Source organism: Neoarius graeffei, chromosome 4 (assembly GCF_027579695.1).
Source record: "Neoarius graeffei isolate fNeoGra1 chromosome 4, fNeoGra1.pri, whole genome shotgun sequence".
NCBI lineage: Eukaryota > Metazoa > Chordata > Actinopteri > Siluriformes > Ariidae > Neoarius > Neoarius graeffei.
In genome coordinates, this window is record NC_083572.1 from 103,913,810 (window position 1) to 104,035,705 (window position 121,896).

Below are 121,896 nucleotides of genomic sequence, written 5' to 3' on the forward strand. Positions count from 1 at the left end.
GTTTTTGACATCTTTGGCGATGTTTTATAACATAAAAAGTAATTCCCGATGATCCATATATTAATTCACGAAGGCCTATTTTACAAGTTATGATAAAAAACGCGGCTATTTGGGCAAATTTGATGGGGCTGCAGCACCCAGGAGACGAAGGAGGAGGAGGGGCTATATGACATCAGCGAAAGAACCTTCCTCCTAACTTACCAGTTTGTTGTTGATGCGGCAGGTGTTCAGTTTATCATTATTAGTATTTTTATTATACATTATTATACATTTTATATATATATATATATATATATATATATATATATATATATATATATATATATATATAGTTATTATGCCTTCGTGTTGTGTTGCCGGCTTTTGCTCCAAAACCCACAAGGATGGGGTAAGTTTATTCAAGTTTCCCAGAGATCCCGAGCTGCATGCGAAGTGGGTGAAGCAAGTCAGGCGCACTCGTGACAAGTGGGAGCCCTCACCAACATCCGTCCTGTGCTCTGAACACTTCGATTTGGATTGTTTTGACACCCTTCCCAGCTTAAAGGAATCTCTTGGGTGTTCAGTTCAGCACAAACGTGTGTTGCTGCCATCAGCAGTGCCTACAGTATTCCGGAGGGGGTCTACTAGTAGCTATGCCGGATCCAGCAGTCGCCTGGGACAAGGCGACTCCTCCAAAGACAGTCCTCCTGTCAGAACATGTGTTGAGAAACAACATAAGATAAAGGTACGTAGAGCTATAGAGTGCTCCGACATGATGCTAAAAATAGTAACCATGCGGTCTGCGCGGCCATCTTGGAAGTGATTCGCTCCAGAGCGCTCATAGAGTACACATCATAGAGTACACATTCATGATAATCATAAATGTAATCATAAAGTCGGCATGATATCAGTCATGTATTTGCTTGTGAAAGCTTGTTTCTCAAAGCAAACACTGAGGGAAAGCTAACTTAGCCAGACAAGTAGGCTACAGATTGTCATTTGCTTACGCTGATGTAGGTTATCAAATATTTTGCTTCATTCAAGGATAAAACTAAGAAGCCATAAACTAGAAGACGTGCCTGCCAATATTATCCTAAATGTATCACGGATCAGGCATAGTCGTAAGCTTATTATGTTAGCCGTTTGCATGCTCCATTAGGAACTATGTATTCAGTGTAGCATACGGCTTACATGATATAAGCAGTGTTTACACATGCAAGACAACAATACACAATATTAAAATATTGATTCCGTAACATTTTGAACAAATACGGGTTGACCTACCAATCCTTGTTATCCAACCTTGTGGTGTTCAATGCTGGGCTGTCTGCCTGTCCGCTGTCCATCTCGGAGTCGGAGTCGCTCTCAGATTGCACAGTAACAGGTTCAAACCTGTACGGTTGGATGCACCCGTGTTCGTCATCACTTGATTCTTCCGATCTATCCCACTCACAACACAATTCTAGACTCCCAGAAGAGGAAGAGCTAGAGAGTTCACCGGCGTTTTCATGCGCCATTTCCATTGAGTAGACAGCCAGTGAACCGCAGCGTGTTCTTCCGCTGACGTCACAACATGGCTGCGAGCCACGGACCCAGTTTTCTTGCGCTGTGCAATTAAAAGTTGGATATTCGCGTAACAACAGCTTCTTTTCACGTAATTATAACAGAAATCTAACATGTTTGCCATGTTGTATAGTTTATTTAAGAAATTGCATAGAGTCATGTTCGTGTCATCAGCACTTTAAAGTTCAGTGAATAAACCTAAAAGTGATACGAAAAAACTGTGTTTTCCTTACATTGACAGTAATTGGTTGACATTTAAAAAACATAGATGAACCTGAACAATTCATACAAAAAACCTCTTCTATTTTTACATTTATAGTAATTGATCGACATATAAAAACATCTATAAACCTAAAGAAGTCATACAATAAACCTGTCTTTTTCAGTAGGTTGACATATAAAAAACATAGAGAGCCATCATAGAATACCTTTATGATGCATCCACAATTCAAACAAAAACATATATGTTTGTGTGGATTTACATATAAATATAATATATATATATATATATATATATATATATATATATATATATATATATATATATTATAATAAATAATCTCTCATCTCATCTCATTATCTCTAGCCGCTTTATCCTTCTACAGGGTCGCAGGCAAGCTGGAGCCTATCCCAGCTGACTACGGGCGAAAGGCGGGGTACACCCTGGACAAGTCGCCAGGTATAATAAATAATAATAAATATAATATATGTTATTACTTATAGTTTAACTTTGTGAGTAGGCTACTTGTATATTTTCGAAGTTGAGTTTGTATGTGGGGCATTTCCTCCCTGGGGAATGGGGGAAAAATATTACTGTGCAGTTGGTGGAAGTATGGACCCTTTTCACGTGACGTCACGACAAACGCGGCCGCCATTTTGGACATGTACTACCAGTAGTTTACCACAGCCAACATTGAGGAATGGCAGCAAAGAAAGTGTTTATTTTCAGCAAGACTTCCATCATGCCACTATATTGTTGTGCACCTGGATGTAGTAACCATCAACAAACAAGGCAAGGGTTATCATTTTATCGGATCCCGGTAGATGCTCACCGACGGAGAAGATGGATAGCGGCATACCAACGCTTGTGTAGTGACCACTTTGTTGGAGGTAAGACGAATAAAATTAGCCAGAAAAGGCATTACATTGCTGTTAACATTCCATTCTAGTTTACTGTAATTATGATCTGGCAGCTATTTACACCGGATCCAGTGTAAATAGCTGCCGGAGCCAACGTCCGAGGTTCCGGAGCGCGCTAGCTCGCGGCCGGCCGGAGCGCTCTAGCTGCCGGAGCCAACGTCCGAGCTTGCCGGAGCGCGCTCCGTCCGGCCGCGAGCTAGCGCGCTCCGGCAAGCTCGGACGTTGGCTCCGGCAGCTATTTACACTGGATCCGGTGTAAATAGCTGCCAGATCATAATTACAGTAAACTAGTAAATACTAGTAAATCATTGCTGAGGAGTGTGCTCCCATCACCCAATCAAGCATCCAGCCAGAGCAGGTCATGATATATTTTTTTTTTTACCATATTAACATGCCATTGTGTGTCATGCCTGATGTAAAGACTCTCGTCTCTGCGAGCCTACCACACAGATTTAATACTTGTCATTTTTAGGGCATACCTAACAACATGTTTTCTTTCTCTCTCTCTCTTCCCCCCCCCATCTGTCCCTCTGAGTTACATGTTGATCCTGGGATTGAGATGCTGGCCTCTTCTGCCCCTCAGACCTGCTTGATCCATCCTGGTGCCCTGTGTCTGGTCGGAGTTTTATCGCCCCACTCCTGTGAAGGACGGCCCCATGAGGACAGTTGAGGGTTATACCTGTTAAAACTGTTAATATTATGGTCAGGCTGTCTGTTGTTGCCCAAATGAGGATGGGTTCCCTTTTGAGTCTGGTTCCTCTCGAGGTTTCTTCCTCATGTCGTCTGAGGGAGTTTTTCCTTGCCACCGTCGCCACAGGCTTGCTCATTGGGGATAGATTAGGGATAAAATTAGCTCATGTTTTAAGTCGTTCAAATTCTGTAAAGCTGCTTTGCGACAATGTTTATTGTTAAAAGCGCTGTACAAATAAACTTGATTTGAGTTTTCTGCATCTCGCTCCTTTTTCTTTTATGTTTGTCGCCTTCCTCGCATTCAAACCGATTCGAGCCGAAGTCCACTACATGTCCAAAATGGCGGTCGCGTTTACGAAGGTCACGTGACTGAAAAGGGTCTATAGAGTGCTTCGAGGTCAGCGTGAACCCAGTGGCGGCCATATTGGAAGTCAAAGGTCGCCTGGGTCAGGCTGTGTCAGTGCATTGTTGCTCAGTGAAGCAAAAAGGGGTGACAATGCCGAATACGTGTGTCATTGTTGGCTGTAGTAGCCGGGGGTAAAAGGGTGGCAAAAGCTTCCACAGACTCCCTAAAGTCATGACTAACCAGGGAATTGCAGCACAGGAGAAAAGCGAGCGGAGGAGACGACAGTGGCTGGCTGCCATCAACCGATCAAATTTAGGACAACTTGACTGTATCCGGATTTGTTCTGATCACTTTGTGACAGGTAGGTTAATATTGTCTTGAATTTCATAGTTACTAAAATAAATGTGATACAAACTATTATCTTTTCTATGTACTTTCAGCAATGATTAATGGATATATTTGTCACATTAGGTAGCTTATGTCTACTGCAGTGCATTGTTGCATCAAATGGCATTTAAGACCTAGGCCTAGTAATGTTTATGTACACATGCTGTTAGTACAAGTTACATACTAGGCCTACATTTTATTCACTAATTGATAATAATTATAAAAGTTTTTCAAACATTATTTAGATTTTGGCTTATTTTATTTACTTCTCAGCATAACGCTCCCGTGCCTGCTTATCTAAACTGTCACAGTAGTGCTCCATCAGTGCGAAATCATTCCGTTATAACTTTCCCCAGTTCACCTAATGTGTGCGTGAGTTTTTCCCCCTCGTGACAGCGCGATGCAGCCCAGCCTCAGTGCACTTCAATGGCATTGGGAGCTCTGCGCTTTTCAATCTCAAAAGGCAAGACGATTATTGGACAAATACTGCGAAAATGCCCGCCCACGGAGTCTCACGGACTCCCAGCCTCAGTGCACTTCAATGGCATTTGGGAGCTATGCGTTTTTCAATCTCAAAATGCAAGATGGTTATTGGACAAATACTGCGAAAATGCCCGCCCACGGACTCCGAGCCTCACATGGGAGGGACATGGCAGTTTCCGCGAGGAGACTGGTGATTGGTGAAAGCGGCCGGATATTTTCTTTGATTGACAGCTCGTTTCAACTATAGACAGGCAGCGGTGAATTTCAGTTCAGTCCCATGTGGATTCACAAGTGCTGTGGTGTATTGTAAGAGATCAGCTTACATTTCGATTTCATTCATTACATACGGTTTCTACCAGCTTTTTTAGTTTGTATATATTTTCATTGTAAATAAAGTGTAAATATAGTGTTGTCAAGTTTGCTATCTTAGTTCCAGAAATTTCGTTTATTTGAGTGACTGAACTTGAACTTGAGGGGGCTAGTCAGCTAGCAAGAAAGCTGCGCACAGATGCCAAGCATTGCTGATTTAATTTTGGCGAAGCCATTTGCCAGTCTTCCTTTCAAGGAAAAAATTAAAATTAAAGAGCAGGGTAGACCAACGCCTCAAACTGACTTGGTGAAAAAGGTAGGGAATAATACTCGTTCCTTTCAGCTCTCCTGGTACGAGAAAGTGAATTGGCTAACAGCAAGTGACCCACATCAACAACAGTAAATAGGCTACTTTAGTAATATGTCATGGATGGACCAAAAATATAGAATCTATTTAAAATGTTTATGCTGAGTATATTATATTGGAATATATATTTTTCTGGATATGAATTAAACACAGCTACAATTTGGAAAACATTTTTAAACAAAAACACAGCCGAGAACATTTCACACTACAGACCTGGATTAAAAGTGAAGGGTTATCAAAATTGTCAATAAAACATTTCTCAGTCAAAATAAGTAAAATATAGGGAAAGTGTCATTGAATGAAATGTGTGGCACCCAGCTCTATGTTTGGCTCCCCAAGGTCAGTGCTTGTGCCTATTCCAGAACACTCTGCTGTTACTGCTGAGGTTCCTGACAAAGAGCTGCTTTCAATAATGATCAATTTTTAAACAACATGCCACAATTTTAAAATATAAAATGTTAAAATATCCCCCCCAAACACCACCATCATGTATATTGGACAGTAGACTAATGGGCCAAAAGAACCTGTTATTTCACAGTTTGTGACCCTGCCAACAATCAGCCAGATCAGAGGCAAGAGTATGGGCAAAACTGATGTTTTTTCTTTTAAAATCTGGAAATATCATAACCCACCAGCCTCCCCTGTTTGAAAGACTACCAGCCGCCACTGATGTGTACTCTATGAGCGCTCTGGAACGAGTGACTTCCAAGATGGCCTCGCAGACCGCAGTGTTACTATTTTTAGCATCATCTCGGCGCACTCTATACTTTCTCTCCCTAATGTCATTTCCACCCAATGCTTGTGATGTGCTCAACAGGACAAGGATAAAGAGTGCAGGCCTAATCAAAGAGATGAAAGAGAAAAGGAAGCTTTCACATTGGCTCAGGTACGCCAGCAGTTAAGCACTGCTACATCTTCTGTTCACCCCATCCATCTCATTTTTGCCTCATTTGTATATATTTGTAAATTGTGTATGATTTGTTTGATTAAGGAAACCAACAAAGAATCAAGGAGAACTCGCAGGAAGACATTTGACATTGACACAGGTAACCCCCCCATGTCTCTCTCTCTCTCTCTCTCTCTCTCTCTTCTCACATCAACACAGGTCATCTGTAGAGTCTCTGTGTTTTTCTCACTATATTAGTTTTTCGTTTGTTTTTCTTTTAAAGGTTTTCTGTTTGTGTTTGTATTTGTATTGCCTTAAGGAAAACAATGAGGATACCAGCCAAAGAAAAGAGCAGAGAGCAGAGTCACATATATTGACCCATCCCATGTGACGTCACGACAAATGCGGCTGCCATTTTGGACATGAACTACCAGTAGTCTACCACAGCCAACAACGAGGAACGACGGCGAAGCATCGAAAGGAATATAGCCATCAAAGAAAGTTTTTACTTTCAGCAAGACTTCCATGCCATTATATTGTTGTGCACCTGGATGTAGTAACCATCAACACACAAGGCAAGATTTATCATTTTATCGGATCCCGACAGATGCTGACAGATGGATGGTCTCTAAAATATTGGCAAAATGATGTTTATTGACATAGCAATCGTGTGTAACGGGAAGCATTTGCATATCCGAAGTGTTGTGTTTACATCAAAGATAAAATAAACCGATATGACAACGACTGCTGCCAGGTTGGGGACACAAACTAGTAGAAAGGAAGTGTGCCAACAGTGCCAACACACTTCCTTTGTGGTCGATTCTGCTTTAAGGTAAGATGCATTTAATTATTCGTCTGCTGTGGGTTTGGAATCGGTAGCCTGACCGATTCGTTCATGTTTGTGGTGCCATTTGTTTGTTGACGCGTGTTGAAATGGAAGATTGGTTGTTGACATGATTTCCAGTGATGCTTTGGTGCTGCTGTGGATCAGATGTGTTGAGTAGCCTGACTGTTTTTTTTTTTCTTGCGTGTGGTATCATTGTTGACGCGAGGTTGTTTTTTGAACATGCCAATGCGGACACGATTTCCCCTGATGAGTTATGACTTCAGACACGATGTGCGTGTGGAGGTGTGGAGTCCGCGTGATATGTGCGTAAGATAGGCTTCTCATGTGTTTGGAGATCCGCGCTCTGAGACAAGCGCAAGCCCAAGCACCCCCCCCCCCCCCCCCCAAGGGAAAAAAAGGGACCCCCCGAAAATATCGGCATAGTTCGAACACTGGGTTGGAGAAAGTAATGTCAAATAGTGAGTGCACAAACCATAGAAGGTAAACTGTACACAGCGCCAGGGCAGTGTGATGGTATGTCTACTTTTAGATTGTGTTAGCTTATCAATGAACACACTCATCACTCGACGAGTTTCACGTCTTTACGACAGATACTTAAATGTGTGTTAGGTATTATTGTTGCAGTCTAAGCAGTCATTGTAGCAGCTAGATGAGCGAGAACCGAAAGGGTCTGTGCCATAAACCGTTATTTCTTCATGTCCAAAATGGCGGTCGTGTTTACGAAGGTCACGTGAGTGGGAAGGGTCAATTGGTTGAGGTAAAACAATCACATTACACATTCTACTCATGTCACATTCAGCGACAACATATTTCTGTTACCATATAAGCAACGGCTGGACAATAACATGTTCATTATACAGTATTTATGGTACAGGCCTACATTGTCGATTCTGTTGATTGTACTATATATAAGGTTTTGCTCTCTCAAATATTATGAACTTGCCTCATGATAATTAATGTAAAGATGTTAGCAAATAAGTTGATGTTGAATCATGTTTTTTTTCTTTTTCTACAATTTAAGGACAGACATATTCATTCCCGTGGATTAACCGAAGAGCAAAGCTGCATCTCAATACTGTCCTTGGCATTGAAACACAACACCACAGGTGCACTGATGGAAGATCTGTTGAAACTTTTAAGATTACATTCTGCTGGGACAAGTGCGATTCCTGCAAGCAAGTATTGTTTGGAGAAACCGTTGGCTAGTCTTGTAAATCTGACTAAATACCATCATTACTGTAGACCAGGGGTGTCCAAACTGATCCATAAAGGGCCGTGTGGCTGCAGGTTTTCATTCCAGCCATGCAGCAGCACCCTGATTTGGCTCATTCAATCAACTGACACACCCACCCTTTAATCAAGGGTGGGTGTGGCTGCAAGTATTTGACTGTGTGAAGACAGTTCAGTTGATTGAATGAGCCAAGTCAGGTGTGCTGCTGCATGGCTGGAATGAAAACCTGCAGCCATACGGCCCTTTATGGATCAGTTTGGACACCCCTGCTGTAGACTGTGCTCTACATACCTTGGTATGTCACAGTCCCAAGGATGCACACAAGAAACCTTTTCATGTGTGTCATGTTTCACATCCATCACAGTAAGGGATAGCCTACAACAAGGGCATTACTTTATTACTGTGCCATTAAAGGATCAAATAAAAGACATTCTTGAGAATCAGGGTATGCATGATCTTTGTTTACATGCAAATAGGAATGGCCATGGAATAAATGATATATGCGATGGTGCCTTATATCAGACCGTGAAATCAAACAGTGAGGACGCTTTTTTGTCTCTTACATTTAATTGTGATGGTGTACCCATCTTTAAGTCTTCAAAATTTTGCATATGGCCAATATTATGTTGTGTTAATGAGATACCTCCTGAAACCAGAAATAACCATGTACTTCTCTATGCATTGTGGTTTGGATCCAGAAAGCCAGACATGGCATGTTACTTCAAACTATTCGTGAGGGAATGTACGAAACTATCACAAGTTGGTTTTGAGTGGCAGCATCCTACAGATAAGTCATGGAGACATGTGAAGGTTCATCCATTGTGTTGTGTCTGTGATGCAGTGGCAAGGCCATTAGTACAGAATTTCAAGCAATTTAATGGTGAACATGGCTGTGGTGTCTGTCTTCACCCTGGTGTACAGACAAAGAAGGGAAATGGAACGGCAAGGGTGTACACATGTTTGGATGAGAAACCGTGACAGAAATCATAAAACCACAGTAGAAATAGGACAAATAGCTGAAAGAGAAGGGAAGGCTATACTGGGAATTAAGGGGCCATCTGCTGTTGCTGATTTGCCAAAATTTGACCTAATCAATGGGATGGTCACTGACTATATGCACTGCGTGTTGCTTGGCGTATATAGACAACTGGTAAATGGATGGATGGATTCTCGGAACTTTTCTGAGCCATGGTATCTTGGCACACAAATAGGACTGATTGACAGACACCTTTTATCTATAAAACCTCCGAGTGTTATTGCTCGAGTCCCAAGATCTATTACTGAACGCAAGTTCTGGAAAGCCCATGAGTGGGAACACTGGCTTTTATACTATAGCCTGCCAGTACTGAAAGGTATACTTCCTCAGAAGTATCTCTCTCATTAGGCATTACTAATAGAGGGCATAAGCATTCTGTTGGGCACTGAAATAACCACAGAGCAGTTGAATCATGCTGATGCTGCATTAGTGTACTTTGTTGGTTGTGTCCAGTCATTGTATGGTGAGGAGCAGATGGCATTCAATGTTCATTCACTTCTGCATTTAGGCAGAAGTGTTGCGCATTGGGGTCCTTTGTGGGTGTAACCACTGTCTGCGTTGTGTTGTGTTTCTGTGACAAGGGCCGACACTTTCTCACTGTTTGAATGCACTTTTATTGCCTGTAAGACAGCAAGGAAACCCACTGGTTGGTCACGTTCATATATAGCAGTTTCTCGGCACAGCTTCATGGGAAGAAGTTAGCAAATATTAGCTTAGCCTTTGAGCCAAGGTAGCTAACTATCGTATCAATATGTAACAACAATACACAACCAATTTGACTCATTCTGTTAAGTGCAATGTGTTCGCCACCTTCTTAAGTATAATATAATTTTAGCTGTGTTATTGCATTACGTTATTTTCACAGTTTCAGTGCAGTGCTGTGCTTTGAGTAACCTACTGTGGGCTCAATCCTCACGTACTGGTACTGAGGTGATGTCACAACCAGTATTTATATGCTGAGGGGAGCCATGGCAACCAGTGAGTGTCCATGATACATATTGTATGTAACAGCAAATCTGATTGCTTGTCACTGTGTCAAGTGGAATCAACAGCTAAAATCTGTTACATGGGCACACTCTGCCTTTATGTTTGAAGATTTTAATGGGTACCTCCTGAAACAGGTGAAAAGTAGCCAAGCTGTTCCACAGCAGATCTGCAAACGGGTAGTAAAGGCCCGCGCATTCCCCCGTTTAGCAAAGCAATTTCTAGCAGACGCACCAGCAGAGGTTAAAGAGTTTTGCAAAGACATGAGACCTGGAAAGCACCATGTCAAGAGGTTCAGTGAGGTGACAGCCACTGGCTCACCACAATTAAGGTGGGGTTTACATTAGACCGTATCAGCGGATCATCAGATTAACGTTTTTAAAATGATTAGTGTGCACACAGCAATGCCAATACACGATTCACCTGCACACAGCAACGCCAATACACGATTCACCTGCACACAGCAACGCCAATACACGGATATGCTCGGCTCCGCAGGCATCCTGCGCTCCAAATCACTCCGCCCTGAACAGCGAGTGCCCTCTGGAGGGTGCGCACTCCGGCCCTGCGCAGCTCACAGAGCGTGCGAGTGTAGTGCACAAGCAGTGATTCGGGACTGAGCCGCTGTGTGTGTGATCTCAGTGCATGTCAGGCATGCGCGTCACTTACCACTTGCAAGTGGAAGGATGGCAAGCCTAAAGACAATCATAACTACACAATAGGCAGTATTTGCATCAGTATTTGCAGTATTTTCATACTTTTATACTCTTTAATGAAAGGTGATACAAGGCGGAAGTCCGCGCCGTTTTTCAGCAGTCGCGTCACATGACCAACGCCAGCGAATCAGGAAGGTGGATGTCACAGTGACGTTGTCCAATGACGACGCCAGCTAGAGCTCAGCACAGCGTATCTGCGTATTCTCAGTGTTTACACAGCACCGGACCAGACACGATCTGGATTGAATACGTGGACCCTGGCGGATTCCCGTTTCCCGGCGTTTCCAGGCGTTTTAATGTAAACGGACAGTGCATCCGCGAAGAAAACGAGACAGATACGGTCTAATGTAAACTTGGCCTAAGAGTGACCAGGCTGCCATCCACAAAGTGAAAGATATTCCAACAAAGACTTCTGTTTACTACAGGAGAATGGCTGTAAATGGCGCAATTGTTCATGGCCATACTTACAACAAAACAAAACAAAGAAACAACTCTGTTGTGCTTTTGACAGATGGGAGTATTTTTAGAATTTGCCACTTCATTGACACTGGTGATGATTGTTTATATGCCATTGGAAACCATGGAAATTGCACAAGTCAGAGGTTTGCCAAAGGATCAATCATCAAACCTCTCTGAATTACATGTCAGCTATCCACTTTCCCACAGGCTTTCACAAAGCCATCAACACTGTACAGATAGTTAAGCCATGTATGTATATTCAGTGTACTCAGTCCAGCTCAGTTGTTTGTCGATTAATAAAAACACATTACTGTAAATGATGGAATTAATTAATTGTGTATATCAGTTGTAATATGAAATTATACAGTACATGTTATAAGGGAATATGTGCATAAAACGTTGTATTTCTTCAATAAAGTGACAAAATACAGTGTATAGCTGCTTTCTTCTTTCTATTATTGCAATCAATATATGTTTGACCTTTGTGACCTATGACCTTTGTAATAATTAGGACTTTGCAGAGTGAAAATCTGTTTACAGCATGTCAGATGTTCACTATGCTTTATCAGTGGGAGGGATGTTGACAGTGCTCTTTAATGTTTTTAAGGTTGTATATTTGCATTCCCCCATGCCGCCCAGCAAGCTCTCTCCTCTCTTCACCCACTCCCAGTTACTTACACACACACACACACACACACAAAGTGAAAGGCCTACAGTAATTGTCAGGGTGCGATTTGTCAAAAAACCAGAAGGGGGGATTTTTTTTTTTAAATCATAAAGGTCACAAAATTAAGGTAACAATAGGCTAACAGCTCAATAACATCCGATGATATCAAATGAATAACACTAAATGAAAACGAACACTAAACCAGAGATAGTACAGTAAATTCATCTTCCTAGCTCTCTGACTAAATACACAAACACTAACACAACAAAGTTCGCATTGCTTGTCGCGTTGCTGTGATGTTTCTCTCCCTCCGGATTAAATGGACAGTGACTCGAAAATCACTAAAATACATGAATACTAAATGAACAGTTTGCTCTGATGGCGCAGTTCACATTGTGCGCAGCTTTCCGATTTAAACTGTTTTTTTCTCATCCTTATACTTCCTGTTTCATGGACTGTAACGGATTTGCTTATTTAGTAATTTTAATACAGAATTTACTTTGAAATTATAATCAGACACTCCAACGCCCCCCCCCCCAAAAAAAAATCGGCCGTGAAAAAGGCGGCGTCCGCCAAAAGGCGCACTGTTTGCATCCCTGCAGATACATTGATACATTGTAGATAATAACAATATCTTTGCGTTCTATGAGAACGCAAAGATATTGTTATTATCTACAATGTATCTATTTGCTGGGGACGTTCGTGAACATCAAAGCTGCCACTTCGGGTCATTTTGAAAGTGAGTGCAATGTAGACCATAGAAAACTGTGTCACAACATGCCTGTCATGTCAACTTTTTTTTTGGCTTGTTTGTTTTATTGACGGGGTTGTCCCTGAGGATTTTTTTCAGCAGAGATAAAAACCAGAGGGGGGGATGATCCCCACCATCCCCCCCAGCAAATCGCACCCAGGTAATTGTCATGTGGTTAAAATGAAGTTTCTCTGACATTTGTAAGGATATTGTATAACGGACTAGTGACATATACAGCCTTTGCAGGTTGCAAAGTTTTATATGTTTCATGCTAAACATATTTTACAAAAATCCTATAGCTGGTTTCACTGTCATATACCGTACAAATCTTCTAGAGTTCATATAAAACATGTAAAAATAGTATATGATTTGTCTATATCTTTTCCGTATGGGTTAAAAGGAAACATTTAAATGTCTTGGAATGGCTTAGTCAAAGCCCAGACCTCAATCCAATTGAGAATCTGTGGCATAACTTGAAGATCGCTGTACACCAACGCAACCCATCTAACTTGAAGGAGTTGGAGCAGTTTTGCCTTGTGGAATGGGCAAAAGTCCTACATGTGCTAAGCTAATAGAGACTTGCAGCAAAAGGTGGCTCTATAAAAGTATTGACTTTGGAAGTGAATACCTATGCACATTCCAGATTTCTGTTTTATCGTCTTATTGTTTGTGTCACAGTAAAACAATTTTCACCTTTAAAGTTGTACACATGTGTAAATCAAATGGTGCTAACCCCTGAAAAATCCATTTTAATTCCAGCTTGTAATGCAACCAGTGTGCGAAATAGATTTCGGTTTGGGGGGGGGGGGGGGGGGGGGTCAGTGTCAGTGACCCTGGTCACCCAAAATTTAGATAATAAACTTTATGGGAATCAGTTGCTGTATATTATAGTAGGAATAATAGTATAGGTTGGTAGTTTTCGTTTGTCTTAATAACAGTGCAGGCCCAAATAACAGTCTAGCCAAGAAATTCTTGAGTGATAATAACAGTACAGGATGGAATAATAGTATAGAGCAGAAATATCTCTCAATGGTTTGTATTTTACCACAAGCTTTGTAATTAATTGTAATAAATTGTTTTAAAATACTTTTTATGTAACAATGCATATGATCTTATTTCAACAAATGGATTAAAAGCATTTGTTTTCTTTATCATTGATGTGTATACTGTCTCAACAAATACATGTACTAGTAGTGCGATAGCATTTTAACTTTGTAATAAGTTCTAGAGCCTTTGGAAATGGTTTCTGGTGCTGTCTGACTGGCGCGTGAGAGACTACTTAGTAGCGCCATGTCACACAACAGTGTACAGACCCAAATAAGGGTATAGCTTTGACTCGTGGGGGTTCAATAAACGTACAGACCCAAATAAGGGTATAGCTTTGACTCGTGGGGGTTCAATAAACGTACAGACCCAAATAAGTGCGTATAGTGAATGTGAGTGTTAATGGTTGTCTGTGTCTATGTGTCAGCCCTGTGATGACCTGGCGACTTGTCCAGGGTGTACCCCGCCTTTCGCCCGTAGTCAGCTGGGATAGGCTCCAGCTTGCCTGTGACCCTGTAGAAGGATAAAGCGGCTAGAGATAATGAGATGAGATGAGCTAGTGAATGTCAGGCAAACGATGCCTATACACTACTGTGGTTCAGTTCTTGGATTCTGTTTTTGTAAGTAGCCTATATGTTTATGTACATACACTACCGTTCAAAAGTTTAGGGTCACCCAGACAATTTTGTGTTTTCCATGAAAAGTCACACTTTTATTTACCACCATAAGTTGTAAAATGAATAGAAAATATAGGCAAGACATTTTTCTGGCCATTTTGAGCATTTAATCGACCCCACAAATGTGATGCTCCAGAAACTCAATCTGCTCAAAGGAAGGTCAGTTTTATAGCTTCTCTAAAGAGCTAAACTGTTTTCAGCTGTGCTAACATGATTGTACAAAGGTTTTCTAATCATCCATTAGCCTTCTGAGGTGGGGTTTACATTAGACCGTATCAGCGGATCATCAGATTAATGTTTTTAAAACGATTAGTGTGCACACAGCAACGCCAATACACGATTCGCGTGCACATAGCAACGCCAATACACGGATACGCTCGGCTCCGCAGGCATCCTGCGCTCCAAATCACTCCGCCCTGAACAGCGAGTGCCCTCTGGAGGGTGCGCACTCCGGCCCTGCGCAGCTCACAGAGCGCGCGAGTATAGCGCACGAGCAGTGATTTGGGACTGAGCCGCTGTGTGTGTGATCTCAGTGCATGTCGGGCATGCGCGTCACTTACCACTTGCAAGTGGAAGGATGGCAAGCCTAAAGACAATCATAACTACACAATGGGCAGTATTTGCATCAGTATTTGCAGTATTTTCATACTTTTATACTCTTTAATGAAAGGTGATACAAGGCGGAAGTCCGCGCCGTTTTTCAGCAGTCGCGTCACATGACCAACGCCAGCGAATCAGGAAGGTGGATGTCACAGTGACGTTGTCCAATGACAACGCCAGCTAGAGCTCAGCACAGTGTATCCGCGTATTCTCAATGTTTACACAGCACCGGACCAGACACGATTTGGATTGAATACGTGGACCCTGGCGGATTCCCGTTTCCAGGCGTTTTAATGTAAATGGACAGTGCATCCGCGAAGAAAACGAGACAGATACGGTCTAATGTAAACTTGGCCTGAGGCAATGAGCAAACACATTGTACTATTAGAACACTGGAGTGATAGTTGCTGGAAATGGGCCTCTATACACCTATGTAGATATTGCACCAAAAACCAGACATTTGCAGCTAGAATAGTCATTGAGCACATTAGCAATGTATAGAGTGGATTTCTGATTAGTTTAAAGTGATCTTCATTGAAAAGAACAGTGCTTTTCTTTCAAAAATAAGGACATTTCAAAGTGACCACAAACTTTTGAACGGTAGTGTACATTATTTCCCACTTTTTTTGTGTGATGAACCAACCCAATGCAAGGCACAATACATCATTTGCATCTTAACCAAGTCAAATGTGGCTGAATTCATTTGAAAGTGAGTATTGATCATTTTCATCATGCGCTTCACAAAGATGTGCTAAGACAAGCTTTCTCACAGAGCCAGAAGGAGAAGTGGTCAATTTTTGGTTAAGACAAAGATTAAGACATCCCCTTCACAGAGCAGGACAAAAACACTCACAGTGTGGGGGGAAAAGGATCTTTAATATCTTTCTGAAGTGGAGTTGGTGTGGTGATCTGCGAGTGTGAACTCAGGATGAAGATCCTCCTCATCTTCACCCTCTGCCTGATCTCAGGTAAAGAAACGCACTTCAAAATAATCCTTACTATCAGCAGCAGTGTTACAGGAAGGAAGGTTTTGCTCAGATGGATGTTTGGTGTTTTGTTAGATGGAGGAGCCTCCAAGGAAGTAACAGGATATTCAGGAGGAGGAGTCCTTATCAAGTGCGAGTACAATGCAGAATATATCAAAAACCTAAAATATTTCTGTAAGGGTTTGCCAATAGGCTGTAATTTCCAAATAAAGACAGGAGATAAAAACGAGTGGGTAAACTCAGGAAGATTCTCACTGTTTGATGACGCCAAATCAGCAGAGTTCTGGGTGATGATCAGAGAGCTCACTGTACAGGACACTGGGACGTACCAGTGCGGAGTTGATCAACTGGGAATAGATGTTTACACACCTGTGGAACTGAAGGTAAAGGAAGGTGAGTCTCCTTCCACTGTCTTCTGTTTATAGTCATAAGTTTAGCATCAGTAGAATTGGCTTTGCTGGGGATGAAATTACACACAGTGTTCTGCCCTCTGATAAAAGTTGTGATTTGCCCTTTAATTTATCTCATTAAAAAAGGGGAGTTCATAATTTATGTAATGTTAAATAATATGATTTACAGCTAAAAGGTTTACATTGCTTTTCATTATTTCATGATGTGCTCTTACTTTGAAGGCTTGTAAGGGATACGCTATGCATTATGGGATAGAGACTAATTGTTGTAGCTCCGATGAACATGATGGAGGTTTTCCTTATGTCTTAAACTTTGTCTAGACACCTTCGAAAGCAATGGCTTTTTACTCAAAGTCTTTCACCTGTCACAAATGGAAACTGTAAATAAAGGAGCAAGGCGCTCGCTTCCTGGCTCGTAAAAACCGAGTTTGGCTGACTGTTTATCTACGTTAACATACTGGACGTATATAACACGTAGTGGGAACAGTACAGTAAAAAGCCGTACCATCAGAGGGTGAAAGCGAAAATACAAGACACAGCTATGGACTCCAACCATGAAGCCAGTGCAAGAGTCAATATAGCTTCATCAGAAGTTAGCCTCCGCTGTTCAGCCTCTGCAAAGTCTTCAGTTAAGGCTGCATCCAAAGCTAGCTCTCTGTAACGGTTCGCTACGTGTGGGTGGAGCACAGAGGACGGCAGGACAGAGATCAGGTGCACACAGAGGCTTTATTGCTGCACTTTTCAGTCTGACAATAGACAGATTCCAAACACACCGAGACACACACGCACACTAGCGTCTCGTCCAGGGATGATCTCCTCTGCTCTCGATCTCCCTCCTTAAATAGGGCGCGGTCACTGGGAAGACACACACAAACACAGGTTAATTGCCGTCAGGTGTAATGATTCTGCCACTTACCTTCTCTGACTCCACCCTCCTGTCACAGACCGGCGCTTGACCACGCCCCCGCTGCCACATACCCCCACCGCCCGACTCAGGCCGGGCAGCCGTCCAGCCTGCAGCCGACTCCCAACGGGAGAGGAAGTCCGCCACGACCATCTGCGCCCCCGGCCTGTGGACCACCTTGAAATTGAAGGGTTGGAGTGCCAGATACCAACGGGTGATCCGCGCGTTGGCATCTTTCATGCGGTGGAGCCACTGGAGGGGCACATGGTCCGAACAGAGGGTGAAAGGGCTCCCCAGCAGGTAGTAACGGAGGGCGAGGACCGCCCACTTGATCACCAGACACTCTTTCTCGATCGTGCTGTAGCGCCCCTCACGCACTGACAGCTTCCTGCTAATGTACTGGACGGTGCGGTCCTCCCCCTCCACCTTCTGGGACAAAACCGCCCCCAGCCCTCTGTCCGACGCATCGGTCTGCAACACAAAGGGGAGAGAAAAGTCAGGGGAGTGTAAAAGTGGCCCCCCACACAGTGCAGCCTTCACTTCAGAAAAAGCCCACTGGCATTGCTCCGTCCACTGGACCGGATCTGGTGCCCCCTTTTTAGTGAGGTCAGTCAGCGGGCTGGTGACGTCCGAATAATTAGGTATAAACCTTCGGTAATAGCCAGCCAGCCCCAGGAACTGTCTCACCCCCTTTTTGGTCTTGGGCCTCAGGCAGGCCGCAATCGCTGCCATCTTATTAATTTGGGGACGCACCTGCCCGTTGCCCAAGTGGAAGCCCAGATACCGTACTTCCACCCGCCCAATCGCACACTTCTTTGGGTTGGCTGTGAGCCCCGCTCATCTCAGCGACCTAAGGACGGCCCTCAGATGTTCGAGGTGCCTCTGCCAGTCATTACTATAGATGATAATATCATCCAGATAGGCGGCCGCATAAGTGGCGTGAGGGCGGAGGACTCTGTCCATCAGCCGCTGAAACATAGCGGGCGCCCCAAACAGCCCAAACGGAAGGGTGACGAATTGGTGTAAACCAAACGGTGTGGAAAAGGCCGTTTTCTCTCGGGATAGTGGAGTCAAGGGGATCTGCCAATATCCCTTCGTCAAATCCAGCATTGAATAAAAGCGAGCAGTGCCGAGTCGATCGAGCAACTCATCAATACGAGGCATCGGGTACGCATCAAATTTAGACACCGCGTTGACTTTTCTGTAGTCCACACAGAACTGGACCTACCCGTCGGCCTTGGGTACCAAGACCACCGGGCTGCTCCAGTCACTGTGGGACTCCTCGACGATGCCCATTTCGAGCATGGTCTCAAGTTCTTCCCGAACCACCTTTTTTTTGTGTTCGGGCAACCTGTAAGGGCGGCTACGCACTACTACCCCCGGGGGCGTCTCTATGTGGTGCTCTATGAGGTTGGTGCGACCGGGCAGGGGCGAGAACACATCCGAAAACTCGGTCTGCAACTGGGCGACCTCCGTGAGTTGGGTCGGGGAGAGGTGGTCTCCACAGGGGACCGGAGAGGTGTGTGATGCCAATGCCCTCTTTTGAACCTCCGGTCCCAGCTCCGCCTTCTCCGGAACCACCGACACCAACGCCATGGGGACCTCCTCATTCCAGAGTTTAAGCAGGTTGAGGTGGTAAATTTGTAGTGCCCCACCCCTGTCCGTTCGCCTCACCTCATAGTCGACGTCCCCAACTCGCTGTGTGACCTCAAAGGGCCCTTGCCACTTGGCGATCAATTTGGAGCTCGAAGTGGGCAACAGTACGAGTACTTTATCTCCCTGGGTGAACTCCCTAAGGCGCGTACCCTTGTTGTACAGGCGGGCTTGCCGTTCCTGGGCCTGCCGCAAATTCTCCTGAGTTAGGTGGGTGAGCGTGTGGAGTTTTGCGCGCAGGTCCATAACGTATTGAATTTCGTTTGTGCTTTGTGAAGGTCCCTCCTCCCAATTTTCCCTCAGCACGTCTAGGATGCTGCGCGGCTTACGCCCATATAATAATTCGAATGGGGAGAACCCCGTGGAGGCTTGGGGAACCTCTCGCACTGAGAACAACAAGGGCTCAAGCCACTTATCCCAATTACATGCGTCCTCACTTATGAATTTTTTAATGATATTTTTGAGGGTGCGATTGAACCGTTCCACTAAACCGTCCGTTTGTGGGTGATACACACTGGTGCAGATCGGCTTAATCCCCAATAACCCATACAGTTCGCGCAGTGTCCGTGACATAAATGTAGTGCCTTGATCAGTCAGAATCTCTTTTGGGATTCCGACTCGGGAGATAACGCAGAAGAGTGCCTCTGCAATACTGTGTGCTGAGATATTGTGCAGAGGCACTGCTTCCGGGTATCGCGTTGCATAGTCCACCAGAACTAATATAAAGCGGTACCCTCATGCTGACCGATCTAATAGCCCGACGAGATCCATCCCAATTCTCTCAAACGGGGTCTCGATCAATGGAAGAGGGCGCAAAGGCGCTTTTGGAATGGCCACTGGATTTACTAACTGGCATTCGCGGCATGCCGTACACCACCTACGAACATCGCCACGAATCCCCGGCCAATAGAATCGGGCCATTATTCGGGCTAGTGTCTTATCCTGCCCTAAGTGTCCAGCCATGGGATTAAAGTGAGCCGCCTGGAATACCAGTTCCCGGCGGCTCTTCGGAATTAAAAGCTGCATGATTCGCTCTTTAGTTTGAGTGTCCTGCATCACTTGGTATAACCTATCCTTCCTAATTGCAAAGTAGGGGAAGGACGGGGTGGTGTTCAGCTGGAGCATTTGACCATCGATTACTCTCACTTGGTCAAACGCATGTCGCAGAGTCTCATCTCGCGATTGTTCTAATGGGAAATCCACGAGGGATTCCCCAATAGAGAGAGGAGGAGCCGGTGGCTCCTCACTCTGACGCGGAGATGACGTAGACGGCTCTGTGACAGCTGCTCCCACCAAAGCGACACCGGGACCTCCCCCTGTCAAATGGCAGGACCCACTCTTTACTAAGCGTCTCATTAACCCCTGAAATCCCGGCCAATCAGTCCCCAAAATTAAAGAGTGGGTAAGGCAAGGATTAACTGCCGCCTTCACTATAGATTTTTCCCCTCTGAAAAAAATGTTGACCGACACCAAAGGGTAGCGGTGAACATCCCCGTGCACACACAACACCTTCACCCCCTGTGCTTCCCCCAATGCCTTGTTTTGCACCAGGCTTTGGCGAATTGAGGTCTGATTACAACCCGAATCCACCAACGCCTGATATGTAGCCCCTTGGATACTCACCGGTATGCGATACGCTCTGGCCTGATCGAGGGCGGCCTTTGGCGCGTCGGGGATCCGAACCACCGCGCCCACTTCCATTGCCGTGCACTGTTGTTGAAGGTGGCCCGGCTCCCCGCAGCGCCAGCAAATCGGCCCGGGCTTTCCCTCTGCACCGGTGTTCTGGGGCTCACTCACCTGAGGGGGGGGAGAGACAGACACAGAAGGGAGAAACGGGAGGGCACCACGGGTGCGGCGGGCCGGCTGGGGTGGTGCCGGCCCCCGTCTCCGTGGTGGGGGAATGGGGCGAGGACGGGACACAGAAGGAGAGGGAGAGAGAGAGAGAAGAGGAGAGAAGAGTAGACGCCATCTGCTGTCCTGCCGCCGGAACAGCCGCCAAATGATCCTCCGCCAGCTCCACTGCCTGATCCAGCGATGCCGGGCGGTGGCACTGGACCCACTCCGCGGTTCCTGCGGGTAAGCGAGCGACGAACTGTTCCAGCACCACCTGGTCGATGATCCCCTCGGCGTTGCGGTCGTCGGCCCTCAGCCACCGCCAGCAGGCGTCCCGGAGCTGCTGGCCGAACGCGAACGGTCGGCCGACTTCCTCCAAGCGCAGAGCGCAGAAGCGCTGGTGCTGTTGCTCGGGAGTACGCCCCACGCGCTGGAGGACGGCCCGGCGGAGGTCCGCGTAGGCCAGCCGGCGGTCGGCGGGGAGCTGTAGTGCGGCCAGCTGTGCCTCTCCCGTTAGGAGGGGGAGGAGGCACGCTGCGCGCTGCTCCATCGGCCACCCCGAGGCTTCTGCGACTTGTTCAAATAGCGTGATGAATGCCTCGGGGTCATCCTGCGGGCCCATCTTGGTGACGGTGAGGGGAGACGGGCCCGTGGCCGGAGCGCTGGTGGACCCCGCCGATGCGAGGAGGTGCCGGAACGCCTTGCGGTCTTCCTGCTGGGCCAGCACCAGGGCTTCGAAGCGCCGCTCTTGTTCCTTCCAGAGGGTGACGAGCACCTGATGCTGGCTTTGCTGGGCTGTGGCGAGGGCGTGTACCAGGTCGGCAAACGGGGAGGACTCCATGGGGCTGATCTGTGGGTGCTCCACTCTGGATCCCGGGTTTCGGCACCACTGTAACGGTTCGCTATGTGTGGGTGGAGCACAGAGGACGGCAGGACAGAGATCAGGTGCACACAGAGGCTTTATTGCCGCACTTTTCAGTCTGACAATAGACAGATTCCAAACACACCGAGACACACACACACACACTAGCGTCTCGTCCAGGGATGATCTCCTCTGCTCTCGATCTCCCTCCTTAAATAGGGCGCGGTCACTGGGAAGACGCACACAAACACAGGTTAATTGCCGTCAGGTGTAGTGATTCTGCCACTTACCTTCCCTGACTCCGCCCTCCTGTCACAGACCGGCGCTTGACCACGCCCCCGCTGCCACACTCTCAACATTCATCTTCTACAAGATCTTCTGTGATTGAAGCAGCAGCCAGAGCTTGAGCCTCAGCGGAATCTGCATTTGCTAAGGCAGCCTACGTTAAGAAACAGCAAGAAATTAAGAAGGAATCAGCCAGGTTAGATCTAGAAAAATCCATGCTACAAGCAGAAATAGAGGTCTTGGAGAGTGAGAAAGAAGCAGCAGCCGCTCGGGCTAGAACTGAGATCCTAGAAGCAGCTGCAGCCATTGAAAATGATGATATTCACAGCGTGAGAAGCACAATTCCACCCCAAGCGGTCCAACAGAGAACAGAAGAGTATGTGCAAACACAGTTCAACACTCAAAGCTTGGCTCCACCACACAACAGACTCTTACTCCATGGAGAAAATCCCACTTTGAAGACATCACCCATGGTTGCAGGAGAAACATCCACACACATCTTCACGCCTTCAGTGGTGAAGCACGCACATACGGCTCATCACACACCTTCTCCAAGCCCACTGGATAACCAGCAAAGACAATACAATCAGCATTCCCCTCATCATGTTACTGTCCCACCAATGATGGACTTTGCCAAGTTCCTCGTACGCAGAGAGTTGGTGACTACAGGTCTCTCAAAATTTGATAATCCACCAGAAAGCTTCAGAGCATGGCAATCATCATTTCTCAATGCCACACAGGACATAGGGCTCACATACGGTGAACAGTTGGATCTCCTAGTCAAGTGGCTCAGCAAAGAGTCTTCTGAGCACATCAAGAGAATCCGTGCTGCTTATGCCATCAACCCTCAAGCAGCCCTCGAGCTATCCTGGGACAGACTTGAAGAATGCTATGCTACACCAGAAATTGTGGAAAATGCCCTATTCAAGAGACTTGATAATTTTCCCCGTCTATCTCCTGGAGACAACACAAAACTAAGAGAACTCAGCGATCTTCTCTTGGAGCTCCTGACAGCAAAAAATGAGGGATATCTTCCAGGTCTCACCTATCTTGATACTCCTTGCGGGATAAAGCCTATAGTCGAGAAGCTGCCTGTAAGTCTATAGGATAAGTGGCTTTTCGCCGGCTCTCGATTCCCTCCTTTTTCATTCTTCATTGACTTTGTCTATGGCCAGGCTAAAGCAAGAAATGACCCAAGCTTCATCCAAGCGTGTCAAACAGCAGCCAGTCTCACAACAAAAATGAGAAAATCTCATTTAGACACAGTGGAAACAAAACTGTGTCTGTGTATAAGACGGACTTTACTGTAACCACTGATACAAGTCCCAAAGACACAGATCTTGTTTGATACTGCTCTATTCATAAGAAAACCCACCTTCTGGCTAAATGTAGAGCCTTTAGAATGAAAACATTGTTGGAACGAAGAAACATCTTAAAAGAACACAAACGCTGTTTCAAGTGCTGCTCTCCGAACCATCTGGCTAAGGATCGTCAAGAAATGTAGTGAATGCAAAAGTGAAAGACACTGCTCTGCAATGCATATTGACACCTCTCAACCACGTTCTCCATCACCTACGCCTGATTCAGATACAGAGTCGCAAGATGGCAATCCAGTTGAGGTGACATCATGGTGCACTGAGGTCTGTGGTGAAGCCAGCAACATACCTCGATCATGTTCCAAGGTGTGTTTGGTGCGGGTCTTCCCACGTGGTCAGCCAGAACACTCTGTCAAGATGTGCGTTATCCTTGACGACCAGAGTAACCGTTCACTTGCTCATTCTGAGTTCTTTCACCTGTTTGGGATTAAAGGCAGTCCGTCACCATATCTGATGAGGACATGTGCCGGTTCAACTGAGATGACTGGCAGGAGGACAATAGGCTTCCAGATTGAAGCAGTAAATGGAGGTGTATGCTTGGATCTCCCACCTCTCATTGAATGCAATGAAATGATGACCAACGAATCTGAAATATCAACACCAGAGATCGCTCTAGCACATGCTCACTTAAAACACCTTGTCCCATACATTCCCAAGCTGGACCCTAATGCTCAGATGATGATCTTATTGGGAAGAGACATGATACGGGTGCACAAAGTGAGACAGCAAGTGAATGGGCCCCACGATGCACCTTTTGCTCAGTGCCTCGACTTAGGCTGGGTAGTTGTGGGTGAAGTTTGCATCAACAATGCTCACAAGCCAAATGTAAGTGTGTTCAAGACCCATATTCTTCAGAATGGTCGACCATCCCTCTTTGCTCCTTGTCATAATAGCATTGATGTAAAGTAGAAACCAAGTTATGGCGGGGAGCACAGAAATGGCTTCTTTACACGTACATCAAAGCCTACACCAGCTGAAGATCAGCTCGGGCTCAAGGCGTTTGAACGTACAGAGAACAACAACAAGCGTGCTATGTCCTTTGAGGATGAAACCTTTCTGAAAATAATGGAGGCAGAAGTCCAGCAGGATAAAATGAACAATTGGGTGGCCCCCTTGCCATTTTGTTCACCTCGTCTCCCACTCCCAAACAACAGGGAGCAAGCATTGTCCCATCTGAGTTTTTTGAAGCGCACTCTGAGTAAGAACCCTGAGATGCAGCAGCAGTTCACCTCTTTCATGGAAAAGCTGTTCGAGAATAAGCATGCAGAGAGTGCACCAACTGTCAGTGAGAAATGTGAATGCTGGTATCTGCCCTTTTTTGGGGTTTATCACCCCCAGAAGCTAGGACAAATACGAGTCGTGTTCGACTCGAGTGCCCAGCAACATGGTGTATCACTCAACTCAGTCTTGCTGACAGGTCCCAACCTAAATAATACTCTCCTGAGTGTATTGCTACTGTTTAGGAAGGACCTTGTCGCAGTCAGTGCTGATATCCAGCAAATGTTTTATGGATTCCTAGTGAGACCTGACCACAGAAACTGTTTGAGATTCCTATGGCATAAAGATAATGACCTGTCCAAGGAAGTACAAGAGTATCACATGCGTGTGCACGTCTTTGGCAATAGTCCATCCCCAGCGGTCGCAATCTATTGCCTCCGAAGAGCAGCTCAAGAAGGTGAGCCAAAGTTTGGAGCAGACACAAGACAGTTTGTTGAAAGACATTTCTATGTGGATGATGGACTGATATCACTTCCCACAGAGTCTGCAGTCATAGATCTGCTGAAACGTACTTGTGCATCACTTGCAGAGTCAAACCTGAAACTTCACAAAATCACATTGAACTGTCGCTGTGATGCAAGCCTTTGAACCTGAGGAACTGGCTACAGGCATCAGGGACTTAGGTCTCGACAATGAGACTTTGCCAACCCAAAGGAGCCTGGGCTTATGCTGGGACATAAAAACAGACACTTTCACCTTCAAAGTAGTTGTTGTCGACAAGCCATACACCCATTGAGGGGTGCTTTCTATCATTAACAGCATCTTTGATCCCTTGGGATTAGCAACACCAGTGACAGTTAGAGGTAGAGCTTTGCGAGAGCTTTCCATCGGAGTTCAAGACTGGGATGTGCCTCTTTCTGATGAGAGAATGAGCCAATGGGAGGCTTGGAAAGCATCACTTCAGGAGCTAAGCAGTCTTTACATACCTCGCTGCTATGTACCAACATCACTTTCGGCATCCACGTACACTGAGCTATGTGTCTTCTCTGACGTCTCAAACTGGGCCATAGGCGCAGTAGCATACTTACGAGCTGTCACTGAAGAAAGCCACTGTGAAGTTGAATTTGTGTTCTGGAAAGCAAAAACTTGCACCACAGCCAGAGCCCACTATTCCTTGCCTTGAGCTGTGTGGGCGGTCGAGATGGCAGAGTTCATCTTAAGCTGGGCATACACTGTGCAATTTTTTCAATCACAGTATTCAGCTGCTGCTCACACTGTACGAGTGAATCGCAGGGGTAAACAGCACGCAGCTTATGATTCCTGTTCTCACACTATACGATCCGATGCTCAGATGCGATCTGACTGCTCACACTGTACTTCCATACACGACTCGTCGGATTCTTGTATCCGGAACTGCAACGTGAAAAAGAAGAAGAAGAGGAGACCGGAAGTGCTGCTCAATGTTTGTTTTCTCTTCTGTATCTGTGTTCGCGCATGTGTAGTGTGACAGGTTGAGGTAAATCGGCTCGTGACACTGCTTCAACAGTGCGATAGCCTCACGATGGGCGACCAGGATTTCAAACAGGTTTGATTTTCATCCGATTGATCGGGAGGAGGTCGTGAGGTGTTAATCACTTGTCGTTACCCCATGTATACTACACGATCCAAGACGCACGATTGAGCCAAAACTCGGCCCGTTCTCCAAAATAGTCGCACGAGTGAAAATCGTGTCAAAATCGGGCCAAAAATCGCACAGTGTATGCCCAGCTTTAGATGAAATGGATCACAAACCAAATGTTGTGAGGTTCCACTGTGACAGCCGAGTCGTTCTTGGTTACATCTGCAATGACTCGAAGCGCTTCTTTGTGTATGTGCATAACCGTGTGCACCGCATTCACCAGACAACTTCTCCTGAGCAGTGGAACTATGTCTCTTCGGAGCAAAACCCAGCAGATCTAGCCACCAGGTCTGTACCTGCATCGCAGCTAATGGACACTATGTGGTTTAAGGGACCTGACTTTCTTTACAAACCCCCAAAACCTGAAGTGCATGAGAACTTTGGACTTGTAGACCCTGAAGTGGACGTGGAAGTGAGACCACAAGTGATTACTCTTGCTACACACATTGAAAGCAAGAAACTTGCGTCAGAACGTTTCCAGCGCTTTTCAACATGGAATTCTCTACTGCGAGCTGTCTCCTTCTTGATTCACCAAGCACGCTGTCATAGGTCAGCTGGCTCCAGCGACGCAACACAGCACACATGTAAAGGATGGCATCCATGCAGCAGGCCTTACACTCCTGAGGAACTCGCAGCTGCTAAGAGGCTCATCCTCAAGACTGTTCAAAGAGATGCATTTCCCAATGAGTATGGTGCCCTACAGGCAAAGAAGGAAATCCCTAGTTCAAGCTCACTCCTGAACTTAGATCCATACATGAGTGACGGTCTGTTGAGGGTCAGAGGATGTCTCAGACATGCCTCTCTTGAGTCAGAGATAAAACACCCCATTCTCTTTCCAAAGCAAAACCATGTAACTAAGTTGCTTGCAAGACATTATTACAATGAAGTGAGACATCAGGGAAGGCAGTTTACGGAGGGAGCTATTAGAGCAGCAGGTCTGTGGACCGTCGCCGGCAAAAGGTTAATTGGATCTATACTTCATCATTGTGTGACATGCCGCAAGCTCAGAGGGAAGGTAGAAGTCCAAAAAATGACAGACCTACCCCCAGAACGACTTGACACATTTCCACCCTTCTCTTATGTTGGGTTGGATGTTTTTGGATCGTGGACAGTTGTGACCCGATGCACACGAGGCGGTATAGCTCAAAGTAAAAGGTGGGCCATTATGTTCACTTGTATGAGTACCAGAGGTGTACATATTGAAATCATTGAGTCTCTGGATGCCAGCAGCTGCATAAATGCATTGCGAAGATTCTTTGCAGCTAGAGGCCCAGCAAAGGAGCTCCGGTCAGACAGGGGCACCAACTTCCTTGCTGCCAGTTCAGAACAAGGCATGAGATCGCCTGATGAAAAGCAGTCTAACATCTTGAAGTATCTCCACAGCAACGGCTGCACATAGGAGTTCAACCCATCTCATGCCTCTCACATGGGAGGAGTATGGGAGAGAATGATAGGTGTAACACGCAGAATCTTTAACTCCATGTTTTTGCAGAACAAACACACTCATCTGATACATGATGTACTTCGTACATTGATGGCAGAGGTATCTGCAATAATCAATGCCAGACCCTTGGCCCCAATCTCATCGGACCCCTCCTCACCGTTCCTGCTTTCCCCAGCTATGCTCTTGACTCAGAAACCAGGCTTGCCTGCTCCACTAGGAAACTTTACTGGAAAAGACCTCTTGAAATGCCAGTGGAGACGAGTACAGTACAAGCCCTCGCTAATGAATTCTGGAGCCGCTGAAGAAATGAATACATCAGCACCCTTCACTCAAGATGCAAGTGGCACAGGACACGTCACAACCTACAACCTGGGGACGTCGTGCTATTGAAACAGGGCCAAGCACCAAGGAACGAATGGCCGATGGCTCTGGTCACGTCCACTTTTCCAAGTAGGGATGGGAAGGTTCACAAGGTTGAAGTGAGGACATCTTTTCCGGGCACCATTAAAACTTACCTGAGGCCCATCTCTGATGTCATAATTCTTTTGGAGACTGACTGAGAAAAGACTGAGGATAAATGTATGGACAGTGGCATTAGTTAATGTCAGACGGGGAGTGTTCTGCCCTCTGATAAGAGTTGTGATTTGCCCTTTAATTTATTTCATTAAAAAAGGGGAGTTCATAATTTATGTAATGTTTAAATAATATGATTTACAGCTAAAAGGTTTACATTGCTTTACATTATTTCATGATGTACTCTTACTTTGAAGGCTTGTAAGGGATACGCTATGCATTATGGGATAGAGACTAATTGTTGTAAATAAGTAGCTCCGATGAACGTGATGGAGGTTTTCCTTATGTCTTAAACTTTGTCTAGACACCTTCGAAAGCAACGGCTTTTTACTCAGTCTTTCACCTGTCACAAATGGAAACTGTAAATAAAGGAGCAAGGCGCTCGCTTCCTGGCTCATGAAAACCGAGTTTGGCTGACTGTTTATCTACGTTAACATACTGGACGTATATAACACGTAGTGGGAACAGTACACACAGTATCAAGTGCTCTCAAAGTGATGTATTTAACAGTTATTCCATGATATCGAGTTGTACATGAGCTGATAACTCTGTACTATGCGCTTCGTTGGCTGTCTGTAAGCCATGTACGATGAGATTGAGTGGAATAACTGTTTTATTCTCTCCACATTCACTGGATTTTGAGAAACTGAGCATTTTTATTTTGATTTCTTGCAAATTTGATAAATAACTTTATACAAAACGTCCAAAAAAATCATTTCCGCTTAAACTGTAAACAAACTGGCAAAGTGACAGGAGCAATTTGTGAAAAATGCTGCTATAATAATTCTTGGAAAAAAAAAATGTCCTTACCATCAAACACTTTTATTCCATATTTTCTTACTTTTTTGTTATTTTTGGGGTTTTGTTTTTGAGTAGAGTTTTTACTTCGTCCTCGGTTGGTTAAGCAACACACTCCGCCATTTTGTTTTTCTCTACTCATGGTATATGAGCTAATATTCTAGTAGTAGAGTAGCCAATCAGAGAGTACGATTGCTCATATCCTGTGAATGTGGATAGAATAAAACCCTTTATATATATATATATATATATATATATATATATATATATATATATATACACACACACACAGACAGAGTGGTGCTTGAAAGTTTGTGAACTCTTAAGAATTTTCTATATTTCTGCATAAATATGACCTAAAACATCATCAGATTTTCACACAAGTCCTAAAAGTAGATAAAGAGAACCCAGTTAAACAAATGAGACAAAAATATTACACTTGGTCATTTATTTATTGAGGAAAATGATCCAATATTACACATCTGTGAGTGGCAAAAGTATGTGAACCTTTACTTTCAGTATCTGGTGTGACCCCCTTGTGCAGCAATAACTACAACTAAACGTTTGCGGTAACTGTTGATCAGTCCTGCACACCGGCTTGGAGGAATTTTAGCCCGTTCCTCCGTACAGAACAGCTTCAACTCTGGGATGTTGGTGGGTTTCCTCACATGAACTGCTCGCTTCAGGTCCTGCCACAACATTTCCATTGGATTAAGGTCAGGACTTTGACTTGGCCATTCCAAAACATTAACTTTATTCTTCTTTAATCATTCTTTGGTAGAGCAACTTGTGTGCTTAGGGTCGTTGTCTTGCTGCATGACCCACCTTCTCTTGAGATTCAGTTTGTGGACAGATGTCCTGACATTTTCCTTTAGAATTCGCTGGTATAATTCAGAATTCATTGTTCCATCAATGATAGCAAGCCATCCTGGCCCAGATGCAGCAAAACAGGCCCAAATCATGACACTACCACCACCATGTTTCACAGATGGGATACGGTTCTTATGCTGGAATGCAGTGTTTTCCTTTCTCCAAACATAACGCTTCTCATTTAAACCAAAAAGTTCTATTTTGGTCTCATCCGTCCAGAAAACATTTTTCCAATAGCCTTCTGGCTTGTCCATGTGATCTTTAGCAAACTGCAGACGAGCAGCAATGTTCTTTTTGGAGAGCAGTGGCTTTCTCCTTGCAACCCTGCCATGCACACCATTGTTGTTCAGTGTTCTCCTGATGGTGGACTCATGAGCATTAACATTAGCCAATGTGAGAGAGGCCTTCAGTTGCTTAGAAGTTACCTTGGGATCCTTTGTGACCTTGCCGACTATTGCACGCCTTGCTCTTGGAGTGATCTTTGTTGGTCGACCACTCCTGGGGAGGGTAACAATGGTCTTGAATTCCCTCCATTTGTACACAGTCTATCTGACTGTGGATTGGTGGAGTCCAAACTCTTTAGAGATGGTTTTGTAACCTTTTCCAGCCTGATGAGCATCAACAATGCTTTTTCTGAGGTCCTCAGAAATCTTTGTTCGTGCCATGATACGCTTCCACAAACATGTGTTGTGAAGATCAGACTTTAATAGATCCCTGTTCTTTAAATAAAACAGGGTGCCCACTCACACCTGATTGTCGTCCCATTGATTGAAAACACCTGACTCTAATTTCACCTTCAAATTAACTGCTAATCCTAGAGGTTCACATACTTTTGCCACTCACAGATATGTAATATTGGATCATTTTCCTCAATAAATAAATGACCAAGTAGAATATTTTTGTCTCATTTAACTGGGTTCTCTTTATCTACTTTTAGGACTTGTGTGAAAATCTGATGATGTTTTAGGTCATATTTATGCAGAAATATAGAAAATTCTAAAGGGTTCACAAACTTTCAAGCACTACTGTATGTCATAAACATTTGCCTACCGGACAACAAAATTTGTATCTTTATTTACACAAGCTAGAGGTGTTTTTATCCAGCATTTATTTTGAATTTGTTTTTTTTAAAAAAACAGATTATTTACTAGAGTTTTATTGAAAACGTTAGCAAACAAATCCAAAATGTAGATGAAGGCGGAGTCGAAAAACAGGCAGTGGTGGAGTGAGGCACAGACAGGATATCAGAGGGAATACAATACTCACAATCCAAAAACAAACAGGGTCAAAACCAGAAAAGTGATGCAAAATACAAGGCTTGGTAATGTTAGATGCAGGGTACAGAGCGTATACTTCTCAAAGTCTGTATGTTACTAAGAGTCCTTATATATATGCACTGTGATTGCACTCTAATCAGGAACAGGTGCATGGTAATTAGTCCTAATGGAGCTGTGTGTGTGTTGTAGTCTGTGGCTGCACGCTCCTATTATTCCATTCAGGTTGATTTTTGTGCCCTTGAAAATATTTTGCTCATAGACTCAAAAGCCCTGCTTTTCAACAGTGCTTAACCCCTTCGGACATCAAGCGTACAGTTATACACATGGAGTTCCATAGCATTTTTCCTTGTGTCCAAAGGGGCTAAATATCTTTCATATAAATATGCAGGTGATTATAGAGAATTCCGATTGGTTCCGAATGCAGATTGGTTGAGCGATTCGGACTATTTCTCGATAATCACCTCGAGCAACTCGGCAAAATGGCAGCCGATCGCTTCATCGCCGTAAGTGAGGAAGAATTACAAATGATGAAAGAAAATGCTGTTCCTAAAAGCACTAATGATGCTACAAAGTTTGGTCTCAAACTATTCAAAGGTAAAGTGGGATTGTGATTTCTTTTATCGATTTCAAAACAAAGGATTTTATGTGACTCAGCAGAGATAAGTGACAAGTCTGCGCCATGCCGTTATTACATTTGCATGCCACTTTTGAAGTTTGAAATAACTCATCATCATCATCTCATTATCTCTAGCCGCTTTATCCTGTTCTACAGGGTCGCAAGCAAGCTGGAGCCTATCCCAGCTGACTACAGGCGAAATGGTACCTGCTGCCATCTGGCAAGGCACGCTGCAATACAGATGTGAGTGGGGGAGTCAAACTCTCGTGGTTACCAGAGGACTAGCCCTCCACTGTAACCCTAGCTATGTAATAGGCGAAAGGCCGAGGGCTACGGAAACAGAGATTAGCGCCACCCTATGCGCCACATGGCGTGGGAAGGACTTTGATTTATACTAAAACAATTATCCGCCTCAGGCTCAGTGAATATCGGTGAATAATTGTTAAATAACAGCACACTGCGAAGTGTTTTATTGCTTACTTGTGCACATTTGTAAGCATGATTTCAACATAATTTTTAGCACAAGCTGTATTTTGTTGTTGTTTTAACAGGTGCCATGAGCACTAGAGAAGTGAGTGCATATGCAGGGACAAGAAGCAACATCAAGTGCAGATATGAGGATGAATACAAATCCGAAAAAAAATCTTTCTCGAAGATGGAGACAGATCAGTGGGGTTTTAAACACATAAGTACACATCCCAACAGTGAATGGGCACATGATGGCAGATTCTCAGTTCATGACAACAGAAGTGCAGGATTCTTCAGTGTGTTTATCAGAGAGCTGATTACGGAGGACACTGGAACATATTCGTGTGCTGTTGTTTTGCCGGATGAAACTGAGATCTACACTGTAGTGAAGCTGAATGTAGCAGAAGGTGAGCAGCTCATAAGAATGTTGTGATCCTGTTTATACATGAACTTTGTTACTCTGATTAGTAAAATTTACAGATAAATATTAAACTAGTTTGTTGTGGCATGTTTTGAGGGAGGTCTGCGTTCTTTATTTGTCCGTTATGCCAGTTAAATGAGCTCTAAATGAGATCTTCTCAAATAGTGCAATATCACTAGAACAGAAGGTATTACAGTATATTCCAGTTACCATGTTGATTTGTCAGGATGTGATCTGATGAATGCATCATATGTAAACTGATCTGACTGGTTGTGACTGCAGATATTTCTTTTGAGAAGTCCATCAGCGAGACTGTCCATGTCGGAGAAGATTTGACTGTCAGCTGTAAATACCCAGAATCCCTCAGGAATGCCTCAAAGTTTTTCTGTAAGAGGCCTAAATTGGCTGCGTGTTTATATGACGCAGTTGTTCCAGAAAGTAGAAAATCTGTGAATAATGGGAAATCCACCCTGTATGATGACTGGGAAAAACAAATCTTCACTGTGAGCATGAAAGATGTGACTGAGCAGGACTCTGGTGAATACTGGTGTGGAGCTGAAGTCGCCTGGACAACTGATCATGGATACAAGGTTTATTTCACACAGATCAACCTGACAGCTACTGGTGAGAAATGTATGAGTGACGCTGATATTATGTAATTTTAGACACATGAACTATTTTCATAGTTTGATAGCAGAATCAAACCAACATATTTTATTATTTAACAATTATTATATGGCACGAGCTACTTCCGGTAAAATTGTGCACTCTGATTGGTTCCTTGGCAGGCAGTATTTTCCCGTATTGCCTGTGGGCGATTATGGATTTTCTTTCCAAAGCGCTGGCTTTCAATGTTGAAAAAACAAAATGACAAAAAAAAAAGATTCATTAATTGATTGATTAATGGGAAATCAAAATGGAGTCAAAAACGGCCGAAAGACAAACAAGAATCAGTGAGTTATTCAAGAAATGAACAATGAAGAGCATTCAGAAACAGCTAACAAAAATTCAGTTTTGAAAACGCTAGCCGTTTATTCTGCATGCGTGACTCGACTACGTTACAAATATGACGGGACTGAAAGCAGTGTCATGCGTTGTTATCATGACCGTCTGTTTTAGTCTGTTTTAGAAATAAAGAAAGACATATTATAAACTCCTTATTAACCTCGCTACTCGGTCTTTACCGGAAAATATCACACCTCGGTCTGATATTTTCCCGTAAAGACCTCACACTCAGTTAATAGCTAGTTGTTATTCACCAAAGGTGAGGTAAATATTGGTGAATAATGATGGAGATCAAGTCAAGGTTCTTATTCACCGATGTTCACTGAGTCTGAGGTGGATAACTGTTTTTTTGGATAAATACACAGGTGATTATTTCAGAAAAATAAAAAAAGCCTTAAATTATTTATTTCAAACTTCAAAAGCGGTATGTAAATGTAATAGTGGCACGGCACAGACTTGTCACTTATCTACACCGAGTCACATAAAATGCTTTATTTTGAAATCGATAAAATAAATCACAATCCCACCTTACCTTTGAATAGTTTTAGACCAAACTTCGTAACATCATTCGTGTTTCATAACATCATTTCATCATTTGTAATTCTTCCTCACTTACGGCGATGAAGCGATTGGCTGCCATTTTGCCGAGTCGCTCGAGGTGATTATCGAGAATTAGTTCAGATTTCTCGACCAGTCAGCGCACGCGATTTCCAATAATCACCTGTGTATTTATACTCGAGCGGCAGCTACAATTTACGCCTTAATGATCTTTTGGCCGTTGCAAAAGTAGAAAAGACTTTCAATACGTAAATTGTGCATGAATAGTTCCTCAAACTTCCACTGGAAAAAAAAAAAAGAGTCTATTCCTGATTACTTAGCGTACCAGATCACGTGACACTGTTCCACAATTATCAACACCTTTGTCCACAGTTATCGACACTGTTCCACAATTATCGACACCCAGATGATTATTTTTTTTAAAAATAATCGGTATGTGGTATTAAGTTAACAAAACATAGTTTTTATTTAAAATTTGTTTTCCATAGACTTATATTTCATACAAAATATCTTTTATATAAATATATGGATGTCGGTGTTTATGTAAATAAGGAAGTAATTCTAATGTCTGTAAACAAATGAACTGATAATGTTTAACCTGCGTCAGAAAATCTTTTTGTTCCACTTTCGAAGTATTGTCATTTTTTATATTCTAGGAATTTAATTCTGCTCGAATTCTATTTATTGCAATCAGATTCCAAATACTCTATAAACATTCCATTCTGTTATGAATCAGAAAAAAATGATTATAAATCACAGCACTTTTATTTTTTTAAGTTACTTCATCTACTTCAACAATGTTACACAAAGATCGATCCATCACAGTTGTAAATGTTCTTTAATTCCACAGGGTGTCAATAATGGTGGAAACCGGTGAAAGTGATCACTATTATCGACACCTCACACACGTGACTTCTCAAACGCGCGTTTAGATACAAAATGGCGGCTGTCAAATGAAAGAGTAAGAAACAAAGTAGGTTTCGACGAGGAGATCATGAAATATCGGTGAATTTGATCAGTAAAAACAAGTCCATGATCTTTCCGCCATGCTTACCTGTGATGATAACGTCCGGGTTTTCCAAAAAATTGCTGATCGTGCTGAAAAAAAAATCCATCTCAGGTTGATTAATTAACCAATAATAACTGTTGGAACTGAAACTCACCTTTGTAAAATTGTTTTTTATTGGTAAATTTGAAAAGGTGTTTCATTATGGACTGTCAATAATTGTAGCTGCTGCTCTAATATAAAATATTATTATTAGTCATATTTCTGGATATATGTGAAATGATCTTGCTCTATTTGGAAATAATTTTGCTTGTTATTGAAATACATTTGCTTCTTTTTAAGCATTCACTTGCGAACAGCATATTTTAAGATTGAAATTAGTAAATTGTCTGAGATTAAACATATTATATTTTTTGCCAAACAGAAAGCACCACAGAAATGTTACAATCTTAAATTCTCTCTGGGACTTTTCTCACCTAGAGTGGGGATTTAAAGTTTGTGAACCCTTTAGAATTTTCTATATTTCTGCATAAATATGACCTAAAATATCATCAGATTTTCACACAAGTCCTAAAAGTAGATAAAGAGAACCCAGTTAAACAAATGAGACAAAAACATTATACTTGGTCATTTATTTATTGAGGAAAATGATCCAATATTACATATCTGTGAGTGGCAAAAGTATGTGAACCTCTAGGATTAGCAGTTAATTTGAAGGTGAAATTAGAGTCAGGTGTTTTCAATCAATGGGATGACAATCAGGTGTGAGTGGGCACCCTGCTTTATTTAAAGAACAGGGATCTATCAAAGTCTGATCTTTACAACACATGTTTGTGGAAGCGTATCATGGCATGAACAAAGGAGATTTCTGAGGACCTCAGAAAAAGCATTGTTGATGCTCATCAGGATGGAAAATGTTATAAAACCATCTCTAAAATGCTTGGACTCCATCAATCCACAGTCAGACAGATTGTGTACAAAAGGAGGGAATTCAAGACCATTGTTACCCTCCCCAGGAGTGGTCGACCAACAAAGATCACTCCTAGAGCAAGGCGTATAATAGTCGGGGAGGTCACAAAGGACCCCAGGATAATTTCTAAGCAACTGAAGGCGTCGCTCACATTGGCCAATGTTAATGTTCATGAGTCCACCATCAGGAGAACACTGAACAACAATGGTGTGCATGGCAGGGTTGCAAGGAGAAAGCCACTGCTCTCCAAAAAGAACATTGCTGCTCATCTGCAGTTTGCTAAAGATCATGTGGACAAGCCAGAAGGCTATTGGAAAAATGTTTTGTGGATGGATGAGACCAAAATAGAATTTATTTTAATGGTTTAAATGAGAAGCGTTATGTTTGGAGAAAGGAAAACAGTGCATTCCAGCATAAGAACCTTATCCCATCTGTGAAACATGGTGGTGGTAGTATCATGGTTTGGGCCTGTTTTGCTGCATCTGGGCCAGGACGGCTTGCCATCATTGATGGAACAATGTCTCATCTCATCTCATTATCTCTAGCCGCTTTATCCTTCTACAGGGTCGCAGGCAAGCTGGAGCCTATCCCAGCTGACTACGGGCGAAAGGCGGGGTACACCCTGGACAAGTCGCCAGGTCATCACAGGGCTGACACATAGACACAGACAACCATTCACACTCACATTCACACCTACGGTCAATTTAGAGTCACCAGTTAACCTAACCTGCATGTCTTTGGACTGTGGGGGAAACCGGAGCACCCGGAGGAAACCCACGCGGACACGGGGAGAACATGCAAACTCCACACAGAAAGGCCCTCGCCGGCCCCAGGGCTCGAACCCAGGACCTTCTTGCTGTGAGGCGACAGCGCTAACCACTACACCACCGTGCCGCCCTGATGGAACAATGAATTCTGAATTATACCAGCGAATTCTAAAGGAAAATGTCAGGACATCTGTCCATGAACTGAATCTCAAGAGAAGGTAGATCATGCAGCAAGACAACGACCCTAAGGACACAAGTCATTCTACCAAAGAATGGTTAAAGAAGAATAAAGTTAATGTTTTGGAATGGCCAAGTCAAAGTCCTGACCTTAATCCAATGGAAATGTCATGGAAGGACCTGAAGTGAGCAGTTTATGTGAGGAAACCCACGAACATCCCAGAGTTGAAGCTGTTCTGTACGGAGGAACGGGCTAAAATTCCTCCAAGCCGGTGTGCAGGACTGATCAACAGTTACCGGAAACGTTTAGTTGTAGTTATTGCTGCACAAGGGGGTCACACCTGATACTGAAAGCAAAGGTTCACATACTTTTGCCACTCACAGATATGTAATATTGAATAATTTTCCTCAATAAATAAATGACCAAGTATAATATTTTTGTCTCATTTGTTTAATCGGGTTCTCTTTATCTACTTTTAGGACTTGTGTGAAAATCTGGTGATGCTTTAGGTCATATTTATGCAGAAATATAGAAAATTATAAAGGGTTCACAAACTTTCAAGCACCACTGTAAGAGCAGTCAGTATTTCTGAAATGTCTCTCCTAAAACATCCAGAACCTGTTCTGTTTTAGGAATATATTAGATCCACAATAATTTTCACACACAACATAATGTAATCATTTTATAATCTGACGAAATAAATGATTGTATTCCAGCATAATCTTGGCCTACACCAACTTCTCCTCCAACAGTTTACTAACTACATGACTTTGATTAATGCGATCAGGTATCTCGCAGTGATTTGAATGTAATTAAAAATGTGTCTGAATCACTGGTCATGGGTTTCTCTTCCAGGATTTTCCATAGTTCCCATTGTCATCACTGTGTGTTCAAGTCTGCTGGTACTTCTGATTGGAATCTCATTCCTTATTGTGGCTCTCCGAAACAGATGCAAGTACACACACCTACGCATACACACATGCATATAAACAAGCATACTGAGACCATCAACAAAGTCACGATGTCACTTTTCCTATTTTCTGCATGCTGAGCCCATTCTGGACTGCATATGCACTGTTTCACAATCATGGCTGTCTTTTTGAATAACACCAATTAACTCCTGTAATTAGGTCCAGTATATTTATATATACACTGGAGTGTCTTCTACTTTATTTTACATGCTTACAGCTTGACCTACAGCACTAATGCCTCTTATAGGCTCTTATAAATATGTTTAAGCGTCAAATGCGGCTCAGTTTCAACCTTGTGGTCATTTCATTTAATTCTACTTTAATTATTACACTTAAATTTTACTGGTTAAATTCAGAATTGCGGGGCGGCACGGTGGTGTAGTGGTTAGCGCTGTCGCCTCACAGCAAGAAGGTCCGGGTTCGAGCCCCGTGGCCGGTGAGGGCCTTTCTGTGTGGAGTTTGCATGTTCTCCCCGTGTCTGCGTGGGTTTCCTCTGGGTGCTCTGGTTTCCCCCACAGTCCAAAGACATGCAGGTTAGGTTAACTGGCGACTCTAAATTGAGCGTAGGTGTGAATGTGAGTGTGAATGGTTGTCTGTGTCTATGTGTCAGCCCTGTGATGACCTGGTGACTTGTCCAGGGTGTACCCCGCCTTTCACCCGTAGTCAGCTGGGATAGGCTCCAGCTTGCCTGTGACCCTGTAGAACAGGATAAAGCGGCTAGAGATAATGAGATGAGATTCAGAATTGCATTTTAAGCACTAACTAGGTTTTACTTTGGGGCATATACAGTACTTTCAGTCACAATAGAAAGATATTTAAGTGGAAGTTACTTTTTTTTTTTTGTAAATTAAGTGCCTCTGACAGGATCTTTTGTCCGTCAAAAACGTCCTCTCTGGAAATCACGGACCATCTGATGAGATTGTAAATGATTTTTTTGAAGAAAATGTTTGTCTCTTTTGAGGTAGAATGTTCTGTTGTTGCACAGTAAAAAAAAAAACAGGACTTGAAACAGATTTGAGACACATTTGATTTGCAGCGGAGCTTCACGTGTAGTTGAAATGTGAGTTAGTTGAAAAGTGTCCTCTCAGGAAAACCACAAGGATCGTCACCACTTCAGTTGTTATTACAGTCACCACCGCGTACAAACATCGCTGTACAGGACTTTAAATTTTGTACTTAACATACGTCACATCCATTTCAACAGTTTTTCATTTTGTTTGTATCCCTTCCTCTTGTGGATGATAAGAAAGGTGGTCAATTTTAGAAATACACTATATGCCCAGTATACGACCTGTAGTTCTGAAATTCTGCAGTTCTTTACATCTCAAAAGGTCATTTTGGGCAGCAGAGAAACACAAAGCTCTGAGGTTTGATTTTTGGACTTTTGTGGACCCGAAAAGTTTACCCTGATTGTGAAACAGCCCATATAGAATTTGGAACTATCCTTTGCAGCTTGTAACTATGGTCTGAGCTACAGTGTCCTAGGAGTCCTCCAAAACTGTGATAGACTCCTGTTTTGTCTTCTGTTTCCTTTGTCCACCATGATGAGTGTATTCTGTCCTGGATGAATGTATCCTGAGTGTTGACTTGCTGTGACTTGCTAGCTTTAGAGTGTTGTCTAATTGGTAGCTTAGCTTGTTAGTTTACCTGCTGCATTGTCCAGGATAGCTAGAGTGTTGTGTCCAATGTATCCCATGGTTGTGGCTAATGTATCCCATGGTTATAACCCATGGTTGTGTCCAATGTGTCCCATGGTTGTATCCCATGGTTGTGTCCAATGTATCCCATGGTTGTAACCCATGGTTGTGTCCAATGTGTCCCACAATTGTATCCCATGGTTGTGTCCAATGTGTCCCACAATTGTATCCCATGGTTGTGTCCAATGTGTCCCATGGTTGTGTCTAATGTGTCCCACGGTTGTATCCCATGGTTGCATCTCATGTGTCCCACAGTTGTATCCCACGGTTGTGTCTAATGTATCGCATGGTTGTGTCCCATAACAGCACTAGAGAGGACACAAGCTGTTTACTCCTGGCACAACTGGATGCCATATTATTTTTCCAATTTTTGTTATAGATATCCCATTTTGTATATTTCATTGTTGACTACATCACTGAACATAAGCGTTAACACCAAAACAACGCTTAGTAATAATGAAAATGTGGCGAAGAGGGTTTGTGATCACTCTGACCATGTCAAACAGGAGTGTTGATGTTTGATGTGCATGTTTTTCTTTTGTTTATAGTCAACATGAAAGAAATCAGCATTTGTGCAACTAAATGAAACAGGATAATATGACATCTTGTAAGAATTCTCCTTTGTTCCTAATAAATATACGCTTGGCGATAGAGATCCTTATCCTCAGTGTGGATAGACATTACATAGTCATGTCCTTTGGCATTGTGTCTTTCATTACTTCTCTTGCAGCCCTGTCCCCTGAATCAATTCTAATAGTAAAATAATAGTTATAATAATAATAATAACAACAACAACAACAACAACAACTGTTATACCCTTTGCTTTTGGGAATCTCTGACCATCTTCTTGAAAGACATCCAGACCCGGCGCCAGGAACAGTTTACTAAGGGGGCAATTAGAAATCGCAAGGGGGCAAATATTTTTTCATATAGTGTGTAGTAGTGATGGCGGTCTGACAACGTGTTTCAAACAATTAACTGCGCCAACCACAAAACCACGGCCCCGAAGGTTGCTTTAGTCTGGGAAAATCATGTGACATATTACCAGGGCAGTTGCGCTTTATCAGCTCCCGTGCCCACCTGTTAACCCTCCCCTCCAGTTTTCTCACAGACACGCATTACAACCGGAAAGATGCCAAATATAAAACAACACACACAAACCTACAGGCAAGTCCTTTAAATTTAAAATGCATACAATAGCTCCGCGGCATGAAAACAAAACGTCAATGCAAGTCTAAGGTACTTGGCTCGGCGGCCAAAATCATAATTTAAAAAAATCAACAGACCCCGCAGCTGCACCAGTAATAGCCTTCCTGACTTGGACCGAGGCAACGCTAACCACTTAATCCGCGATCCCAGTTTAGGCGTGTAGGGGACTAAACACTCTGAAGTGATGAATTTTCACCCCCGCTGCATGGGGGGGTGACGTCAACGACACATATTCTTACGCTATTTGCGCACAAAGCGGACCATATATGAACACATACACCAACATAAACGGAGATAAACTTAGCCTACAAAGAAAGAAAATGGATTCACAATATTGTGATTGAATTCGTTTAATTCGGAAGGGGAAAGACCACTCCCGCAAACTGACTGCATATTGCAGGATATTGCAGAGACAGTGCACTTGTAAGCGTGCATGTAAAACCCCCACCCGCACGACCCTTGTCCTTATCACAGGTCTGTGTGTGTGCGGCTGTGTCAGCATTTCACACACACACCCACAATAACTAGTCCCCAGTAGTTAGGATTGATACATATGTCTAAAACAGGGTTAATATTAAATTCAGGCGTTTTGAAATGATCCTACCTTAATACAGTTGAATTCTACGATTGCAACGTAAGAATCATAACAACCAATCAGATTTGTTCTACCGTGCCAGTTTTAGTAGTGATTTATGTGAAATGTATTTTTGTGCAATGCGCAACCACTTAATATTTCGTATTTGAAAATGCAAATTATTAATACGTCTATAATACATTATATTTTCATAAGAAAACAATTAAGTGATCTGAGTCTCCGTTGAGGGGGCGGGGCTGTAGCCACGAGGGGGCCCTTTCGCCCCCCCATGGCGCTGGGCCTGAAGACATCTCACTAAATTAAAAAAAAGTCAGGTTGAACAGGAAAGTGGATGTTTAATTTAAAATTATAGCACAAGTGTCTGTGCAATACATCTACCAGCTGACCATATTATCCAATTAAGAACCTTTGGCAACCTATGCATAATTGCATGTTTCTGATCAAAATATGATTCTGCAGAAATCATTTTAAATGCGTAAATGGCTAATCAGATTTTATTTTCAACAGACAGTCAAACAATTTAATCTCATCAGTGTACCCAATCACCACTGTACCATAAATGGCCCAAAAATATGTTTTGAACTTGAATTCTTACTTGTTGAAGGTGATCGCTCTTGATTTTCCAATATTTGTTTGCATCAGACAATTAGCTGCAAACATTCAGACCTCATGCAGTATAAAACCAAGAAACTCTTGGTGGCCAAGAATCATTGATTTGCATGGGGTATTAAGGCTAGCCCATATGGTCCAGTCCCACAGAAGAGCTACTGTAGCACAAACTGCTGATAAAGTTAAAGCTGGCTAAAACAGAGAGGTGTCAGCATTAACTTTTTCAGCAGTTTGTGCTACAGTAGCTCTTCTGTAGGATTGTACCATGTGGGGTTAGCCTTCATGCCCCATGAGAATCGGTGAGCCTTCGACATCCATGACCCTGTCGCCGGTTCACTGGTTGTCCTCCCTTGGACCACTTTTGTTCAGTACTCATGACTACATACCGGGAACACCCCACAAGATGTGTCATTTTGGAGATGCTCAGACCCAGTCATCTAGCAATCACAATTTGGCCCTTGTCAAAGTCATTCAGATCCTTACGCTTGCCCATTTTTCCTGCCTCCAACACATCAACTTCAAGAACTGACTGTTCTCTTGCTGCTTAACATATCCCACCCATTGACAGGTGCCAGTGTAATGAGATAATCAATGTTATTCACTTCACCTGTCAGTGGTCATAATGGCTGATTGGTGTTGCATTACAAGCTGGAATTAAAATGATCTGTTTCTGGTTTTTGGATTTTTGCTTTAGTCATTGCCTAGTTTACATTGTTTGCCTATCGACTGACCCTTGCCTGTTTCTTCAGCTGGCATGATCATGTTATTTTATTAATTTATAGTGGAGTGATCATAAATGCATTTTATGGTAATGTGATTAATATGGAAAGATTAGTTGATGGAAGATCCAGCATGGAATAATTTAATAGCAAATTCATGCCATCACTGCTCCTCCTGCTGTCTGCATCTACTCAAATTGCATGAGCATGTTGCCCTTCTCAATTTAATTGTACACACCTCCAAAGCAATCATGATTTTTATTATTATTAAAATTACTTTCATAGCCAAAATTAATTTTGTACCTCAAAGTGCAAAATGCCGGTGGCCACTACGCTATGGGTCTGCCGACTATTGTAGATGTAGATCATGAGAAAATGTTAAGTATTAGTTACTGCTGGCCATTGTAAGTTTGACGCATGTGGCTTAGACAATACGGCTGGTTCTTTACCAGTTCTCCACCCAATTAATGCTAAGTTCAGACTTGCCGAATAACAGTACTCGTACTGTACATGTAAAGAGTAAAGTAACAGGTTTTTTTATTGTCTGTTTCCATGCAGGCTCAGAAACGATGGCACACATTTTCAGAGAGGTGGGTACAAAGTGACATTGCAAAACTACCCATTTGCATGATTTGTACCATTAATTAATTTGACAAAACATTTAAAGTTTTTTAAACTGTCATATTTGTCCTAATTTCAGACAAATAGAGACCATGAAAACAGTCCAGGTATGCTTCCTCTCCAATCAAGACAAAACACTAGTGTACCACAAGCTGCCTATCAGAGTCTCAACAGGAGCACCAACCAATCAGATTCAGCCTATCAAAGTCTGAACCGCAACATAAACCAATCAGATTCAGTCTAGTAAAGTCTGAACCTCAACACCAACCAATCAGTTCAGCCTATCAAAGTCTGAACCTCAACACCAACCAATCAGATTCAGCCTATCAAAGTCTGAAGCCCAACACCAACCAATAAGATTCAGTCTACCAAAGTTTCATGCATTAAACCCAACAACCAGATTCTGACTGCCAAAGATTTTGATCCAAAGTCCTGTTCCAAAGCCCAGTGAGCTTGATATATTTGATGAATTTATTTATGAAATCACACAAATTTGCTTCCATCCAAATCAAGAAAAAATCAGCCCATCAAAATTTTTCATCCATCTAGTCTTTTGCTAAAGAGTCTGGTCATCTTTTTTTTTTAAAGTAAGTTAATGGTCCAGAAAACCTTTTTTGCGATGTTTTTTGCCAAGATTATTTTCCATAAAACAAGATCTTGAAGGTTGTATTTTAAATGAGCCCAAACTGGCAGCGCTGTCATTAACTGCCATTTCCACTCCTTCTCTTCTACTGAAAATGTTCATACAGCGAGCATAAGGCAGAAAGAAATCTGCCCACATGGATGTCTATTAGTGCTTGTTGCAGTTCCCATTTTTGACCATTAGGTCTAATAACAACTCTGGAAGTAAAATGGGCCGCAACACATGCTGCCTCGTGATTGTTCAAAACCTGGAAGCATGACAAATCAACAGAAAATCTGATTATAGCTGTCAAAATGACAAAATTTATTAAATTGTTGGTGACTCAAGTACTTCAAAAGAATTGAAAATTTATGGAGCTGTGTATCAGGACTTTATGAAGATGAATACTTGTTTAATAGCTGATATAAAGCTGCCCCACGGACAGGCCACCAGTGATACACTTGTATAACATCCATGACATGGGGTTAGAGATTGTTTCAGCTCAATAGCCATGCTCAGCAATCAACTTCTCCGATGCCCTGACACCCTTCCTGGGGTATAGGCCGTTGACAAGGGATCTCCAGAGGACCCGGTCCTGTGTTTTTCTTTCTATCTGAGTCCAGGTGTACCCCAGCCTCCTGATATCTGTCTGGAGATCTCTTCGTCAGGTGTTCTTTGGCCGACTTCTCCTCTTCCCTTGAGGGTTCCAAGTCAAGGCTTGTCTGGTGATGTTTGTCGCTGGTTTTCGTAACGTGTGCCTGATCCATCGCCGCCATCTCACCATCGATCAGCACAAACATTTATTATTTTTATATTCTTGGATGTTATTTTTAATCATTAATCATCATTTAACATTTCTTACTTTGATTGTTTAATCCCATTTAATCTTTTCTATAGAACTATTTTTCATATTAATGCTGTAATGATGCATTTGCCAACTAATTAGACTTTGGGATGAGTAAGCTCAGCAACATTTTTTTTAATGATTTATTTATTTACTTCTAATTTCATGATTATTATTACTATACTCTGTCTTATCTTTAATTTGATTATGAATTGTTTAATTAGTAAAAAAAAAAAAGAGGGGGAGGGGTCTGTAGACGGTTTAAGTCAGTTTTTCTATTTATCTGTAGCGTAGTGTATGTTTTTGTGTTCGACCTTGTGAAGGCTTCTTTATTATCAGGCTTTCTTTCTTTCTTTTTTCCTTTATAGTTTGAGTCCTGCATAGATAATGTACTGGTTGTACAGAAGGTTTGTAAGAGCTGTAGTGGAAAGTTACTGGTGAATTATATGATGACGCCATGAAGGGTTAATATGTGTATGTATTTGAAGCTTTAATAAAGTTCACCTTCATCCCTAAGTTTAGTTGCTGTCTGCATGCATTTTCTAAGGGCAGAAATATCCACAATCTAACATTTACGTTTTAGCTTGAGGTCCTATCACTGGGACCTCAGGTATTGGAGCTTATTGCTCTGTTGAGGACTCCCTGCCGTTTTAACGGCGAAATTTATAAATAAAATTTACGTTTCTGTATATTTCCTTTGTGTCTAGTCATTCAGTTTTGATGTTCCTGTTACACTGACATGATGTGGTGTCTTTTCCTGGAGTAAAAACAAAACAAAACCACAATATAAACCACTGTTCTTCAAGTCTTTCTTCTCTTTGAAATGACAAACTTCCAAAATAGTCAGTACGTTTACATGCACATCCAAATCGAGCTACTGTCGGTAATCGAGCTAAGGGTCCCAGCAGGGGTGCCAGAGAAATCCAATCCTACATGCACACAAGGAAATCGAGCTATTGTGTGAGGTACATTGTGCACCCGAGCCACAGGTGGCGCGACACGCCCCATCGTGTTGGTACACTTCCGGTTGTCGTCATGAAGAAGAGCTATTCAAGAGTATAAACAAAGTTATCCTGTGTTCAAGCTGTTAGGCTTGCTCTAACAGACTGTATGGCTACAAACTGTCCTGCGCAGACCACTGTTTTGTAAGACAACTTATTTTGCACAATTTTATATTTTTCTAAAGTCCATTTTTTGCTTACAAAAAATATTTTTTTTTTGCTTACAATTTAACTTATGTCTTAATAAACACACAAAAAAGTTCAATTGTTTTGTTTTTATTGACATTCTTCAGATGTTGGACACACACAAATACAATGACTTATGTACACAATTAACAGCTATGCAACAGCTGTACAGATGTATTTGGTGATACAGTAAGTGAGCTAAATTTTAACAGTGCAAACAATGCCACAAAAAGAAAAGATTCATGCCGTTGTCATGATTCGTTGTCATGCCGACCGAGGCTGTTGTGTTTCCCGCTTGTGGTCTCGTCACTCGTCAATTCCGGAAGGGGCAGTGCTGAAGTAAGTAGCTCGAATACGTAGCTCAATAGGGTTTACATGCACTAAGTAGCTCGGCAGAAATCGCATAATCTAGGTCGCATAGCTCGATTCCGAGAAATCAAGTTCGGTTCAATTTCAGCTGAATTAAGGTGTATACATGGCATTTTGAACTTCGATTTCAGTCGAGCAACGGCAGAAATTCGATTCTCTCTATGTGCATGTAAACGCACTGACTGACACATGAAACAAAAGCAGCAAAATCAAATATTGACACTTATGGCCAATTTCGAAGAGCCAGTTGGCCTAATTTGCACGTCTATGGACTGCGGGAGGAAATCTACAGCTGGACATACACTACCGTTCAAAACTTTGGGGTCACTTTGAAATGTCCTTATTTTTGAAAGAAAAGCACTGTTCTTTTCAATGCAGATCACTTTAAACTAATCAGAAATCCACTCTATACGTGGTAAATGACTATTCTAGCTGCAAATATCTGGTTTTTGGTGCAATATCTCCATAGGTGTATAGAGGGCCATTTCCAGCAACTATCACTCCAGTGTTCTAATGGTACAATGTGTTTGCTCATTGCCTCAGAAGGCTAATGGATGATTAGAAAACCCTTGTACAATCATGTTGGCACAGCTGAAAACAGTTTAGCTCTTTAGAGAAGCTATAAAACTGACCTTCCTTTGAGCAGATTGAGTTTCTGGAGCATCACATTTTTGGGGTCGATTAAATGCTCAAAATGGCCAGAAAAATGTCTTGACTATATTTTCTATTCATTTTACAACTTATGGTTCTAAATAAAAGTGTGACTTTTCATGGAAAACACAAAATTGTCTGGGTGACCCCAAACTTTTGAACGGTAGTGTAGGCACAGGGAGAACATGCAAACTAAACACAGAAAGGCCCTGGTCAGCTGCAAGGTTCGAACCCAGAACCTTCTTGCTGTGATGCAATAGTGGTAACCACTGTGCCACATATTCAGTTAATTTCAGAGGTGGACAGTAACAAAGTACATTTACTTGAGTACTGTACTTAAGTACACTTTTTGAGTATCTGTACTTTATTTGAGTATTATTTTTGTTGGAAACATGACTTTAACTTCACTACATTTGAATGGCAAATATCGTACTTTTCACTCCACTGCATTTCTATCAAGGTCCTCGTTACTATGAAGCAGCTTTGAAAGTGGATGTTTTTTTCCTTTTCTTTTCTAAAATGTGATTGTTTTTTTTGCAGGTGACACCGAGAGCCTATCAGTAATCACTAGGGTCACATCACGTCCATAGACTGTATAAAATCAAGATCAGGGATTTCTCAGCAGCGTTATTTGAACACGATTGTTCAGTTGATGGCAGAATGGAAGGAGGTGGTTCTTCTGGAGAACGCATGCACCCATGGCCATTCCATAGAACCCATGTTTTGGTTTTCTGAAAGGATTAAAGATTCATTTTGTTTTAAATGTTTGCTTTGTTTGCCAAAAACGAACCACATCACGGCCTACAAAAACTCACCGTCCAACCGGCAGAAGCATATTGAGGGATGTAAATGTTTTAATCCAAGAGAAAGCTTGCAATAAAGTTGTCTGTGCTTTTAGAGCTAGCGATAACGTTGCAATAGCTATACAGTCTGGTTAGTCAAATGACTTTCTATGGATTTGCCCACCAAGTTGCTGTAGCCTTATCCATGGCTAACATTGACACTGTTAGTTAGCATGTGAAAACAGAGTTAGGCTAACGTGAATAACGTTAACTTATCTGAAGTCCTTTCAGAAATGTGTTTTAGCATAATCTTGCCAAATAAACAGAATGTAGAAATCTTTCTTTTCTAGTAACATGAGCTTCCCAATATGATTTCGAGTTTGAAAAGCGTTTGCTAGCATGTCAGGTGGAGCTTCAGTGCTACAGGTTCTATAAGCTAGTCAGTAAATCCAGTCGGTTGCTTCAGAGGCATTCGGTTTTGTAAGCGTTGTGGCAATAATACAACAATGCGTTGACAGAAAATGTACTTTTAATACTTAAGTATTTTTAAAAGCAAGTACTTCAGTATTTTAACTTAAGTAAAAATTTGACTGGACAACTTGCACTTGTATCAGAGTCACATTTGACCAGCGGGATCTGTACTTTGACTTAAGTGATGAAGTTGGGGACTTTGTCCATCTCTTTTTAATTTATAGTGGAGCTCCCCGCATGCAGAGCGGAGCAAAGCCAAGTCCCATACTTAAAAGAATATGGTAATACACTGACCTGATTTTTGATGGCTTTTGACCATACAATGTCCGTACGTATGACGTACGTGTACCACCACAGGGAACCCGATCATTAATGCAAGGCAACGTATCTCAACAGTTGACCACCAGACAACAAAATTTGTGTCTTTATTTACATAACACAGATGGGTTTATCCAGCATTTATTTTTTATTTTCTGTTTAAAAAAATAGCATTGGATGTAGTAATAACACATTTTATGGAAAATATTCATGACAGTTTCATATAAAACTAGTTAAAAGTTTTATTCGTCCACTAGCTTGTTGGATAGTTGTCAGTTTCTGTCAAGCAAGGACAATATAGGTGGAGGTAATCACAGGAATAGTTTTATTGAAAACACACTAGCAAACAGATCCAAAATGTAGACTAAGGCAGAGTTGAAAAACAGGTGGTGGTGGACTGAGGCACAGACAGGATATCAGAGGAAATACAAAACTAATGGCCCTTTTCCACTACCCTTTTTCAGCTCACTTCAGCCCAACACGGCTCGCGTTTCGACTACCTCAGAGCAGCACGACTCAGCTCACTTCAGCCTTACTCAGCACCCAAAACTCGCACAGTTTTGGACTGGGGCTGAAGTGAGCCAAACCGAGCCGAGTGGGGCTAGGGGCATGAGGAGACACGCCCCTGTGCACTGATTGGTGAGGAGGAGTGTCCTCACATGCCCACACACGCCCCGCGAGCACGCTGGGATCTGTAAACACCGTAAACCTGGAAGAAGAAGAATTACGAATTACGAGAATTTCTGAAGCCTTATGCGCCTCGCCTCATCTATACGCTCTTGCCAGTATCTGTCCGCATTGTCGGTGACAACAAGCCACAGCACCAAGACCAGCAACACTAACGACTCCATGTCCTCCATGTTTATTGTTTACTATCCGGGTCGTGAGACTACCGCTTAAAAGGTCACTGATGTCACTGTTTGCGCCGCCTAACGACATCATGCGATGTCCACCCACTTTCGCTAACTCCACCCAATGTGTCCACCCACTTCCAGCCAGCACGGTTCAGCGCGGTTGTAGTCGAAATGCAACCCCAACAGCCCCACTCAGCACGGCACAGCTCAGCCCAACTCAGCCATGTTGGTAGTGGAAAAGCGGCATAAGAGTCAGGGCTTTCCACTAAGGCTCATACTAGCCAGCCATGACAAATAAGTAGCCGGGGCGGGGGGGGGGAGTAAACACAAAACTAGAGACGACAGTTCCCCTGTGGGAAATGGTGAGAGTGGTACAGTGCGCGTAGCAGCCGCTATCACAGGCTATGAGGCTCCGATGCTCTGAGCCTGTGTGTGTTTGAGAGAGAGAGCAGCCCCTCCCCTCTCTGCTCCCTGAGTGGAGCTCGTCGCCTTCGTAAAGCCTCGGTCACAACCGGACGTACAATTTTTTGGCCGTGCGATTTTTGGCGTTTCCCAAATCGCTGCGTTTTTTTTTTTGTTCGTGGAGAACGTAGTTGTGGTGACCATGAAGGAGCAAGATCACCGTGCACCCAACATACAACCCGGAAGTCGAACGTGCGTACCACGCACGAAATCTGAGGCTGCTTGGACGTACGGCTGTCGCTTCATTTGTACAGCCAACGCACCTTCAAACGTGCACTAATCGTACTGACCGTGCGTTCCATGCAGGCTTCGTATGAAGGTTGCAAGAACTGCGCACGATCTGTACGTTGTGCGTACCAACGGCGTTCATTTGTCGCACTGCGGCGATTGGAGAGGGGTATATATATTTCGGCATACTTTGGTTTCTCACTGTGAAAATGGCAATCCCTCCGCAAAGACTTCGTCTCAAACTCCTGGCCTGCTGGCCACTGTCGTGGTCTTCATCCTCCTCCTCACTGCTCCTTGTCCTCTCTCTCTCCTCCGTCTCTGCCACCGTCTCTCTCTCTTCCGTCTCCGACACCTTTTCTATCCTCCTCTTCCCTTTTGCCTTCGGCATATTGAATTGAAGTGATGCAATGCAATGAAATTAAATTAAATGAAATTGGGTTTTCTCTCAAAGTCTACGTGTACAAATGGCCGTAGGCACCCCTGCAGCTTTATATACCCGAGTTTTCGTGCGATTGATGCCCTCTCGCCATGCGGCCAATGTATGGATGACGTACGAAATATCTGAACGTGCGTTCGCCGCACTAATTACGTATGGGGTGCACAACACACATACGGAGTCCGCAAGTGCGACGTACGAAAAAAATTGACATTTTGTCCAAACCTGACACCAGCAAATCGTACGAAAGACGCACGTCGGCCGTACGGAAGACACACGAGGCCGTAAGTTTGTCTTGCAACCTGAAAAAAATGTAAGCGCCCGTAGAGTTTGTTTGACATGACAAAGAACCTCTGCGGCCGGTCCTCGGCCAGTCTACGGCTCGAAAATCAGCACGTCACACGTGCGCCCTCCGTGCGTTTCTTTGCGTTTTTTGCACGTAGACCGGCCGTAGGAGCACGTACGGCCGGTTGTGACCGAGGGGTAACGGTGCTCAGGTGCAGGGAAGAGACAAAGAGCGCTTTTTCTCAGAGTTCCCTCTCCTCGAACAATGGTGATTTACACGGAAATGAAAGGAGCTATTCACAAAATTCTTTCACATTGAGTGCTACAAGGCTCTCATGAACACACTGATGTAATTTTTTTGTCTCTAGTGTAAAAAATGTGGACAATAGAGCGAGTTGAAAAAGCGCTGTCAGGTTTATAATCTATGGTCTATGGGGCAGCGCGGCTGCCCTCTCCTTACTTTCAGGCTTCTCATTCAAAAACTGTAAGTCCTATCGCTCAGGTAGACACATTGTGTGAATCAGGACAAGTGTGACTACTACTTTTGAGAAAATGATGTCTGTAGAGTGAAATTTGTGGCTGAAAACACAGTTTAAATGAGAAAGTTTGAGCTACTTTTTCAAGCTCTCTACACTCTAACTTAACGAGCTCCACTGAAGTGTAACGCCATAGACACCCATTAAAAAGTCTGAATTTCTCCAGAGTTGATTGGGAGGAAACACAAAATAAACTCCTGTGCACGCAGTTCCCAGGATTAAATGTATTTTCCACAGACCATTTATTTATTCACTTTACTCAAATACAAAGTAAAATGGCAGTAAATCTTCTTTCTTTTCTTGCGTATTGCATCATGAGGCGTTCCTGGCTTGTAAATCTCTTCTTTTCGGTGCATGACACATTCACGCAGCTGAGCATGCTATGAATTAACGACAACGGTCTGCAGTGGTGGCTACACAATTAAACACTCAACGAACATTTCTCCATTTGTGTATGAAAATACACTCCAACCACTCAGTTTGTTTTCATATACAACCAGCGGTGTCTTTTGATGCCAGCACGTAACTGAACGAGAGAAGACTGGTTTACCGGAGACAAAATAAGCATCATCTCTGCTTCTATTCCTCTGCCGAGTGCGCGCGCGCACACACCGCATGTCAGGGCCGCGGATGAGTTACTCTCCCTTGATCAACGAAGTCGGCGGGGAATTTGTGGTTATTATCGGTACAAACAGCGCGAATCACAACTTAAATGAGTGCGGTTCAGTTTGACATTATTGTCAGTCCGTTAGATAAACATTTAATTTTATTAAAATTGAAAATTAATATTTAGAGCCTGTGGGCTACAAAAATAATAGTCATTAAAGTAGCCGGCTGGACTTAATTGTGTAGTCGGCTGTATGGCCGGCAGCCGGCGCTTGTGGAAAGCCCTGCTAAGAGTCCATATATATATATATATATATATATATACACACACACACACACACACACACACTGTGATTGCGCTCTAATCAGGAACAGGTACATGGTAATTAGTCCTAATGCCATTGCGTGTACCAACAAACAGTACGTGGACATGAGAGATGTAAGCCACTCCAGTGTAGCTTTAGCAGTATGTTTAGGGTCATTGTCCTGCTGGAACACAAGCCTTCGTCCCAGTTTTAAATCTCTGGCCGACTCAAACAGGTTTTCCTCCAGAACTGCCCTGTATTTAGTGCCATCCATCTTTCCTTCAGTCCTGACCAGCTTTCCTGTCCCTGCAGATGAAAAACATGCTGGTGGTGGTAGCATGATGCTGCCACCACCATGCTTCACTGTAGGAATGGTGTTCTCAGGGTGTTGGGTTTGCGCCACACATGGCGTTTCCCACGATGGCCAAAACGCTCAAATTTAGTCTAATCTGACCAGAGAATCTTCTTCCATGTGTTTGGGGAGTCTGCCACATGCTGTTGGGCAAACTCCAAACGTGTTTTCTTAACCAATGGCTTTTTTTCTGGCCACTTTTCCATAAAGCCCCACTCTGTGGAGTATACGGCTTAAAGTGGTCCTATGGACAGATACTCCCATCTCCACTGTGGATCTTTGCAGCTCCTTCAGTGTTATCTTTGTTGCATCTCTGATTAATGCCCCCCTTGCCTGGTCTGAGTTTTGGTGGGCGGGGCCTTCTCTTGTCAGGTTTGTAGTGGTGCCATATTCTTTCCATTTTGCTATAATTAATTTAATAATACTCCGTGGGATATTCAAAGTTTGGGATATTTTTTATAACCCAACCCTGATCTATACTTCCCCACAACTTTGTCTCTGACCTGTTTGGAGGCTCCTTAGGTTTCATGTTGCTTGCTTAGTAGTATTGCAGAGTCAGGGTCCTTCCAGAACAGGTTAATTTATACAGACATCATGCGACACTTTGATTGCGCACAGTTGGAGCTTACTCAACTAATTATGTGACTTATGAAGTGAACCGGTTGGACCAGCTCTTATTTAGGGGTTTCATATGAAAGGGGGTGAATACTTATGCACACTCCAGATTTCTGTTTTTTCATCGTATTGTGTCACAATAAAACAAACAATTTGTACCTTTAAAGTGGTAGGAACGGTGTGTAAATCAAATGCTGCTCACCCTCCAGGAATCCATTTTAATTCCAGCTTGTAATGCGACAAAACAGGACAAACACCAAGGGGGATGAATACTTTTGCAAAACATTGTATGAGTTACTATATCCGTCCTGGCAGCTCGAACCAATCTGTCCATTTTCCTCTGACCTCTTATCAACCAGGTGTTTGTTTCAACTCAACTCAGTGTTTTTTGTTTTTCGCACCATTCTGTGTAAACTCTAGAGACCGGGTGTGAAAAGCCCAGATGATCAGCAGTTTCTGAAAATACTCAAACCAACACCCATACCACAGTGAAAGAAAGTCACACTCTGAGATCACAATTTTTCCATTCTAATATTTGAACACTGAACATTAAAGTGAAGCTCTTTATTTGTATCTGTATGATTTGATGCAGGCGAGGAATCGGCTGATTAGAGAACTGCGTCGAACAGCAGGTGGAGTAGTAATTACAGCAGTTATAATTCTGTCTTTTGTACTTCTCATCTCATTATCTGTAGCCGCTTTATCCTGTTCTACAGGGTCGCAGGCAAGCTGGAGCCTATCCCAGCTGACTACGGGCGAAAGGCGGGGTACACCCTGGACAAGTCGCCAGGTCATCACAGGGCTGACACAGACAACCATTCACATTCACACCTACGGTCAATTTAGAGTCACCAGTTAACCTAACCTGCATGTCTTTGGACTGTGGGGGAAACCGGAGCACCCGGAGGAAACCCACGCGGAGAACACGCAAACACTGCACAGAAAGGCCCTCGCCGGCCACGGGGCTCGAACCCGGACCTTCTTGCTGTGAGGCGACAGCGCTAACCACTACACCACCGTGCCGCCCGTCTTTTGTACTTGTTAGTGGTATATGGCACCATTTTTTCCCACCTTGGAAATGTAAATAAGTACAATAATCAATTAACTTAAGCATACTTTATTTCTCACCCCTGAAAATAAACACAAATTATATTTAAAATGTCAATGAGCTTTATTCATTATAACCTATTAAACTAACGAACAGACATTGTGAGCAGCTGAACATAACCTACCAGCCTCTAATCAGCATTATATTACAGGCATTTCGCAGACACTCTTATACAGAGCGATGCACAACATACCCACAGCAGCCTGGGGAGCAGTTGGGGGTTTGGGGCCTTGTTCAAGGGTCCAGGGAACTGAACCTGAACCGGTGACCTTTAGATCCCAAAGCTGCTTCTCTGACATTTAGGCCATGGCTTCCCCATTGTACTCGTTACATGATGCGTCATCCATTATGTACTGTATGTGTGGCAATTAAATTAGTTACTGCCCGATTTATTTTCTTATTTGCGTTCGGATAACAGACCTGTTTACCCCAAATTTGCCCTGTCAGTAGTTTTGGTAAGCTGTCAGTAGGAATTTTACTGGGGTCCAATCTATGTATTGTATCGAAGACAAAAAGTAGAAAGCAGCCTATTAGATAATAGTACTCATTCAAGTTGAAAGTAAGTGATAGATTACATGAACAAAATTTTAAAAATTAAAATCTAGCACTGGTCTTATTTTTTCTGTCAAGTTAAGCACCTGTGAGAACCAAAAAGCAAACCCATGTAAGGTGGGGTTTACATTAGACCGTAACAGCGGATCATCAGATTAACGTTTTTAAAACGATTAGCGTGCACACAGCAACACCAATACACGATTTGCGTGCACACAGCAACACCAATACACGGATACGCTCGGCTCCGCAGGCATCCTGCGCTCCAAATCACTCCGCCCTGAACAGCGAGTGCCCTCTGGAGGGTGCGCACTCCGGCCCTGCGCAGCTCACAGAGTGCGCGAGTGAAGCGCACGAACAGTGATTCGGGACTGAGCCGCTGTGTGTGTGATCCCAGCGCATATCACTTACCACTTGCAAGTGGAAGGATGGCAAGCCTAAAGACAATCATAACTACACAATGGGCAGTATTTGCATCAGTATTTGCAGTATTTTCATACTTTTATACTCTTTAATGAAAGGTGATACAAGGCGGAAGTCCGCGCCGTTTTTCAGCAGTCGCGTCACATGACCAACGCCAGCGAATCAGGAAGGTGGATGTCACAGTGACGTTGTCCAATGACGACGCCAGCTAGAGCTCAGCACAGCGTATCCGCGTATTCTCAATGTTTACACAGCACCGGACCAGACACTATCTAGATTGAATACGTGGACCCTGGCGGATTCCCGTTTCCAGGCGTTTTAATGTAAACAGACAGTGCATCCGCGAAGAAAACGAGACAGATACGGTCTCATGTAAACTTGGCCTAAGATTCTAGATCTGCTCCATAATCCTCATATTACCAAGCCTAGACTCTAAGGTCTACTTGTTGACTCCTCATACATTTCATCATTTCAGTATCTCTGAAATAACCAGAAGACTAGCAGTAATACTTATTTAGGATGCTACAATAAGAAAAAATATTTCAGAGACCATACTATGCTCTAATAGGCTACTTAATACTTGATTGGCAGCTATACTGATCTCACACTCTCTACTAACAAATCACAAGTCATTGATACCTGGCAACTTGACAAAACAAGAAAAAAATGTCAACACCAAAAAAGTTTAATTTCAAGTTAACAAAGTTTGACATTGGTTATTAACTGAACATGCATTTATGGCAACTCAATTATGGCATTCAATGCAACGTACGGTAAACGTGGCTTAAACGTGATTAAACATGGCCGCGCCCATGACTATACGATCGATGTTCGATTCCCACAATAAATATGATTATAAAGTAAGTCATGAAACATTTGGCAACATTTCGGCCATAAATCGTAGTTTTTGGACAAGAATTCGTAGTCCGTATTTTGTTTTGAAAAATCGTAGGAACTACGGACAAATCGTAGGAGTAAACAGGTCTGGAAAAACCTGCATTCGTCTGGGGCACAAACTGACCCAGGAGTCTTGAAGCAGGGAGTTCTTTACACTTGTAAAATGACTTGGATCCTTGAGCTTTATTAAAACCAGCCTGCTCTGGAAGAATCACATTTTCACAAATCGGCACAATTTATCGCAAAAATAGACAACTTAAGATATTTTTAGAATCGGGTTTAATTTTCAAACAGAACCGACACTTGTATGTGGACATCATTACAAACATAAAACCCCATATAAAACTCCAAAAATCTAAATTCCCACCCCGTCTCTCACTAAACACCGAGCAGAACAGCAACATCGGCCGTGCAGGACCTCAGGAAAAGCATGATCATGTTATCCATATTACGCTAACTAAAATTAAATCCAGCTTGAAACACAGCTCCTTCGAAACAGCATGGAGGAAAGAAGAGAAAATATCAGACTAGCATGGGTTTACTTCTCATGAACCACCAGTCTCTGAATCGTGTCCTCTCGGCTCTGGATGCACATCAGGAATCCTCCGGGACGTCTGGTCTCGCCTGCAAAAGGCCGACGTGGCCGTCTGGTACAAATCACAACTCGCTGTGGAGACCGAGATCAAACAAAACCACCTCGTATTTGAAGTGGCGCCGAAATGATTCTCGCCTTTAGCTAGCAAGTGAAGTTTGGTTTCATTTGTGACAAGATCGGCTCTTTGGAGATGAAACATGACAGAATTTAAATCCAGAGCTTTAAACGTTTCTTAAGCCAGCCACCGTTCTTGAACGCAAAGTTCACAACGTCCCAAATGTAGTCAAATCAGCCAGGATGTGTTTGGCTCTGATGTTTGCTTTAGCTGATGGAGCGATCAGAATAAATGTAACTAACAAGTAATTCAAGCCTCTTCCATAAACACACACCCATACGTACTCAAATGAAAGGACATTGCTAAGCCGTATAACCTCGTTATTCAACAAATGACAAACAGAAGGAAGAGCACCCATTACAGTATATTAAGTGGGATTAGATCATCAGAGATGGATTCATTAGTGTGTCCTGGCTAAGAGATTTTTATTCACAGTTGCCCAGGGGACACCTCGGCTCAGTCGGTAAGCAGTTGGCAGTGTTTCTTCTTTCAACAAGTACTTCATGGCGGTGTGACGGACCTCAATGCTGTAACTATAGTGCAGATGAGGAGTCGTTCTGCTGTGCTACACAAAGGTTGGGTTAATTAGCATGCACACATGACGTTAAAGTTACAGTCCACCGTACTTCCATAATGAAATATGCTCTTATCTGAATTGAGACGAGCTGCTCCGTACCTCTCCGAGCTTTGCGCGACCTCCCAGTCAGTCAGACGCGCTGTCACTCCTGTTAGCAATGTAGCTAGGCTCAGTATGGCCAATGGTATTTTTTGTGGCTGTAGTTAGATGCGACCAAACTCTTCCGCGTTTTTTCTGTTTACATAGGTTTATATGACCAGTGATATGAAACAAGTTCAGTTACACAAATTGAAACGTGGCGATTTTCTATGCTATGGAAAGTCCGCACTATAATGACAGACGTACTAACACCTTCTGCGCGCTTCGGCAGCGCATTGATATCTGAGCTCCGTATCAATGCGCTGTCGAAGCGCGCAGAAGGTGTTAGTACGTCTGTCATTATAGTGCGGACTTTCCATAGCATAGAAAATCGCCACGTTTCAATTTGTGTAACTGAACTTGTTTCATATCACTGGTCATATAAACCTATGTAAACAGAAAAAACGCGGAAGAGTTTGGTCGCATCTAACTACAGCCCCAAAAAATACCGTTGGCCACACTGAACCTAGCTACATTGCTAACAGGAGTGACAGCGCGTCTGACTGACTGGGAGGTCACACAAAGCTCGGAGAGGTACGGAGCAGCTCGTCTCAATTCAGATAAGAGCATATTTCATTATGGAAGTACGGTGGACTGTTCCTTTAACACAAGTTTGCAAAAACATTGATGAAACGAAGAAAAATGTGCTTCACAAAGCCGTCGTATGTCTATTATATTCTATCCACATTCACTGGCTTTGAGCAATCGCGTGCTCTGATTGGCTAGATTTATCAGCTCGTATACCGTGAGTAGAGAAAAACAAGATGGCAGAGTGTGTTGCTGAACCAACCGAGGACGAAATAAAAACTATTCGAAAACAAAACCCCACACTAAATATAGAATTAAAGTATTTGATGGCAAGTTTTTTTTTTTAAACTTTATTGCATTTCTCCTGTCATTTCACTGGTTTGTTTGCATTCTTCATCTTTAAGCATAAAAATTCGTTCCTTTTTTTTTTTTTTAAGACAGGTTCAAAAGCTCAATGAAGTTCGAAAATTGCAGAACTGTTTACCTGATTTGCACAGTTGCTTATTTATTTTAAATCTTTTTATATTTATTTAGTTCTTATTTCTTAATATCTTAGAACAGGCCGTTTTTATGTAGCTCCTTTATTAGAATAGACTGTCTTTATTTAATACTTTATTTATTTAGCACCTTAACTCCAAGACAAATTCCTTGTAGTTGCAACAATTACTTGGCAATAAAACTTTTTCTGATTCGGGATGGGAGAGGGGGAAAAAAAAAAAAAAAAAACCTGAAATGTCCAAGGAAGAATTAAACGTCTAATTCTATTCTATACCTCGGCACGGCAGCAAGACGGCACTTTCTACTACTACTACAAAAAAGAAAAAAAGTCAATTCGTGCTGCTATCGATAGTTTTTTTAAGAAGTCCGCCTGAGCAGAAATTATTTTGTTGGACGTTTTGTAGAAAGTTATCTATCAAATATGCAAAAAAAAAAAGCTCCATTTCTCACAATCCAGTGAACATGGATAGAATTATCATTTGCAAGTTCGAAAAAATAAAAACTTTATACAAAAAGAAAGAAAGCACAACTTTATTCATGACACACTTCATGAAATTTCCTCTCTACATTTCACCCATCTGAAGCAGTGAACACACACACGTGAGCAATGAGCACACACACATACCCAGAGCAGTGGGCAGCCATGCTAACAGCGCCCGGGGAGCAGTTGGGAGTTAGGTGTCTCGCTCAAGGGCACCTCAGCCCAAGACCGTCCCATATTAACCTAACCGCATGTCTTTGGACTGTGGGGGAAACCGGAGCACCTGGAGGAAACCCATGCAGACACCGCTGAGTTCGAACCCAGTACCTTCTTGCTGTGAGGCGACCGTGCTAACCACTACACCGCCGTGCCGCCCATAAAACAGTCTGACAAAATCATTTCCGCTTAGAAAGTAAACCAACTGGCGAAATGACAGGAGCAATTTGTGAAAAATGCAATAATTCTTGAAAAATAGATATACGTTCTTACCATCAAATACTTTTCATTATTTCGTTGCTTTTTTTTGTGTATTTTTGGGGTTTTGTTTTCGAGGTTTTTTTTTGTCTTCGATTGGTTCAGCAACACGCCCCGCCATTTTATTGTTCTCTACTCGCGCTATACGAGCTAACATCCTAGTAGTAGAGTAGCCAATCAGAGCGCGCAATTGCTCATATCCAGAGAATGTAGACAGACTAAGTCTATTATATCCTGCTCCTACGGCATGGTCAAGGAAAACTAAAGGATGCTATCCAGAGTCTGTTCATCACATCAGGAACCAACAGGAACATCTTGAGCAAAAGGCTGAGAAAATGCATCAATGTTACGGTGTCTGTAGTTTGACTCAATGTTTTATGACTTTTTAGACACCCTGGTACTTTTCTTATGATGCGAAGATGCAACACCGCGGTTTTATTCGAAACATCAGCCCACCAACTTCCTAAACTCTTAAATCTATGACAACGCGCTCTCAGAAAACGATGACGACTCTGGCCTCTCTGCGTCTGTATTGAATTCCTTTAACTCGCCAAACAGCTCTCCATTTTCGATTACTGCTTTGTAGCTGATTCAGTGCAGTTTCCAGGCAACCAAAGAACAGGACAGGGCAGCACACAAGCTTTTACATGCTAGCTAGCTAAAAAGTTTATGATTGGTCATTACTTGTTAGTTACACATAAATCTCTCTCTCTCTATCTCTCTCTCACACACACCTTGGCTCGTCTACATTTGGGATGAGGGGAAATAAAAGTCTGCCAAACTGTTGAGTTAAAAAACGGTCTTGTACGAGTGTTGATATCCACCAAGACGCTGAGCTCTAATCTCATGACCGTGCTGAAAGTGGACACACGGGATCGGTGCATCAGCAGTTCTTAAGACTGGATGAGGTGTTCAGAGGATGTGGAGGTCATGGGCCGCGTCAGTCACTGTCACTGGAGCTCGAGTCCTTTTTCTCGTTCTTGTGATCCTTCTTGGGGCTGCGCGATTTGTCTTTTGCTCGCTCTCTCGCTTTGGGGCTCTCGCTCCTTCCTCTCTTTTTGCGTTTGTCTGTGTCGCTGTTTGAGCTGCTGCTGCTTTTTGCGCGTCTCCGTTTGGCACTCCGCTCCCTGCTCCGGCGTTTTTGACTCGACCGCTCTTTCGAGCTCTGGTCTCTCGCTCTGCTCTCTTTGCTTTTCGTGTCATCAGATTTAACGTCGCTGCTCCGCTTCTTCTCTCCGTCCTCCCGCCCTCTCCCTCTCTGATCCCTGCTTTTTGATCGACGCGACTTCCTGTCCCGGCTGCTGCTTCGTCGCTTGCCCTGACCCCTGTTGCGTGACCTTTCTCGACGGCCACGCCCTCTCGATCTGGACCGGGATCTGGACCGAGACCTGGACCGTCGCTTGACTTCACGCTCTCTCTCTCTGCTTCGCGATCTTTCACGCCGAGTCTCTCCATTCTTTGTCTTTTTGGAGTCGTCCCGCTTGTCTCTTGCGTCTCTCTCGGACTGTTTAGGCCGCTCCTTGCTCTTGTTGTCCTCCGTGTCCTTTCTTGTGTCTTTGTCTTTCCTGTCCTTGCTGCTGGATTGGCCCCTTTTGTCATCTGTTCTGCTGCGTTTCTGATCCTCCTCTCCTTTCTTCTCCTTGCTCTTGCTGCGACTGCGCCGCTTTCTCTTATCGGCCTCTCCATCTGCTTTTTTTTGCTTGTCCCTCTCTTGGCTCCTGGAGCGGTGTCTGCCACTCCTCTTCTCTCGTCCTTTATCTGGGCTGCTGGATCTGTTCTTCTTGGTGCCTTTCTTCTCTCGCTCAGAGTCCTTCCTCTCTCGTGCCTGCTCAGTGTCAGCTTTCTCTTTCTCTGGCTGCTCCGTGGTCTCCGTCTTCTCCTGAGACACGTCTCCCCTGGAAGGGACCAACAAAGTAATTGTTATAACTCAGGGCTCGACATTAAGGACTGCCCGATTTCCCGGGACAAGTGAAACATGCGTTCAGGCAAGTGGGAAATGTCCCTGACATGCCAGACCGGGCAAGTTGGAATGAGCATATATTACCAACTAGCACCACAAAATTGAGGCTTTTTGATCTTTTATTTCAGTTCCTAAAAGCGTCCCTCACTACGTACCCACCATTGTGTCTTAGCTGCTTTCTTAGTCTTGGTTTCATTGACTGCTTTGCGAGTTATTTTATATCCCCCTGCTGGTGTAGTATGGTACGCGTACTGTTTAAAGACCCCTTATACATGACGTCACACATCACGTGATAATTACAGCTGGGGTCAGACAGGCACCGTCTTTCATGCAAGCAGCTTAATTTGTCTTCAATATGGTTAATTTTTGCGCTGTTTTTGCTTCAAACAGAGAAATAGATAACAGGGAGACGGCAACGCCTTCTATCATGAAAAATGTTAATGAATAGACGCAAATGCTTCAAGAACAACGAGGAAATGTGTGGTTAAAAAAATACAAGGAGAGGAGCTCAGCCTGAACGATTGTATTTAAAATGTATTTTACAAAAACAAAGTTGGAAGTGAGGATGGAAAGAGTTTAAGAATCTCTCTCTCTATATATATTTTTTTCCCCCTGCTCACATTTGAGTTAACTCCTTCATGAAAATCATGAAACTTGATTTTCTTACAGGTGAAGTCGCTTCCTTATTCGACACAGAAAACCCAGGTTGGTTTCAAACAACTCGGGCATTAAAAAACATTCCCGCTGGAAATGCACCATGGGCTCTGCACTCGACTTTTACGGACCATCCACTCAAGATGGCGTCTGAGGAAGACCGACTTCAGATAAGGTCGCTGGATTTTTATTTACTCTTCTAACACACACTATCCGTGCACATGCAGAGCCAGGGACAACTCGTTTTGCTTGTAGGAACCCTAAACTCGCTTCCACAGAACTGTCATGTTGTTTTGAGCTTTGCAATGGTTTTAAAACTAGCGTTTTGTATCGGCAAAAAGACATGCCCCGGCCACTGCCGTGTTAGCGCTTTCCGGTTGAAATCACAAAAACCTAATTTTCTCAGAACTACAGTTGCAAAATTCCAGGAATTTTCGGGAATTAACGGGAAATTTTGGGAAAAGACTGGGAATTTTGAAAGTGGACATCAATTAAGTAGAAAAAAATATTGTAGCATAATCTTGGTTAAAACAGGCAGATTTATGGGAATAAAGTTGTGCATAGCACGCTGTTACTCACTCACATGGACAAAACATGTTATTTTCTCAGGAGCCATTGAAGCCGCACCCCTTACATGCATTTTGCATCCCTCTATCACATGCACAATAACTTCTAGAATTCTGAAGACCTTGAACTGTTTTAAGTACAAACTGCCGAGATCATACATTACAGACAAAGGACTACATGCCATCAAGTAAGTTTTGAGGATGATTTTTTATCTATTATGGTATTTAAGTAAAAATGAAAAAGGTATAGTAGAATAAATCTAGTGCTAATTTACTTGTAAATTAGAATTGTGCCATTTCATTGAAGTAGTTAGCTTGTGATGCTAGTTACAGCAAATTGTGCTAGCTTAATGGGAAACCAGACAAGCTAAATGAAAGCTTCCTATGAACATTTCATGTAAGAAAACTTGCATTGATATGCAAGACTTTGTGTGACATTCAAGACTTTTTTTTCGAAGGGGAAAACATTTTTCATTTTACATTTTGAATTTGAGTCAGAAAGAGAGTTACGTTCTGTCTGTTCTGTCCCATAAGTGGGAGCTGTAAGCAACATATTGGCAAACGTTCATGTTTTGTTCAATAAAAGAAATAAGCATTGATAAAGTTCTTCTTACAAATAAATCAGAGTCATGTGTTTTAATTGTCTCCATTTTGCAATAATGTCTGCTGATGACAAAATAAAATGTTTATGACTTAATAAATAATTAAATAAATTTTATATATATATATATATATATATATATATATATATATATATATATATATAAAAATTAAATAAGTCCCCTAAATTACCGTAATTCCAGTGCTTTTTTTTTTTGAAAATTCCCAAAATTCCCATACCAAAGTTTCCATGGAAACTTTCCGGAAATTTTCCACCCCTTTGCAACCCTACTCAAAACACATCCGATTGACGTGATTGTAACCCAACGTATGCACTCCCAATAATGCGAAAATAGACCTAAAAAGCATTTCACTCCGGAGTTTAAGTAACGAAGTTGGGGACTTTGTCCACCTCTGCCAACAGGTGTGCCAGAGTAATAAAGTTGCACGTGTTGGTGTGGGCAACTCGTACTTGTCTCCTTTGATCCAGCGCTCCTGTGTGGTCTGTGTATTGGGTTTGACCTTCTGGGTCCTCTGCATCTCCAGCCTCCAGTGTGGAGGAGTCTCACTGCGCCGGAAACGATCCCAGGAGCGAGAGCGAGACCGCGACGGAGTCCGATAGCGCTGGACAGAGAAGGGGAAAAACAAAAACAAAAACTAAATGAACGCATGACAAATTTGAACATAAAGGACAAAGCAGTCCTCTTATAACAGCAACAATTAAGAGCTCAAGTAATTTATTCAAAATAAACTATGAACCCATATTACAAGGCTTTGTGAGGTTAAAAAAAAAAATTTTAGGTGACACGTGAGCAATCTTTGACTCTAGCTTGCTGTTTAGAGCTTCAGAGTGGGTTCGGATTTCCACAGTCTCCGGGGCATCAGGAGGTGCTTGGCTTGCCATGGTTATCTTTTAATCTTGATTACGTGGCTCCGGGTTGCGAGAGCCAGACGGTAGAATCCACCTTTGTTCGGTGAAGGTGTGAAGCCTCCAAGGCTGCTCTCCCATTTCAATATGTTAGGGGCCTCACACACGGCCCCTACACAGTTTCAGCTGGCTATGCAGTAATTGTTGTATTATTTCGTATGAATTCATGATCGTTATACTTCAGAGGCATTTTAACATTAAGCTCCTTTAAGCTGAGCCTAAGTACAGAGTTTAAATGTTTTAAAGGACCTCATGTGTATTCTTCATTTGCACGTGATGTCATAGCTAAATCATGCACGAGGCTCTGAACCGGAAGTGGGCCACGTTTGAGGATAGACACAAACTCGTACGGTTTGCTGAGAGTTTTAATGCATTTATTTATTTATAAATTAATTTAAAGCATTAATAAATTAAAAGCATTTATTTAATTACATTTTATGAATTTAAATAATGAAATTTAATTAATACATTTATTAATTTAATAAAATTACTTTTAATTTAATTCCTTTCGTTTCTTTGTTATGCCGAGACTGTGCTGTACCTGGATGCGTGCACAACTCTATTCGAGACAAGGGGACTTGAGTTCTTTAGGATACTAACAATTATAAATAAATCAAGGAGGGGAAAAAAAAATTGTCCACAGAGCATAGACGTCACTGGCTGTCCAACATAAACCAGGCTGATCTAAGCGATTAGAAAACAAAAACAAGTCTGCAGCAAGGACGCCGTTATACTAATGGGCTTCATGGGCAGCTGCCCAGGGCCTCGGCGGTAGCGAGATCGGAAAATATGAAACGATCATTTCAGAAGTTTTGATCATATTGGTAACATTTTTGATGCATTTCGCCAACCGTAAGGAAGCCCACCTTGTCCCGTCGCATAAATCACCCGTCATTGTCAATATGATCACTGTCCACCATGTCTTCACACGCTACGCCAGCTTGAGTTCAATGATTTAATTAATGACTTCGCTTTCCAGAAAAGTAGGAAAGTGCCCTTGTAAGTTGACCCATGGCTGTCAAACTGAATGCGCAAAGCTGTGTGCCACTGCTGTTTGGGACATTACGTGTGTGAAAGGATGAAATGTTTCACATTGCCTAACATTTTGAGATTTATTTCTGAGAAGCAAGATATTTTTCTTTTGCCTCTTTTCCACCAAATCAGTTCCAGGGCTGGTTCGGGCCAGTGCTGGTGCTGGTTCACAACTCGTTCAACTTGCGAGCCAGCTGAGAACCAGTTTGCTTTTCCATAGCTCGCGGTGCTAAGGGAAGCCACGTCATTACGTCGCTGTATACGTCAGTTACGTCGCTACGTTTGCATAAACCTTGGCGCGAATATCGAAGCAAAAACAACACGGAAGAAGCAGCAGCAGCAACAACAATAATAATGGATGACGGGGGCGCCGTGGCTCAGTCGACTAAGGCGCCGTGCTGTAAAAATCCGGGGACCCGGGTTCAGTTCCAGCCCGGGGTCGTTTCCCGGTCCCTCCCCGTCTCTCTATCCAGCTCGTTTCCTGTCTCTACACTGTCCTGTCCAATAAAGGTGAAAAAAGCCCCCCCAAAAATCTTTAAAAAAAATAAATAAAAATAATGGATGACTTTGCGATGACAGCTGCTGCTTCTCGTCGCTTAAAAATGGCGATCTTTCGTGGTCTTGTTATTGCTGTTGGCCTTAACAACTCCGCCCCCCCGCTGACGTAAGCGGTTCTTTCCTCTGGCCCAGCAGAGAGTTGGTGCTAGCCTGGAACGGTTTTTCTGGCCCCAGAGCCAGTTCTTTGTCAGTGGAAACAGAAAACCCGGTTCCAAACTAAGCACTGGCCCCGAACCAGCCTGGAACTGCTTTGGTGGAAAAGGGGCATTTATCATCACTCTTTGTCTTCACAAGTTAAAAGTCGCCTGGATTCCAAAATGAAAACGAACGGTTATATACCAAATTAATGTTCTTGTTCTGAATCCTAAAGAAACTGTTGTAGGCCTCGGTTATGTTCTTGGCATGTTGTTCATTGACTCACTCATTCAAAGGCTTCTTGAGGCTAAACTTTAGTTAACCAGACTTGTTAACCGTGATGTCTGATGGATTTTTTCACCATGCAATTGCCTATTTCACCATTGCTTTTTCTCGATTAAATAGGTGTTGATGGATATAAAGTTTTATCGTTCAATAGTATTTCTAATTGTGCCACTGTCATTAAGTTTCTGTGTCTAGTTAGACAGGCACGTCTGAGGGGGTGAATTTGCTGAGCGCAGTTGACAACAGGCGGGGGTGGGGCCTCGGGGGTGTGTCTGCCCAGGGCCTCGGCAAGGGTTAACGCTAGCCTGGCTAACGCGACTTCAAAGCTCTCCGAGCTATTGGTCTGGCCAAGATATTAAGCCCAACCGTTTCCCAGAGCCCGTGGTTGACCCGCCTCCCTGAAATGCCTCAGTTTGCTACTGGTCGAAGCCAGAAAAGGCTGTGACGAAGCTTAAACCAATCACATCACTCTTTCCTCTGACGTATGCGACGCGACGGGGCTAACTGGTAGATTAAACTCTTACCGAAGCCGGTCGGGAGCAAGGCGAAAACGTCCTTCCTTTCAATAAATACCTCCAGGGCTGCTCTTTGCTCCGTTTTCAATGAGAACTTCCCGTTGAATGCTTTCAATACAGCATCTATGCGTAATAGATGCGGAAGCGTGAATGAAGCGCTTCCGGCATAGATTCTGTAAACAATCTATGGCTTCCGGTCGCAGTTCTACTACGTCACTGCCTTGAATACGCCTCTACCCAGGGCCGTTGGAGATGCTCAAAGTTGATTGGTTCCCGATTTTTCGGGAGTTTGGAAGAGCTGTAGATAGCTTGCCTGGCCAGACTAAGCTTGCAACAGGCCCTCGTGTTGCGTCACGCTTAGGATGGGCGGGCCCAGGCTAGGTTAACGCGGCCCTGGTCTGCAGTGAACATTATATCAATGGTAAGCGCTACGAACCAGTTATTAATGAAAGCATCATAGAGTGCGCGATCTGACAAAGGCTTCTACAATTATTTCATTTTAAAAAGAGCCGCATATAAGTTTTGATGACGCTGCTTTTATCTTTGACTTGCAAGTGACGTCAAAGCAAAATAGAAACCCAGATGTCGGCCATGTTGGTGGAAATACAAATGCGGGGTTGAGCAACATTCCATACAAAGCATAGTCACGCGTGCGCAACACACTGTTTTTCCACTGCTTTAAGCGTTCTTTTAGCTCTGCCATATCTTTGTGCTATATCACAACAGTACTCGTGACCGTGGCACGTTCCGATTTTTTAGAATTCCGTCCGTGATTCGGAAAGAGGGCGAGGAAACTCTGAGGCTTAGTACGGAGAGGAGACGAGCGCGGCTGAACAACATTGGCAGGGCTGATCTAAGAGATGCTAAAACCAAAACAGCTCGTGTTTGCAGGAATCATTTTATCTCAGGTGAGATTCAAAAGCTCTCTCAATATCATGGAAGAATTGTATTTCGTGTTGCTAGAATTTTGCTATAAAATGAGCGTTCTCTCTTGTCATGGTTCACTCAGTTGTTGTTATAATTTTAACACGGGTATTACCATTTCGCTTCTAGGAGTGTCAGCAAAATTATACGATAGAAACGATCCAGACTGGGCACCCACTCAGAACATGGGCTATGTTTCGCCCAAGGCAGGACTTGAGTCTTCGCCAGCCGAACCAGATAGAACGCGATATCTGGGTACTCGATGGTCAGTAGAAGCGTCTTATCTTCAGAAAAATCTGGTTTTTTTTTAAATAACATAGGTCAAAACTACACATATCCATCTTCTCTTTGCATCGAATCTTCGCTTGAGCGTTCAAATCCTAGTCGCACTGAGAAAATTCAGCGTTGTTTACAGACACGCTTAGCGGCTGCCATCCGAGTTGCTTTGTATATCCACCATCATGGCGGACGCTCACGATGCAGCATATTTTGATCACGTGGTTGCAAGTCATCTATTTTGCCTTTTCTTTCCACTAGGGCAGGGCTTTTCAAAGTGTGGGGCGCACCTCCCCTGGGGGGCGCCAGAGTTCTTCAGGGGGGGCGCAACATGAGGAAAAATAAACCAGAATAAGTTACTATTGCGGACATTTAGCGAACTTCAGCTAGCCTTTACCAGAGACAAAATGGATCGATTTTTAGTACCTAAAGCTACAGTGAGTGAGGAGACAGAGTCTGGGCCAAGCAAAAAAACAGAGCCTCCAGGATGTTGCGATTTGCAACTTCAACGCAAATTCAACCAATCCCCACGAATTCAGGGCGGTGTTGCAATTATATCCAATCACCGCATCTTTCCCGCAAATTTGACCAATCGTTGGCGTCGTCTTGAGGTGACGTCGACAAACTACCTTCCGCCTTACTTCCGTGTATACGTTCAAGAGAAGCAGCGTGCGCGCAGTGTTGCCAGATTGGGCGGTTTCAAGTGCATTTTGGCGGGTTTTGAACATATTTTGGGCTGGAAAACGTCAGCAGTATCTGGCAACACTGCATGTGCGAGTCAGTGTTTATATAGGCTTAAATTCTGTTACTGAAAGTGTGTTATGTTTACAGTGAAGGACTGTGTGCACTTAACATTATTTTTTTCCTTAATACAAGAAATTAATGGATGCCAACATTTTTGCCAAAATGGTATTTTATTTTCCATTGTTTAGGCAGCTTCAGCATCATACTGTGAGATTCTGTTCAAATTGTTTTTTTCTTCTATGAAGCCTGAGCCATTTATTTTATTAGTTTATAATTGTTTAATTTAGTCTTCAGGAGAGACTGCCTGCACACAGTACTAGTATTAATAGTTTTTTTTTTTCCATGAAAGCTGAGGCATTTATATTATATTTTAAGGTAACTTCATGTCGTGCTGTGAGGTTCTCTGCACTTTAACTTTTGAACCAACAGGTGCATTTGGATAAGTAAAGCCGATTTTTCTGCATTTTTGTAGTCCTGGTAATCTTTTACATTGGTAAAGTTGTTTACAGGACCATTTCTCAGTGTCTTTGTTTTTTTAATCAATAGTTTTTCAGTAATAACTTTAATATTTAACATATCACTCAATTTTAATCACAAAAAGAGAAAATCACAACAATTTCTCGCAACTTTCACTTCCTCCCGCAATGTAATCGCAACAAAAACCTTAAAAACACCACAACTTTCATCGCAATTTTTTGGAACCCCCCGCAAGAGACATTTTAGCCCGCAACAATCACAAAAAAGGCCCGCGAAATCCTGGGGGGACTGAAAAAAGAAGGAAGTATGACCACGATTATTTAAAGTTTGGATTTTCATGGACTGGATCTGAAGATGCTCCACTGCCACAGTGTGTTGTCTGCCAAGAGGTGCTAGCTAACGATGCTATGAGATATTTAAAATGTGTAAAACAAGATGTTTTAAAAAGCACAGATGTTTAAAATGTGAAAAAGAAAAAAAAAGTATACAACAACCATTTTTTAAAAATATGAATGGAACATTAAGTATAGCAACAACAAAAATTGTGTGTGTGTGTGTGTGGGGGGGGGGGGGGGCGGGGGGGGGGGGCGCTGTTGTTTATTTGCTCTCCGAGGGGGGGCTGACTCTCCCACACTTTGAAAACCCCTGCACTAGGGAAACCAGTTGATCTCTACAATTTTACGAATCCAGACTGGGCTCGAACACAAAATACGGGCCACAGCAAAAATCAAAGACGGTACTAAAGCGGTAGCTCGAAATGCTCGGCTTACAGAGCGCTAGAGCTGTGCAATATATCGTATTTTTATCACGATATCGATATTGGTGTCAAACGATATCAAAATTCATAATATCGATATGAAACGATTTTTTGTCATTTGTCGAAAGGGACGTGCACAATATTTCTACAATGGCAATAAAACAACAATAACATTGACGTGACAGTAAGGTAAAACGAACCCTTCTGTCCCCTAAGGCACACCGTAGCCTTGCATACGTCATCCATTCTACTCCCGCGATATCTCCGCAACAGTAAAAAATCAGTTCTTCTGTTTTCATACGTGTCGGGTGATTTGATATATTGATTTCTTAATATGTTGTTTGATTTGCTTGCTAATAGTTATAATAATACAATTAACATATATTTACGTCATATTTTTGGATGTGGGACTGGGTAATGTAAAAATGGCATCTACGGAAGAAAACAAGCACAACAATATTAGCACATATCCAGCTTGCTAGCTGTGTTAGATGTGTTAAACCGTGTGGATTTAAGTGGAATAATTGCGAGTCGTCCTGTGGTCAAGGCAGCGTTTTAAGGTAAGGCAATTTGGTTATTAATGTTGCCCGCCGCGGCATGTTTACTTGGGTTCATTTGATTTTGACTTGTGCATCTGCAGCTAGCATCATGCTTTGAAGTAGGTTCTGCTAAGGACGGGTTTATTGCGCGATGTAGACGGACTCAGATGTAATTACATTGTTTTTAAAATTCCATGCGCTTAAAACGGTGTCCCCCTGCTAATCATGTAGCCCTAATCATGTGTTGCTTTTACTTTTCCCAATGCCGAGTGAAATATCTCTGCAAATGGTATTTCAATGCTGACATGCCAAAAAGATAGTGGAGTCCACATTTGGAAGATGAAGGAAGAGAAGCCTATTTTCATGTATGTTAATTCTTAAGGACTTGTCTCTATATTGTGTGTGCTTAATGTTGGTGTCTTAACAACACACAAGCTTACGTTGTAGTGTGTGTGTGTGTGTGTGTGTGTGTGTGTGTGTGTGTGAGAGAGAGAGAGAGAGAGAGAGAGAGAGAGAGAGATTTTATCCTTGGCTGGCTACGAGCCAGTGTGGACGTTACGCAGTAATCACTGGTAATACCAGCGCTGGCTCCATCCTCTGTGATCGGAAATGTTGAGTGAGGAGAACGTGAGCCTTGTGCAGGCTATAGGACCTATGCAAAGTACGCGCTTGCACAGTAAATAGTTTAAGTAAAAGGCGTTTCAGGGTACAACGGGAAGGGTTGACAGGTAGCCTATGAGGCCTGTACTATAAAAACGTGGCCTGGTGCCTCAGGTGTTGATGATCAGGGCTTTAAAAAAAGGTGTATAAATATCGTTTTAAAAATCGCGATATCGATATTTACTGAAAAAATCGTGATATTGATTTTTTCCAATATCGAGCAGCCCTACAGAGCGCAGAAAGAAACGCACAATTATTGAAGAATCTTCCCAAATGATCACAAAGTCAAACAAGAAAGATTCATGCCAATCCATTACCTCAAATACTGCAGCCTCCTCACCTCGAGTGTTCTTTTATAACTGAATATACTATATAGTGTGTTAGATACTTATCTTTTGCAGCAGTCAAAAATAGTAATATAAAGTAGATCTACAGGTGCTGGTCATATAATTAGAATATCATGAAAAAGTTGATTTATTTCAGTAATTCCATTCAAAAAGTGAAACTTGTATATTATATTCATTCATTACACACAGACTGATATATTTCAAGTGTTTTTTAATGTTGATTATAACTGACAACTAATGAAAATCCCAAATAATTAGATTATTACTTAAGACCAATACAAAAAAAAGGATTTTTAGAAATGTTGGCCAACTGAAAAGTATGAATACGTACAGCACTCAATACTTAGTTGGGGCTCCTTTTGCCTGAATTACTGCAGCAATGCGGCGTGGCATGGAGTCGATCAGTCTGTGGCACTGCTCAGGTGTTATGAGAGCCCAGGTTGCTCTGATAGTGGCCTTCAGCTCTTCTGCATTGTTGGGGCTGGCGTATCGCATCTTCCTCTTCATGATACCCCATAGATTTTCTATGGGGTTAAGGTCAGGCGAGTTTGCTGGCCAATTAAGAACAGGGATACCATGGTCCTTAAACCAGGTACTGGTAGCTTTGGCGCTGTGTGCAGGTGCCAAGTCCTGTTGGAAAATGAAATCTGCATCTCCATAAAGTTGGCCAGCAGCAGGAAGCATGAAGTGCTCTAAAACTTCCTGGTAGACGGCTGCGTTGACCTTGGACCTCAGAAAACACAGTGGACCAACACCAGCAGATGACATGGCACTCCAAACCATCACTGACTGTGGAAACTTTACACTGGACCTCAAGCAACGTGGATTCTGTGCCTCTCCTCTCGTCCTCCAGACTCTGGGACCTTGATTTCCAAAGGAAATGCAAAATGTACTTTCATCAGAGAACTTAACTTTGGACCACTCAGCAGCAGTCCAGTCCTTTTTGTCTTTAGCCCAGGCGACACGCTTCTGACGCTGTCTCTTGTTCAAGAGTGGCTTGACACAAGGAATGCGACAGCTGAAACCCATGTCTTGCATACATCTGTGCGTGGTGGTTCTTGAAGCACTGACTCCAGCTGCAGTCCACTCTTTGTGAATCTCCCCCACATTTTTGAATGGGTTTTGTTTCACAGTCCTCTCCAGGGTGCGGTTATCCCTATTGCTTATACACTTTTTTTCTACCACATCTTTTCCTTCCCTTCGCCTCTCTATGAATGTGCTTGGACACAGAGCTCTGTGAACAGCCAGCCTCTTTAGCAATGACCTTTTGTGTCTTGCCCTCCTTGTGCAAGGTGTCAATGGTCGTCTTTTAGACAACTGTCAAGTCAGCAGTCTTCCCCATGATTGTGTCGCCTACAGAACTAGACTGAGAGACCATTTAAAGGCCTTTGCAGGTGTTTTGAGTTAATTAGCTGATTAGTGTGTGGCACCAGGTGTCTTCAATATTGAACCTTTTCACAATATTCTAATTTTCTGAGATACTGAATTTGGGGTTTTCATTAGTTGGTCAGTTAAAATCATCAAAATTAAAAGAAATAAACACTTGAAATATATCAGGCTGTGTGTAATGAATGAATATAATATACAAGTTTCACTTTTTGAAAGGAATTACTGAAATAAATCAACTTTTTCATGATATTCTAATTATATGACCAGCACCTGTATGTATATATGTATATATATGTGTGTGTGTGTGTGTGTGTGTGTGTGTGTGTGTATATATATATATATATATAAATAAAATAGTAGATCCTCCAACATGGTGGCTAGCAATGACGCAAGCAGTTTTGGTCACATGGTTGCAAATGAAAAACATGATCACATGTTCCACCAGTGATCATCATCGTAAAGGCATTTTGCGTGACAAACACAGACCCGACATTATGTAGTAAAACCCTTAGAATGCGATATGGTAAATGCAAGTACTGTTTGTCCGTTTTCTTTTGAAAAATAGCGGGAAATATACTTCAGCCAATGAGAAGTCCCATACTGGGCAGCCAATCAGAAGTCTGTTTCTCAAACAAAGTCCTTCCACAATCCCTGTGTTCAAATCCACTCACTACTTCACTACTCCCGACTCCCTAAAGAGGGAATTACTGTATAGAGGACTATATAGGGGAGGCATGGTGGTGTAGTGGTTAGCGCTGTCGCCTCACAGCAAGAAAGCCCGGGTTCGAGCCCCGTGGCCGACGAGGGCCTTTCTGTGTGGAGTTTGCATGTTCTCCCCGTGTCCACGTGGGTTTCCTCCGGGTGCTCCAGTTTCCCCCACAGTCCAAAGACATGCAGGTTAGGTTAACTGGTGACTCTAAATTGACCATAGGTGTGAATGTGAGTGTGAATGGTTGTCTGTGTCTATGTGTCAGCCCTGTGATGACCTGGCGACTTGTCCAGGGTGTACCCCGCCTTTCGCCCGTAGTCAGCTGGGATAGGCTCCAGCTTGCCTGCGACCCTGTAGAACAGGATAAAGCGGCTACAGATAATGAGATGAGGACTATATAGTGAGCTCATTGGTAAAATGAGGGGAGGAAGAAGGGGGGGACCCCTTTCGGACACTACTCCGTCAAGGCAAGGCAAGGCAAGTTTATTTATATAGCACATTTCATACACAGTGGCAGTTCAATGTGCTTTACGGAAGTAAAAGCAGAACAGTAAACAATAGAAAATAAAATTACATAAAATAATTGGGGAAGAAAAATAAGAAGAATTAAAAAAATAGTAGAAATAAAATAATAAAATGAAATAAAAGTTCAAAAAAGGAATCAGCCTCGAGATTAATTATTATGGGTTTAACTCAAAGCGCGCTCTTCCCGTGGCTCTTCCACGAGGATCACCAAAAATCGTCCCGCAGAGAAAATCTACGAGGATCACCAAATAAAATCATCCCGCAGACAAAATCTACGAGGATCACCAAAAATCATCCCGCAGACAAAATCTACGAGGATCACATAAAGCGCGCTCTTCCCGTGGCTCTTCCACGAGGATCACCAAAAATCGTCCCGCAGACACAATCTACGAGGATCACCAAATAAAATCGTCCCGCAGACAAAATCTACGAGGATCACCAAAAATCGTCCCGCAGACAAAATCTACGAGGATCACAGTAACAAAGAATTAAAGTAAAAGTAAAATCATTAAAATCCAAGATTAAAAAGAAATTAAAATAAAGTAAAACCATTAAAATCAAAATATGTTAAAGGAAATTAATTACTTAGGTAAAAATTAATCAAGTGAAAGCATCTGAAAACAGCTTTGTCTTGAGCCTGGATTTAAAACTAACAGTAGGAGCATTTTTGATCTCATCTGGAAGTCGGTTCCAAAGCTTAGCAGCATAGCAACTAAAGGCTGCTTCACCACACTTCATTTTGACAGCTGGTATTACTAGCAAGTTTTTCTCCTGTGATCTTAGAGACCTAGTTGGTGCATATAATTGAAACATATCCAGTAGGTAGCTGGGTCCCATCCCATTTAATGTTTTAAATAGAAGAAGTAGTGCTTTAAAGTCAATTCTATAGCTCACTGGGAGCCAGTGCAGAGACCTTAGGATTGGAGTGATATGGACTACCCTTTTTGTTCTTGTAAGAACCCTTGCTGCTGCATTTTTGTAAGAACCCTTGCTGCTGCGTCATGCTGGTATTTACGTCATTCTTGTCGCACAATTAAAACGTCAGGTCAGTCGGCTTGTGGGTTTTCAAAATAGCAAAATACATATTATACTGAGCGCATTTCCCACATTAAATAAAAGTACCTGCTAGGGATGTCCCGATCAGGTTTTTTTGCCCTCCGATCCGATACCGATCATTTGATTTTGAGTATCTGCCGATACCGAGTCCCGATCCGATACTTCTTATAATCCATAAAAAATAAAGACGAGGAAAGAAACGGATCCAGGATGTTCCTCATTTTTTATTTAACACCTTATTTTAACATCCAACAACTCCGTTAGCAAACAGAGCACTTACGTGAGGCAGTTTGAACAATAAATAACAAATTTAAAAAAAATAACCTTAAAATACCTGGCAGGAATGTAAACAAATAAAAAAAAAAATAAAGTGCCACAGTGCCAGTAATTTGCTTTTAAGAACGCATCTCACAGTGGTGTACAGTAATTTCAATTAAGGAAATGAACGTTTTTCTTGATGAAAACAAGCATTTCTACCCTTTCAGGTTTGAGCCTGTTTCTTTTGTCATCCAACGAAAAAAAAAAAAAAAGATCTCATTCTTTGCTTTCCGCTTCGAACTGCTTCCGTGTTCAACTTTGCAGGCAGCCAATAACCAATAGCGTCTCTGCTACAAAGTGACGTCATGCCGCACGCGTTGATGTTGCGACAAGAGGTCTGGTCTCACTCTGTGCCAACGCATAGCTATTGATGTGTTAAAAATGAGAATATATTACATAGATATATATCTGATCTCTGATCGGGAGGCAATGCCCGATTCCGATCGAGTCTGAAACCATGTGATCGGGCCCGATTTCCGATCACGTGATCGGATCGGGACATCCCTAGTACCTGCGTCTTTCAGTTCTTTTAAAATCAAGGCTGAATACTTTCTTCTTTGCCTTTTATTAAATCAAATTTGAGGCTTTTGATCGATTCCTCGCTCTGCACTCTAACTTTTATTCTTGTATTTTATCTCACTTTCTATTCTCTTGCCATTTTTAATTGGACCTGAATGTCCGTTTATGTTTCTTCTTTTTTTTCTTCCCCCCAGCGTGACTGCAATGCATGATGGGATATATTCTTTGGTTAGTGACCATCAATTGTACACTACTTTTCATGATGCATTGTGGGATACTTTGAGTGCACTATATAGGGTGTAATAATTCTCACTATACATTCAGACAGCACTACAAAAAATGGCGAACTCACTATAGAGTCCATTATACAGGGAGTAGAGAGTGATTTTGGACACAGGGAATGATTTTAATAGGAGCCACTATTTTGTTTTGGGGCGGTCCTGGGGTGGGTCTCCCAAAAAGGGACCCGAATTAAAAACTTAACAGAAGTTCAGAGGTCAGTGTTTTTCCAAGAAATCACTCACGCTTGCATTGTTTCTGCGCAATAAAATCGTTTTAAGGCAACTTTCCATGCAAGTATATTTTTTGGCTACGTTCGAGATACAGACTACCACGACACACTAACCATAACCAGCTCGAGGTAGCCAAGTATGTGGGTTACATTTATCATCAGTAGTAGTATGGCCTTACTAGGTATTTCAAGAACAAGCTCCAGACCTCACAAAATAAATTAGTAAGGACCATTTTGGATCTGCCCCCAAGAACTCACCTTGATCCTCATCATTTTAAGAGGCTGGGATGGTTGAGGGTAGAGGATAGAGTCTCTCAAACGGAATTGAGCATGGTATACAAGATTGTAAATGGAGATGTCCCTAAATATTTAAAGAATTTCTTTAGTCGAGTGAGGGACGTTCATGGTTACTTCACTAGGGGGTGTTCCACAGATTTTATTCCTCCAAGAGTGCAAACTAAAATAGGGAAGGACTCCTTTTATATGTTGCAACTAGTCTGTGGAATAAGTTACCAGGTAATATTAAGGTAATCATTAGTTTGAACGGGTTTAAACGTGCTGTGAAAACATGGCTTAGAGATCAGATAGTGTAGGGCTTGCACTTATATAGTATGTATACGATGTTAATCTGATGTGTATACTGTATGTAATTTTGTTTTACAATTTTAGTAATATGTCACAGCACCACTCGTCATTTTTACATCTGCTGCCATCCAACATCAAAGGACCACAATGGAAATAAGCTTTCGAGCTTTATTGTGTTATCCTGACTCTCTGTTTTTAGTTTAAGCATGTGGTGTGGTTTATTTGAAACTAAAACCATGTATTTATTTTTTATACAAGAACTGAGAATGTCAAATAAAAAAAATCAAAGTAATATAGATGAAAACAAATCAGGGTAACTCTAGTGGGTGGTTGCCTTCGCTGTAGCTCTGGACGCTGAATTTGAGCTACTTGTACCAGTTGACTTTATACAGACAGATAAAGTGAGACGTCGCATCACATCCTGGTGAAGACAAGCTGGAACGTTGGCAATGAAGCATGATTCAGAGTGTAAATGTCTATCGCTGTTCACTAGTAAGACTAATGGCCCTTTTCCACTACCCTTTTTCAGCTCACTTCAGCTCGCTTCAGCCCGACACAGCTCGCGTTTCGACTACCAAAAAACAGCACGACTCGGCTCGCTTCAGCCCTGCTTAGCCCCTAAAACTCGTACCGTTTTGGAGTGGGGCTGAAGCGAGCCAAAGTGAGCCGAGTGAGGCTGGGGGCGTGAGCAGACACTCCCCTGTGCACTGATTGGTGAGGAGGAGTGTCCTCACATGCCCACACACGCCCCGCGAGCACGCTGGGATCTGTAAACACCGCAAACCTGGAAGAAGAATAATTACGAATTACGAGAATTTCTGAAGCCTTATGCGCCTTGCCTCATCTATACGCTCTTGCCAGTATCTGTTGGCGTTGTCGGTGACAACAAGCCACAGCACCAAGACCAGCAACACTAACGACTCCATGTCCTCCATGTTTATTGTTTACTATTCGGGTCGTGAGACTACCGCTTAAAAGCTCACTGATGTCACTGTTTGCGCCGCTTAACGACATCACGTGACGTCCACCCACTTTCGCTAACTCCACCCAATGTGTCCACCCACTTCCAGCCAGCACGGTTCAGCGCGGTTGTAGTCGAAATGCAACTCCAACAGCCCCGCTCAGCTCGACTCAGCACGGCACAGCCGCGTTTGTAGTGGAAAAGCGGCATAAGTTTTCAATTCAGTGCTTGCTTTTACTTGCAACCTGATTGGTCAGTAACACTCAGTCATTCTGCCATCAGCTGTGACCAAAGAACAAACACGGGCAATATTTAACGGAACTCCAGTGTGAACATCAGGTAAGATCATCGTATATAACTCTTGTTCACATTAGACTTCAATTAATTCTGGACTATTTCACACACACAAGCATGTACTTAATTGTGTAATACATTTTTGGAGACAAAAGCCCCCCCCTCCAAGAACCCATTTTATAAAATGTGTTGGTGGGTCATGGTTCCCACCACAGAAATGAAATAAAGACAGGGCTTTCCACAAGCGCCGGCCACACAGCCGACTACACAATTAAGTCCAGCCGGCTACTTTAATGACTTATTTTTGTAGCCCACAGGCTCTAAATATTCATTTTCGATTTTAATCAAATTAAATGTTTATCTAAACAGACTGACAATGTCAAACTGAACCGCACTTATTTGTGATTTGCGCTGTTTGTACCGATAATAACCACAAATTCCCCGCCGACTTCGTTGATCAAGGGAGAGTAAAGGCCAATTTATGCTGACAACCCAGTCCTCGCAGACGGCGCCGCAGATAGCGTCTGCGTAGCCCCCCCCCACCTTCGCAGACGCTCTGCGCGCACCTCCCAAAAATTGTGACCACCGCAGAAGCCTCGCAGACAGCGTCGCAGACAAGAGGGCTCCGATTGGTCCACTCTACATCCGCTGTACACGCACTTCCGCTTCCCTACTTTCCCAGTTTGGTTTGTTTTCACGACCGCCATTTTTAAAAACACGAGCGAAGATGGAGCAGCACGAAGAGCGGTTGACTGAGGAAGTGAGGAAGTACGTACATCTATACGACTCCAGTTCTAGTCATTATAAGTAACCGGAGGATAAACACTCCACTAACCACACCCACCAACTACTCCTAGCGATTTCGCGACTTCGCGCCCCCTTGCGTTGTGGCGGTGAATAACATCGCGCACGCCTATTACTCCCCGCTCAACGATAACTTACAACTGTCTGCGAAAAGCTATCTGCGAAAGCCTTGTCGCAAGAGCACGCAGAGGCCCTAACTCATCTGCGGCCCCGACATGCGGTGTGCGCGCGCACTCGGCGGAGGCAGTAGTGTGTTGGGGAGGGAACAGAAGCAGAGATGACGCTTATTTTGTCTCCGGTAAACCAGTCTTCAAATTGAATCAAGTTTATTTGTACAGCGCTTTTAACAATAAACATTGTCGCAAAGCAGCTTAACAGAATTTGAACGACTTAAAACATGAGCTAATTTTATCCCTAATCTATCCCCAATGAGCAAGCCTGTGGCGACGGTGGCAAGGAAAAACTCCCTCAGACGACATGAGGAAGAAACCTCGAGAGGAACCAGACTCAAAAGGGAACCCATCCTCATTTGGGCAACAACAGACAGCCTGACTATAATATTAACAGTTTTAACAGTCTTCTCTCGTTCAATTACGTGCTGGCATCAAAAGACACCGTTGGTTGTAAATGAACCCAAACTGAGTGGTTGGAGTGTATTTTCATACACAAATGGAGAAATGTTCGCTGAGTGTGTAATTGTGTAGCCCCACTGCAGACCGTTGTCGTTGTTAATTCATAGCATGCTCAGCTGCGTGAATGTGTCATGCACTGAAAATAAGAGATTTACAAGCCAGGAACGCCTCATGATGCAACACGCAAGAAAAGAAAGAAGATTTACTGCCATTTTACTTTGTATTTGAGTAAAGTGAATAAATAAATGGTCTGTGGAAAATACAGTTAATCCTGGGAACTGCATGCACAGGAGTTTATTTTGTGTTTACTCCCTCCCCGGCTGGCTACTTATTTGTCATGGCTGGCTAGTATGAGCCTTAGTGGAAAGCCCTGAAAGATCTCCAGGTTATGCTTCACAGACTCCACTTTGAGAACCCTGGGTATAAAGGGTGCAGGCACAGTCATTCTGTGATCTTACCCTGGGTCCTCTTCCTTTAATTCTCCGGCCGGATCGGGTCATGACCAGGCGTGTGCGATTTGGTCGCGAGTTCATCGTGGGTCTGAAACACAGCATCTTTTATTCACACAGCAGCACTAAGACGTAAAGCTGAGGCTACAACTTTATACACGGACACACAGTGGCCCAATAGACAATGTACAAGGTGAGAATATTCTACGTCTAAGAACAGAAAAATATCACACACCTCTCCCTGTCTCTCTCCCGGTCTCGTTCTCGGTCCCTCTCCCGTTCTCGCTGCCTCTCTTTCCCAGAATTCTCCTTGTGTTTGTCCTTGCCCTGCTCCTCTTTAGGTTGAGGCTGAGGACTGCGTCTCATCAGGAAGCGGTTCTCTGGGATGGGCGGGACTTCCTCTGGACGGATAGATGAAACGGGCTGCTGAGGCTCCGCCTCCTTGGCTTCTTCCTCATCAGACCTAGACAGTAGTTGTAATAATTATAAAACTTCTGTGATTGAGACTCCTGTGGCTGAACAACCAACCCTGAGGATCTTTAAAAATTATTAAACACGCACCGGCGTGCGTGCGACGGGTTTAACGTCTTTATTCGCTAAGCACCACACCAAGTTTATGAAAATGTCCAAGTCGCATACAGACCCCTTCTCCTTTTTCTTCTTGTGTTTCTGCTCCTTCTTTTTCTTCTGCTCCTTCTTATGTTTCTTCTTGTGCTTCTTGTCCTCCTTGTCGGACTCTTCGGATTCGTTGGAAGACTCCGAGGAGGACGAGGAGTCCTCGCTACTCTCGCTAGACGACTGCTGTTTCTTCTTCTTCTTCTCCTTCTTGGCTAGCGTAATCAAAGAATAAAATTTTATACATGCGCACAATAACCAAAATGATCAACTCGTCCACCAGGAAAATCTGACTAACGAACTACAGAAATGTAAAAGAACAAATATGCCAAGCATGAACGAGAGAACCGATCTTGCCAAAGCTAGTGCCTGATTCAGCTGCTAATTCAACACCAAAAACATGCCGCCTCAGCTGCACATCAGAAATTCACAAAAAAAAAAAAAAAGTCATCTTTCAGTTGTAGCTATTGATTAAGTCTAGATTAATTTTTGCAGCTTTGTCAATGTAATTATACGACTAAAGTTCTCTATTCTGATTGGTTGGTAAGAAGGTCAGACTTGCCAAATCTGGGTTTAAAATAAATAAAATAAATAAATCTGATTTATTAAAGATATCACACAAGGTTGAAACTGGAGATCACATATATACAGGGATTTGATGGTAACCACCAGACACCTGAGAGAAAAAGGCTCAGATATAGAGGACTTTCACGTCATCATATCGTAACTGCAGATTTGGTTACGCTGCCATGTTGCTGGTCAAGCTGTGTGTTTGCCAGCAACTGGCACAAGTGTACACGAGCGAGTGATTGTACAGATAAACTTGTAGAAGTTCCATCTAAAAAAGAACAAATGCCAGAGACCTGTACTGCTTTTGGATGTAATAACAGACGTGGAGATCAGCCTGGTTTAACTTTTCACCGCTTTCTGGTGAACCAAGAAAGATGAGAAAAATGGCAAGCTGCAGTTAAACAGGAAGACTGGATGATACAAACATGCCTGTGTGCGCGGAGAACGTTTTATATCAGGTTAGCGTGAAAGCTCTGTGCAGCGTTAAAATGGGCTTTCGATGCGACATTTTATTAGATCCAATGCCTGGCTCGACTAGCAACGTTTATGTTCTGATAGTGTAGACGAAGCTAAACACCATACAACAGGGGTCTTCAATCCTATCCACAAAGGGCCAGTGTGGCTGCAGGCTTTCATTCCAACCAAGCAGGAGCTACACCTGATTTCACTTGTTTAATCATTTCACCCTCGTTTCCAGTCAACAATCAAGTGAGCCTCCAATTTGGCTGTAATGAAAGCCTGCAGCTACACCGGCCCTTTGCGGATAGGATTGAAGACCCCTGCCATACAATATGCTAGATCTAGGCCCTGGCTTGTTTATTACTATTAGAAGTAGGGCTGGGTTTAAAAAAAAAAAAAAAAAAAAATTTCATTTAAATTTCGCACTACCGATTCACAGGGCATGAAATCGAGTTTTTTTTCCCCACAACACAATCTCGTGTGTTGTGCGATTTTCCTCCCTCAGCCGTCTCGTGCGTGATGACGCAGCTGCGCAATCGTACGTCGTGACGTTCAAGCACGCACACAAAATGGCTGAGGCCAGAGCCATGGCTGAGGCAGGGAAAACACCGCTCGGCAAGCCGTCTCAAATGAAATCTGACGTGTGGAATCAGGCCAAGAAAAAATAATTAATTGTTTCCTATTACATCTTGAAAAAAAATAGGGTAGGTAGGTAGGTAGGTCTTTTTTTATTTTTTTTTTTATCACACAAAATACCGGGTAGGTAGGTTTTTTTTTAAAAATAAATTTTAGGTGTGGGACAAACAGTGGCACATAGTGGGGAAGTGTCATTCTGTGACTCAACCATCCAGAACCAGGCCTAAGAAAACCAGTGAAGCTTGTGGAATACAGGATTCGGAGCCCATAGATAAAATATGGAGTGCTCGGACGCTTAAAGGAACTATAAACATAACTACAAATGTTGAACCTTAACTTTATTAGGAACACCATGTTGTGAACTTGTATGTTTAATATGAATACAAAGAAGTGCCCGCCATGAGCACTTGGAATGCATTATTTGTCACCTTTGTTGCCTCTACTTTTGCGTCCTCGTGTACTTTTAGTATTTTTGTTTTGATAGCTAACATTTTTTGAAACTCCGGCTTCCGTTTACATTCAAATGTCAGTGCCCGCAAGCCAAAATTGTTGAGCAGGCTTTCCAACGTGACTTCCATCGTGATATCGATACCGCCGTTAGCCTGGGCGCTGTGTGTATACTGTTTGCATGACTCGTCCAGCGGAGGATGATAATGTTCGTAGAGTTCTTTTACAGTTGAAAACTTATAAAATGAACTTATTGTCTTACAATCTTCCGTGTGGTTGCAACCGATCACGGTAATCAAGAACACTTCGTTGGCCGCCATGATGCCTAGCGCTGTGTACAACACAAGCCGGAGTTTCCCGGAAAGAGGTCATGACGTCAGATCGAGGCCGTGAGAAATCAATGAGTGTTTCTTGTCCGATATATGCGTTTTAGAATTAGTCACTTGTCAGATCGACAATATTATGCAAATCGTAATGCAGATATTTTTTTTTTCAAAATTTATTGTTGGTCGGCGAAAATACTTTTTTTTTTTTAAACATCTAACAAAAAAGTCTAGGGTCGGGGCATTTTTTTAAACGGTCGGTCGGGTAACCGGAAACAAACTATTATTTTTTCTTGGCCTCATTTCAAATTTAAAAGGACAAAGGACGAAGAGCTTGATAAAACCACGGTAGTTTGCAAGATATGCCAAGCAGAGCTCAGTTATTGTAGGAATACTATAAACCTCAGAAACCACCTGACAAGGTACCACACTACGCTAACCTTAGCTTCTGACAACAAGCCGGCCGGAGCAAAACAAAAGAAACCGAAGGACTTGCTAGCATTACCATCAGAGTCTCCGCGGGCCATAAAGATAACAGAGGCCATCGCAACTTTTGTTTGCAGAGATTTACACCCATACTCAGTAGTGGAAAATGAAGGATTCAGGCAGCTCATTCAGGTGCTCGAACCACACTACGTTATGGTGCAACGTAAACATCTGACTGAAACCGTGATACCCATGATGTATACATCTGTGAAAGACGCGATACGAATGAAAATGCAGTCAGCAAACAGAGTCACGTGTGACACCTGGACATTGCTGTCAGTGCAGTCCTAGTCAATGAGCTCCTTTTCCTCAACAAGAATCTCTCAGGCTACATCCACACGACAACGAGATTTTTTTTTTTTTTTTTTTTAAATATCGCGTCCACATGGGCAAAGGATCAGTAAAATATCAGGTTCATATGGCAACGCAACGCTTGCTGAAAGCGATGCAATACACATGCCACACCTCTACGTGCGCTGTAAGACGGTCCCATTGGAGACACCAGAACAATAGAAGTAGACGACGCATGCGCATAAACCCCTTCTTCTGTAGCATCAGCCACAAAGTTTGGATTATTAATCAGTAGCGTAAAACGAAAGACGCGGAAAGAGGAATGAACGGGGGTAGATGGAAGCCGGTATGCCAACATTCTGATATCCTCCAGAATTCTTTAATGGTCCGGAATAAATTGAATGCTACACGTTGATGGATTACTTTGTTCTTCTACGCCCTTTTTGAGGAACGTATTGTCGGACTTAAGGCCTCTGCATGCTCTTGCGACAAGGCTTTCGCAGATAGCTTTTCGCAGACAGTTGTAATTTATCGTTGAGCGGGGAGTAATAGGCGTGCGCGATGTTATTCATCGCCACAATGCAAGGGGGTGCAAAGTCGCGAAATCGCTAGGAGTAGTTGGTGGGTGTGGTTAGTGGAGTGTTTATCTTCCGGTTACTGAGCAACAGGTCATTCAACACCGCTGTCCTTATAATGACTAGAACTGGAGTCGTATAGATGTACGTACTTCCTCGATCAACCGCTCTTCGTGCTGCTCCATCTTCACTCGTGTTTTTAAAAATGGCGGTCGTGAAAACGAACCAAACCGGGGAAGTAGGGAAGCGGAAGTGCGTGTACAGCGGATGTAGAGTGGACCAATCAGAGCCCTCGTCTGCGACGCTGTCTGCGGTGGTCACAAATTTTGGGAGGTGCGCGCAGAGCGTCTGCGAAGGGGGGGGGGGGGCCTTCGCAGACGCCATCTGCGAGGACTGGGTTGTCAGCATAAATTGGCCCTTAAACCAACATCTGAAGAGGTAAGATCACTTTTTTTTTTTTCCCTATTTTTGCTGGCGGGATTGTTTTTGTTTTTGGAAAGCGCACGGGCGGTGCACGGTTTGGTTATACTCAGTACTTCCGCAGTGTTTGGACTAAAGACTCTGCCCTAAGGGCTATTCTCTCGCTCTCTCTCACTTTGCACCATTACACAATAAATATTCACAGTGAAAATATTTTGTAAGCGCGTTTCATGAACCAAGTTATAGGATTTGTTGACAACTCGCATCGAGTTCGTTACACTTCTACCCGGCGTGAAGCACTGACCGTCATGTGGTTGTTACGTCATCGTAAACAAATCCGTTCTACTCATCCAGACGACTTCGCAACAGCACCGTTGCCAGATTTTTCCACTCTGGAACCCGTTCTCAAAAGATTTCGTTTTGGGGCACCCAAAACACCGGTGCCGTGTGGACGCCAGGCCGAAACGATAAACAATTTTATCGGATTCACCTGAATCCACTGCCATGTGGACAGGGCCTCACTCTCTTAAGTGTGACAGTTTAAGTTTACTGTCTTCGTTTTGTTAATATTTTTTCACTTAATACAATTTGCTGCAACGTTCATTTGCACTTTTTACATTCGCACTTATTTGCACTTTTTTAATTACAGGAAGATAAGAGTTTTGTTTACAGTTACGTGTGAACTGTCAAATTTACAAAATAAAGACGTGTATTTTGCAACGTATTGTATGGAGATATTTTCATTATTTAAGAGCAGATTGAACAGATGATTCAGATTGAATTGAATCGAATCGTGATCAATTTAAAACCCTAAGAATCGAAATCGAATTGATCTAGGAAATTGACTGATACCCAGCCCTAATTAGAAGTCCACGTTTGAGCTTAACTTTGTCATAATAAGGTATTTTTATTTATCGGGAATTACCCATAACGTTCCAGCACAAAACCTGCCTCGAAATATTGATAGGCATCTGTACTTCTGTCTGCTTTTAGCATCTCCGGTGTATTCAGAAGTCCAAATACTAAATAGTTCAGGATGTCGTCGTGTCCCAAATCCCGTAGCTGGTTCACTGAACACCAAGTGAAATAAATACATTTGTGGGTAAATTAAAAAGAGGTCTGTCACATGTAAATTCGAGCACAGTGAAATTCCTCCTCTGTATTTAACCCATCTGAAGCGGTGAACACGTGCGCACAGAGAGCGAGCATGAGCGAGAGAGAGCAATGTGCAAAATAAATACATTTGTGGGCAAATTATAGGGATCTGTGATGCCTGCATGTTTCAGCTTTTGGATAGAACGTGATCAGCTAATATAATTTTTTTTTTTATAATTTCAGAGAGATTGTACTGACTGCACTCATCTCGAATTTCATTATTAACCACCGCGGCTGTTTCTCCATTCACCCAGCAATATGTGTGTTGTCAGTGAAAGTCCTCTATAGAGTTGCCATTTTTGGTTTAACCTTTATGTCCGATAGATTTCATTTCACAAGAATGAAAAAGTTTCTCCATTAACCTTAGCAGAAAGTCAGGGTGCCACAGTTCTCAGGTAAGAAACTCAAGTTGAAATGGAAGTACTGGGGTAAAATTACTAATGTGAGGGTATTTACTAAAGCCAGTATCTCACTGAGCTGGGACAGCTTGCGACAAATTGCGAACGTCATTCGCGAGAGAGTTTCAAAAGTGTCTTGAAACATTCGCGGGGCTTCTCAATTTCCTCGCACGAGTCGCAAAGTGTCGCTCCTTCGTCGCTGAAATTTTGAACATGTTCAAAAAATTCGTGCGACAAAATTGCTCTCGAAATAGCCGCAAACGCGTCGCAAAGCCGTCACAAACCGTTCTTAAGTCTGTTTCCGTGAGACAGGAAGTGCAAGTGTACGGGTAGTCTCTCACTGGGCTGCGACAGCCCGCGTCTAGTTGGAGACACAACAATTGCGATAAAATATGCGAATATCAATTCAGTGTGATTCCAAGTGAAAATTGTTGCTAATTTGCATATTTTATCGCAATGGCACGGTTTACGCTATCCCAACATTTTAGCTGTATTCAGCAGGTGGCGCTGTGATCAGTCCTCCACTTCCGGGTCGTTCCCAGCCAAAACAATACTCACTGTCACACTGGTTTGTATAACGTTTCGCTGAAAGACAGAATTAATAAAATTTTATTGATGTTTAACTAGAAGAGACGCTTATAAAATGTCGTCAAACGTACAAATACGCGAATTATCGCCTGTGCCACATCCATTATTGCGCTTAAGTTAGGGCTTGTGGTCTGGGCAACCGCGTCTACGTCACGCGGCCTGTAAGATATATTTGTGCTCATCATGCTTATTGATGGGCCAGTTATTGTGAAATCATAATGATGTTTGATTTTTTTTTTATATTAAATCACGTACTTGAATAATCAAACAAATATTTCCTCAAAAGAATGCATACAGAGCAAAAGAATGCATACATTTAAATTTTGATGAGTGCTGATTCTATGGACCCTTTTCACGTGACGTCACGACAAACGCGGCCGCCATTTTGGACATGTACTACCACAGGGTCTCTGCACATTTCTGACCAGCAAAAATAATACTTTTTAAGACCATTTTAAGACCACTGAGTATAAAAAATAAGACCACTACCGTGGAACAAATACGTACAGTAAAAAAAAAAAAAAAGCACACTCTAGGTTAAGTTCAAAGCATTTTTTAAAAATAAATAAGTGCATCTTCTGCAGAACCCACAGTATTTCTGCCTTCAGCATAGCGGTTGGGGCGAATGCCGTGAAAGCACTTGTGCTGGGACCTGGAGACCAGGGCTCGAAATTAACTTTTTTTCTTTGTGTCCCCTAGTGGTCCCGAATTCTGTGGTGTTTTGTCCCGAATGGAAGCAAGAGTGTCCCCATTTTTTTCCTCTCTGAAATAACCAGTGGTTAATATTATCATATGAAGTTACTATTATATTTGTAACTATGCGATTTTGAACCCTTTATATCATTTTTACAATAAGTCACAAGACACAAGAGACACATGTCCTATACATCATCTACTTCAAAATTACAGTTATTGCATTTTCAGTTTATTAAACTTTGGCGATCTCACTGTATGAATAGATACCCGTTTATTTAAAGGGGCCAACTAGCTCATTCAGAAAATGTTTCAACTCCCTACATCTGCAGTACACTTTAGTTGAAAATAAGATCCCTTTTATGTTCATTTCATCTACTTATACCTTGAATATCTGTTGGCACTTATAAGGCCAACTTATCATTTTCACTATTACCGTTATCCATTTTATGAACTTTCCGTTATCCATTTTATGAACTTTCCGTTATCCATTTTATCCATTTTTTCCGTTATCCAGCCACATCATTCCTGTTGTATTTTATAACGTGTCTAACAGTGTTCATTAAGTTCATTCAGTTGCTAGCGTTGCCTGCAGACCAGGCGATGACACTTTGGATCCTGAAGGTCCCGGAGACGTTATGTCTGGGCTTTCAGTTTCTTCCCCGCGGTCGGTCCGCTTCAACCACTTCAGCATTTTTGTTCTGGCAAGAGTCGGCGCAGCGTGTGCGGTAGCAATTCCATTCCAAGTCCATATAATGCGGACTCCGGCCGAAGATTCTAGAACAGAATGCGCTGCTCTGTAGCCTACGGATGCAGGTGCATCGAAAGTGTAGCTACTACCGTATTTTTCGCTGTTAACGTTTTAAAATTAAAATTGACAAATTAGGTGAATGTCTACGTATGTGTTACGGCTTTGTAAATAATATTAATGTAGAACTTTTTTTCTAGATCTATTTTTTTCCATTGTCCCGGGATTGTCCCAGATATGATAATTTTGTGTCCCAATGACATTTTTTATGGTCCCCGGGACGTCGGGACACCGTTAGTTTCGAGCGCTGCCGGAGACGCTAAAGCTGGCGTTGCACTTTTTGTGACCGTAGAGGCCAACATTGGCATGGGGACTGTTGTTGCCCGACTAGCAGCATAGCGCATATGCTTTTCCCCTTTCGAGTGAGCGTCAAGGGCTTTACAGCCCATTGTTGTTAACTTGATGTCTTTCCGACATACCTTACATCTCGCTTCATATTCTGAAGTTGCTGTTGTTAGCAAACTTTTGTATTTTGGCTCCTCAAGCCACTTGTTACTAAACTTACACTTCCCCATCTCCGCTCATGTTCAAGTTCAACCACTTCTTCCTCGTCTGCTCTACTCTCAATGGTTCTACTACATGGATAAAAGAACACACTGCCCCCTGTGGCGTGGTTCCTGCGCTATTAGAACTAGTGCTAGACACACAACGGCTCTTGTGCTACTTGTTCAGCATCTTGATAACAAACGACGCTGGTTGAATAAATAACGTTAGCGCGGAAAAAAAATCCAGACATATGTTTTTTTTTTCCATTTACCGTAGGCTACCCGGATGAAATTTAATACCTCCCATGTGAAATTTAATACCATAGCTCAAAAAATAGCGAAATATAATGCTTTTTAAGACCTTAAAAAACACATATTAAAAATAAGACTTTTTAAGACTTTTTAAGGATCCGCGGAGACCCTGTACCAGTAGTTTACCACAGCCAGCATTGAGGAACGGCAGCAAAGAAAGTGTTTATTTTCAGCAAGACTTCCATCATGCCACTATATTGTTGTGCACCTGGATGTAGTAACCATCAACAAACAAGGCAAGGTTTATCATTTTATCGGATCCCGACGGAGAAGATGGATAGCGGCCATTAACAGATTGGCAGCCCTCGGCATACCAGCGCTTGTGTAGTGACCACTTTGTTGGAGGTAAGACGAATAAAATTAGCCAGAAAAGGCATTACATTGCTGTTAACATTCTGTGGCGGCAAGTGTGTAACCAAATAGGCTAAAATAACCCATTGTAACCTCTTTGTTCTTCTGTAGTAGCTATTAGCTAACGACATTAGCTAGCGTTGTGTTCCTTTGCTGTTGGTAGACTGTAGGACAGATCAGAGGCAGTGTCCTACAAACAGCGCTTAATTTGAGGGGGAGCAAGCCGGAGCGCGCCGGAAATTCCGGTAACACATCAAAACCACTCCCAGAGATATCACCTTGGCCTGTATTTTACAGATGTGAATAAGTTGAACCAGTTTGTAACCAACCTAATATGTCACTGTCAGTCAGTCTTTCTTATAATGTAAAACCCAAGCTAAAATCAACTTTGATCATGTACAATTCTATATTATTGCCACAAGCCACAGAAATGTATGCTAAAATCCACAAAACAGCAAAACAATAGCCATCCTAAATATTATTTAAGAACTTTGATAGTTTTAGCTGATATTTAGAGAGTTTTTCAAAGGGTTATGGTGGTTAAATTGCTGATTTTCTAAACATATGCCATGTCTATTTCAGACGCGTCACATCCATAACGGAATTTCGTCACATCCATAACGCTGACTTTTCCTTCCGAAACTCTGCATGAAATACAAAATATTTTAAACAAAGATTTTTTTAATATTCACCTTGGACCCCTCTATCAAATGGATATCTCCATTTCGACATTAGGTTTACAATTTCACAGAGTTTGATAAAAATGTACAGTCACCCAAGAAAAGTGATACTTTTTCTGTCACATCCATAACGCATCTTTTATTGGCATTTTCTGGCATGCCCTAGATGTACTATGGGAATTGTTCTTGTTCTATCACTTCTCCAGTATGGTACAGCCTTAAAATGTGCAACACCTGTTTAAATACTGGGAGACAATAAAACATGCACTGGGTCATTTGTTGCCATTTTGAGTTCAAGTGTCGCGTCCATAACGCTGGAATTGCTCTAAACTTAAAACAAACCACGATAAACCCTGAATAAACACTTTACTTTTGTTGGTTTGGGCTGTGCGGCGTCCACTGTTGTTGACTACTCTGCACATATCATAGCGGAACCGTGCCATTGTTGCATCTCCAACTAGTCGCAGCCCAGTGAGATACTACCCTAAGGGTAAATGGAGAGAGGCTTCCATGGGTCCATCATGAACTCTACATTCAACTCGGGCTGGAACAGTGCATTAATGTAATCATGTCTTGATGCGCATGTATAGCAGCTGCGGTAGGCCATTTCAGTTTTACAAAGCGTACACAGCACCATTTTATGACGTCTCTGTTGAAAGAATTCCTATAATGTGAAGGAACAGGGTTGTGTTTTATTCCACTTGCTGTAGTGCTGTTAACGTTAATTGTTTTTTGGTGTTGGGAATATCAGAATTTATTCTATCCACGTTGACTGGATATGAGCAATCGTGTGCTCTGATTGGCTACCCTACTACTAGGCTATCAGCTCATATACTGTGAGTAGAGAAAAACAAAATGGTGGAGCGTGTTGCTGAATCAACCAGTGGTGTAGTTGGGTCACTAAACCGCAAGTCCAGTCCAAGTCATTTATTAATATTTAAAAAAAAAAAAAATTCGAGTCAAGTCCACCACTGATCAGAGTAGAGTCTGAGAACAAGACTCCATCCGTACCATTTGACGGTGGCTGTTTTAGCACCATTAACATTTCCAATTCCCGAGTCCGAATGCAGTTAATGCACGAGTCCAAGTCGAGTCACAAGTTCTTAAAATTAGGGCATTGAGTCGGACTCAAGTACTACGAGCCTGATACCACCCGAGGATGAAATCAAAACTCTACTCGAAAACATCAAGGGGGGGAGGGGGCTTTAACAAAATATGGAATTTAAAAAAAGAAAAAAAAATCTTTTTTTTCCCCAGAATTATCGCATTTTTCACAAACTGCTCCCATCATTTCGCCAGTTTGTTTATCATGGATGCAAACGGCACGCCTTTTGGCGGATGCCGCCTTTTTCACGGCTGTCTGGGGGACTTGTGTGAATCGTGCAGATCCGATGAGTTTTTTTTTGGGGGGGGGGATGCGTTGGAGTGTCTGATTATAATTTCAAAGTAAATTCTGTATTAAAATTACTAAATAAGCAAATGCCGTTACAGTCCATGAAACATAGGAAGTACAAGTATGAGAAGAAAACAGTAAATCAGAAACAGGGATGGCAACAGGAAAATTTTATTTCAGCTGAAACTCCGAACGGGGGGTTCAGGGGGGCGGAGCCCCCCTGAAGCTTTAGCCTTTTTAGCCTCTTCTACCTATTGTCTAGCCATTTTACATGTATATTGTGTGAAAAATACATGATAAAAATAAGTAAGTATCTAAAGTTATTCACCGGCACAACGCAAGGGGGCGCGAAGTCGCTAGGAGTAGTTGGTGGGTGTGGTTAGTGGAGTGTTTATCCTCCGGTTACTTATAATGACTAGAACTTTTTTTTTTTTTTATAATGACTAGAACTGGAGTCGTATAGATGTCCGTACTTCCTCAATCAACCGCTCTTCATGCTGCTCCATCTTCGCTCGTGTTTTTAAAAATGCCGGTGGTGAAAACAAACCAAACCCGGAAAGTAGGGAAGCAGAAGTGCGTGTACAGCGGATGTAGAGTGGACCAATCAGAGCCCTCTTGTTCATTCTTGCACTCAATATAGAAGCTTCCGTTGTTCGCGAGACATGTGGTTTCGATACGATTTGACACTAATCTCGGTAGCAGCAATAAAAGTTAGGTACCTAACCCCCCCTAAAACTTTTCTCAACGGATTTAGACGTTCCACAAAAATGATAAAATTGAAATTCAAAACGGCGGATTTCCGCCATTCGGCGGAAAATTGCCATCCCTGCAGAAAGCTGCGCACGTAAAGCCAATTACGTAACTTGCGTAGGACTGATGGAAATCCTTGCGTGTGCAGTGAAGTGCAGCCAGCAGCAGATAATGGCGCGCAGCCAATTGGCTTTACATGCGCAGCTTTCTGATTTACTGTTTTCTTCTCATACTTATACCTCCTATGTTTCATGGACTGTAACAGCATTTGCTTATTTAGTAATTTTAATACAGAATTTACTTTGATGAAATTATAAAATCAGACACACCAACGCGCCCCCCCCCCCAAAAAAAAAAAAAAACCTCATCGGATCTGCACGATTCACACAGGTCCCCCAGACAAAAGGCACGCCGTTTGCATCCATGATATTAGTGGAAATTATTTTGTCAGACATTTTGTACAAGGTTTTTACTTCTCAAATTTGCAAAAAATAAAAATGCTTTGTTTCTCAAAATCCAGTGAATGTGGGTAGAATAAAACAGTTATTTCACTCAATCTTGTCGTACACGGCTTATAGACGACTCGGTGCTACGCGCCTCATCGGCCATCGGCTCATGTACGACTCGATTTTGTGGAAAAATTATTCCACACACCTGGGACCTTTTGAACTACTGCTCGCTTCTCATTGTCTTTATATTCGGCCTCTATTTAGGTGCTGTAAATTAAAGTGCTTTTGACTCGAGTCAGATATTTAAAAGGTGTTTACATGTTATGACGTTTATTTTTCAATGTTGGTGGCCTTGTATTTACATACAAGGACATTTAAATAATTAAATGGCTGTCTTTGGACCTTTTTTCCCCCTTGTTTTTCTGCGTGACCCTTTGAGAAACCCAGGCCTAAATTATTACTCCTACAAACTACTACTAATAATAATAATACTAGCAGCAGCAACGTCATCTGCACACAAGTCAACTTTTACCGGCGCAACGGAAAAATAAAAAAAATCCTGGCTGTTTTGGCCCTTGGCTTGGCACACTTCACATCGTTTGACCCTGGGGAAAACTAAATTAGGGAACCCTGGCGTACTCCGACGTTAAAATGCAAAGCTCCTGTACAAAGCGCGTAAGAGCTGGAAAGTGTCGGCATCAAGCCAAATGACAATGGGCTAATCCTAATACTTTATTGCTAGAGTAGTATACAGGGTAGGCGCGGAGACTAAGCTTTACAACAAAGTTATTTCTGAAAATATTTATGTTTCAAATCCCAAATTTGAGCAATACTAAGTTTAGAAGTGAGGAAAAACTGATGCACCTTTGGATTTTTGGATGAGCTCTCCACAGTTGAGCACCTTGACCTCCGCGTACGGCCGGCTGCTCGTGTCCGTCTTCTGACTCTCGATGGTCCGGATCACGTCCTGGCCTGAGATCACCTGACCAAACACCACATGAATTCTGCCCAGAAGGACATGAGATCAAATTAGCACAGTCAGGCATTACAATTATTTACAGACATCTCTAATAAGCCTCTCTATATTTAAAAAAAAAAACCCACACACGCCCGCCCTTACCCATCCAGATGAGGAGCAGGTTTTGTAGTTCTATGGTCAGGGACACAAAACAGTGAGGCAGAATGTAAATACAAATCTAATAAACACAAAAACAATGATTAATGCACATCATCTGTTCAATCAACACATCACTGCCAATTCACATTTAAACCTCGGACACACTTGGAGCTGGAAGACCATCCTCCAATTAACCAAACGAAAAAGATGCATTTCCACCCGAGAATCAAAGCCAATTTTATTTCCTACTCTGGAGGGCGTCTCAGAAACGCCCAACCTAAACCGGTTATAAATAACACTTATGTGAAAACACAAGGGTCCATTTCCGGACAGAAACGCGATGGTCAAAAACACCTAAAGCTACAAAAAGACTCACATGAGATTAATTTAAAACACCCCAGAGTAACAAATGTTTTTATACCTTCAGTCAGCACCTCCTACATGTTCACTGTTACCCCTTTTCCACCAAATCAGTTCCAGGGCTGGTTCGGGGCCAGTGCTGGTGCTGGTTCACAACTCGTTCAACTTGCGAGCCAGCTGAGAACCAGTTTGCTTTTCCATAGCTCGCGGTGCTAAGCGGAGCCACGTCATTACGTCGCTACGTTTGCATAAACCTTGGCGCGAATATCGAAGCAAAAACAACACGGAAGCAGCAGCAACAATAATAATAATGGCTGACTTTGCGACTTCAGCTGGTTCAAAATGCAGCGGCTAGGGTTCTCACACGAACAAAAAGAACAGAGCACATTACTCCAATTCTAAGGTCCCTTCACTGGCTTCCAGTAAGCTACAGAATTGACTTTAAAGCATTGCTGCTGGTGTACAAATCTCTAAATGTGACCGCTCACTGAATCCAGGGACACATGTCGGCTGAAACGAATCCGAGATAATCGCAAAAGAAGCTTTTTTTTTTCGAAATTTGTGATTTTTGTTTTTTTCCATCATGTGCAAGTTGAGATCTTGAAGAATGCAATCAGTATTTCAGATAACAGATTGTTTTGTTGGAAAAGCATACATTTTTTGTTGCAAATTGTCTCGTTTTTGTCAGGACTGTAGCCTGCTGGGGGGTGTGGGTAAATTACCATATGGGCCATTCACATGATGATTTAAGTCACTTGTTTTTTTTTTTCCACGAATCAGCTGTATGATCCGAGCTGAGCACATGGCTACTTAACTGCATACAGGCGTGTGATTTCACTATGGAATGAGTTACTAAACAGAGCGCAGAGGAGCTGAAACACCGCAAAGCAAACAGACACACTGTAGTTACATCGGAGATCACCATTTCTAGCAAAAAAAAAAAAAAAACGCAACCTCGTTTTCCAGATTGAATGGAATACTTGAATGATCGGATGATACACGAACCGTTCTAGGATTACATTCCATCGGAGGCATTGGTGTGTGCAAGGCGCCGTTTCTCTTTCTGATGGGGCAAGTTTATTAATCTAAGGCTGTGTGGTTATTTTTGCATGTAACGGAGAGTGTTGTGGTTTGTTTAAGCCTAGGTCACAACCGGACGTACGATTTTTTGGCTGTGTGATTTTTGGCGTTTCCCAAATCTCTGCGTTTTTTTTTTGTTCACGGAGAAAGATGCACGTTGGCTGTAAGTTTGTCTTGCAACCTGAAAAAAACGTAAGCGCCTGTAGAGTTTGTTTGACATGACAAAGAACCTCTGTGGCCGGTCTGCGGCTCGAAAATCAGCACATCACACGCGCGCTCTCGTGCTTTTCATGCGCGCTCTCCATGCGTTTTTTGCATGTAGATCGGCCGTAGCAGCGCGTACTGTACAGCTGGTTGTGACTGAGGCTTTACATGAAACTAGCGTTGTGTTAGTTGTGTCATCATCGTGCTATCTTTCTTTCTTACGGTGTGAGTAATTTTTCAACCACAAAACGTTAAAGTATACTTTAGGACTTATTTTTGTACTTCATAATTGTGTTGGGCATACTTTGCATGGAAGGAAAATTGACGTGGTGATCTTTGTTTACATGAAAGTAGTATCGTGCTAGCTCGTAGGGGGTAGAGCTTTCCTTAAGGTCATGCAAATGAGCACCATTATGTGCCCGCCCTACACCCAGAGTAACTGAGATGGAAAACTTTGAGGGCGATTTTCTCCCTTTTCTGTTTTAAGAAGTATACACTTTCAAAAGGCCACACATTCTTCAAATATTGTCAGATCTCCACATGGAAGGCATCATTGGAAAGCTTAGAAACTGTACTTTCTGAATCTGTCAATAACTCAAAATGCCCCCGGGCAGACATGTGTCCCTGGATTCTGTGATCTGCCACAAATGGTACAGGGCCCAATTACCTCTCTGATATGTTGCAGCGGCCTAACCCAATCAGATCTACCAGATCGCAGCAGAAAAATTTACTGGTAAAACCTGTTGTTAAAACAAAGTGTGGTGAAGCAGCTTTTAGCTACTATGCAGTACAGCTATGGAACCAACTGCCAGAGGACATTAAAAATGCTCCTGCTGTTGGCAGCTTCAAATCTAGACTAAAGACCAAGCTGTTTTCAGATGCTTTCTGCTAAATTATTAATATTGTCATCTCTACATGTTTTAAACTCTTAACTTTTACAGTCTCTGCATGTTTTAAATTTTACTTAACTTTTATTCTATTTTATTCTGCTGTTTTTTTTCTTTTACTGAACTTTTACTTCATTTTATTATTTTATTTCTACTATTGTTTATTTTTCTTCCCCATTTATTTTATGTAATTTTATTTTCTATTGTTTACTGTTTTGCTTTTACTTCTGTAAAGCACACTGAACTGGCACGGTGTATGAAATGTGCTATATAAATAAACTTGCCTTGCACAGCTGCTGCTTCTCGTCGCTTAAAAATGGCGATCTTTCGCGGTCTTGTTATTGTTGTCGGTCTTAACAACTCCGCCCCCCTGCTGACGTAAGCGGTTCTTTCCTCTGGCCCAGCAGAGAGTTGGTGCTAGCCTGGAACCGGTTTTTCTGGCCCCAGAGCCAGTTCTTTGTCAGTGGAAACAGAAAACCCGGTTCCAAACTAAGCACTGGCCCCGAACCAGCCCTGGAACTGCTTTGGTGGAAAAGGGGAAAGTGAAATACCATCACGGTCTCATTTCTGTGATCCACAACGGCCACAGTTCCAATAGTGTGTTAGGACGCTTTCACACCTATTAAAGTGCATATTTAATGCACTTTAAACTTATTATTTAATTTATTTCTTCCCCTGTTACTTAACTGTGCCACTCCATACAATTATGTACTGGCCTGTTGTTTCTGACATATTGTACTCCTGTCTGCTGCTTGTCATTTTTTTTTTTTTTTATGTTCAGGAGCTGCTTGGGGACTAATAAAGTTGTCTGAAATAAAGTCTGAAATATTCTGGACCAATTTCGTGGTTTTTTTTATATGAAAGTATGTCCCTTTACACACTCATCCAGCAGGGTTGTTTTGCACAAGGCCGTCTGTCTACAGCAGAAAAAAATAAAATAAAACACGTCTGGAAAAATCCCAAGGGAGTCTGGAGCCAGATTCGTGACGTCACCTGCGGAAGCGCCAGCAGGCTGCGAGAGCTTTGCACGGTTTCAGTGCACAGCCTGTGTAGACCAAGCGCTCCCATTTCTCTCTCATTGTCCAGTCTTTTGGGAAACGATGAGTACTAATCCTATCATGATTGGTGCTGCTACACCCTCCTACGATACATCTGTTAATCATTTTAATAATTACGCGATAACGAAGAAATTTGCAGAAAACCACCAGGTCGTTTTCTCAAACAAACCAGCGCTGACGTAGGATTCAGAAGGAGGCGTGCCGCACGCGACGTGAAGAAAATCAATGTTTGCCGGGAAATCCAAATGCCAAGTTTTTTCAGAGGCGGACCAATTCACCTCAAATGGCTCGATTTCAACTGAATTTTTCTGGTATTGCGCAAGATAAAAAAAATTGCAGAGAACGCAGAATGTTACAGATATTTGACCAAAGTTTAATATAAAATAGGAGAATTACATTGATCTTGCTCCTGAATTTACCCGTGATATGCACTTTAATGGCACATCATACCTTTGGTTTTCTCGCTGCACAATAACTAAACACGGAGGGGGAATAAAAAATAAAAAAAATTGGCTATGCTTTACTAATTCGTTCCCACGATATCTATGTACAACCGACTTCCTAAGAAGTTGGGACGCCGTGGAAGCTAAATAAAAACAGAATGCGATAACTGGTCTCCTCAGCTCCCAGATGTTCACAGTGTAGACGTGATGCAACACGGTGCCCCCGTCCCAACTTTTTTGAAATGTACGGCTGAAGTCAAATTCAAAATGAGCATATAGTTTTCAAAGAACAATAAAATATCAGTTTCAACATCTGATATGCTGTCTTGGTTCGATTTTCAATGAAATATAAGGTTTTCCATGATGTGCAAATTCCTGCATTCTGTTTTTATTTACACTTTACAGAACGTCCCGGGCGGCACGGTGGTGTAGTGGTTAGCGCTGTCGCCTCACAGCAAGAAGGTCCGGGTTCGAGCCCCGTGGCCGGCGAGGGCCTTTCTGTGTGGAGTTTGCATGTTCTCCCCGTGTCCGCGTGGGTTTCCTCCGGGTGCTCCGGTTTCCCCCACAGTCCAAAGACATGCAGGTTAGGTTAACTGGTGACTCTAAATTGAGCGTAGGTGTGAATGTGAGTGTGAATGGTTGTCTGTCTCTATGTGTCAGCCCTGTGATGACCTGGTGACTTGTCCAGGGTGTACCCCGCCTTTCGCCCGTAGTCAGCTGGGATAGGCTCCAGCTCGCCTGCGACCCTGTAGAACAGGATAAAGCGGCTAGAGATAATGAGATGAGAACGTCCCAACATTTTTTGGAACAGGAGTTGTATTCATTCCCTTGTTTTAATAATTCGTGACCGCGTTTTATTAAATTTGTTCTGAATAGCATGGCCTGCTTTTGATTAATGCATTATTCTCATTTAAGCCACTGAAAACATCTGTATCTGACGGCATGGACAGTATGGAGCTTTCACAGCCATGATTTAACGAAAACGAAGGAACGAATTAAACTCGACAATTTAGTTTGTACTAAAGCCAAAAAGAAAGAGTGCAGCAGTGAAAAACATTCAGGGAAAACTTTTCACTGCTCAGATATATAATAACGGAGTAGTAGATAATTATAGAAACTATTAGTTTAAACCACTGTTTAGTACATCTAGTGCTTATAAACTTTGTTAATCAGCTCAAATCTCCTGAACACATCCCATTCCCAAAGCTTCTTCGGCTCAGTTTATCATCTCCAACCCACAACCCGCAGCGTGTTTCGTTCGCTCCCTGTACGTGCGTCAATACATACGCTGTGTTCAAGGCGGAGTTATCCTGCCTACAACCAATTATACCCCACCTCCTAGACTTGAAACGTCAACTCATCACCTTGGTGTCGTCATCTCCTCAACACCACTTCGTTCCCCGTTTGCACATGCCCCTTTTCCACCAAAGCAGTTCCAGGGCTGGTTCGGGGCCAGTGCTTAGTTTGGAACCGGGTTTTCTGTTTCCACTGACAAAGAACTGGCTCTGGGGCCAGAAAAACCGGTTCCAGGCTAGCACCAACTCTCTGCTGGGCCAGAGGAAAGAACCGCTTACGTCAACGGGGGGGGGGGGGGGGGGGGGGGGGAGTTGTTAAGACCAACAACAATAACAAGACCGCGAAAGATCGCCATTTTTAAGCGACGAGAAGCCGCAGCTGTACAAACACAAAGTCAGCCATTATTGTTGTTGCTGCTGCTTCTTCTGTGTTGTTTTTGCTTTGGTATTCGCGCCAAGGTTTATGTAAACGTAGCGCCGTAACTGACGTATACAGCGACGTAATGACGTGGCGCCGCTTAGCACCGCGAGCTATGGAAAAGCAAACCGGTTCTCAGCTGGCTCGCAAGTTGAACGAGTTGTGAACCAGCACCAGCACCGGGCCCGAACCCGCCCTGGAACTGATTTGGTGGAAAAGGGGTAACAGTGAGGTGAAATCCACATGGCTGCTCGCACTGAACAGTCTAAAGTACCTTCTATACTTTTAAATACGTCTATAGCAGCAGGCTTTGGATCAGTTCATATACAGATACAGTACTTGGTTAAATCTAAAAAAACACGGACCATAATCACAGTTTTGAGAAGATGATCCTCAACGTTAGCTGGCCAGCTTGTTTATAAGCTGCTCACTTTAGATGCCGAGCTGCGATTTCAGTGCAAAACGCTGCATGAATGTTTGAAGTAAGAGAACGGTTGGCCCACTCGAGCCTGGAACCGTTAAAGTGTGGTGAAAGAAGCCGTATATGAGGTTTACGTGCTCCGACAGAGAAAATCCATGCTTTTGTTCTTGCACACATTGAAAAATGACATCATTACAACTTGCAACCTACCACTTTCTAGGCACCACAAACGCAGCATAACGATCAAATCGCTTTCTCGCTGCAATCAAAAAGCTGTTCAGGAGCCTTTTAGATACAGACCCTTGGTGGAAATGCACCTGTACCAGCAACGCAATCCGGGTCATTTTTAAAACACCACGTGAAGAAGCTTTGACTCTCAGATCGATGGCCCACTAACGGTCTCCTGACTCACATGAAGAACTGTGAGCCGTTGGTGTCTTTGCCTCGGTTCGCCATCGACAGCAGGAACTCCTGATTATGTTTCATAGAGAAGCTCTCATCTGGAAAAGAGAGAGAGAGCTGGAATTAGACAAACGTGCATCTTGCAGGTCTATGAATTACACTGACATGTGGAACACTGCGCACACGTATATATTTGGGATATTTGTCCTTTTTATCTATTGCCAGAGCACCATCTCTTCCCCCCCTTATCTGCACTATCATATACCATATCACATGTTGCACTATTATTGTTACAGTTCCACCATCGCCATGACGACATAATCCCCCTTCGGGCCTTCCGGCCAGTGGGGGATAAAAATTGTGAGGGAAGTTGATTTCAGAAAGCAAGCGCACCTTGATGAAACTGCCAAAGTACAAGTTTGTTAACAGGGATGAGAAAGGGACATTTAAAAAAAAAAAAAACTCTGAAATGTCTGCCAAGGGCAGACATAATGGACGCAAAGCGTGCATGGGGGGGTTTTCAAAGGGGGTGTGTGCCCAATTCACAATCTCCCTTTCCCACATACATAGGACGCAAAGCGTGCATGGGGGGGGTTTTCAAAGGGGGTGTGTGCCCAATTCACAATCTCCCTTTCCCACATACACATATTATATATATACACATATATATATATATATATATATATATATATATACACACATACATTATATATATATATATATATATATATATATATAATGTATGTGTGTATATATATATATATATATATATATATATATATATATATATATATATATATGAATGTTTTCAAAATCAGTGATGGTTTAAAACGTTTATAAACTTTAAGATAACAAATCCCTACAGATATCATATATGTGCTGTCAAGCGGTCAAAATATTTAATCGCGATTAATGTCGCGACTGTCATAGTTAACTCGCGATTAATCACAATTTAATCGCACATTTTCGTCACATAAAAAAAAAAACATTGTAATTCTCTTATCAGCATAAAAAAGTGAATGGGCTTGCTTTATACCAATATTTTTTTTTATTGCAAAGCATAACACGTCTTGACACAGCCACTCCAAAGTGAAACCTAAGCCGAGCACCGGCGCGGGGCTAGTAAGAGAACCATGAGTGAAGTGATCTACTGCTTGAGAGAGATAGGTTACACAGTGACGGTAGGCTTGACTTGCTTGATTATAATATAAAGTACACTATTATATTAACTTTAAGTTGTTCGTTGATAAATATTGCATTGAATCTGATCTTTACTGTTTCAGCTCACTTAACACATTTTGTACTTTTACACTTTCTGCCTGTTGATGCGTCGCGCTGTCCAATCAGAGGCGGCCAAATTTGAATATTACAGGAAGGATTTCTGGGATAGCATTGAGTTTACAGTTCAGAGGGATCTGGCTTCTTTAGACGCTGTCTTCTTAAAACTGAATAAATATTTAAAAAGAGCCAAATGAGCCAGTCTTTTGAACGGCTCTTTTCAAAGAACGGATCACAAAGATGCGGATCCCATCAAAGAGCCATAAATCCCATCTCTACTAGCGCGCCCTGCCCGCGCTGGTTCTTTGGGGGAGGAGGGCAGAGGACTCTGGCTGTGCGGGGCGTGGCATTACAGTCTAGCTGCTATCGGTTTTCTAAGCGAAGTCTCTGTTGCAAGTTCCTGGTAGTTTCAAAAGCTTATGAAAAACCTACATCATGTCACAGAGCGTTAATCTCGCGATAAAAAAAATTATCGCTGTTAAAATTGAGTCAAGTTAACGCGTTAATAACGCGACATTTTTGACAGCACTAATATATTTTATTTTTTATATATATATATATATATATATATATATATATATATATATATATATATATATATATTTTTTTTTTTTTTTTTTTCAGCGATAATGGAGGTAACCGTAACGATATATTAGATTCCTCCTGACTATCTTTGACAATTTAAGTAAAACGTACCTTTGTGCTTTTTTGTTTTGATGTGCTCCTGGATGTTTCTAGCTCCTCTGTTTCCATAATTGATCATATCTGAGCACAGAATACACAGAACCTTTCCCGGCACGTCCACTTTTCGGACATGTTCCGTCAGGCATGTCGTCACAGTTTGTGTCCCTATCTGCACGGTAACGCTACTATCGAGCCATGCCCATCGGAAACAGTTCTTTATCCCGTTCGATTTATCAATTTCCCTGGCACGATCCTCATTTTTGTGGTCCAAAACTTTTGCCATATTGGCGAAGTAACTTTGAAAACTAAACAAAATAACTAGAACTTAAGAAGTGATCAAAACCGTGTACGTATCACTTGTTTCTCCGTGAATTGTAGAAGTGAGATGAAACTAGCGCCAAAACGTTGCCGGAAATCGTCGTGAGTTGTCGTTAGCATAAATATTGAAGAAAGCAATGACGATTTCCGTTATCACAGCTGAAACTAATTTTGCGATGAGCGTTGCCGAAAGATGCTGGCGGTCGGTCGGTCCTGCCTGCTTGTGCCACGACAAGCCTCGCCTCGCGCCGACCCTACCCCCCCAAAATTTTCTCAACGGATTTACACGTTTCACAAAAATGACATTTCCAGCGGGAAAAACTCGGAATTCCGCAGATCCGCGGAAAATTCTCATCCCTGTGTTAATAATCAAGGGCGTAACTCTGGGAAAATTTGCCCAAATTAAACTAAATTTCAATACGCTGTCATATAACAAAGTCTTTTGCCAAGTTTGGTGAAATTCCTCCACAAATTGAGAGAGGAGTTGATTTCAGAAGAACGTATACCCTCATGAAATTGTCACAGTACAAGTTATTTAATCAAGGGTCAAAACTCTGAGAAAATTTTCACAAACGAAATTAAATCGCAATCTGCGTATCACTGTCATATAGCAAGGCCTTTTGCCAAGCTTCGAGAAATTCATCCAAAAATTATGAGAGCAGTTGATGTCAGAATGTGAGCACACCTTCATGAAATTGTGAAAGTACAAGGCTGTATCTCTGGTAAAACGTGACTGAATTGAACAAAATTACAATATGCGTATTACTGACATATAACAAAGCCTTTTGCCAAGTTTGGTGAAATTCCTCCAAAAATTGTGAGAGGAGTTGATTTCAGAAGGTGAGCACCCTTCCCGGGACGGATGGACAGACATCACCACGACATAATCCCCCTTCGAGCCTTTCGGCCAGCGGAGGATTAAAAACTACTTGATCAGTGGTTCTTAAAGTGGGGACCCCCAGGGGCCCCATGAAGCTGTGTCATTGGGTCAAACACCCCCGCCCTTTCCTGGTCCATTTTGCTGCACGAGTGGAAATCAAACTGTCACATTATCAAAGCCATTATATTTAGGGGTCCAAACAGGAAAGTCAACTCTGTGTTTTCACACTTGGTCCCTTTCAGCCATCTAACCGAACTCAGATCGATGACTCAGCATTTTTTGCGCATATGTGAACACTCCAACCGTACCCAGACCCCTTTAAAGCGAACCGAACTGAGACCACCTCAGGAGGTGGTCTCAGTACGGTTCACTAAAAATCAACGGTACGGTTCGCCTAATCTGCGCATTGTGAACAAAAAGCGCACCGGATTCACTTCGCCTTTTTCACTGTAGTTTAACCTTCTTCGTTTGCCGTAGTTGGAAACTCAACTTCCTTTTGGAACTTACCACAGCCGCTGGAATAAATTTATTTTCCTTAATCCGCACTATTTTGATCAAAGAATACAGCAGGGCAAGCATGGCAGCAGACATTTTGATTCAAGAGAAAATTACCCAGAATTCCATGCACTGGGGGTCTGAGGGCTCTAGAGGGCCTGGTGTGAACAGAAAGAGGACTGAGGCCCCATCAAAGCTTAACTGGATCAGAAAGAGAACCCAGTCCTCTTTGTAATAAATTCACAGTGTGAACACAAAAAGAACTGAGTTCTTTTTCTGCTGGTCCACTTTTTGGTCCACTTCAAGAGGACTGAGTCTGGTTCCTTTAAAGGGGACCAGGTGTGAAAACACCCTCAGACATAGTGTGTTCTATCAGGGGAAATTTCAGGACCAGAAACTTCTACGGCTCCATAAAAAAAAAATAAAAAGAATTTTCATTAAACAAATCTATACTGTAGGGATCTGTGGGGTGAGTGAGTAATTTTTTAAATTCCACGTCAGCACCTGGCAAAACCATTTCCAAAAAAGTATTATAATTACATTATAAATAAGTAATTACAACAAATAAAGGCATGTAATCATAACTAAAGGAGTTGTTCTAACACTTTGTGGTGGCACCTTATTAAAAACATCATCCAAAGCATTTTGAGAGTAAAAACGCTCCCTTGTGGTAATTAGACCAGGGCGACAAAGTAAAATATGCTTGTCAACCGTTTCTTACAAAAATGACATGCTGGTGGTTCTTCCAAAAAAAAAAAAAAAATACCATGCATGAGCCTTAAAGTGCTGATGACACGTTTTTGACCTCTTTGGCGATGTTTTATAACAAAAAGTAATTCCCTATGATCCATATATTAATTCACGAAGGCGCCTATTTTACAAGTTATGATAAAAAACGCGGCTATTTGGGCAAATTTGACGGGGCTGCAGCACCCAGGAGACGAATTAGGAGGAGGAGCTATATGACGTCAGCGAAAGAATCTTCCTCCTCACTTACCAGTTTGTTGTTGATGCGACAGGTGTTCAGTTTATCATTATTAGTATTTTTATTAGACATATATAAAATGTATGTGTATTTTATATATATATATATATATATATATATATATATATATATATATATACATATACACACACATTATATATATTATATATTTTATATATATTTTATATATATATATATATATATATATATATATATATATATATATATATATATATATATATGTTATTATGCCTTCGCGTTGTGTTGCCGGCTTTTGCTCCAAAACCCACAAGGATGGGGTAAGTTTATTCAAGTTTCCCAGAGATCCCGAGCTGCATGCGAAGTGGGTGAAGCAAGTCAGGCGCACTCGTGACAAGTGGGAGCCCTCACCAACATCCGTCCTGTGCTCTGAACACTTCGATTTGGATTGTTTTGACACCCTTCCCAGCTTAAAAGAATCTCTTGGGTGTTCAGTTCAGCACAAACGTGTGTTACTACCATCAGCAGTGCCTACACAGTGTTGCCTGATTGGGAGGTTTCCTGCCCAGTTGAGCAGTTTCAAGTGCATTTTGGTGGGTTTCGAACATATTTTGGGCTGGAAAACGTCAGCAGTATCTGTTGCCAGATACTGCTGACGTTTTCCAGCCCAAAATATGTTCGAAACCCACCAAAATGCACTTGAAACCGCCCAACTGGGCAGGAAACCTCCCAATCTGGCAACACTGCCAGTATTCCGGAGGGGGTCTACTCGTAGCTATGCCGGATCCAAAGACAGTCCTCCTGTCAGAACATGTGTTGTGAAACGACATAAGATAAAGGTACGTAGAGCTATAGATTCTACATGATAATCATAAATGTAATCATAAAGTCGGCGTGATATCAGTCATGTATTTGCTTGTGAAAGCTTGCGGCTTTCATGCAACTGCCGCCTAGCAACGAGAGGCAAAGGGTAAAGAGGGTAGGCTATCATAGATTCTATTCGGAAGAGATCAACACAATTCTAGACTCCCAGAAGAGGAAGAGCTAGCACTAGAGAGTTCACCGGCGTTTTCATGCGCCATTTCCATTGAGTAGAACCAGAGTAGAACAGCCAGTGAACCGCAGCGTGTTCTCCCGCTGACGTCACAACATGGCCGCGAGCCACGGACCCAGTTTTCTTGCGCTGTGCAATTAAAAGTTGGATATTCGCGTAACAACAGCTTCTTTTCACGTAATTATAACAGAAATCTAACATGTTTGCCATGTTGTATAGTTTATTTAAGAAATTGCATAGAGTCATGTTCGTGTCATCAGCACTTTAAATGCCCAATCCTTCACCTGGTGTACACCATTTGATGTGGGGATCTGTGGAATTTATTTTACACTTTAACTGGTCCCTGGCTACAATATATGTTCAAGAACCACTGCTGTAGATTATAGAGTTCTGCTGTATATGTTATTTAAAATAAAATAAGAAACCCCCCCCCCCAGGATGTGACGTTCCAGGAAACTATATCAGTGATTGCGATGAAGCTGATCAGCACATCATGTATTTACTCCTTTAAAACTGTGACGTGCAGCTACACTACAGTCAGAGCTGATGTTACAGAAAACAGACCCTCCAGGATTTCGCGATGTTGCGATTTGCAACTTCAATGCAAATTCAACCAATCCCCGCGAATTCAGGGCGGTGTTGCAATTATATCCAATCACCGCAACTCTGACCAATCGTTGGCGTCGTCTTGAGGTGACGTCGACAAACTACCTTCCGCCTTACTTCCGTGTATACGTTCAAGAGAAGCAGCATGCACACAGTGTTGCCAGATTGGGTGGTTTTAAGTGCATTTTGGTGGGTTTTGAACATATTTTGGGCGGGAAAACGTCAGCAGTATCTGGCAACACTGCATGTGCGAGTCAGTGTTTATATAGGCTTAAATTCTGTTACTGAAAGTGTGTTGTGTTTACAGTGAAGGACTGTGCGCACTTTACATTTTTTTTTTTTTACTTAATACAAGAAATTAATGGATGCCAACATTTTTGCAAAAATGGTATTTTATTTTCCATTGTTTAGGCAGCTTCAGCATCATACTGTGAGATTCTGTTCAAATTGTTTTTTTTTTTTCTTCTATGAAGCCTGAGCCATTTATTTTATTAGTTTATAATTATTGTTTAATTTGGTCTTCAGGAGAGACTGCCTGCACACAGTACTAGTATTAATAGTTTTTTTTTCTTACATGAAAGCTGAGGCATTTATATTATATTTTAAGGTAACTTCATGTTGTGCTGTGAGGTTCTCTGCACTTTAACTTTTGAACCAACAGGTGCATTTGGATAAGTAAAGCCTATTTTTCTGCATTTTTGTAGTCCTGGTAATCTTTTATATTGGTAAAGTTGTTTATAGGACCATTTCTCAGTGTCTTTGTTTATTTTAATCAATAGTTTTTCAGTAATAACTTAATATTTAACATATCACTCAATTTTAATCACAAAAAGAGAAAATCGCAACAATTTCTCGCAACTTGCACTTCCTCCCGCAATGTAATCGCAACAAAAACCTAAAAAACACCGCAATTTTTTGGAAAACCCCCCGCAACATCAGACATTTTAGCCCGCAACAATCACAAAAAAGGCCCGTGGAATCCTGGGGGGACTGAGAAAAGGAAAAACATCCTGACCAATCAGAATTGAGAACACTGAATGCTGTGGTGTAAATTTAACTATCAGTACACTTTGAAAGATTAACTGGCTATTAAAAAAAATTCTCTCTCCAATCAGACTAATTGAAATGTATAACGTGGACTTCACTTGGCTGTAGAACTGTGTGAAATAAGATACACATTTATAAATAAGAAGACTGGAAAGAAAGAAATACCTTCAAAGAATCCTCCGTATATGGATTCACCACCTCTGCCGTTCCCTACAGGACCAAACAGTGCACATTTCACTGACAGTAATGAGATCAGGATTTATCAGCAACTTTAAACTAAACCACAAGCAGTTTTCATATTAAAAAAACATTTAACCCCATACCTTCACTAAAATCTCCTCCTTGGATCATGAAATCCTTCACTATCCTGTGGATCAGGCAGCCCTTATAGTGCAAAGGTTTCTGTGTCGTCTTCCCAATCCCCTTCTCACCTTAAAGGTTTTATTTGAAACAAACAAACAAAAAAAGCAAAATTACCTCATTACATTTTTATAGCAGGGCTTTCCCCAAAGCATGGATGTGTGGTGCTCCGCCGCGCTGTGCGACGTCAGCGTCGCGCTGTCACTTGCACACAAACATAAATTGAACAATGCAGAGTAGGGTGCATCAGTTGCCCCCTAAAAATGAAAAGTTCCTCCGATCATGATGCATTTTTGTTTTTATGTTCCTTTTGGTAAGAAAACACACTGGGTGAAATATTTTGACAAAATTCAAAAAGTTTAATGGTGGCACCAGGAGCTCAAAGTTATGGAAAAAGCTGCTATTTTATGACTTTTATGACAAAATTTCGATCACTTTTCATGAAACATTATGGCACCTTATAGAGTATACCAAATATCTTAGATACACATTTTTAGTCCATATTCTAAATATATTATCAAGCACAGTTTGAGTTTTAGCTGCTCATTGAATCATTGTTCAACTACTTTTAAACAATACAAATGTATTATGAATCACATTAACGCTTCTCAATCCCTTCAAAGGTTCTTAACATGATCTCTGGCTCACAAGAAATCAATAAATGGAGTCCAACATTGTGATTCAAACCTTACGCAAAAACATAAAATAAGCGTTTTTTGGCAAAAAATGAACCTCGTGGTGCCACCATTAGACTTTTGAATATGGTCAAAAATTTTACAGGATGTCTTTAGCCCTATTCGCACGGGATAAGTATTACCTATGGACCTCTGGTAATTCGCAATTACCCTCGCACGTCTGTGTTATTGTGTGGCGCATTCGGACGGGATAAGCAAAAGTCTGTAATTCACTGAATTTACAGACATTGTGACCGGATGTGTCGCAAGTTCACAACATCCTGTTTCATCTTGTAGACAGGAGTTCAAAATGGCGAAGCACCATTAATGTCTGTAGTACATTAATGGTGCATTAATAAGGTAGGATGAAAACACAGCAGGCATAAGAATAGCACTGTATCCAAATTAAGAGAGGGGAAACGCATATGATAGGGATGCAGTATGTTTGCTCCACACTCTCAAAATGAGAAGGCGGGGTCACTGCAAATGAAAACAGTCTCGAGATGACAATGTAAGTGAACAGGCAGTTTATGGCGCTGTTTACACATAGCCGGGTATTTTGCTAAACAAACATTTGTCTTCCCTCTGTTAACCAAAATATCTTCGTATTGCTGTGTCATGGGGGTTAGCGTGGCTCCTTACCGCTGCCACACAAGCCATCCAGTTAAAGATTCTTCGTGCTTTCTTCTTGGAGTTCTTCTTGGAGCTGTTTCTGCTTATCTGGTTCAAATACGGGATAGGCCTGCTACCACTTGCCCCTGAAATGCTGTTTATCAAAATTTCGCCCGTATCCTCCATTATTCACTTCAGAAAAGCACAAGAGACGTGTGTTTAATAATTACAAACACAGACATGCGCATTCACACGGGACTTGTATTACCACTGGACGTCTGTGTTTTGCCGAAACACAGTAGGTAATTCGCGGCGGAATTATTACTTGGCAAATTACGGACATGGCGCATTCGCACGGGACTAAGAACTCAGACATTCTCTGTAATTATTCAGAATTACCAGAGGTCCACAGGTAATACTTATCCCGTGCGAATAGGGCATTTATTGGTGAAAAGGAACACCCAAACAAAAATGCATCAGATTTCATGAAAGTGAGGGCAACTGATGCACCCTACTGCAGAGTGCTTTCTGCACCTAAATATCTCCTGTTCCCCTCTGAAAATGAGCAATAACTACAGAAATAGGAGGATATTGTAATATACAAGTGTAGGCTATCCTGGTACTCAACCCAGACGTGAAAAGGTTTCACTGCGTGCACTGACTGCCATTCACAACCATACATAAAACCGCGTTCTCTGCGCTGTTGCGCGATTTGGCGTCGAGTCTGTTCCCGGCACTATACTGCAGGCTTTTGTGTGTGACTTTTGCCTGTCAGGTTGCAGGTCTATAATTGACAGCCATATTTCTGATATTCTAATTTCAGCTGCTATATTGTTCAATATTATGCTTTTTTTTGTGCAATAAAATGAATTATTTTTTTCACGGTGCAGTTTTCATCAAATCCTGCGCACTGATTGGCTGGCAAGCGGGTCCATATCCTACGGTACGGACCTCTGGCGACTTGCTCGTTCACAACAACGCACATAGTAGAATTTTGTGTCAACATTTCTCTCTTTTTTTTTTAAAATAAGATTTATTTAATAAGATTATCAAAAATCTTATAAATTTTTGCCAGCATTTCTCAGGAGAATAGCATTAATTTTACAGCATGGATAGCGATAACGACAGTGTTCACAGCGAAAGCGAGTTTTACTACCCTGAGGAAGAAGAAATAAAAAAAATATTTCAGGAGAAAGCTAAAAACCTCTAACTGTTGCTAACGCCGAGCAAAAACATGGCTGAATCCTGAATGACTCAATTTTGTATAAATAGGGGACGACATAGGCGGCAAAATGTAGTTTTTTTCCTGCCATGGAAGTGCACTTGTATACCGAGGAGGAAGCCATTTGCATTACAGCCGTGAATGAGGATTCAAAATGGCGGCTCGGCTTGGTTTTCCCTTTCGGGCGCTCTCGTTTTCTGTTAGAATTTTGTAAAGATTAAATAAATATATTATTTACCAGCTTAAGGTCGGTCCGTATGGTGAAATACCGTGACCTCAGCCTTGAATACTGACCTCGGCCCAGAGGGCCTCGCTCAGTACTTTCAAGACCTCGGTCACGGTATTTCATGATACGGACCTCCCAGCTGGTAAATAACATACATGCACTTTTTTTTTAAATATTTTATATATTGTAAAATTTGCCCCTGATATATTTGACAAGGTAAAAACAGCAAATTTATTAAAATGTTGAATTGTGCCTAAATCAGCCCTAGATGCCACCAGAATGCACCATTTGAAGTCTCCAATTTCAAAATTTTCCACATGAGCGTGCCCCCGGACCCCCCTCTGGGCCAGGTTCTGCATCAGCATCACCACTCTGATATTTTTTTTTTCTGGGGAAAGCCCTGTATAGGGAGCAAAAAAACCCCAAAACACCAAGTTCACGATTTTCTACAATACAGGATACACATCACACTACATAACAGGCATGTGACTATGATATATGCAACAAATCAATACAAACTTATGAAAATTCAAATCAATAAAAAAATGATTGATCGTCATGTTGCATAATCTTAGTTTTTCCGAGCTGTAATCGTTTTGTTTAGACAGAGTGCGCTCTATATAACATACAGTAGCAGGAATACATGTGACTTCACTGTAGGTAGAAGTAACACAGCTCCAACACTGCGAGAACACACAAACGGATCTAAAATGCGAAAGAGCTGTTGCGCGATTATGTACAAATAGATTTAATCAGAAATCAGAGCTCTCTTTTTACAGACTACTGAAAGATAGAGAAAAGAGAAGCAAATGGAAGGAGTACAAATGTTCATAAAAGTCTACTAAGAAAAATTTTGTTTTAACTTTTCATTTTTAATAAAAGGAATTCTCAGTTAATAGGCTATTATAGTTTACGCCAACCTTTACAAATGTGGAGAAATTGTTGGTTATTAAGAATTCTTTTTTCATTTTACAAAAGGAATATAAGGTGATGAAGAATAATGGGAAATTTTTTTGGGTCATAAATTTCTCTTTTAAAAAAATATGATGAGAAAATCAAATGGTGAACCCAATATTGTGAATCAAATCATGAACTGGTGAATCGTTAGATGCCTACTGTATGCGCGCTAAAAAAATAATTTTTAAAAAATTAAATAAATTCCACCAAAACAAATTTTTAAATATCTTGAATAATCCTTTTATTTACTATCAAGAAAAAATAAATTACTAAAACACAGAAAAGGTTTTTTAAAATGTTTTTAAAAGATCTGGCGCAATTTAAAAAAGTAAAAAACCCTGGCAGTCTCTAATCTGTTTGTAATTAAAAAATATATATATAAAAATATAACCATGTCAGAAAACTGAACAGATCACAATAAAATCATTCTACGTCATGAGCACTCACTCATCACACTGACCTGTACAGAGACAGCGGAAGTTCTCACATGTCTTGGGACAGACGTCAGAGAAAAGCTCAAACACCACACGGCCGACTGAAAACACAAGACGGGTTAATCAGCGCTAATCAGCTGGAGAATAAACGACCGATCCATCACAGAACCTCATTTGGGCCGAGATCTCACCGAGCGTATTTCCGATGCCGATGTCGAAGAAGCAGCGAGGACGCACCACCTTCACCCCCATTGTTCTGGCAGAGAGAGAAAGAAAATCACGATTATTAAACCAGAACTCCTGATACTTCCTTCCTGTAAGCGTTTACCTTCAGCACCTTAACAGTGAGCCATCAAAATGTTTTCTGTCTGCTTCTGAGTAATCATTATGGAAGAGAAAAAAAAAGAAAAAAAAAAAAAAACACACACAACACTCAGGGACATGCTGTTATTGAGGTATTTCACTCACGTGACCAAGTCATGTGATGCTGCCATTTTGGACGGCACGGCTCGAATCAGTTTGAATGCGAGGAAGGCGACAAACGAAAAACATAAAAGAAAAAGGAGCGAGATGCAGAAAACACCTTCACTATCCAGCGACGTAGGGCATTTACAGGGCGAGCAGAGGGAGAGGTATTTGCAAAAATTGAGGTTAGCAGGCTTAGAGAACGACGTTTACCTGCTTCCACCAGGATTGTTCACTGACGTACGGAAGTACACGAAGCCCTCGTCTTTACCTGACTTCGGCCCACATGATCTGTATACCTATGTCGTTAAAAACCCATCGCCATACACAGGTATTGATCTGAAAGCGTATACGAGTTTGGATGCCTACAAATATTTTGTGTGAGGCTGGGTAACATGCCTACATCAGCGGGTCGTCCCTGGAGCCGGTGGTCGCCATCTGATTACAGCTAAGGTTTGTTCACATTTTCATTTACTTTCGGTCCTCAGGATAAACAAAATGTTATTAAATGTCATTGAAATAACTTCTTAGTCTGTTGAGACATGGCCCGTTATAAGTTTGCTGTTACCAGGCAATGACTAAGAACTGTATTATTAGGGTCGGTGTAGTTGTAGCAGTGTATTAGCAACTAGCTGTTAGCACTAGCTAATGTCAACAACATCATAGCTAGTATGTTACTGTAGCAATGTTTACGTTCAGTCATTTGGATGACTGTTAAAACCTTTCAGTCTCAAGTTTTTCCTTTACTGGATTTACTAGTTTACTGAGCCATCGCGCGCTCGGCGGCCGAGCCGGGAGCCATCGCGCGCTCGGCGGCCGAGCCGGGAGCCATCGCGCGCTCGGCGGCCGAGCCGGGAGCCATCGCGCCCTCGGCGGCCGAGCCGGGAGCCATCGCGCCCTCGGCGGCCGAGCCGGGAGCCATCGCGCCCTCGGCGGCCGAGCCGGGAGCCATCGCGCCCTCGGCGGCCGAGCCGGGAGCCATCGCGCCCTCGGCGGCCGAGCCGGGAGCCATCGCGCCCTCGGCGGCCGAGCCGGGAGCCATCGCGCCCTCGGCGGCCGAGCCGGGAGCCATCGCGCCCTCGGCGGCCGAGCCGGGAGCCATCGCGCCCTCGGTGGCCGAGCCGGGAGCCATCGCGCCGCCGGGAGCCATCGCGCGCTCGCTCAGTAAACTAGTAAATCCAGTAAAGGAAAAACTTGAGACTGAAAGGTTTTAACAGTCATCCAAATGACTGAACGTAAATATTGCTACAGTAACATACTAGCTACTGTTGTTGACATTAACTAGCTTGCCGTCCAAAATGGTGGACACCGAGGCGTCACGTGACCCTGTGACGTCAGGTGAAATACCTCAATAGGCAAATAAGCAACAATGCATTGGTGTGATGAAGCAGAGCTCCTGTTATCAACCTCAAGTTGATCGTTTTCCTGTAACAGCACATCCCAAAGTGATCAATTCCCTTTATACAACTGCAATTTGCAAACAATTATAATGTGAATTAATTAAGGAACAACATTATAATTTTCATCCGTTTATTTAGATTTAATGCTGTGGAACGTCCACAAAACACATCAGTTCCTGTTATATTGGTTAGCTGTACACAGTCAGTCCCTCAAAGAAAGCAGCCTCTCTTTCTCTTTCACTTCACTTGTTTTCCTTGGCTGTTTGTTAATCGTTGTTACTTCAACAGAATACTACACTAAATATTATTCTGTCACTTGTACACTCGGCACTAAAACTCTATCTAGAAATTCAGCACTTCTTGTAACCGACTTTTGCCCTTGTACGTCGCTCTGGAAAAGAGCGGTTAATAAATAATTAATTTGACCTGGTTGTATAAATGGAAAACCGAGCCAAATGATCAACGCCTCATGATTTGCTTAGAGGCTACAGGAAGAAACACAACACAAACATATACAACAAGATATCAGGGCTTGACATTAATGGTGGTCCGACTGTCCGGGACAACCAAATGTCTGGTTCTGAATATTTGTTGAAAATCACCATTTTTACTAGCCTAGTAAACGAGACCCACCCGCCTAGCGGCCAAACATATTTTTGCCTGCGAATGGGTCTAGCCTCGCACCATATAAACAAAAACACCTCGGGCATCAAATCGTGCCCGCCAATCACAACGCAAGGTTTTTGTTTGGATTCTTTGGGCGGGCTTTTGCAGGAGTGACGACAAAGCTGCGCGACGCTGTAGAAAGCGCAACAGGAAAGATGGCTACGGCTAGTGAACAGCGCGCGTTTGACTCCGCTTTGGAATCAGTTTTAGAAGAATTAGACTTGGAGTTTTCGTTGAAACATGAGCAGGAAGAGGCTCTCCGCTCATTCCTTTTCAAGAAGGACGTTTTCGCTGTTTTGCTGACCGGCTATGGCAAAAGTCTGATCTACCAGCTGGCTCCGCTCATAGCCAAAAGGATGGGGCTAGTTTGTGCAGTACGAAGAATTAATAACCAGCTTTGAAACATTACTTTTTGATTGTTTCTTATTTTCCCGTTATTTTAAATTTAAGGGAAATTATTTCACCAAACACCACTAAGTAAAAACTCTCAAAAACAGTTTAAGCAAACCCTTGAAAAAAATGAGTGTATGTTAAGTATGTGGTACAGCCTCCAAACTTGTGGTCATTATCGCCAAACTTCTTAATGTCTAAAACCTGTTTATTAATTAATACGCATTTTGAAAAATTATTTATTTCAAGGCCTCCCCCACTGCTTTCTGTCGCTCTGACTACGTCACAGTCACTGTTGCGCTGATTGGTCAGAGCGTTGGCCTATACGCACAGAGACAGTTTGAAAGACAGCGGTTTGTTCCTCCTACACCCTTCAGAAATGTCTACGGATTGAGGCCAGACTAAATATTCACATTTAATCTGGCTTGCCAGGCTACATTTTTACAGTAATTATTCAAGAGTTACATCAGTAACGTTCCAACAAAACTAGTTCAATCCCCCGAGTGCTATTGTTTACGAAATTCCAGGGAAGCCGAGTCCATCAGGGGTGTGTGTGCAAAAATAACCACAGCGTGATATCTAATTATAGATTATTATTAGACTCATTGAAATCAGAGAAATGGTGATCAAATACCTCAATAAAATAAATATCTGTGGTGAATTCATTTCATTCGGACATTCGTTGTATTTTTCTTTTGTATGGATCACATTAACCATCACAAACGTCGTAAAATGTCATTTCATGGAAATTTTACAACAGAGCCAAACTCACTCACGGTTTGTTAGCATTCACAAGGTGACTGTCACCCTTCGGTCCAACTCGTTTTCTTTCGGTTTCATTTCATCGAAAGAGAGAAAGACAACAATCCTGACTCAAAGGAGAACTGAAGTCATTTTTGAACTTGCTCCATTTCTTAATTAACATGTTATTCAATTACGTTTTCGGTTCGAGTAACCTTATATCGTGACTCGTATTGGCAACTAAGTGCAATTCAATATTATACTTAGCGGCCTATTCGGTTTTTAGCCGTGTTGAATTTAGTTTGTTTGGTCCACGGCAGGCGTCGCTTATCCGCGCGATCTTCACGAGACTTGTGCGAGACTTCAAAACGTGAAGTGTCAGCGCTGCCATTTTGAAAACTGTTTTCCAAACGAAACATTGCACAAAAACAAGTTTAAATGACGATTACTGCCGACTTTTGTCAAACTTTCCTGATTGCTATCAAAACAAACAAAACTTCCAGCTTGATTACATCAGCATTCGAAAGAGGGCGCGCGCGTCTTTTGACAACCCGTGTCCGAAATATAGTGAGGACGCGGTTCTGTAGTGCTGTCCGAAACGATAGTGAGGATTATTACACTATATAATGCACTCACAGGGACTAGTGAACGAGAGAGCAATTTCGGACACAGGGACGGTAATAGCATGGTAATCACTTTCACTCTTTCGGTTTCGATTGGTTTCTCTTTCGCAGTGGGAACGCCCACCGTAAACAGGATAAAATCTGTCTGACATCCCATTAGGGATTATAGATAGGTAGGGATGTCCCGATCAGGTTTTTTTGGCCTCCGATCCGATACCGATCATTTGATTTTGAGTATCTGCCGATACCGAGTCCCGATCCGATACTTCTTATAATCCATAAAAAATAAAGACGAGGAAAGAAACGGATCCAGAATGTTCCTCATTTTTTATTTAACACCTTATTTTAACATCCAACAACTCTGTTAGCAAACAGAGCACTTACGTGAGGCAGTTTGAACAATAAATAACAAATTTAAAAAAAATAACCTTAAAATACCTGGCAGGAATGTATACAAATAAAAAAAATAAAGTGCCACAGTGCCGGTAATTTGCTTTTAAGAACGCATCTCACAGTGGTGTACAGTAATTTCAATTAAGGAAATTAACGTTTTTCTTGATGAAAACAAGCATTTCTACCCTTTCAGGTTTGAGCCCGTTTCTTTTGTCATCCAATGAAAAAAAAAATGATCTCATGCTTTGCTTTCCGCTTCGAACTGCTTCCGTGTTCAACTTTGCCGGCAACAGGCAGCCAATAACCAATAGCGTCTCCGCTACAAAGTGATGTCATGCCGCACGCGTTGATGTTGCTGTGTTGAGACAAGAGGTCTGGTCTCACTCTGTGCCAACACATAGCTATTGATGTGTTAAAAATGAGAATATATTATATAGATATATATCCGATCCCTGATCGGGAGGCAATGCCCGATTCCGATCGAGTCTGAAACCATGTGATCGGGCCCGATTTCCGATCACGTGATCGGATCGGAACATCCCTATAGATAGGGATATATTTGGGCTATTTGGAGGTAAAACTTGTTGCGAAACGACACACAGATTTTATTCGCTTCGGATGATTCATTTTATGATTCAGGACAGCGATTCGGTTCAATCTTGAGAACTGTGCTTTTTTTTTTTTAAACTTCGACTCGATCCAGCCAAAGATCAGCTCGAGTGAGTGTAAATATTCCTTCTATATCTGATGAGCAGATCGGTTGATATCATGTTCTCTTAGGCTACATCCACACGACAACGAGATATTTTTTTTTTTTAAATATCGCATCCACATGGGCAACGGATCAGTAAAATATCAGGTTCATATGGCAACGCAACGCTTGCTGAAAACGATGCAATACACATGCCACACCTCTACGCGCGCTGTAAGACGGTCCCATCAGAGACACCAGAACAACAGAAGTAGACGCATGCGCATAACTACGCATGTGCACAGTGACTATCCCTGTCACTCGCACACACTTTCTCACTCCCTATCCTATGGATATAGTCCCTTTAAATCACGTGCTCGTTTTTTGAATGGAGACGCGGAAAGAGGAATGAACGGGGGTAGATGGAAGCCGGTGCGCAAACATTCTGATATCCTCCAGAATTCTTTAATGGTCCAGAATAAATTGAATGCTACACGTTGATGGATTACTTTGTTCTTCTACGCCCTTTTTGAGGAATGTATTGTTGGACTTAAACCAACATCTGAAGAGGTGAGATCGCTCCTTTTTTTCCCTATTTTTGCTGGTGGGATTGACTCTGCCCTAAGGGCTATTCTCTCACTTTGCACCATTACACAATAAATATTCACAGTGAAAATATTTTGTAAGCGCGTTTCATGAACCAAGTTATAGGATCTGTTGACATCTCGCATTGAGTTCGTTACACTTCTACCCGGCGTGAAGCACGTGTGGTTGTGACGTCATCGTAAACAAATCCGTTCTACTCATCCAGACGACATCGCAACGGGGCTGTTGCCAGATTTTTCCACTCTGGGACCCGTTCTCAAAAGATTTCGTTTTGGGGCACCCAAAACGCCGGTGCCGTGTGGACGCCAGGCCGAAACGATAAACAATTTTATCAGATTCACCTGAATCCATTGCCGTGTGGACAGGGCCTTAGACTGGTGTTTGCAACACGGGGTCAGTGACCAGTCGACTGCAGCCCAGACAATCAGACAAACCAACAACTGTGCGTCACTAGCGGTGCTGGAACATCCCATGCAGGAGGCAGCATGTCGCTGACCTCGCCTGACTGTCGGAGCAGCGACTTAAAACTCGAGCATACTTGACAAGAGCTTATGAACGCTGCATGACGGAACCACTGGCATCAGCCGCGATCTTTTGAAATAGCTAGTAATTCAAATTCACTACAGGCACACTTTAAAGCAGAATGATGATCATAACGATACCTGCTTCTCGATAAACTGTGTTAATCACTTTCCTTTCACTGAATTAGAAAATACATGCAATAAAAAAAAAAAAAAAAGTTACGGTCATGACAAGTGAAAAATCTTACTGCTTGCCTGAGTGGATTAATGTCAAGCCTTGAGATGTACAAAAAAAAAAAAAAGACAAGACAGATCCAACAAAATTGTTATATCATCTGATGGGCTCAAAGGTCAGCAGCTAGCTCCTAAAAATCTACACAATAAATCATTATTTTGGCATCTGTCAAATATTTCACAAACTCAATTATGAGAAATTAGAAATAAAAGTCAAACGTTAAAAATATTAAATCAGACTACTGAGAAATAAATCAGATTTCTAAAGGTAATAAGTCAGACCGGAGACGACGGGCCCCAGATGGGACCGGAGACGACGGGCCCCAGATGGGACCGGAGACGACGGGCCCCAGATGGGACCGGAGACGACGGGCCCCAGATGGGACCGGAGACGACGGGCCCCAGATGGGACCGGAGACGACGGGCCCCAGATGGGACCGGAGACGACGGGCCCCAGATGGGACCGGAGACGACGGGCCCCAGATGGGACCGGAGACGACGGGCCCCAGATGGGACCGGAGACGACGGGCACCAGATGGGACCGGAGACGACGGGCACCAGATGGGACCGGAGACGACGGGCACCAGATGGGACCGGAGACGACGGGCACCAGATGGGACCGGAGACGACGGGCACCAGATGGGACCGGAGACGACGGGCACCAGATGGGACCGGAGACGACGGGCACCAGATGGGACCGGAGACGACGGGCACCAGATGGGACCGGAGACGACGGGCACCAGATCGGACCGGAGACGACGGGCACCAGATGGGACCGGAGACGACGGGCACCAGATCGGACCGGAGACGACGGGCACCAGATCGGACCGGAGACGACGGGCACCAGATCGGACCGGAGACGACGGGCACCAGATCGGACCGGAGACGACGGGCACCAGATCGGACCGGAGACGACGGGCACCAGATCGGACCGGAGACGACGGGCACCAGATCGGACCGGAGACGAGAGAAGACTTCTAGAGATAATAAATAAGACCTCTGAGAATAAATCAGACGTCTAGGATAATACATCAGACTGTCAATAAATTAGACTTGAGATAATGAACCAGAATTTCGAGATAAGTTACACATTTTGCATTTCCTTCCCTATATAAGTATATTATACAGCTAGCCATAGCCTTGCACTATCCAGCTAATCACCTAGCTAATCGCACTAGTTAGCATAACTAGCTAGCATCGTCTCTATAATTCCTCACACTGCTCGCAGATTTTTGTAATAGTTCATATAAACTATTTCACACATCAGTGTTTCGACTCTGTCGCCAACTTTAATTAGTAAGAATTAAAAAACTACGAGCCCTTTAATCGCTGACCGAGAGAACTACTCGGCTAGCATGCGTTATTTTCCCCCCACCCGTATTCGGTCGACCCATTATTCCTCCCATTACGAAAAGCAAATTTTTACCGGAATACAGGTGTGTGGAGAAAAACACACGCGCGCGCCGAAAACGTCAGAGATTAGCTCCAAGTTCCTGAATGAGAGCTGTGTGCGCGCGCGGACAGGAGGGTAGAATTAAAACAGAAACACAGCAGTTATTTTACGCTGTTATAATATACCGTCTACTATCTTACTAACTACATCATAATAAAAATCAACTCACATGCTAAAACGCTGCCAAACATAAAAACACAAAACAAATATCTGGTAAATAAACGTGAGAAATCAGCTCCTAATTTCCAAAACGGCGTTACAAAGATGGCGCTCTGCAAGACCGCGGAGCATTGTGGGTAGGAACCTGCACGCGCTGGCCCCAATGACTTATTGTGGGCGTGAACAGAGATGATTCGAAAGAAAAATATATATATTTTTGTTGGGAACACAAAGATACTCAAATATTTATTAATATAAATAAATACTATATAAATAAATCCAAAAGCATATAAACGACTTGCATTTATACTTACTTTCTTAATATCAGTACTTCCGGAATACTTCCGGGTTACAATTTCTTCCGGTTTTTCTTCTTTTTGAGGCAATCTTTTTGTATTTATTTATTTACATTGTGCG

At 42.6% G+C, this 121,896-nt stretch overlaps 2 protein-coding genes across 5 annotated transcripts; one reads left to right on the forward strand and one right to left on the reverse strand.

Annotated features, from left to right (window-relative positions):
- The first annotated feature begins 16,090 nt into the window (after positions 1-16,090).
- Positions 16,091-38,346, forward strand: LOC132884645 (polymeric immunoglobulin receptor-like). The gene is made up of 4 exons (XM_060918484.1): positions 16,091-16,541; positions 32,497-32,820; positions 33,117-33,458; positions 38,174-38,346. Exons 1-4 carry the CDS (start codon positions 16,091-16,093, stop codon positions 38,305-38,307), a joined length of 1,251 nt encoding a protein of 416 aa, XP_060774467.1. The 3' UTR covers positions 38,308-38,346.
- A 20,300-nt stretch (positions 38,347-58,646) lies between these two features.
- Positions 58,647-121,613, reverse strand: ppig (peptidylprolyl isomerase G (cyclophilin G)). 4 transcript variants are annotated; one of them, XM_060920109.1, is made up of 14 exons: positions 121,490-121,613; positions 121,294-121,371; positions 113,329-113,393; positions 113,164-113,238; positions 108,976-109,083; positions 108,818-108,862; positions 101,337-101,424; positions 94,762-94,791; positions 94,506-94,645; positions 81,401-81,587; positions 80,993-81,220; positions 80,767-80,848; positions 64,301-64,452; positions 58,647-61,943 (listed from the first exon to the last, which is right to left on the reverse strand). In XM_060920109.1, exons 3-14 carry the CDS (start codon positions 113,387-113,389, stop codon positions 60,989-60,991), a joined length of 2,151 nt encoding a protein of 716 aa, XP_060776092.1. In that variant the 5' UTR covers positions 113,390-113,393; positions 121,294-121,371; positions 121,490-121,613; the 3' UTR covers positions 58,647-60,988. The 4 variants fall into 4 exon arrangements, with proteins under 4 accessions (XP_060776092.1, XP_060776088.1, XP_060776091.1 ...); XM_060920105.1 differs by lacking the exon at positions 121,294-121,371; XM_060920108.1 differs by lacking the exons at positions 121,294-121,371; positions 121,490-121,613 and adding an exon at positions 119,882-119,927.
- Positions 121,614-121,896: the final 283 nt, after the last annotated feature.

Bases quoted from the DNA above. Each gene is read 5' to 3' on its own strand.
- LOC132884645 (XM_060918484.1), top strand. From the start codon at position 16,091: ATGAAGATCCTCCTCATCTTCACCCTCTGCCTGATCTCAGGTAAAGAA. The intron at 16,542-32,496 runs GTGAGTCTCCTT...TTGTTTTAACAG, and splicing joins GGAACTGAAGGTAAAGGAAG to GTGCCATGAGCACTAGAGAA. The intron at 33,459-38,173 runs GTGAGAAATGTA...TTTCTCTTCCAG, and splicing joins GATCAACCTGACAGCTACTG to GATTTTCCATAGTTCCCATT.
- ppig (XM_060920105.1), bottom strand. From the start codon at position 113,389: ATGGGGGTGAAGGTGGTGCGTCCTCGCTGCTTCTTCGACATCGGCATC. The intron at 113,239-113,328 runs GTGAGATCTCGG...TTGTGTTTTCAG, and splicing joins CGGCATCGGAAATACGCTCG to TCGGCCGTGTGGTGTTTGAG. The intron at 80,849-80,992 runs GTGTGTGATATT...GCTGTGTTTCAG, and splicing joins CGGGAGAGAGACAGGGAGAG to ACCCACGATGAACTCGCGAC.